This window comes from Pelophylax lessonae (assembly GCF_965119305.1).
Source record: "Pelophylax lessonae genome assembly, chromosome: 3".
Taxonomy (NCBI): Eukaryota; Metazoa; Chordata; class Amphibia; order Anura; family Ranidae; genus Pelophylax; species Pelophylax lessonae.
This window is the reverse complement of record NC_138770.1, coordinates 530,963,933-531,108,111: the sequence shown is the minus strand read 5'-3', so window position 1 is coordinate 531,108,111 and position 144,179 is coordinate 530,963,933. Positions and strand designations below refer to the sequence as shown.

General features: G+C 44.8%; 1 protein-coding gene across 1 annotated transcript; it reads right to left on the bottom strand.

The window, feature by feature from the left end:
- Positions 1–52,982: 52,982 nt before the first annotated feature.
- On the bottom strand, positions 52,983–123,904 carry MEMO1 (mediator of cell motility 1). Its single transcript, XM_082252322.1, has 9 exons — positions 123,530–123,904; positions 109,101–109,182; positions 108,128–108,196; positions 102,609–102,721; positions 96,343–96,454; positions 94,421–94,563; positions 85,838–85,914; positions 62,763–62,867; positions 52,983–53,573 (listed from the first exon to the last, which is right to left on the bottom strand). Exons 1-9 carry the CDS (start codon positions 123,588–123,590, stop codon positions 53,442–53,444), a joined length of 894 nt encoding a protein of 297 aa, XP_082108448.1. The 5' UTR covers positions 123,591–123,904; the 3' UTR covers positions 52,983–53,441.
- Positions 123,905–144,179: the final 20,275 nt, after the last annotated feature.

Here is a 144,179-nt window from a genome sequence, read left to right as displayed (position 1 = left end):
GGGGTGGGCAGGGAAAACCAGGGGGTGGAGAGCACTGGGGAGGGGGACAGGTAGCACTTGAGGGGTGGTCAGGGAAAACCAGGGGGTGGAGAGCACTGGGGGAGGGGCAGGGAGCACTTGGGGGGTGGGCAGGGAAAACCAGGGGGGTGGAGAGCACTGGGGGGAACAGGTAGCACTTGGGGGGTGGGCAGGGAAAACCAGGGGGGTGTGGAGCACTGGGGGGGGGGACAGGTAGCACTTGGGGGGTGGGCAGGGAAAACCACGGTGTGGAGAGCACTGAGGGGGGACAGGTAGCACTTGGGGGTGGACAGGGAAACCAGGGGGTGGAGAGCACTGAGGGGGGACAGGTAGCACTTGGGGGGTGGGCAGGGAAAACCAGGGGGTGGAGAGCACTGAGGGGGGACAGGTAGCACTTGGGGGGTGGGCAAGGAAATCCAGGGGGTGGAGAGCACTGGGGGGGACAGGTAGCACTTGGGGGGTGGGCAGGGAAAACCATGGGGTGTAGAGCACTGAGGGGGGGACAGGTAGCACTTGGGGGTGGGCAGGGAAAACCAGGGGGTGGAGAGCACTGTGGGGGGACAGGTAGCACTTGGGGGGTGGGCAGGGAAAACCAGGGGGGTGGAGAGCACTTGGGGGGACAGGTAGCACTTGAGGGGTGGGCAGGGAAAACCAGGGGGGTGGAGAGCACTGGGGGAGGGACAGGGAGCACTTGGGGGTGGGCAGGGAAAACCAGGGGGTGGAGAGCACTGAGGGGGGGCAGGTAGCACTTGGGGGGTGGACAGGGAAAACCAGGGGGTGGAGAGCACTGAGCGGGGACAGGTAGAACTTGGGGGGTGGGCAGGGAAAACCAGGGGGTGGAGAGCACTGAGGGGGGACAGGTAGCACTTGGGGGGTGGGCAGGGAAAACCAGGGGGTGGAGAGCACTGGTGGGGACAGGTAGAACTTGGGGGGTGGGCAGGGAAAACCAGGGGGGTGTGGAGCACTGGGGGGGTAGGTAGTACTTGGGGGGTGGGCAGGGAAAACCAGGGGGTGGAGAGCACTGAGGGGGGACAGGTAGCACTTGGGGGGTGGGCAGGGAAAACCAGGGGGTGGAGAGCACTGAGGGGGGACAGGTAGCAATTGCTCGATGTGGAGGATCCCTGGACCTAATAGGACCTGGTTAGGAGAGGTGTTCCTTTGTAGCTGGTCATCCTGAGACTATACAAGGCCCTTAACCCTTCTCCTTCTGGTAAGCGTACACCCACAGCATGCTTCACCGTGGCTTTTTGGAGTGATCTTTTGGTGGCGGATTTACCATCCCTGCATTTGCACCTTGGAATCCTCTTTCCTTGGACTGTCCTAAACTAATATACACGTTCAATCTGTGCTATGTGTTTGGACTGTAGTTTGATTTTTTTTTTGTATTATCGCTGATTTAATTCACAGTATATCAATTGTTGTAGCGCAGCTCTCCCATTTACATTCTCACCATATATGCTTTTGTCCTGGTGTTCAGAGGTTGTTTATTTCGCACCTTCTTACTACGGCAGACTCGTTTCAGATGGCCTGCCTTACCACAATTATGACAGAGCTGATCCTTAAACCGGCATACTTTGTGATCATGGTCTGTATTCCCACAACGGTAGCAAGCTGACTCCCGGGTTGGTGAGGGTCTATTTTTCCAGTTTGCTGCTGTTGGCTTGACTGCTGTTCTGAAAACTTCCTCTTTAACCTCTTCTCTTCTGCTCTGGGGTTCAAAGCCTCTGTATCTTTCACAGCCATTTCCATAACTGAAGCTATCTCAATTGCCTTTGTAAGGGTAAGGTCTTTCTCTGTTAACAGTCTCTTTTGGCTAGACTCACTATTTAGTCCCATGACAAACTTATGCCTCAGTGAAGTCGGTTAGTACTCCCCAAAAGAACAGGTTGAGGCTAGTCTGCGTAGGGCGAGCACATAAGCCTTAATATCTTCACCCGGCTGCTGCTGTCGCTGATAGAACCGGAATCTTTCTGCAATCTCTAGTGGTTTAGGCTGGAAGTGATTCCCTAACAGTGTCAGGAGCTCTGCCAAAGTCTTAGTTGCTGGTTTTTCAGGGAAAAGGAGATCCCTAAGAGTGTCATATGTCCTAGCACCAACCACTGTCAGAAATACTGCTACTTGCCTGTCGCCTGGGATGGCATTTGCACAAAAGTACTGTTCCAGTCTCTCAATCCAGGAACTCCATGATGTCTGTTCTCCATCAAATTCACTTAATGTCCCGATCAATGACATTTTCCTGCTGAACTCTGTGGGTGTTTGTATCCAGGTGACAATCCAGAGTTTTTTTTTCCTTTCTTTCTTTTCTCACACGGATAGTAACCTTGTAAATCCCATCCTCGTCGCCACTGTTATATTCTCCATGTTGTGAGAGACACAGGACTCTGGTCTGGAACAATGGTTGTTTATTCAGGACACTCTGTAGACTACAACATGCATTACAGGACAGCTCTGTATATCAATACATCTCTTACATGTCTCTAAGATGGCCACTCTGCCCCTTGACCCTTGTCATCACTCCTGGGTGGAGCCAGCCTTAAAGTGACAGTACATGTGAAACCCTTCAGGTATAACAGTAGGTAGAACCAGGAGCAATCCCAGAGCGAACTGGAACAGGCTGGAATCACAGCAGGATATAAGTCTTCAAAGGCTCTGAAGCAGCCGGGCTACCTTGTGCCGAGGAATAGTCTCTAGTAGCGGAGACTGAAGCTGGCCAAGGTCTGGGACGGGAGCAGGCAGCGGGAACCGTGGTACAAGCCGAGGTCATGCACAGGAGACAACCAGAATAGCTGAAGTCTTAAAGCAAGCCGGGGTCATACACGGTAGGTAACAGAAGCAAGGTCAGTGGGAGAAGCCAAGGGTCAAACCAGGAGCAGGAGATCAAACAGAATAAGGAACAAGCCAAGTCACAACAGGAAATCCAAACAGGAAACAGGAAGCACAGGAACACAGGAAGCTGAGAGATAATCCAGCAATGAGTCTGATCCTATGGCCACCTTTTATAGGTCATTTCCCTGACAGGCCAGCAGAGGGCTGTGTCAGTTGAGTCAGGAGTGTCCATTGCTATTACTGGCAATGTTGCCAGTTCTCCTATGGCCATTTCCCTGACAGAGGACGACATTATCCTTGATGATGAGCAGGAGCCAGGCCACTACACTGCTTCCAGTTTAGTGCAAATGGGGGCCTTCATTCTCCAGTGTTTTGAGAGGGACCCCCGTATAAAAAGCATAAAGGGCAAGGACCTGTACTGGGTGGCAACTTACTTAGATCCCCGGTACAAACAAAAAATGGGGGAAATGTTACCACCATCACAGAGGGCTGTCAGAATGCAGCACTTCCAGGCCTTGTTTCGGGAAATGCTGCATTCTGCTTTTGCGTGCACTGGCAGAGGAATTTCCACTCACAGAGAAACAGTTGCGGGTAGCAATCCAACAGCGCATGCAAGAAGAGGGTGGTTTGAAGATGTGTTGGTCACTTCTGATATGAGATCATTCTTTCAGCCGACCCATCCACAGCTGTCCTCCGGATCCAGCATCAGGGAACGCCTAGACCGAAAGGTGTCTGACTACATCGGGTTAACGGCCGATGTGGATGCTCTGAGAAGTGATGAACCCCTGGACTACTGGGTGGGCAGGCTTTACCTCTGGCAAGAGCTTGCAGAATTTGCAATGGAACTGTTGGCTTGCCCCTCGTCCAGTGTCCTGTCTGAAAGAACGTTCAGCGCAGCAGGGGGGATCGTGACCGATAAGCGCACTTGCCTAGCTCACGACATTGTTGACTACCTCAAATTTCTAAAAAAACAATCAGGCATGGATCTCGGAGGAATTCAACACATGTGACCAGTAGACAATGTTTGATTCAAATTCCTCATGACAGCCCACAAATATCCACCACCACCCATAACAATTCATGGTCCCTGGTAAATACAGCGGCATAAAAAGCCTTTTATGTCTGTTGAATGCCTAATTTTTGGGGCCTGTAATGGCTGACACTTATTTATCCTGTGAATGCCTAATGTACCTCCAGACACAGAATACCAAGTTCTTTGCTGTCAGGTGAACGCCTGTTTGCTAATTTTTGGGGCCTGTACTGGCCGACACTTACTTCTGTATCCTGTGTATGCCTAATGTACCTCCAGCCACAGAAAACCAAGTTCTTTGCTGTCAGGTAAACGCCTGTGGGCTCATTTTTGGGGCCTGTACTGGCCGACACTTACTTCTGTATCCTGTGTATGCCTAATGTACCTCCAGCCACAGAAAACCAAGTTCTTTGCTGTCAGGGGAACGCCTGTGGGCTCATTTTTGGGGCCTGTACTGGCCGACACTTACTTCTGTATCCTGCGAATGCCTAATGTACCTCCAGCCACAGAATACAAAGTTCTTTGCTGTCAGGGGAACGCCTGTGGGCTATTTTCTGGGGCCTGTACTGGCAGACACTGACTTCTTTATCCTGTGAATGCCTAATTTTTCAGAGTGGAATTGAAAATCAATGGGTCTGTAAATGTTCCGCTAAATTGTGGAACGGATACGGACCCATTTTACAGATGTGTGAATGGACCCTATATGTATTTGACATGTATTTACCGGCTGCTGTCAGTTCTGGCAGATTTAAAAAAATAAATAAAAAATGTTTTGGCTGAAAAAAAAAACAAATATATTTTTATGGCAACTTTTCCAATAGCAATACTTCTGGTATGTCAGTGTCCATGTTGTGGAACTATGTGTGCACAGCTAGTAAGTATTTTGTGGCTGCAAATATGACCTGGAGGTTTTCAATGTTTGCCTGCCATTAAAGTGAATGCAGTTCGCGAACATTTGAGAAAGATTGCGGATCGCGTTCGCGAACCGCCCCGTCCCATGTTTGTCCATCACTAGTTATGACTGTCCTCCAATCGATGTTTGGTCTAAAGAATTATGATGTTATGACTACCATAGGGGGGAATAAAAATTGATCAGATTAACAATGGTGTTTTGCCTGGCCTAAGAAAAGTTTTTGGCAGATGTGATCTGGTTGCATCAGATGCACAATAATGTTGACAGAGGTGGAGGTTTCTTGGTATAAAGGATGGGGATACATTAAATGTAAGGGGAATTATAATGTGACCTACAAAGAAAAAATTTAGATGTCGTTCAGGCAGAGAGGTAAGGTCCAACTAGACCGCTGTGAGTGCAGGCAGGGACAGGGAGCTCGTCCTAGCTCCAAGTTGCAACAATGTCAAAGGAAAAGATTAAAAGGCTGCAAATCATGAAGCAGACCCATGTGCATGAAGTGAGATAAATGGCAGCCTTACCCTGGACTCCAGTCAGGCCACACCCCCTTAATGCGTTTCACTCTGCCCCTTGGAGCTGAATCATGGGGGTGGGAGTTCTGAGCATATCATAAGCACATCATTTGCTGTCATTGGCTGTCATGTGATAGAAATGGATGACACACAGATGCTCAAGAAAGCAATCAAGTAGATAAAAACAGCCACAGACATCAAAGCTGGTCACAAACATTAGGATTGCTATATATCAGATGTACTGTATATAAAAGGAAAAATGGAATTACAAAACTGCAAAAAATTGCAAAACAATATTGTTGAGTTATTCATTTAAGATTACCGATGTAATTATTATGTATAAGTTATTAATTTAAAAGGGACCGATGTATTTATCCACGTAGACGAAAAAAAATAGTAATAAAAAGAAGCATGATTAAAACAAATAAAGTTTATTGATGAGAAAAAAAAAATGAATGTATATTCTCTAGAACAGAATCAAAAGAGAAAGACACCCCAGATGTAATGGGAGCTCATTAGCGATCGTTTTTTTATTGTGTACCATGGCAACAAAAGTGAGTACACCCTAACTTAAAATGTCCAAATTGGGCCCAATTAGCCATTTTCCCTCCCCGTTGTCATGTGACTCATTAGTGTTACATTTGTCTCAGGTATGAATGGGGAGCAGGTGTGTTAAATTTGGTTTTATCGCTCTCACTCTCGCATACTGGCCACTGGAAGTTCAACATGGCACCTCATGGCAAAGAACTCTCTGAGGATCTGAAAAAAAGGAACTGTTGCTCTACATAAAGATGGCCTAGGCTATAAGAAGATTGTCAAGACCCTGAAACTGATCTGCAGCACGGTGGTCAAGACCATACAGCAGTTTCACAGGACAGGTTTCACTCAGAAAAGGCCTCACCATGGTGAACCAAAGAAGTTGAGTGCACGTGCTCAGCGTCATATCCAGAGGTTGTCTTTGGGAAATAGACATATGAGTGCTGCCAGCATTGATGCAGAGGCTGAAGGGGTGGGGGGTCAGCCTGTCAGTGCTCAGACCATACGCCGCCCTGTCTGGGGCTGCATGAATGCTGCCGACACAGGGGAGCTAAAGTTTATTGAGGGAACCATGAATGCCAACATGTACTGTGACATACTGAAGCAGAGCATGATCCCCTCCCTTCGGAGACTGGGCCGCAGGGCAGTACTCCAACATGATAACGACCCCAAACACACCTACAAAACAACCAATGCCTTGCTAAAGAAGCTGAGGGTAAAGGTGAACACGGAAAACAGAAGACTGCTAGCAGTGATACACCTTGGAGCACAAACACAAGGGCAAGGATTGCAAGTCATCCAGTAATATAAATAGTCAGGTGTGCAACATCATCACTGAGCGATGCCCAGGCAGCAGGCAAGTGATGATGCAAACAGAGTTTATAAAAGACAGCAGTCTGCACATGTCTAAGATGGCTGCCAACAGGAAGGCAAGATAAGACCTTGACAGGGCTGCACTCAAGCATTCCGCTCCCTCCAAGCTCAGCGTTTCCAGGGCCTACCTTCAGAATGAAAGTGAAAGTTTCACCTGTTCTTGATATTCAGCTTAGCAGGAGACTGGTGACCCCATAAGGCCTTTTGTTTTTCACCATTTAATGCTGGTTATTGGCTGCGGTATACAGCACACCAACCTAGAGCCAATGATTGGTAGGCCTGGGTCTCACTGTTTTGAGCCTTTTGTTTAGCAATGTTGATCAATTTATTAAGTTTTCTAACTATTCCAGTTGACAATATGGGTTGATTTACTGCTGGTTGGCTCTCCACCTTTGACTGCCCCAACTGAGTGATGGCAACTCTGGGTGGATGTAGCCTAACTTTTCTAGATGGTATCATACCTTCTATATGTTATATCTTTTATCGTTTTTTACGATCAGTGCTTATGTTGTTCAATGTTTTTTCTACTATGCAAAAATAGCCGAGTGGACCACTGCTCCCCCAATGAGCCGGCACTTGGCTGGGACAATAGTCTTGGGCAACTTCCGACTCTCTTGTGGGCCCTTTGTCCCACAACTTGATGCATTTATGCTCTGTTGGTTTCTTATGCCACAAGTTTTTCTTAGCCTCTCCATGTTCTACTTCTTGCTTCCTTTCTTTTACCTTCTACCTGATCTTTCTCTTCACTATTCTTTCCCTTCTTTTCTTGAGTCCATGAGGGTCTGCAATCAGAGACATTATCTAGTATTTTCTTTTTTCACAATGACACTTAACTGGTTGTTCTTAAATATTTAGGGCATGAGTTCCCCCCAAAAACAAGGTTTGCAAATATCTTAGGAAACAGAGGGTAGCTTATTTTGACACAGTATTCTCAGTTTTTTTTTTAACAAATGGCTCAACAAAGGGGAGTGCTCGTTGCCTTTCGCAAATCAGTTCCCTTTAGTTGAACGTAAACAGATAGCAGATCCAAATGTCAGATACCTCTCGCTCCAAGGTACTAGCTAGGATACAGAAGTCACTATCATGATTTCTAACTCAAACTCGTGATCCTTTCTGACCCATATCTGCTCTCTACCGACAATGCATCAATGGGGTACCCTTCCTTTAGCAGTGTACTAAAATGTAGCATTGAACCCCTATCTAGACTAATATCCCTTGGAATGCATTGCTCCCTCAGTTAATGCTAAAAAGTTTTCTCATTCTTTACAAACTCATGATCTAGTTGACCTCTGCTGAGAGCTTCATCCCCGGGTAAAGACTATACACATTATTCTCACCCTCATCACTCACTCCCTAGAATTGACAAATATATCTTCCTTTATTTGTATCCACATCTATCCTTGCTGCCCCTTATCCATCTTGCTGTGAAATGCAAGTGAGAACGCCAACTTACACAAGGTATACTAGAAGCCCGCTTAGAGTCGCTCTCCATAACAATTAAACAATCCCCTACCCCTGCCAGTCGTAAGATCTTGGACTAGGCACGTACTGAATTAGCCCTATGTCTCACAGATGGGGCTGAATGCTCTTTGTGCTGGTCCTTACAGAAATTGTATTCTAAGCCGAATAAGTCAAACACAATGCTGGCCAATAGGTTACATACTTTTACTCCCAAATTTACTCCATCGCCTTACGTACCTGCCATAATGTTCTTACTAGTAACCTAATGCAGGTCTTAGAAGAATTCTGTCATTGTCTGACTGCATTATATTCAGCTTTTAACCATACAGACAGCCAGGATATCACTACTTTCTGAAATCATCTTTCTCTACCTAAGCTATCCGCAGCCCATATAACCCTTATAGATTGCGACATCCAGCAATTTGAAGTTCTCCAATGCATTAGGGACTTGAAAGGGGGTAAAAGGCAAGGCCCAGATGGCTTTATGGCACTTTATTACAGGAAGTTAGCAGACATCTTAGCTCCCCACCTGACGGCCATGAACAATTCCGTTAAGCATGGTCTTGCCTTTACTCCTAATGTTGACTGCCAACACAGTGATGCTTCCAAAACCTGACAGTGATTATTCATCATGGCCAACTTTAGGACCATTTCGCTTATGAATATCGATATGAAAATCCTTACTAAAATTTTAGCCAATCGCTTAAATTCCTTCCTTACTCGCTTGATCAAAAAAGATCAAGTTGGCTTTGATCCAAAAAGATAAGCAATCCAATAGATTTTGCAGTTTGTGCAACTGATTTTGCAGTTACAATACATAGCTCGCAGTGGTTCTCTAGAAACAATGCTTTTATCGCTTGATATGAACAAGGCATTTGAAACTGTGTCGTGTCCTTACCTTCTGACTAGGGATGATCGAACGGTTCGGGTCCACCATCGGTTCGGCCCGAACATTGGGTATTCGAGGTTCGGCCGAATTTAGAACTTTTTGCCCAAAAAGTTCGGAATTCGGCAACCAGAACCGACCAAAATGCAATGGTTCAGGAAATGGGCTTTAAAAGCCCGTGATTGGACCAGAACCATTAGCAAAAGCCAATTGAGGGGGCAGGAGAATGCTAGGAATGTGATTGGAGTGACTAGGGGGTCCCTAGACCAATCATTAGTGAATACGCCCCCCAGTATATAAGATAGCCCCCGCCAAATTCCTAGCATTGTTTTATAGGGACATGGAAGAGAGTGGAAGCAGTTCTGTTAATTTTACTTTAAAAGTGTCATTTAGCATTTATTAGTGTGAGGAAAGGGATATCTAGTGTAGTTAGAGTGCTCCTTTACACTTTAGTTAGCTTCAAAAATTTAGTTTCTGTAGGGAAAGTATGAAGTGTCAGGGTGACCGTAATGTAGTGTAGGGTTAACTGACTGCTATGGCAGGGTGACCGAACCCTTTCATACCAGGGTGACCGTAATGTAGTGTAGGGTGAAATGACACTGACTGCTATGGCAGGGTGACCGAACCCTTCCATAGCAGGGTGACCGCAATAGAGAAAAGCTATTTTCTCTTATGTGACTTTAGTTTCTGTAATATGGCTTCGCCGCCGCCAGCATTTTTGGTTGCAGGCGTTGCTAGTGCTTTTTTGAGCACATGTTTGGAGTCAGACATGACATCTGAACATGTGTATAGGGGATATATATACACACCCATGTCTGTATATATACACCTGCACATATATAGGTGTGAAAGGAGCAGAAAAAACTACTTGCGCTAATGAAATAATTAACACCAATATATTTCTGCTCCTATCACACCTATATATGTCTAGGTGTGTATATACATATAAGTATGTGTGTATATACATCACTATACACAAGTTCAGATGTTTTGCCTGCCTCCAAAGAACCCCAAAAAATGCCCAAAAAACGCTAGCATAAAAAAAAACGCCCAGGTGTGTTGTTGCAGGCATTTTTGGGGGTTTTTTGGAGGCAGGCAAAACATCTGAACTTGTGTATAGTGTACCTGTGAAGTTTCAGCTCTGTAGCATGTCCAGAACCAGAAAAAAAGATAATTTTTCATTAGAGCAGGGAACTTGGGACCCCACTTTTACACTTATATGATTTTTTTGGGGGGTTCTGGACATGCTACAGAGCTGAAACTTCACAGGTACACCTTGTAGACCCCCCAGACACTAAATCACACAAAAAAGTTCTTAAAAATTGTCATTTTTGATAGATTTTTGATAGAGAGCCAATTATTGAAAAAATAAAAAAAATTTAAAAATTTAAAAAAATTCTTTGGATTTAGTATCTGGGGGGTCTAAAAAGTGTACCTGTGAAGTTTCAGCTCTGTAGCTTGTCCAGAACCATAAAAAAAAGATTGTTTGTATTAGAACACTTTCAGCACAGGAGGTTGGCTTCTCGCTTTTCACACCTTGCCGGTTTAATAGCAGGCGTTTTTTTTGGGCATTTTTTTGGGTTCTTTTGAGGCAGGAAAAACATCTGAACTTGTGTATAGTGCTATATATACCACTATACACAAGTTCAGATGTTTTGCCTGCCTCCAAAGAACCCCAAAAACTGCCCAAAAAAAACGCTAGCGCCAAAAAAAAAACGCCCAGGTGTGTTGTTGCAGATATTTTTTGGGGGTTTTTGGAGGCAGGCAAAACATCTGAACTTGTGTATACAGTACCACTATACACAAGTTCAGATGTTTTTCCTGACTCCAAAGAACCCAAAAAAATGCCCAAAAAAAAACGCCTGCTATTAAACCGGCAAGGTGTGAAAAGCGAGAAGCCATATTCCAGATCTATAATTGCACAAATACAAACGATCTTTTTTATGGTTCTGGACATGCTACAGAGCTGAAACTTCACAGGTACACTTTTTAGACCCCCCAGATACTAAATCCAAATAATTTTTTTTATTTTTTATATTTTTTCAAGAATTGGCTCTCTATCAAAAATCTATCAAAAATGACAATTTTTAAGAACTTTTTTTGTGTGATTTTGTGTCTGGGGGGTCTAAAAGGTGTACCTGTGAAGTTTCAGCTCTGTTGCATGTCCAGAACCCCCAAAAAAAGATCATATAGGTGTAAAAGTGGGGTCCCAAGTTCCCTGCTCTAATGAAAAAGTATCTTTTTTTCTGGTTCTGGACATGCTACAGAGCTGAAACTTTACAGGTACACTTTTTAGACCCCCCAGATACTAAATCCAAAGTCAAAATCAAAAAAAATCTTTTTTTTTTCAATAATTGGCTTTTTTATCAAAAATGACAATTTTTAAGAACTTTTTTTGTATGATTAATAGTCCATGGGGCATGACCCAGAACCCTAGGCACTTTTTAGGGGCATTTATTGGGGTTTAGGGCTTTAAAATGGTGTTTTTTTATTATCGAAGTTCGGGTCCATTGATTTCAATGGGGTTCTGAAATCCGGGCCGAACTTTCGGGTAGTTCGGATGTTCTGGCCGAACCGAACTTTTCAAAAGTTCGATCATCCTTACTTCTGACCGTAATCCGCCATTATGGGTTCGGGACTTTACGTCAACCCTACCAAATCTAAGGCAATGTCAGTCAACCATTCATCCTCCGATTTGACAGCCATAAAAACGCCTTTCCATTTCATTGGCTTACCTCTTTACCTTTTTTAGGAATCCGCCTTACCCAGACATATAAGGAATTATACCAGGCCAATTTTCCACCTTCCAAACTGACTAAAATGTTGTCCTCATGGATCCATTTCCCATTGTCCTGCTTTGGCAGGATCGCTGCAGTCCGCATGTCCTATCGTCCAAAACTGCTTTATTTCTTTCAAGTTCTACCAGTTCCAATTCCTTTACATATTTAAGCATTTACCAGCGTAGGCTTTTGAAATTCATCTGGAGATCCACTCAACCTCAAATTAATAAGCAGGTTCTATATACCCGCAGGATTAATTGCAGTCTCAAATCTTCAAGCTGGAAAGGGTAAACTGGGACCAAACCCTAGGAACACTGACCACGGAGGAAAAATGGGAATGCTTTAGGAACATATTAAACAAATGCATCTCGCAGTGCATTCCTATGGGAAATAAATTTAGAAGAGACAAAGCCAAACCTGGCTGGCTAAACCGTAATGTTAAAAAACGTATTAAGGATAAAAAATTGCCTTCAAGAAATGTAAATCAGATTCAAGAAATGTAAATCAGAAGGCACATTATCGGCTTTCCAGCAATACAAGGAGGCAAATAAGAAAATTAAATAGGAAATCAAAATGGCTAAAATCAACTTTGAGAGACAAATAGCGGAGGATAGTAAAAAAAAACCTAAGAAATTCTTTAAATATATCAACAGCAAAAAAACAAGGGCAGAGCATGTTGCACACATAATTAACGATGAGGGGAGGATGGTTACAGAGGACACTGAAAAGGCAACCGTGCTTAATGCTTTTTTCTCCTCAGTCTTTACACAGGAAAAGGAGGGGTACACTGACCATGACTGTATGGTTAGCAGTAATTCACAGGACTTTCCGCTATGGCTTACAGAGGATGAAATCAGGGAAACGCTGGATAAAATTAACACAAATAAATCACCAGGCCCGGATGGTGTACATCCGAGAGTACTCAAAGAACTTAGTAAAACTATATCTAGACCACTGTTCCTGATCTTTGCTGATAGTATTATGACAGGAAATGTACCGGGGGATTGGAGGAAAGCTAACGTGATACCGATATTCAAAAAAGGGCAGAGGCATGTCCCGGGAAATTATAGGCTGGTCAGTCTGACATCAATAGTAAGTAAACTTCTGGAGGGGATGATAAGGGACTATATGGTAGAGTTTGCTAAAGACAACAACATCATCAGCATTAATCAGCACGGGTTTACTAAAGGGCGTTCTTGTCAAACCAATCTCTTAACATTCTACGAGGAGGTGAGCTAGATAGGGGGAGACCAGTGGATGTGGTGTACCTGGATTTCGCTAAGGCGTTTGATACAGTTCCCCACAAGCGCTTCATTTATAAAATAAGGTCTGCAGGCATGGACCACAAGGTTTGCTCTTGGATACGGAACTGGCTAAAAGGGCGTGTCCAAAGGGTGGTAATAAATAGCGCATACTCAGATTGGTCAGGGGTGGAAAGTGGGGTCCCCCAAGGCTCAGTCCTGGGACCAACCCTGTTCAATTTATTCATAAACAGCATTGAGGACGGGATCAGTAGTTCTATATCAGTTTTTGCAGATGACACAAAATTGGGATGGGCAATAACTGCACAGCATGAGGCAGATATCCAACAGAATGACCTGAACAAAATAACAGAGTGGGCAACAACATGGCAAATGAGGTTTAATGTGGAGAAGTGTAAGGTTTTGCACTTGGGGACTAAAAACATAAAAGCACAATACATTTTAGGGGGGAAACCTTTGGGGGAATCAAAAATGGAGAAAAATCTGGGAGTCTTGGTAGAGGATAGACTAAGCAATAGCATGCAATGTCAAGCGGCAGCTGTCAAAGCCGGCAGAATATTAGCATGCATAAAGAAAGGGATGTATTCCAGAGATAAAACTATAATCCTACCACTTTATAAAACTCTGGTCCGACCGCATCTGGAGTATTCTGTCCAGTTCTGGTCGCCAGTCCTCAGGAGGGATGTTTTGGAGCTGGAGAGAATCCAGAGAAGGGCAACTAAACTAATTAGGAGATTGGAGGACCTTAATTGTGAAGAGGGTCTACAATCGCTTAATTTATTCTCCCTGGAGAAGAGACGCCTGAGAGGAGACATGATAGCAATTTATAAATACCTCAATGGTGATCTCAGCATTGAAAAAAAGCTATTCAGTCGCAAGGATTGGAGGACTCAAGGACATACAATGCGATTAGAGGAGAAGCGTTTTGACCTCAGGCAATGCAGGGGGTTCTTTACTGTTAGCTACTAGAGTGTGGAATTCTCTACCACAAGAGGTAGTTTCTGTGGGAAGTATGGCTACTTTCAAAAGACTCTTGGACGTACATCTCAAGGATCAGAACATTAAGGGGTATGAGAGATGATTACGGCCACGCGCGCCTACACAGGTTGAACTGGATGGACTATTGTCTTTATTCAACCTCAACTAATATGTAACTATGTAAGCTTATTATACAGCAGCAAATATAGCCCCACTGTCTCACCCCAATGAAGCCCATCAATACTCATACTATTGATCTTGTGGATTCCCATCCTATACCTATTTCTTCCCTGTCCTGGCTGCCTGCTATCCACCACCCAACCACATTAGGGCCCTGTCTAGCTCAAACTCTTTGCTTGTGGGATTCAGTCAAATGTTTCCACAGGCTTGATTTCTCTTTATCTGCCCCTGCTTTGCCTCACCCACTGCCCACTATTCCCTCTGGGATGTGAAAACCCAAGAAAATTTTCCTGGTGGACTGAAAATGGATTTGTTGACATCCACTCTCTCTTCACCCCTACTAGGATAATACCATTTGATGCTCTCTGATCTTCCTATGACATTCCCCTGTGAGAGCATTATAGCTGCTTAAAACTTCGACACTTCGTCCAACAGCCTTCATCCGGCCAACTCCATACAAGTTGATCCCATTTGAGAGCCTTTGTAGAGCCCGACCCCATTTCCCATTACTCATCAATAATCTCTTCCAGAAAACCACCGTTGCGGCCTTATCACCTTCAATGGGAAAGTGAGTTTGGGAAGCAGTTAGTACCGGAGGACTGGCAAATCATGACTACAGCACTCTCCAAAAATGTCCTTATATAAGAGAATGCCTACTAAATATTATAGGACAATCATATTGGCGCAAAGAAGATGAATAAGGCTAAATCCCATGTGTACTGTTATATAATTAAGGCAAAAAAAAGTTCAAATTGGTCCTTGATGACGTTCATGTGCTGGTTCCTTTAAACAACTTCAGCTCCGGAAGGTTTTTACCCCCTTAATGACCAGGCCATTTTTCCCCCACAAATAGAGCAATCTTTTGGTGGTATTTGATCACCTCTGCGGTTTTCAGATTTTGCGCTATGAACATAAAAAGAGTGACAATATTGAAACAAACATAATATTTTTTACTTTCTGCTATAAAACATTCCCAATAAAAAAATGTAAAAAATCAAATTTTTTTATCACTTTAGGCCAATTTGTATTAAAAATCCCAAAAAGCTTATTTTAATTGGTTAGCGCAAAAGTTATTTTTTTTTTTTATTAGTAATGGCGGCGATCAGCGATTTTTAGCGTGACTGCAACATTGCGGCAGACAGATCGGACCCCTAACTGACATTTATGACACTTTTTGGGGACCAGTGACATTAATACAGTAATCAATGCTAAATAATATGCACTGTTACTGTATAAATGACACTGGCAGGGAAGGGGTTAATACTGGGGGTGATCAAAGGGGTAAATTAATGCATAAATGTGCTTAATAACTATGGGGGGAGGCTCTGTGACAGGCACACAAAGATCAGTGTTTCAGCTTAGCTCAAACACTCGATCTCACTGTGCCTGTCTGACAGGAGAGCCTCCTGCTTTGTGTACATAGGCAGGCAGCTCTCCTGTCAGTTTCTGTGAAGATCACGGGAGGCCGGCGGTGATTGAGCCTGCTCCTCCCACGTTCTGGCTCCCACTGTGTCTAATCACAGCGGGAGCGCGGCTCTGGCGGCGCGTGGGTGCTGCTGAGACCGCGTGCACATAATCACATAGATCTACGGGCCTGTTAGATATGTGGTGTATGCCTCATCCAAAAGGGATTCAGGGAATTGTTTATCAGTGAATTTTTGTTTTAGTACAGCACTTTGTTCCATATAATCTTTTCCATTTGTGCAATTTCTTCGCAATCAGCAATACTGGCTTTTTGGAATATTTTGTATCCATCTAGGATGGTGGCAGCTTCTTAAATGCAGAAATAAACTGCTGGCTGTTGGTTTGGTAGTTTCTGGCCTGATAAACCATGAGATCAAGAAAGGCAAGTTGAACAGAATCATGTACTGATGAAAAAGTAAGACCATATGTGTTGTTATTGCAGTGGTTGACAAATTCTGTTTATATACTGTATATATATATATATATATATATATATATATATATATATATATACACACACAAACACGTTTTTTATATATATATATTTCTTATATACCCATATTTTTATTTTTATCTTATTTTTATTTTTACTATTATTTCAAATTTAAATCTATATTTATTATTTATACTCTCACTTGAAGAGTCTAATCCATATTTATAATGAATCGTCCTTAGCTGAGATGTTTTTAAAATTTCTTCATACATGGTTTAAAAAATGTCTTCATATATGTTTTTATATTTCTTTATACATGTTCATATTCTATTCTTATATTCTAATATGCAGTTTTAAAGTTTTAAATGTTTTGATCAAGCAATATAGTTAATAATTTGGTAGTTCTTAATGGCACTGGAAGCGGTCACTGCGAGTCTGGATCTTCAGGACTCAGCGGAGGCCGCTCCAGTCCTATTTAAGCCCTCAACAGATATAGCGCTGATAGGCCTGAAGAAGGAGTGCATGCTTCGCAAACGCGTCACCTTGGCAACCCCCCTGCATCCGGAAGCGAAAGTCACAGGAAGCCGCACAGACTCATTGCTGATAAGGGATGATCGAACTTTTCAAAAGTTCGGTTCGGCCAGAACATCCGAACTTCCCGAAAGTTCGGCCCGGATTTCAGAACCCCATTGAAATCAATGGGACCCGAACTTCGGTAATCAAAAAACACCATTTTGAAGCCCTAAAACCCAATAAATGCCCCTAAAAAGTGCCTAGGGTTCTGGGTCATACCCCAGGGACTATTAATCACACAAAAAAAAGTTCTTAAAAATTGTCATTTTTGATAGAGAGCCAATTATTGAAAAAATAAATAAAAAGAAATTAAAAAAAAAAATTAAAAAAAAAAAATTCTTTGGATTTAGTATCGGGGGGGGGGGGGGGGGGTCTAAAAAGTGTACCTGTGAAGTTTCAGCTCTGTAGCATGTCCAGAACCATAAAAAAAGATTGTTTGTATTTTGTCACTTATAGAACGGGTTAGTGGCTTCTCTCTTTTCACACCTTGCTGGTTTTGTAGCAAGCGGTTTTTTGGGCATTTTTTGGGGTCTTCTCAGGCAGGCAAAACATCTGAACATGTGTATAGGGGGTATATATACACACCCATGTATGTATATATACACCTAGACATATACAGGTGTGATGTAGCAGAAATATATGCTTGCGCTAATGAAATCATTTACACTAATATAGTTACGCTCCTATCACACCTATATATGTCTAAGTGTAAAATACATATAAGTATTGTGTAGTGTGTATATATACCACTATACACAAGTTCAGATGTTTTGCCTGCCTCCAAAGAACCCAAAAAAATGCCCAAAAAAAACGCTAGCGCCAAAAAAAAAAAAAAACGCCCAGGTGTGTTGTTGCAGGCATTTTTTGGGGGTTTTTGGAGGCAGGCAAAACATCTGAACTTGTGTATAGTGGTATATATACACACATACTTATATGTATTTTACACTTAGACATATATAGGTGTTATAGGAGCAGAGCCATATTAGTGTTAATTATTTCATTAGCGCAAGCATATATTTCTGCTACTATCACACCTATATATGTCTAGGTGTATATATACATATAAGTATGTGTGTATATATACCCGTATACACAAGTTCAGATGTTTTGCCTATCTCCAAAAACCCCAAAAAAATGCCTGCAACAACACACCTGGGTGTTTTTTTTTTTTTTGATGCTAGCGTTTTTTTGGGCATTTTTTTGGGTTCTTTGGAGGCAGGCAAAACATCTGAACTTGTGTATACGGGTATATATACACACATACTATCAGGGGCAAAGCCATATTACTGCAGCGAAAGTGACTTGAGAGAAACTAGCTTTTCTCTATAGCGGTCACCCTGATATGGAAGGGTTTGGTCACCCTGCCATAGCAGTCAGTTAACCCTACACTACATTACGGTCACCCTGACACTTCACACTTTCCCTACAGAAACTAAATTTTTGAAGCTAACTAAAGTGTAAAAGAGCACTCTAACTACACTAGATATCCCTTTCCTCACACTAATAAATGCTAAATGACACTTTTAAAGTAAAATTAACAGAACTGCTTCCACTCTCTTCCATGTCCCTATATAACAATGCTAGGAATTTGGCGGGGTCTATCTTATATACTGGGGGCGTATTCACTAATGATTGGACTATGGACCCCCTAGTCACTCCAATCACATTCCTAGCATTCTCCTGCCCCCTCAATTGGCTTTTGCTAATGGTTCTGGTCCAATCACGGGCTTTTAAAGCCCATTTCCTGAACCATTGCATTTTGGTCGGTTCTGGTTGCCGAATTCCGAGCTTTTTCAGCAAAAAGTTCTAAATTCGGCCGAACCTCGAACACCCAATGTTCGGGTCGAACCGATGGTCGACCCGAACCGTTCGATCATCCCTATTGCTGATCACTGAAAGTGCTGACATTCACAGGCCACATCCTTGCCAGTCGCCAAGGCCATCCTGATGAATCCCTTCCCACAGGGAGACATGCTTTACAGTGCTTTACAGTGGGGATCGAAAGTTTGGGCACCCCAGGTAAATATTTGTATTAATCACCTCAATACAGGGCACTTAAACCCCCTTCCTTCCCAGACCAATTTTCAGCTTTTAGCGCTGTTGCAATTTGAATGACAATTGCGCGGTCATGCAACGCTGTACCTAAACCAAATTTGTGTCATTTTTTTCCCCACAAATAGAGCTTTCTTTTGGTGGTATTTGATCACCGTCAGGTTTTTTCTTTTTTGGTGCACAAATAAAAAAAGACCGAAAAGTTTGAAGAAAAAAAAAAAAGTTTTTTTGTTTAGGTTATAAAATTTTGTAAATAGATATGTTTTTTCCTGCACTGATGAGCACTGATGATGCTGCACTGACAGGCACTGATGGGGTGGCACTGATGGGGTGGCACTGATATGCAGCACTGATGGGCACTGATATGTGGCACTGATAGATAGCACTGATATGCAGCATTGGTGGGCACTGATAGGCAGCACTGATGGGCACTGATAGGCAGCACTGATGGGCACTGATTGGCGGCACTGATGGGCACTGATAGGTGGCACTGTTGGGCGGCAATGATCGGCACTGATGGGTGGCACTGATCGGCACTGATGGGGGGCACTGATGGGCACTGATAGGCAGCACTGGTGGGCAATAATGGGCACTGGTGGGCGGCACTGATAGATGGCAATAACGGCACTGGTGGGCAGCACTGATAGATGGCATTGGTGGGCAACACTGATAGGGAGGGCACTGGGGGGCTCTCTGAGCCCTGCTTGCCATCCCTGGTGGCCATAGTGGGCTTCCCTGGTGGTCATGGGTGGGCATCCCTGGTGGCTTAGTGGCACCCCTCCCCCCCCCAGGGCTGCACTGGTAATCAATGTTCTGATTACCAGCACAGACCCCCCCTGTGATCAGTGAGTAATTAGAAATACTCACTGATCACCCCCGCAGCAGCACCAATCTTCCCTCTTCTCCTCACTGACAGGATCTGTCAGGAGGAGAAGAGATCGAAGCCGTTACAACGGCTGCATTTACATTACATGACGGCTGTAATTGGACACAGCCGTCATGTGATCAGGAGGGCCAATCACAGGGCCCTCATGCCGAATGATGTTGCTCTGTGTCCGAGGGACACAGGCACATCGAGATCGCGCCGCTGCACGTGCCCGCGGCGGCGCGATCTCTCTCCTTCTGAAGGACGTTCCGGAACGTCCATTCAGAAGGACGAGACTCCCGCCCGGCCGTATATCTACAATGGCCCGGGTGGGAGGTGGTTAATGTGCATAAAAAAGCCAAGGAAAGATGGAAAAATCTCCAAAAGGCATCAAATTACAGATTAGACATTCTTATATGTCAACAAAAGCTAGATTTTATTTCCATCATTTACACTTTCAAAATAACAGAAAACAAAAAAATGGCGTCTGCAAACGTTTGGGCACCCTGCAGAGTTAATATCTTGTACTGCCCCCTTTGGCAAGTATCACAGCTTGTAAAAGCTTTTTGTAGCCAGCCAAGAGTCTTTCAATTCTTGTTTGAGGTATCTTTGCCCATTCTTCCTTACAAAAGTCTTCCAGTTCTTTGAGATTTCTGGGCTGTCTGTCACGCACTGCAATTTTAAGGTCTATCCATAGATTTTCAATTATGTTGAGGTCAGGAGATTGTGAAGGTCATGGCAAAACCTTCAATTTACGCCTCTTGATGTAATCCCCCGTGGATTTCGAGGTGTGTTTAGGATCATTATCCATTTGTAGAAGCCATCCTCTCTTTAACTTCAGTTACCATCAAAAATTTGCTGAAATTTTATTGAATCCATTTTTCCTTCTACTCGTGAGATGTTCCCTGTGCCACTGGCTGCAATACAACCCCAAAGCATGATTGATTCACCCCCATGCTTAACAGTTGGAAAGAGGTTCTTTTCATTCAATTCTGTGCTCCTTCTTCTCCAAACGTACCTTTGCTCATTCCGGCCAAAAAGTTAAATTCTAACCTCATCGGTGCACAGAACTTGTTTCCAAAATACATCAGGCTTGTCTATATGTTAATTTTCAAAGTTCAAACACTGATTTATGTGGTGAGGACGTAGCAGAGGTTTTCTTCTGATGACTCTTCCATGAAGACCATATTTGTACAAGTATCACTTTATAGTGGAATGGTGTACCACAACTCCAGTGTCTGCCAGATCTTTCTGGAGGGATCGTGCAGACAAACGTGGGTTTTGAATTGTTTTTCTCACAATCCTGTGAGCTGTTCTGTCTGATATTTTTCTTGGTCTTCCATATCTTGCTTTAACTTCCACTGTTCCTGATGACTGCCATTTCTTAATTACATTCCAAACAGAGGATATTGACATCTGAAAAGGCTTTGCTATCTTCTTATAGCCTTCTCCAGCTTTGTGAGCGTCAACTATTTTCAGTTTCAGTTTTCTAGACAACTGCTTAGAAGATCCCATGGTGCTGATTGTGGGGGCAAGGTCAGATGAGTCTGGGCATCTAAAACATTTGAGATTGACATCACCTGGTCTTCCCAGACGATGATTGAGAACAATCAATGACACTGGCAGGTCTCAGCCTTGTAAAGGGGCAGTGCATGCTATAAATTCTTCAGGGTGCCCAAACTTTTGCAGACGCCATTTTTTTCCTGTAATTTTGAAAGTGTCAATGATGGAAATAAAATCGAACTTTTGTTGACATATTATAAGAATGTCTAATCTGTAATTTGATGCCTTTTGGAGATTTTTCCATCTTTCCTTGGCTTCTTTATGCACATTAATACAAATTTTTACCTGGGGTGCCCAAACTTTCGATCCCCACTGTATATGTTCTATCATACATGGAGTTGTGAGTACCTGCATACCACTTGCCAATAAATTATTTGATGTGCTATACGTAGATGACACTTGTGTTTTCTCCCCAGTAACCCTACTAAATATTATACAGCTGGTACTATACACCGGCCATGCTGGCTCATTTCATTCCAGCTTATTCTCCGCTTTGCTTCCGAGGATGTTCACAGGTGAGCATATGGCTCAGGATCTATACCTTTCATCGCAATTTATTTCATATCAATCTCAAAAGAGACCCCCTAGGAGGCTCTTCTTTGCAAACCAATTGCAGAATTGCTTTGTCCGGAACGTCAGTTAGCCTTGCATCTGTTTACTGCAACTAAATTAACTATTGCGAGGGTTTGGAAAGCCCCTATACTTAGCTTTGAAGCGGTCAAAAACCGTATTAATAATATTATGGTGAATGAGAAGCTGACAGCTATACTTTCGCACACCCACAAAACATTTCTTCAGGTCTGGCAAACTTAGATTGCACGTACCCAACCTTCCAGATTTGACAACACGCCTCTCTCGATTTAGTGATCCTCTGACGCACACCCCGTGAGACTGTTTTTTTCTTTCCTCTTTTACTTTTAGTTCTCTCTCTTTTTCCTCACTCTTGTGCCATTTCTGTTTTATTCTACTCATTTATTCTATATGCCTATCTGGCCACCAGGCATTGTCCTGGTTGGGATGGATATGGTGATAGCACCTTTCCTCTTTTATATGCATTCTTACCTACATGTATATCTACAGACAATAAGTTCTTTTCTCTAGCTGCATTCAGCTGTATGCTTGGATACCTTCGCTCTAATTCATTATATACTGTAGTAAGAATCTCCAAGTTGCCTCGGCTAGTGACTTTAGGATCTTTATTGTTATGAGGCGCCGAGGCTTGAACATGCATATCTTCCTTACTTGTTCTTGATCAACAGACAATGTAACCATCTAACTGCTGACTTTATTTGTTGGAGTGAAGATTAACTGCTTGTCGACCGCCCCACATATATGTACTGTGGGGCGGTGGCTCCTCTGTGCGAAATCACGTACAGGTATGCGACTTTTCCCTTCCAGGTTTGCGGTGCACACGTCCGCTGCCAGCGGATCAGATGTTTACCAGGACCCACTAATCGTTTCCGACAGAAACAAAATGGCGGTCTGCCTATGTAAACAACGCAGATCGCCATTCTGGTGGTAGGAAAGACAGAGATCCTGTGTTTCTGCCAAGCAGGAACATGAATCTCTGTCTTCCCACAGTTAAAGCAGCCCCTGCAGTTACAAAGCACTCCCTAGGAACACATTTAATCCTTTGATTGCCCATTATGTTAACTCCATCCCTGTCAGTGTCATTAGTACAGTAAAAGTGCATACTTTTTAGCATTGATGACTGTGTTTTGGTGTGACCGGTCCCCAAGAAAGTATCAAAAGTGTCAGTTAGTGTCTGCCGTAATGTGGCAGTCCCGCTAGAAGTCCCTGATTGCAGCCATTACTAGTAAAAAAAATAAAATAAAAATTCTAAAAAAAATATCCCATAGTGTAGGTGCTATAACTTTTGTGCAAACAAATCAATATAGGCTTATTGGGATTTTGTTTTACCAAAAATATGTAGCAGAATACATATTGGTCTAAATTGATAAAGAAATGTTCATTATTTTTTTGGATGTGCTTTGAATTGTTGGTCTTTTTATTTTGTTTACAGCGCAAAAAATAAAATTTCAGAGGTGATTAAATACCACAAAAAGAAAGCTCTATTTGTGGGGAAAAAAAGAACATAAATTTTGTGTACAGCATCGAAGGACCGCGTAATTGTCAGGTAAATAACGCAGTGCCGTATCGCAAAAAATGGCCTGGTTATCAGAGGTGGCCAGAGGTGATCAAATTCCACAAAATAATGCTCTACAGCTGCAAGAAAAAGTATGCGAACCCTTTGGAATGATATGGATTTCTGCACAAATTGGTCATAAAATGTGATCTGATTATCATCTAAGTCACAACAATAGACAATCACAGTCTTCTTAGAGCCGGTTCACACTATTACGACTTGCCAGGCGACTTGGTCAGCATGGCAAGTCGCGCACCGTCTGGTCCATTGAGTAGTACAGGACCGGTTCTAATAGGAGCGACACAAGTCGCTCCGACTTAGAAAAAGGGTCCTGTACTACTTCGGGGCGACCTGGAGGCGACTTGCATAGACATTCATTAGATGAAGTCCGTGCAAGTCGCGGTAAACGCGACTTCACAGGTCGCCCCCGAAGTCGGAGCGACCTAATGTGAACGGGGACTAAAACTAATAACACACAAATAATGAAATGTTGCCATGCTTTTATTGAACACACCATGTAAACATTCACAGTGCAGGTGGAAAAAGTATGTGTGAATGTTTACATGGTGTGTTCAATAAAAACATGGCAACATTTCATTCGTTGTGTGTTATTAGTTTAAGCAGACTGTGATTGTCTAGATTTGTGACTTAGATGATGATGATCAGATCACATTTTATGACCAATTTGTGCAGAAATCCATATCAATCCAAAGGATTCACATTATTTTTCTTGCAGCTGTATTTGTGGGAAAAAAAGAACATTAACTTTGTGTACAGCGTCCTACAACTGCGTAATTGTCAGTTAAATAACACAGTGCCATATCGCAAAAAATGGCCTGGTTATGAAGGAGGTAAACCTTCTGGAGCTGAAGTGATTAAAAAAACCTTTGTAAAAGGATTTAAATGAAGAAAAGATGGCAAAATGTTTCCAAGCTGCTATCAAACAAAAATCTTGAAAATCCAAATGCATATGTGAAGAAAAATGATCAGATGATGAATACCAAGGTAAACAAAGCGAGGTCTTAATATTTGAAAAATGCTACCTAAGCGAGCAAAAATTTTTCACGTCTATAAGTGTGGAAAAAATATTAAAATCCATTGTTCAGTCCTTTAAACAAGGTTATTGATTTCTTGTTTTGACAAAATAAGGTTAGAACATTTCAGAACATTCAAAGTATGGGCCGACCGAATGTACAATTGAGCCTATGACCTTTTTCAACCTCTTCTAATTTTTTTTTTTTTGTGCCTTCTTGCCCCCCCCCCTTAATTTTTGGGGGTCTCTGACTTTTTTGCTTGATTAGAATCACCATCAACTGAGAAAGTATCTCTCAGCTTGCATTTCCTGTCTTGCATACTGGCAGATGAAGTTAATGTTGAGGGAATACAAATATCCCCTTCAGTTTCAGAAATGCTAACTTGTGCTCGCTGATGGTGTTCTCTGAATTAAATGTCTTCAAGATCTTTTCCTTTTTGATTTGGGATTGTGATTAAAGTTTTCCCCTTCAGTGTAATTTAATTCATCTTAATGACAAATTTAGATCTTTTAGTCTGTGTAATGTCATCTTCGAGTGTTTCCATAGTTTTCAAGAGATGCTCTTGCTTCTGTTTAAACTCGGGTAAATTATGAAAATGTTCTAGGTTGTGCTGTAAGACAAATCTAAGTTTTGATTGTGTCTATGCGTGTCTCTTTAAATTTGATTAGGAGTCTCATTAGCCTTTCTCTATCGTCTATTGACAGACGCAGCTCTTATGCTTCTTATACCATAGGGTTATGCTGCCCCCTACAGGAGTAGTACTAGGCAGCAAATAATTCACTGACACGCCTACAAGGGCTGTCCTTCACGGCATAACCCCCACACACACTCTGCCACAAGCCAGTTTCTTGCTGCCTAGTGAAGGAGTAGGACCTAGGCTTCCTTCTGGGACTTCGGTCTCAGTTTTTTTGTCCTTTTAAGAATTTTTCAGTTTTTTCTCTTTACTCACCAACGCTAGCTAGTGTCAGGGGGATCCTCCTGGTGAACTACAAGCAACAGCCGGCTGAGGTTTTCTACTGGATAATATAGATTCTTATGGTCTCCCAGCCTGGCCAACGAGCATGAGCAGGTTATAATCCCGCACTAGGCCTCGCCATGGCAGAGCCCCTGTGGATGGGGACAAGCCTGCTAGTGGACGTCTCACCGGGACGCATCGACCTGGAATGCCCTGAGTCATGGTGTACCCCTCGGCTGGCAGCACCCTCACTCAGGGGTGGTCTGTCCAGAGCAGAGCCCACTCGGTCCATGGTATGGTGAGTAAACTAAGCCCCCCCATGTCCCTAGTGGCCTCTAGGGGGGATGTGCGACCACAACTCGGGATAATAAGACCCCGATTTCCTAAAAGATCCCCCTGGCCTATCAGGATTCCGGCCCTGCCCTCCCTGCTCCTACATGGGGGAGCTATATTCAGCGCCTGTTGCCCGAAGGGGGGGTATACAGCGGTACCTTATCCTGTGGGGTCTTTTTAGGTAGATCTCTGGTATGGCCTTGTATCTGGGTCCTGACCGCATGGCAGCGTTCAGCCGCCATCCTGCAGGAAAGCATGGGAACGGCATTCCTATACTTTTTCCACAGCAGGAATGCATCCTGCAGGCCTGGCCTTTGAAAAAGGAAAAGCTGTGCTGCCCCTCAAGCCGCCGCTGTCAGACGAGGGCTGTTTCCTGCCCATTCTTCCTCCTTCTGTCAGCAACGAGAATCGGAGCGGCTGTGTCTTACACTGTTCTGGCAAGCGCCGCTCCCGAGAACACAGCAGCATGAGGAGGAGGAGAGGCTCTTCTCCACCCCCCTTCTCTTCTTCGTGCTGCTGTGTTCTCGGCGGCGGTGCTTGACAGAACAGCCGTCCGCTATCTGTCTCCTCTCCTATTGGCAAGAGGTAAAAAATAAAAAATAAGTAGCAGAGAGGATCGTGGGATATAGAGTCCTGAGGACTGGGGGAAACTGCAGGCCCCAGCATGCCCAGCTGAAGAGAAGGGACAGAGAGGGTGGCAAGTAGCACACTGCAGGTGGCAAGTGCCAGATTGCATCTGGTGGCAGGCTGCGGGTGGCAAGTGGCACACGGCATCTGGTGGCAAGTGACACGCTGCATCTGGGGACAGTCAATAGTGGCAAGTGACACGCTACCTCTGGCAGAAGGCGACAGTGGCAAGGGACACGCTGTATCTGGCAGAAGGCGACAGTGGCAAGTGATACGCTGTATCTAGCAGCAGGCGACAGTGGCAAGTGGCATGCTGTATCTAGCAGCAGGCGACAGTGGCAGGTGACATGCTGTATCTAGCAGCAGGCAACAGTGGCAGGTGACATGCTGTATCTAGCAGCAGGCAACAGTGGCAGGAGACATGCTGTATCTAGCAGCAGGCAACAGTGGCAAGTGACACACTGCATCTGGTGGCAGGTGACAAGCTGCATCTGGTGGCAGTCGACAGTGGTACACCTCATCTGGTGGCAGGCGACAGTGCCCCGCTGCATCTGGTGGCAAGGGACAAGCCCAGGGTTCCCACTGATTCTGCATTATGGTGAGTTGAACTATTTTATTATATATTACAATGTAATAATAGAAATAATGTGCTTCAATCATCCTAACACTATACCATGGTGTCGGGATGATTTAAATGCTAACACCAGCCATTTGCACAAACCACAGCCACCAAATTCCCCATCAACCTCGAAACTACATTTCCCCTCTCCAGCCCTTGGCAAAATTTTATTCTATGAAATCAGTCCCTCGTGTCAAAAAGGTTGGGGACCGCTGCTCTAAAGTGACATCACTTCCTCCTAGCGCTCTATGATAGAGATAGCCACGCAGGAGGGAAAAGGGTGATGGATTCAAGGTTTTGAAATCATCTACTACTGTGGAGGGGGGGGGGGAGGGGGCAGAGGAGGACATTACTGTGGTGGGGTGGGGGGGAATGTGAGGGAGGCAGAGGAGGACATTACAGTGCGGGGAGGGGGTGAAGGGGCAGAGGAGGACATTACTGTGGGGGGGGGGGGGCTGAAGGAGGCATAGGAAGACACTGATATGGAGGGGTGAAAGGGGCACAGCAGGACACTACAGTGGGGGGTCATTATATGAAATGGGGCAGAGAAGGACACTACTGTAGGGGAGGGTGAAGGAAGGAGTCAGAGGAGGACACTATTGTGTGGGGCACTGTTGCCAACCACCAGTCAATTTACAGGTTGCTCGTTAATGTCTGTTACTGGCAGCGGCGCCCTTTTTAAAATATAGCTGTCCACCACCTCTAACCATCTCTTGTACCATCTCCTGTACATTATCTGCAGCCTCCGACCATCTCCTGTACAATGTCTGCAGCTTCTGACCATCTCCTGTACGATGTCCGCAGCTTCTAACCACCTTCTGTACCATGTCCGCAGCCTCTAACCTTCTCTTGTATCATGTCCGCAACCTCTGACCTTCTTGTCCTTAGTAGCCTGCGGATGAAAGGTACTCTCTCTGCCGAGACCTTTAATGATGTCCTCCAGGGTAGCACCAAACAGACGATCTCCTTGAAAGGGAAGATCAGTTGGGTCTTTTTAGAAGTCTGGTCCGCAGACCAGCATTTGAGCAAAAAGACCACTGCCGAAACAGAGAGCTGAGCCACTAGGAGAGCAGCATCCAAAAGGGGCATCACAGGAAAACTGCAGCCCCTGGACCAGCTGGTCCACCAGCTCAGCAAAGGCAGGGGGAGCTTCTCCCCCTCCAGGTCACAGCGCAAAAGCTTAGCCCATTTGGTCAGAGTCTGCGACACCAGGGCAATAGTGAATATCGGCCTCAGTGCCAGACCAGCCAGAGTGTACATATTGCGGCCACAGCCTCTGCCTTCCTGTGAGCCGGGTCCTTAAAGGCCAGGGATTCTTCAACTGGAGTCATGATTGCCTTGGTTAATCTGAAAACAACAGCCTGCAAAACCTTGTATCCAAAAGAAGCATCCGCAGATGCCAACACATACACTTTATAAAACTTTGTAGAAGTGTGCACCGATAACCAGATGGCTGCCCTGCAAACCTGCATCACTGACCCACTGAAGCACCAAGCACCCTAGTAAAGTGCACCACGACAGGGAAAAGGAGGAACCTGACCCCTGATGGAATAGGCCTAAACCACAGTCTATCTTATCCATCAGGAAATGGTTGCAGAGGAAGCGGACAACCCTTTTGAGGTCCATCTGTGAGCACAGAGATTGACTCCTCCTAAAAGACTCTGTAGCTGCCAGTACACCCTAATTGCCGAACCACATGCAATGAATGCAAGGCAATTTCCTTAGGAGGTTTTGGCCTGGGACACAGGGAAGCAACAATGTCTTCATTCAAATGAAAATCAGAGACAACCTTTGGAAGGAACGACTGACAGGGGCGAAGAACCACCTTATCCCTGTGAATCACCAGGTAAGGGGAGTGGCCAAGAGTAATGGAGCTGTGAGGACATGAGGCAGAGGAGCTCCCGGAGCTAGTGGTGTGATCCAGCCTCAGCAGCCAGCGCCCGCACACGCCGCTCCAGACCTGCACCTCGCCTGCATACATGTCCGTTGCCGAACCTCTGGAAGCGCCGCAACCGCCGAGCAGAAGACCGGACATTTCATCTTATTTTCTCAGGCGTCCCGCAGCCCCGCAAGGCAGAGCGGGATCCAAGATGGCGCAAACAATTCTGGCAGCTGCAGGTTCGGCGACCCAAAAAAAACAGACAGCCAAAGCGATCCTGGCCCAGGAGGTAGCAGATGAAGCTATATTAAGGAGCCCCCCGCTATCTAACCCCCCCCCAGGAACAAGCAGCGGAACCAATACATGGGCCACAGATCCAAATGCACCAGCCCCAGCCAACGCAGACAACTGAATGGAGGGACTTCTGTGCCTTAATTCCTACTAAGCAGGATATTTATAAAATGGCCGCCACAATCGTAAGTGATTTGAAAATTGAAATTAATTCTATAAAAATTAAAATAGATGAAACAGATGCCAGAGTCAGTGCAGTGGAGGAGGTGCAAGCCAAGTGTGAATCCAGAACTCTGGCCCTAGAAAATACACAGGAAGCTTTTTACAAGCAACTTACCTTGATTCTGTTGCAGCAAGATGATATAGAAAATCGCAGCCGTATAAACAACTTTCAGCTGCGAGGGCTGCCAGAAGGAATTGGGGGGCACGAGTTAAAGCCTGTAGTGATGGGGATCCTAAATAACCTACTGGGAAGCCCCCCTGAGGACAATATTGAAATCGACAGAGTCCACAGGGTGAAAACCCCACAGAGGGCAGATAAGGATCTGGTATCAGATGTTATAATTAGGATCCATTTCTATTCAGTCAAAGAGGTGATAATGAGGCAGGCTTGGCCCTAGAACCCATTGGAATATGAAGGCACAAACATCAAATTGCTGCCAGACCTCTCCTGGAACACACTTCGAATGAGGGCATCACTGAAATCCTTGTTTGAGGTCATACGGAACAAGGGGGCCACGTATCATTGGGGCCACCCATTTCATTTGATTGTATCAAAGAATGCAAGTACTTTCATTTTGAAATGGCCTGACCAATTGCCGAACCTTTTTGCTTTTCTTGAGTCCCCTCCTATTGAAGTGGAAGACTGGCTTATTTTGGAAGGGCAAAACACATGGAGAGCTGGCAGGAGCAGACATCCGAATCGTCTGAGAAAACAAAAGGAAAAGAATGTGACAGAAAATGTTAATCCCCCTACCTTGCTTATCCAAGATGGAGGGTCATAATTAGGACGATCTTCCTGATAATATAACTATAAAATGAAGATGAGAAGGGAGGGGGGGGTGGATGGTTGGGGTTTCCTGGGTTAAAGGGGTCGGTGTGTGGGGGATCATTTGAGGAAAAAAAACACCCTGTCAAGTAGATAGGACTGTTTTTGTTTTTGTAAAGTAAGGGAGGCTGGTGCTCACTGGAATGAGTCTCCTTAATTTTGGATATTATTTTTTCTCTTTCTAACCTCTAGGTGTCCAGGAATCCACCTTTCCCCACAATAGTTAGCGCCTGGTTGCGCTGGGTTAATATTTAACCATTTATTAGTGTAATATAGTTGTGTTATAGGTGTCTCCCCTCCGGGGGGGGGGGGGGTTTGTTTGTTGTGTGCTGTTGGTGGATTATTGTTGAGGGTTAACTCAAGTTTGTCCTGATCAGTGTGGGCCGGGGATTGTCAAAAATGGGACCCGGAACAGATGTGGTGGGACGCATGATGGTCGAGTGTAAAAATCACAACTTTAAATGTCACCACAGAAACGATGGAGACTGTTGGGTGATTTGAAAAGGGAGTCCACTCATATAGCATTCATTCAAGAGACCTATTTTCATAAAGACTCCCTTCCCAGGTTTCACAACAGAGACTTTCCTTGGTCATATCATGCCCCATCCCCTATTCCAAAATCTAAGGGGGTGAGTATTCTGATTTCCAAATCCATGGCCTGGTCATTCAGGGAAGAAAAAGCAGATCCTTTGGGGCAGATACTTACTGATCAAGGGGAGCATAGGGCAAACAGTGCTTACATTTTTAAATGTATACTTTCCTAATTCTGAGCATCTTGGGTTTCTGCAGAAGTTGCTCCCGATAGTTCTCGAGTTTAGAGAGGGACACTTGGTAATGGTGCGACTTCAATTATGCAGCTGAGCCACTTATTGATACGTCTAGGAAGGTATCCAGTATGTCCTATGCACGTTTACGGAAACTGCAACGAGAAATCTCTCTCCTGGATCTTGTCGACCCATGGAGGCTGATGCATCCGGGAGAGAGAAACTATACATTCTACTCGCCAGTCCACAGTGCCTACACACGTATCGATCGTATCCTCGTGACCCAACCAGATCTCCCTTTAGTTAGGGCATCTGATATAGAGGACTTTTCTATTTCCGACCACGCACCTGCTTACGTGACGATAGAGTGGGAAAGAAGGGTACCTAGACCTTCCACGTGGCGTTTAAATTAAGCTATACTTCAATCTCAGGAGTCAGAGATACAAATAGATGAGGCATTAGCTACCTATTTCTTGGAAAATACAGCCGATTCCATTACGCCGTCAGTTCTATGGGAGGCACACAAATGTGTAATCCGGGGGGTACTTATACGTATAGGTTCACAACGTAAAAAGGAGCAGGAAAAAAAAGTTAAAGATCTACTGTATAAGATAGAGACCCGGAGTCAACAATTTAAGAGGTCCTTGGCGGAGTCTCATTTGACCCCTCTTACAAATGCAAGAGAGAAGCTGAATGGTATTTTGTTCCAGAGGACAATAAGGGCAATGTTGTGGTACAAACGGTATTGCTATGAATTTTCGAACAAACCCGGGTTAATGTTGGCACGGGTGCTTAGGGGACCTAGGAGACATACCCATATCTCTCGCATACAAAGAAAGGGGGGCGGAGAGCTACATACTTCCTCAGATATTGCTGCCGAGTTCTGCTCTTTCTATAAATCTCTATATAATCTCCCGAAAGGTGGAAAGGGAAAAAAAGGTTCTCTTTCAGAGGAAAAGGTACAAATAGAGGAATACCTGCAAACATCAGGAATGCCCTCTCTGACAGAGGAACAGGCATATGCTTTAGAGGGGGAGATATCGGAAGATGAATTACACCTTGCAATTGCACAGACTAGACCACGCAAAGCTCCTGGTCCAGATGGATTTACTCTATCCTATTACCAGAAGTTTAAAATGCGTCTTATCAAACCCTTGTTACAACATTTCAATGCGGTGAGAAAGGATTCAGGGTTTCCACCTGACTCTCTTAGAGCCTATATTGCCCTTATTCATAAAGAAGGGAAGGATCCCTTATTATGCAGCAGTTATCGTCCCATATCGTTACTAAAGTCCGATACTAAATTGTTCTCTAAGATCTTAGCCAATCGTTTATTGCCGCACATCCCCCACCTGGTGCATTTTGACCAGGTGGGTTTTGTGCCATCACGAGAGGCACGGGACAATACGATACGGGCAATAGACCTTATCCACTTGGCGCGGACATCAAGAAGCAAACTGGTCCTGCTATCATCGGATGCAGAAAAAGCTTTTGACAGGGTGGCATGGAGTTTTATCCATGCCACCCTGTCACATATTGGGTTGGGGCCTAGAATGTTACAGTATATTCTGGCTCTTTATTCTAATCCGTCGGCCGCAGTGCGGGTAAATGATTGGACGTCTGATTACTTTTCAATTACTAAGGGTACACGACAAGGGTGCCCATTATCTCCTTTGATATTTGTGCTGAGCCTGGAACCCTTGCTGTGTCAGATATGAGGTTCTCCAAACATAATGGGGGTGCGGGCTTCTGGCGACCAGCAAAAGGTGGCCGCATTTGCGGACGATCTTATATTCTTTTTTTTGTTTCAATCTTGGTTTTATTAGCATTCAAAAATTTAAAGATTACAAACATACGTGTACAGTGTTTCTGAAAGACACACATTATCTAAAACATTTAATCTCGAAACCGTCAACGTATAGTTCTTAACAATATAAATTCATTTTTGTAAGAGTAATTTGTCTGGTGTCTCTATTTTAAAGTGGACACAAAGCAAAGTCAAACAACTTATCCAAAATCCCTTATATATGGTATAATCTACAGTACTCTATGGTCAGCTACAAAGTGAGTATCCCCCAACCTTATATTCTTGTTTATTCCCTTAAAACCCCTCATTATCCGAGGGTACAGAGAAAATGTGGCGAGAGGAGGGTAGATGGGGGGGAGGGAAAGGCAAAAAGAGAAAGAAGACGGGAAAAGAGGGAAAAAAAAAAAAAAGGAGAGGGGAAGGGGGGGGGGGATGTGTAAAGAATCACATCCCCCCTTATCCCTCCCCTAACACCTTATATTCTTAGTGTAATATTAAATGTGACTCACATTCCATTCCATCTGTGTCAGAGGATTAAAAATCCATATTTATATTTCTCGTGTATTCGCATATCTCGTGAAAAAGGGGGAAGAGAAGAAAAAAAAAAAAAAGGGGGGGGGAAAGGGAGAAAAAGAAGGGAGGGGTAGAAGCCCCCCTCTCCACACCTCTGACCTCTCTCCCTTTATTTTTGTGTTTCTCAAAATTCTCTTTGTGCTCATAAGTCACACCTCTCCGTAAATATAAAATTGTGCATATCAATAACCACACACCATTGCCACCATCACACCCAAAAAAAAAAAACCCCCTCCCCTCCCCCCCTCCCCAAAACCACCAATGTTATTGCTATTCAACCATTGATATCCTATATCCCATAGAGTATTATTTCCACCATAATTCTGTTCAAATCAAAAAGTACCGACAGGCACTTCTACATTTGCAATGTTGAGCAAATTTCAATATTCCATTGTGTCATATATTTAAAGTTTTAAATCTTTACAATCTTAATTTTCTTATAATAATTAAAAATAAAAAAAAAATAAAAAAAAAAGAGGGAGAAAAAGAGAAAAAAAAAAAGGGAGAAAAAGAGAAAAAATAAAAAGGGGGGAGGAGGCAGAGATTTCAATGTTTATGTATCTTATCATACGTGAGGCACCGAGTTGGGTCCTGCACCTATAAATTGGGAAAATCCCTCTGAACATTGGAAGATATACCATGGCCTCCATCTTAATTGGAAATTGTTTATTTTGTCCGAGGCAATGGCCATGGTCTCTTCCATGTTATAAATATCTCTCACTGTAACCACCCATTCTCTAATTGACGGAACTGAGGTAGATTTCCAATATCTCGGTATCATTAATTTTGCCGCATTCAAAAGGTAGCAGACTATTGATTTTTTATACCTTTGTTCTGCGGCCTCTGTAATATGTAACAGGCAACATTCAGGAGTTAATGGAATTGCTGTGCCCACTATTTTCTCAATCAGCTCCCTGATCTGAGTCCAATATTCAGCTATTTTTGTACACTGCCACCAGATGTGATATAATGTTCCTACTGATTGGCCGCATCTCCAGCACATTTCAGATGTATTTGGGAAGCACTTGTTAATTTTTTCAGGTGTCATATACCATTGGGTAAGAAGCTTATATGCATTTTCTTGAGATCTAGTGTTCCTTGAACATTTGTGTGTCATAGAACACGCTGACGCCCATTTTTTATCTGAGATTGATACTTGTAACGCTTTCTCCCAATTTTCCTTAAATTTATCTGGTTTAATTTTTACACTAGAGAGTAACAGCGTGTAGGTATATGACGTCGCTTTTTTAAAAGGTTTTTGATCCAGACATATCTGCTCAAATACCGAAATCTGTCCCCCACAGGCCTTCTTCCTTGTAGGTTCACTTAGGAAATGGTGTAACTGTAGATATGACCAAAAAGGTATAGTCGGAGCATTTAATGTATGTTTAAGTTGGTCCTGTCCCACAAGAACACCATTCCTAAAGAAGTGCGCTGCAATTTTAAATTCACTATTTTCTGATGCGTTAAGCCAAACATCTGAGTAACCTGGTACAAACTCTGGGTTGTTTGTCAATGGTGTGAGGGGCCCTGGTACACTTGAAATATCATGAAGTTTAATCACTCCATGAAACGTCGCTATTGTTTGTCTTATTAACGGATGAGCCTTCGCTCTGGCCGGACATTTTTGCCAGGCTATCCAAGGTAAATATCGTAGCGGGCACTCTATAATGTCCGCTTCCAACTTTACCCACGCCTTCTTTGATTCATGACAGTGACAATCGATGATTCGTGTAAGCTGAGTAGCCTTATAATATAATCGGAAATCCGGTACTCCCATTCCTCCCCTTTCTTTCCTTCTCGCAATCAAATTGTGCCGTATTCGAGGCTGTCTATGTGACCAAATGAATTGGGTTTGAATCCTTCCGAGTTTCGTAAAATAGCTATTAGGAATCTTAATTGGCAAGGTATGGAACAGATAAAGCAATCTTGGGAGAATTACCATTTTAATAATGGCTGCTCTCCCAAACCATGAAAAAAACCTGGTATGCCACTGTTTCAAATCTAATTCGATCTGTTTAAGTAATGGCAAAAAGTTTTTAGAATACAAAGTTTCCAAACTCGGAGTTATCCAAACACCCAAATATTTTAGGGCTCCCGTAACCCATCTAAGGGGGCTTTTTTGTCTTATTTGTAACAGTTTATTCTCTGGTATGTTTAAATTGAGTACTTCGGATTTCGAATAATTTATACGAAAATTTGATATATAGCTATATTTTTCAAAAGCTTTCATCAGATTTGGCATTGTGATCAATGGCTGTGTTACATAAAATAACAAATCGTCTGCGTATGCCGCTACTTTATACGTATTCTCTTTAACTTTCATCCCTTGTATTGATTCATCTGCCCTTATATGACTCAAGAAGGGTTCTATCGTTAAAAAATAAATAATAATGGTGACAACGGGCATCCCTGTCGGGTCCCATTTTTTATAGTGATTGGTTCTGAAAAAAGATGGTTTATTTTAATTCTTGCCGTTGGGCATTGATAAAGTGAGGCTATCCAACTCAACATTTTATGGGGAAAATTCACATATTTGCAGGTTGCCAACAAAAACTCCCATGCTACTCTGTCGAAGGCCTTCTCTGCATCTGTTGATACAAGAAGGCCCTCGACATTTCGCTGTTGGGTATAATGTATCAAGTTAAGCGTCTTAATAACATTATCTTTAGTCTCTCCGCCCACTACAAAACCCACCTGGTCCTCCATTATTATTTAATTCTGTTAGCCAGTACCTTAGAGAATAGCTTCAGATCCGTATTCAACAGAGAAATGGGTCTGTAGTTAGCGCATTCATGTGTTGATTTCCCAATTTTGGGGATAACTGATATGTGTGCATGGAGGAATGCAGGTGAGGCCTGCAGCGGGTCCGTGAGAGAGTTCAAAGCCGGTACCAGTTGAGGTAATAAAATATCTGCATATTGTTTATAGTATACGGAGCTAAATCCATCAGGGCCCGGGCTTTTATTTGGTTTAATTTCTTTCAGTGCCAGACGTAGTTCCGTCTCTGTAATAGGTTGATCCAAATCATTACTCACTTCCTCTGTGAGTTTTGGAAGTCCACTATTCGCCAAGTAAGCTGCAATATTGGTAGCTCTGTTGCCCGTAAAATCCGGGGATCTATGTTGTGGTGCAACATTATACAGAGACGAATAGAACGTGTGAAATTGTGCTGCAATTTTATCCGCTGCTGATTCTACTTTACCTGCTGCATTCCTAACGCCTGTTATAGTGTTAGAGTTCTGATCAATTCTAAGAGCCCTCGCAAGAAATCTTCCACTCTTATCTCCGTGTTCATAGTAGATCCCCTTTCGAAAGAAAAATAGCCTTTTGGCTTTTGTCTCGATTATCTGTTGGAGTTCTTTCCGTTTCTGTAACAACTCAGTTGCGACATTTACTGATAAAGACCTTTTATGCATTTTTTCTAAATTGGAGATTGAATGCATGAGCGTTTGAACCACTTTTTCTCTTTCTTTTTTCCGTTGTGAGCCTAATTTAATTAGTTCTCCCCTTATAACACTCTTATGTGCCTCCCATCTAACCATCGAGGTGGTCTCTTGTAATGTGTTTAAACTAAAATAAGATTGTATTTGTTGTGTTATCTGGGAGTTAATATCTGGGTCCGCAATTAGCTCAGCATTCAGTCTCCAATTGAAAGCTCTGGGAGTCTTATTTGTTTTTAAAGTTATGGATATCGGTGCATGGTCCGAAAGTACCTGTGTCCCAATCCGTGCTTGTGAAAGGTTCTCTATATCCCGTTGTGTAATAAATAGATAATCGATACGTGCATATCTATTGTGTATCGCTGAATAATGGGTAAAATCTCTGTCATCGGGATGTAAGGTCCTCCATGAGTCTACCAAATTCAATGAATGGATTAATTCTTTTATCCGGGCCAGGGTCTTATACCGTATGCACAAACTTTTATTTGAGGCATCCTGCAATGGGTGGAGTGGTATATTTAAATCGCCCCCCATTATCACTCGTCCTCTAGCAAATCCCAAAAGCATATTTACCATATTCTGACAGAATCCCAGTTGTGACCTTTTCGGGAAGTATACATTTGCGAGAGTCGTGGGAATTCCTGCATATGTCCCTCTCACAAATGCATATCTTCCATTGGGGTCCAATAAAGATGTGTCCACCTGAAAACCCGCTGTCTTACTAATCAATATAGATACCCCTTTTGTTTTATCTGTCGGATTGGTTGCGTGAAACGCCGTGGAGAAATATGCTGAGGTCAATTTTGGCACGTTAGTTTGTTTAAAATGTGTCTCCTGCAAAAAATACAAAATGTGGTTTCACATTTTTCAACTCTCTAAGCACAAAATGCCTTTTTTCTGGGATATTTAGGCCTTGTATATTATGGGATAATACCGTGATATGTTTGCCTACCGATTTATAAGTCATGGTTAATACCTTATTTCAGTTAATCTTGTCCGACTCGGTGCCTCCCTATCTCCTCCTACCCTTCACCAAAAAACCAACCAAGGAAAAAGAAAAAGGAGAGAGAAAAAAAAAAAAAGGGAACACCCCACTAGTATAACCCAGTGATAAGCAAAGCTTTGATAGTAGATAGTACTCTGCCTTAAGAAAAGAGTATCTAGGTTCCAAAATCACAGAGTGGCTAAATGTCTGTGATTAAGTTTCAGAGAAAGGAAAGCGGGGGTGTTACTCGGTTCTCAATTTAGAACCGAGCAAAACCCCTGGTGGGGGTTAGTGGGAGACTAACACGAGTAGAAAAAGCACTCAATACCAGTGCTAATGGATCCCAAAAAAAAAAAAAAAGGGGGAAAGGGAACACAAATCCCCTTTCATACTCCACGTCAGCACTGACTCACAAATTATTCTATATATAATAGCTCTAACACACGGGAAACAGCTCCTTCAAAAAATAAAAATTGTTTACGAGGCAGACGGTGAATCAGAAAGGGACGGGGAGGGGAAATACAAAGGGAAAAAAAAAAGGGGGGGAAGAGGGGGTCGGGAATCCTCCCCCCCCCCCCCCCACTCACTCACCCCCTTCATCTCAAAGAAGAAAAAAAAGAAAGGGTCCCTTCCCTCCAGTCTCCCTCTATACTTGGCTACTTCAAAATATATATTCTCTTTTTTTTTTCCCCTATCTTCTTTTTACTGCAAAGCGTCTCTGTTTCTATTTTCCAGTTCTATTGCTCCTGCTTTTCTTGTTCTGGGGTTTTTTTTCTGGTGATTGTCTAGGTGAACGTCCATCATCCTCGTTTAATACGGGTAGTTTATATTCCTGGTACCACTCCGAGAGTTCCATTATTGGAATCTGTAAGCCTTCACAGAATTCGCCCAAATCATTGGGAGATCTAAGAGTATGCATTTTGCCCTGTAAAGTCACTGTTAGTGCAAAGGGAAACCTCCATTGATATTTCAGATCTTTTTCCCGCAAAACTGTTAAGAGGGGACGTAAAGCTCTTCTGTTCCTCAGAGTGATCTGAGAAAGATCCTGAAATATCTGCACCTGTATTTCTTTATATTTAATTTCTCCTTTTTGTCTTGCTTTATACATAATCTCCTCTTTCACTTGAAAGCTTTGAAAACAACATATAATGTCTCTAGGAGGCCCACTGTCTGCACCTTTGGCCCGCAGTGTTCTGTGTACTCGTACAAAATCAATTGTTGCATCTTCATGTCTCTCCAATAATGAATTAAACATTTTTTGCAGGGTATGATGTATTTGATCCTGCATAACATCCTCCGGGATACCTCTTATTCTTAAATTACAGCGTCTCCCTCTGTTGTCCAAGTCCTCAAGATTCTTATTGATCTCAATCAGATGCGCCGCATGGGAAACAGCTATATGCTCTAATCTTCCAATTGACCTATCTCTATGGGCGCCCGCCTGTTCAACCACCAAAAATTGCTCAGAAAGTTTAAGGAAGTCTGTTTTTAAATCGGTAATGGCCGCTGACAAAGTGGACTTAATATCTGCTGCAATGTTATTCATCACGGTGAGTGTAAGAGGGGGATCCTCCATGGACCCTTTGCTTACCCCTTCCTCCGATGAGTGCTGGGAGTACTCACTGTTTTCCTCCTCTCCGTCGGTCAGCGCCATCTTGTCCACCCTCATGCCGCTCCTCATGGCTGTTTGGGACTTGAATAAGTCTGAAATGTTACGGTTTGCCATCGCCGAGGATGTCCGCTGCTGTTTGCTGCTCTGTGCAGTGTAGTGTGTGTGGCGGGACACCCTGCCCATCATCCGGGGCCGTCTATGGCGCCAAGCCTCACGCCTCTGTTGTGGAGCTGCTCACCTCCCGCTACTCCTCAGTGTGCTGCCTTCCGCATCGTGCGTCAAGCCACGCCCCAGTCACCGATCTTATGTTCTTTGCCACCAGCCCGATTACCTCCCTACCGAATATTTTGGATGCCCTTCAGACGTACGGTAACTTATCAAACAACAAGATAAATTTAACAAAAGCCGTAGCTTTAAACATCTCTCTATCGGATCAAGAGGAACGGCTTTTACGTATGTCATTCCCATTTCAGTGGGGGTATGTCTCACTGCAATACTTAGGAGTGCAGATTACGGCTGATCCTGTAGATCTGTATAGAATTATCTCCCATTCGTGAGTAAAATCAAAATGGATTTACGAGGTTGGCAAAATCTAACTTTAAAGTGGTTTGGCCGATGTAGTGTGCTTAAAATGAACGTGCTTCCTCGGATTTTATATATTATGCAAACAATCCCAGTCTCTGTTCTAGCTGCTTTTTTTCAGTCAATCAAAAGCTTATTCCACTCATTTATTTGGGCAAAGAAATCCCCAAGGATTGGAATGCAGACACTATTTTTGCCGAAGGCGAGAGGTGGGATAGGTCTGCCGGATATTCTCCGGTACTACAGGGCGACCCATATGGTAAGAGTAGTGGATTGGCATAGCAATCAGGGTACTAAAAGGTGGGTAGAATTGGAGATTGGGGAAACTGGCCAGCTGACCCCGCCGGCTCCCTGGTCAGTCTTTTCTTCTAAAGATAATATTTTAGTGCATCCAACAATAGGGGTAACCCTAAGAGAAATCAAAAGAATTCAAGCTCATTCAAAGGTTGCGCCTTTCCCGTCCCCGATGACACCCATACTGGGTAACCCTGAATTTCCCCCAGGTTGCACTAATCCCAAAATACAAAACTTGGCACAACAGGGCAAAATACGACTACTTGACGTATGGCAATTGGATCGTCCACCTTCATTTGAGAAAATTAGGGAGTGGTCGGGTGGTTTACTAGACCACCTAAGTGCCTATCAATTAGGTCATTTTATTCGGGCATTTCAGCGAAAAGGATATACTCCACGGGATTTAACCCCATTAGAAAATATATGTTTATCAGGTGAATCTCCTAAACATTTGATATCAATGTTTTATGAAATGTTAATGGAGGAGTCAGAAGTTCAGGCGGTGCGGTTCCTTCGAAAATGGGAACAGGAGCTAAATATTAGTCTGTCTAAGGAACAGACCAATAAAATTCTGAACTTAGTTCATAGGTCGTCGATGGAAAGTAAAACACAGGAACTGGGATACAAAATTCTTGTTAGATGGTATAGGGTCCCTTCAGTGTTGAAAAAAAAAATGGCTACGACCCAATCGGGGAGGTGTTGGCACTGTGGACTGGCTGAGGGAACTATGATACACATTTTTTGGGAATGTGAGCTTTTACGGCCTTTCTGGCAAAAAAGTGGCATCAGTAATAAAATTATTAACTAATGTACAAGTTCAGGATAATCCAGCATTGTGCTTATTACATCTGACTCAAAATTCAATTAAGACCTACAGGAAGTCCTTGACCCTCTGTCTTCTCAATGCGGCCAAGGCATGTGTACCAGTTTTTTGGAAGCAAACCGTTACACCTCCGAATAGTCTTTGGATCTCAAAAGTAAATGAGATATACAAAATGGAAGAGCTTACGATGGCACTGAGTAACACGGAAGAGATGGTCAGGGAACGCTGGAAGCCTTGGGTGTATTATTTGGGTACCGACCCCCTCTCTAGTGGAGTCTGAAAGTTGGGACGAGGTGTCTAATTTTGTAAATTAGGGCCCGGTAAACATATGGGTAATGAGGAAGAAAGGTATCTGCCTCCATAATGCTTTCCACAATAGGTCTAAATAGGGGCAAAATCCTTAGAAAGGGAAGGTGATATTAGATTTATGATACGGTGATGCTATAAGAGTTTGGGAACTAGTCCACCTGTGAACGAAGGTGGCCCCCTGAGGAGGCGCGCCCCCCACAGAAAAAGGATAATGGAGAGGGTCCTAGGGGCCCAGTTTGGTTAATAGTTGCCCATTGACAATCCCCGGCCCCCACGAGAATGTTATGTTATGTACATGGTATATTATATCCTCGATTGGCACATATCTTAGGATGTAGTTTAAGTTTGAATTGATTTATAATGGTATTTTGTGATAAATTTTTATCCCTACCCTCCCCCCCCCCCCTTTTTGTTTTTTTCTTTTCCCTTTTCCTTTCTTTCCCTCACCCATTTAGACCCCCTCTGAAAAACACTGGATGTGGTGTATCACTAATAGTTGTAATTTTTTCTTCAAGTGATATGTTGATTATAAGACACGGGAAATGTGTGTTGCACTTTCTCTCCCCCCCTTTTTTTTTTTTCCTTTCACATTTTTTACTATTAATGATGATTGCAAATATATAGTTTTTGCCCTATCTCACTTCACTGAATGTTTACGACTGGGGGCTCTGGGGGAATTTATGTAATATGTATTTTGTTTTTGTGGATTTTATGAGATTATATGTGTATGTTGAAAAAATAAAAGATTTAATTAAAAAAGAATCACCAGGTAAAGTGAACAAAAGGATAACAACACCAGTTCAAACACCCAGCACGTCCAGGTGATCTCCACTAAAAAGGCCACCTTCTGGGACAGCATAGGCAGGGGAATCTCCTGAATATTTCCTAAGAGAGACTTCTGTAGAGCTGAAAGCACCAAATTAAGAGCCCGCACTGGAGGAATCAAAATGTCGGACACACTGAAAAAGGGTACACACCAGGGAATGTGTGACCATAGGTCAATAAAAGAGGACTGCCAAAGCCTACACCGGGCCCTTGATGGTACTCAAGGCCAAATTCTGTTCAACCCCCGGTTGAAGGAGGGTCAAGACCTGAGCCACCGCGAAGGAGCGAGGAAGAACCAAGAGACACACACACACGCACATCTTCCACGTACGATGATAGATCTTCCTAGGAGGTAGATTTCCTAGCTTTCAACAGTGTAGGAATCACTGACTCAGTCAGGTGCTGAAGGATAAATGGATTTTTGTAAAATCTTACCGTAAAATCCTTTTCTCTTAAGCTCATTGACAGACGCAGTCTTCTTGATTAATATCAAATAGGGTTATGCTGCCCTCTACAGGAGTAGGACTAGGCAGAAGGAAAACGTTCTGGCCACACCTTAGGGGCAGTCCCAGAGGGTATATCCTCTCTCTCTCTGCTCCAGGAAGTCAGTTATGTCACCAAGCAGTGTTAGAGAATTTAAACCCAACTTAAAAACAGAGGGCGGGTACTGCGTCTGTCAATGAGCTTAAGAGAAAAGGATTTTACGGTAACATTTTACAAAAATCCATTTTTCTCTGTCGCTCATTGACAGACGCAGGCTTCTTGATTAATATCAAATAGGGACATCCCAAAGCAGTGCCACAAATGAGGGGTGGGATAACAAATCAAATTTTAAATCCAGAAGGCCCAACCGGTGCCGACTAGAAGTCTTAAAGGCTCATCAAACCAAAGGATGAGACTCAACTGAAAATCCAACTGAAAAAACCCTCGAGGTAGACCAACGGTCTCCTCAAATTGCGGCCTGCAGAACCTTGCGGCCAAAAGAGGCATCCGCCGATGCCATCACATCAACTTTATAAAATTTTGTAAAGGTATGAACCGACGACCAGGTAGCTGCCTTGCAAACCTGGACCACTGACGCCTGATGGCGGAAGGCCCAGGAAGCACTAAGCGCCCGAGTGGAGTGCGCCTTAACAGGGAACAGAGGATTCCGACCCTTAATAGAATAAGCCTGTACCACCGTCTGTCTGATCCATTTGGAGATAGTCGCGGCAGATGCAGGCAACCCCTTTTTGGGGCCATCTGTGATCACAAAAAGTGAATCCGTTTTACGAAACGAGTCCGCAGTTTTCAGGTATACCCTGATTGCCCGAACCACATCCAAGGAGTGTAATGCAAACTCACGATGATGGCTGGGCTTAGGACACAGGGAAGGCAATACAATGTCCTCATTCAGATGAAACTCTGAAACCACTTTAGGAAGGAAGGATGGATTGATTCGGACGAAGAACCACCTTATATGGGGAATGACAAGATAATGCGGCCAGTTCTGACACCCTGCGTACAGAAGTGATAGCCACCAAGATGGCCACCTTCTGGGATAACGTAAGCAAGGGAATCTCCCTAATATCTTCAAAGGGAGGTTTCTGAAGAACCGACAACACTAAATTAAGATCCCAGGGTGGTAAGGGTGCGCGCACTGGCGGAGCCAGGTGTCGCACCCCCTGGATGAAATTCCTCACCAAGGAATGAGTAGCCAAAGGTTTCTGAAAGAAGATTGCTAATGCTGAAACCTGACCCTTGATAGTGCTCAAGGACAATTTCTGCTCAACTCCCTGTTGCAGAAAGGCCAAGATTCGGGTCACCGAATAGGTACGTGGGGGAAATCCAAGAGATTCACACCACGCAATCTAAGACCTCCATGTGCGATAATAGACTTTGCTGGAAGTCGCTTTCCTTGCTTTAATTAGAGTAGGAATAACTGAAGCTGACAAACCCTTGTCCTTCAGTACCTGAGTCTCAATGGCCAGGCCGTTGAAGCCAGCTATTGTAAAGCAAGATGGAAGATCTGTCCGTGAGACAGCAGATCCTCCTTGAGAAGAAGTCTCCAAGGAGCGTCCGCGACTAGTCTCACCAAGTCGAGGTCCGTCCGGAGTTACCAGGATAACTGGAATTCCCTCCACCTCTATTCTGCGAGGAAGTTCCCGCAGAAACTTGAGAGGATGGAAAGCATACCGTAGCTGATACTGCCCCAACAGGGCGATCAGCGCGCTTTTTGCATCCACTAGAGGATCGCAGGCGCGTGCTACAAACCTCCGCACCTTCCTGTTGAGCCGAGATGCCAACAGATCCACATCCAGGGTGCCCCAATGAAGGCACAGCTAGTGAAATACCCCTGGATGAAGGGACCCTACCCCTTAATCCAGAGTCTGGTGGATGAGATAATCTGCCTGCCAATCCTCTAGGTGATTGACCTAAGCCACAGCCTTGGCATTGTCCAACTGGATCCGAACCGGGCTGCCCTGGAGCTGCTCGGTCCAGTAAATCAGACACAGTCTGATCATTCTCAGTTCCCACACATTTATCGGAAACCTGGATACTATCGGAAGGAGTGACTTCCCCTGGGTGAGCATTGGAGACCGAAGCCACCAGACCAGAGACTCCCTGGTCCGCTCGCTCAACTGGATCCGATTGTCCAGGGAATCGGGATCCCGATTCCATTAGAAAAGAATCTCCCTTAGAAGAATTCTCCTGGAGGGAACTGGAAATGATCTTTGAAAAAAGTGAAGAAAACGTTCTGCTCAAGGAACGAGAACTACCGCTCCCTGTAGCATACGAATGTTGGAAGGGAAGAATCGCACCGGTAGAAGGGATCAAAACTCGATCTTGAATCCCGACCGTATGACCTCCTGAACCCCTTTGTCCGGGATTCAGGAAAGTCATGGATCTGGAAACCGGTGAAGACGTCCCCCCACCCCAGAGATGGGTGGGGGTGTACCTTCAGGCTGTATTGGTCTTATCTTCAGGTTTGGCTGAGCCGGACTTTTGTTTCCCCGACCAGCGTCCTTTAAAACCCCCTGAAGGAGCTTTGCCCTTCTCGCATGCCCCAGCGGAGCAAACAAACCTTTTATGAGCGGAAAAGGAAGGTCCTCGTCTGTTACAAGGTCCTTTACCCTTAGCAGTCTGTGGCAAAAAAGCGCTTTTACCCCCAGTGAGATCCTTTATAATCTCATCTAGGGTGGCCCCCAAACAGGCGATCCCCCTGAAAGGGGAGTTTAGCTAAGGCTTTCTTGGAACCTTGATCCGCCGACCAGCACTTTAACCACAACACGCGTCTGAGGACTACTGCTGACATCCGACGCATGCCCTAACAAGGGAGTTGCGTCCAAAGCGGCATCACAGATGAACTGTAGTCCCTGTATGATCTGCTCCATCAAATCGGATGCTGCCAGGGGGATACCTCTCCCCTTTAAGTCACGGCGTAACAACTTGGTCCATTCTGTCAATGTTTGTGAAACTAAACCAATGGCCACCACTGGCCTAAAGGCTGATCCTATCAGGGAAAAAACAGAGCGGGATTCGGCTTCCACCTTCCGATCCACTGGATAATTAAAGGACGGAGCGTCCTCCAACGGGATAACAGTGGCTTTATTTAATCTGGAAATCGGTGGGTCCACCACTGGTGGTACCGTCCATTTTTTAATGAGGGATTCCTCAAACGGATAGCGCCTAGCAATGCGTTTGGTAATAAGATTAAGGAGGAATGGGATCATCCCAAACGAACTCTTGCTATTTCCAAAGCATTTGGGTAAGGGAAAAACCTTCACCATCTTGGTAGGCTTACTAGTACCAAAGGGAATTTCCGTCTCGGTTACCTCTGCCGGTGTAACCTCCAATCTTAAGGTTTCCCGGACAGCTACAACTAGTGCGTCCAACAACGCTTCTTCTTGCGCTATGGCGGAGGCAGAAACCTCCTCCTTACTGTCTGAGGAGACATTACCTGAGACCACAGCCCCAGAGGAGGGACCTGCAGCTGCAGTGACCAGCTCAGAATCCGAATCTGAAGTATCAGATGAAATAGGGGTAGGCGGGGGTCGCTTTCTTGACCCCGTCCCTGACAGGCCACCTCCGACCGGGATACCAAAGACTCCAAAACTGTAGATCATGCATCAATTACAAGTGGGGTACTGGAGGGCCCTGTGGCCACCTCGAGGGGATCAGGTGGGGATACATGTGTGGCAGGGTCCATGATTATACAAGACACTTGCCGGCAAATAATTGCAAAGAAAAAACTTTTTTTTTTTTTTCGTTGTAATCCCCCAGTGCAACAGCGTCCCTCAGTGTACCTGTTCCGGACCCCACAGAGAGAGACCCCAAGGCTCACCACCTGATGCACAGAAGTTTTATCCACCTGCTCTCAGCACTGTCTTGTTACAGACAGGAAGTCTTTTAGCACTTTTCCCAGGTAAAGGAGGTGGCTCCGCCCCTTTACACGCCTCTCGGCGCTGCCCTGCTCCTCCTCGAGGTAGCTGGGCGTTTTCAAAATGGCCGCCCCCATGCAGGAGACACGAGGCTACGCCAAAATGGCGGCCTCGCGCGACCTGCTGCAATGGATGGTATCGGCCTGTGCGGCCTGCGGGAGGTGTGGGAGGATGGCGACCTGCGGACGGATGGCGGTAATCTAGACCCAGGCATCGGCCTGTATTGCAGCCTTATGATCAGGTAGGATCTATCCCCCATACATGGCCATCATTCACAGTAATGCCAGCCACTGACTTCAGTTATGGTCCTTAAACAGTGCACCCTCATACAGTGACCTTAGATAGTCAGCTCCCAAACCAAGCCTCCTGGTTTCTTATACACAAAATCACACTCAAATGGGGGATTTGTAACACCTGTTATAGGATAGTGACCATCCCAGGGAGGGGCCCGCGTCCACCAACACACCCGTAGGGGGAGAGGGGGAACATTTTACTCACCATACCGGAACCAGGCGGGCGCCAACTCCTGACAGAACCTGAAGTGGGGGGGGCTGTCGACCAATACGGACGCCGTGACTCAGTTTCCAACTGGTCGTTGGCGTCCAGGCGAGACGTTTAACTCGCAGGGTCAGTCCCTGTCCAGTGGGACTATGTTGCGGCCGACCCAGCGCAGAGCTAGGGCCTGCGCACGCGCTTGCAGGCTGACTGGGGTGACCACTGGATCTCAGCATCCAGCCTGTCGCCCAGTTTCAGCATACTTGCTTGAAGATCTCACAGGAACAACTGGAGAAAAAAGCTGCCTAAAAAAAGTTTCTAAAAAAATCTTGCCAGGACCAAAGATCCCAGTAAGGAACTTAGGTCCTTACTCCTAACTAGACAGAAAAAAAACTGACTTCCTGGAGCAGAGAGAGGATATACCCTCTGGGACTGCCCCTAAAGGTGTGGCCAGAACGTTTTCCTTCTGCCTAGTCCTACTCCTGTAGAGGGCAACATAACCCTATTTGATATTAATCAAGAAGACTGCGTCTGTCAATGAGTGACAGAGAAAGGGGGTTTATAGCTAAGCCGTCAAAGTCAGCGACTAAAGCAGGAAGATCGGTCCTTGGGACAGCAGATCCTTCCTGAGCGGAAGCTGCCAAGGAATGTCAGTGACCAGCCGCACCAGATCAGCGTACCAAGCCCGGCAAGGCCAGTCCAGAGCCACCAAGATGACCAGAATCCCTTCTGCCTCGATCCTGCGTAGAAGTCTTGGCAGAAGCTTAAGAGGAGGGAAAGCGTAAATCATGGGGCCACCAGCACATCTGTGGTGTCCACCACACAGCTGATGAAACCTCCGGATGAAGGGACCGCTCCCCATGGTCCAATGCCTACCGACTAAGGTAATCCGCCTGCCAATTTTCCACCGCCCACCATAGAATGCCAGCTACCTCCAGAGCCGCCAGGACCCTTCTTGTGCTCCTTTGGTGATTGATATAAGCCATGGCATTGTTCGAATGAATGCGCACTGGACAACCCTAAAGACGATCCAATGATCCAGACACAAACTGATCGCTCGGAGTTCCAAGACATTAATCGGGAGTCTTGAGTCTTCCAGCGTCCAGATCCCCTGAGCAGAATGCTTACTGAGGACATCTCCCCAGGCTGGCATCCACGGTCCAATACAAGGGGAGGAAGGATTTTCCTTGCCGAAGCGCCCAAGAACGAAGCCACTATATCAGTGACTCCTCCATGCCCCGACTCAGCCCAATCGGATTGTCCAGATCCACCTTACTTGGTGGCTCCAGGGACTGCGGAGTCTTGTCTCATTTGGTCAGAATTTCCCTTTGCAGGGACCTCGTATGGAACTGTGCAAACATGACCGCCTCAAAAAGGTAACCACCGTTAGGCACAGCACCCGCATGCAAGTCCGGGATGACCATTTGTAGGAAAGCAGGAAAACGAATTGCAGCCTGCAATTTCTGGAGTTTGTCCAGAGGAAGGAACACTCTGGCTAAGGCTGAGTCTAAAGTCAGGCCCAGATAGTCCAGCTCAACCAAAATTAGACTTATGAAAATTCAGAATCCAGCCGAACTCCCACAAAGTTCGTATTGTGATCTCCAGGTTCTCCACCAGAGCAGAGGAAGACTCCACTCGCAGAAGAACGTCCAAGTAGTCCAGTACCACGATCCCACGTTAGCCTAGCAAAGCTAGCACCGGGGCTATCACTTTAGTCTTGCATCTGCTCCTCGGGTCTTCACAAAAGGGCAACGCCACAAACTGATAATGCTCTTCTCCCACAGCAAAGCAGGGAAAACACTGGTAACTGGCACATATTGGAATGTGATGGCAGGCATCCTTGATATCGATAGATGCAAGGAAATCCCAGACGCAGATCACAGATAAACTGCAGCCCCTGGACGAGCTGGTTCTTCAGCTCAGCAAAGGCAGGGGGAGCTGTGCCCCCTCCAGGTCATAGTGTAGGAGCTTAGCCCACTCGGTCAGAGTTTGCGACACTAGGGCAATGGTGAATATCTGCCTCATTGCAGGACCAGCCAGAGTGTACATAGTGCGGGGCACAGCCTCAGCCTTCTTGTCAGCTGGATCCTTAAAGGCCAGGGACTCTTCAACTGGAATCACAGTTGCCTTGTTTAATCTGGAAACTGGAGGGTCCACCACCGGGGGGGCACAGTCCACTTCTTAAGAAGTGACTCCTCATAGGGGTAACGCCTAGTAAAGGACTTAGGTTACAATCAGTGCAACCACCAGCGCCTTTTTTGTGAGCGGTCACAGTCGTGGAGGAATCATCCTCACTATCAAGGGGATTCCAGGCATGTGGTTGAAGACCAAGCAGGGTGACCCACGTTTGCGGCAGCCGAATCAGATTCCGGATCTGATGAGACAGATTGGGGGGGCGCCAGGACCGCCGTCAGTGCATGAATGGATGGTTGGGCCCCACAGCTTTAGAGAGGGGATCAGGTGGGGAATTGCGCTCCAAAGACTCCATGAGTCACCAGGGGGACCCCACAAAGTGTAAAACACTGCTAAAGGAAAACCCCCACCGCGCTGGCAGCACCACCAGGTCGCCAGGCACAAAGCACCAAGCGATCCCCAGCAGAGAGGGAGAGGACCTCACCAGACTCACCACCCAGCAGAAACCGGCACCTGTAGTCACCAGGACAATCTGCACTACGCATACGGCAATCAAGAAGTAAAACAATCCAGGAGTCAGCACCAGGGGATGAGGAGGGGCGCCCATCACCGAAAATGCCACCCTCAGGGCTCCACTGTCATGGCCACCGCTATATCCAATGGCAAACTACAAGAATATGGCCACCAAACTAAAACATAGCTGCTGTGTATAGAAACACAGGAAACAACAAAATGGCAGCCCCACACGGCTTACAGGGACCCAGGAGAGAGACTAGACCTCAAGGATGGATCCAGGCAGGACAGGGAGTGCCCAGGGGGGGTGCCTGCAGGAAGGAGGGGCCCACATCCACCCCAAAACCCTCCTGGGGTAGAGGGAGGGTGGGACAGCTGCTCACCATACCAGGAACCAGGTGGGTACCACTCCAAACAAATCCTCCATCGAAATAAGGGTTGTTGGCCAGGAGGAACGCTGCAACTCAGGCCGTATGCGACCTTGTGAGACGTTTAACTCACAGGGCCAGCTCCCATCCAGTGGGGCTGTGTCACAGCCAACCTAGTCCGCTCACTGACCAGACTGGGATGACTACTGAATCTAGATTATTCAGCCCGTCACCCAGTTGATCGTAGATCTCACAGAAAAAATAATTCAGGAGAAAATGATTTTCTATGTAAAAAATTCTGCCAGGACCAAAGATCCCAGCAGGGGATTCAATTCGTTTTTTTCCGATACAGGGATGGAGACGCTGGGCATACCTGCTGGTGTCTCACTTAAAGTCCCACATAGCCCACATTGTCTATGTAACCAGGGATGGAGGCACCTTGCCTACAGGCTGGTGCTTCATTTGGTGGATGCAGTCTAATTTGACCCTAGTTTTTTCATATACAGGGATGGAGACCATAGCATGTCCTGCTTGTCTCATGTAAAGTCCCAAATATTTTATGAAATTAGGGATGGAGGCACTGTGCTATACAGGCAAATTGCCTCATAAAGTCCCAATCTGTGTTTTACACTGCATCCACAAAGGGGTTGGAGGTGTATGCTTCTCAGCTGGTCGTTTTCATTTTGTACCATCTTAAGAACATTGCTATTAGAGTTTTGAGATACTAGACCAGTCATGGATGGAGGGAAGTTTGGGCTGCTCCCTCTCACCTGCCTCCTATCCATCCATTAGCAGCCATGTGCTCCCAGAGTGGAGACACTCAAATTTAAAAGTGTTAGGACTGCAGATAAAACAGGGTGCAGTGTCGTGGCTCTGCAGCTTACACATGTGTTTGCAAATGCGTGTCAACTAAACCCCTGTTCTTTATTTATATCATGAGACAGGTCTATTTGGTTGGTGGCAGACTGGGGGCTGGCTGGCTTCCATGCACCTCTCAATCCTTTTCAATTCGTTTTTTAGGAAATAGGTCGAGAGAGGAGAGAGAGGAGAGAGAGAGGAGAGAGAGGAGAGAGAGGAGAGAGAGAGGAGAGAGAGGAGAGAGAGGAGAGAGAGGAGAGAGAGAGGAGAGAGGAGAGAGGAGAGAGGAGAGAGGAGAGAGGAGAGAGGAGAGAGGAGAGAGGAGAGAGAGAGAGAGAGAGAGAGAGAGAGAGGAGAGAGAGAGAGAGAGAGAGAGAGAGAGAGAGAAGAGAGAGAAGAGAAGAGAGGAGAGAATACCTCCTGTGACTGCCAGTGGGTGTAACCTAGTGTCCTACCCCTGTAGGGGCAGTATAACCCAATGGTTATGAATATCAGGAGCTGTGACTGTCAATGAACGAAAGAAAATGTATTTTTTAGCAAAGCAACACATTACAGTGTGTTACCAAGGGTTGTAGTATACTGAAATGCAGGTATCCTGCATTGTGGTTCTATTCAAAATGTGCCCAGGAACTTGCACATTAATGCACAGCAATAGTGTGAATCTAGCTTTACACTTGTTTTCTAGGTAATAAACAATTCCTTTACGTCATTGTAGGATATTCTCCAGCCATTGTGGGTGCAGTCTGAACAGAGTGGGCATTTGATATTGTGTTTTCCTAGATTTCTTTTCTATATTAATTTATTTTGCCAAGTTTACTTGTTATAATACCTACTAGATTACAGCTACCATTTAACCTCACTGGCCTGCCACTAGGCTATATGTGTTGGTGACTTTGGTTAATCTCTTTTGCCCTATTGCAGCTGTAAGACATTATGTTCACATATGAATTCTTTGGTTTAAATTGCTTCAATTACCTCCCCATGAGTTGCAGTATACTTCACTATTGACACGCGCAGTGGAGGGCTTTACAGACTTTCTTACTGCTTACTGGTACAGATTTCTGTTTTGAGCCCCTGTCATCACAGGCCGTCTTGTTGTGTTGCTATCGTGATAAAGAATTACTTTGCACATTCACAAACAGAATAGGAGTGCTGCACGTGTTCTTGGAAATCAAATACACACTCTGCTGCCATAAAAAGGGTTCCACAAAACCACTTTGCTATAGGCTCACTTTTTATGCCTTTCCTCAAGTAAGCACGCTCTACCAGACCACAGCAAGAGATACCTGGATCTGCTGCACCCCCACTGTATATGACCGTACACAAAAACTGATGTACCACTACACTGTTTCAGCAAGAAAACTTTTAGGCTGCATTCACATGTCAGCTTATAATTGCGGGCAGAACCGCCGCGGTTCCGCCCGCGATTCGGAGATTTATTGCAAATCGCGGGACGCCTAGCGTTGCCCGTTGATTTGCAATAGCCCCCCAAACGATGTTGCCGCGATTTACGCCCGCCGAATCGTGGCAACATCGCGCAAACAAAATCGCGGGACGCAATACGCTCCAAAGAAGCTCTTGTACTTTTTTGGAGCGTATTGCGTCCCGCGATTTTGTTTGCGCGATGTTGCCGCGATTCGGCGGGCGTAAATCGCGGCAACATCGCTCGGCGTTTGGGGGGCTATTGCAAATCAACGGGCAACGCTAGGCGTCCCGCGATTTGCAATAAATCTCCGAATCGCGGGCGGAACCGCGGCGGTTCTGCCCGCGATTATAAGCGGACATGTGAATGCAGCCTTATACATAAAGCAAATGAAAAATTTGTTGATCAACATTTTAAATGTTTAAAATATCAATATAGTACAAACACCTGGTCCCATGAGCCATACGGGAAAGAAAACACCATATTAACCGATTTGTGTAGCCCTTTATTAGCAACTAAAATAGAAGGTATTTGTTGTACAACACTGGTAATAACCAACTATACATGGGTTGTATTGTATTATATTCTAATACAGGATAAAGGATCATTTATAAATGCATTTTTTTTTTTTATTAAAAAGCTTCCACCTTTTATTTTTGTTATAATTTTGTTTCGTTTTACAACTTGCAAAACTATTCTGAAAGCTGAGTACATGTGCACATATCTGCAAACAGTGCAAATTTAGGTTATGGTAAAGGCTAACTTATTCCATGAAACTAACATTGTATAATCTTCTGCCACCACCTGTCTTTAGTCTTCAAGGTCACAAACAGTTTGACACAACTTCTGATACTATAACCAAGAAAGCAACTCTTGCTTCGAATGGAAGGAAACAAAGAAAATCATGATAGGACTACACCTAAAAAGAAAGGAAAAGGGGGATAAACTGGGTTGAGCTTCCTCTTAATCCCCAGAGCAGAGCAGCGTTGTGCAACTGCTTGGCTATGACCCCATGGACAGAAAGAAAACGTTGTGTCAGCATTGTGTTTCGAGGTGGCATCCCTGAGAGCTTAGTGCTTCAATGCACCACAAGTGCTCCAGCAGCATAACTCACTGAACTGTCCTGCCAGCTTTGGCACTGGCTAGACTGAGCATAGTTCAAAAACGAGAAGCTCATGTTAACTCCATTCCTTCGGAGCTCTGTTGCAGCCTTAAAGAGAGAGAATGGATAATGAATTATTATTCAAATAAAACATTAGGAATAAATTCTATTTCATCCAAAAGAACTATAATCCATCATGACCTGAATTTAGGAAGCAATAAAAAATGTTATTTAATGTTGCCTTATGCTGGCAACAAGTAAAGCCCCGTACACACGTACCGATGGTCGGCTTACAAATGTTCCTCTTTTCTCCCCGGGATGTCGGTGTCTGCTGAAAAGTGCAAAGACAGCACAAGGACAGCACAAGAATTTTGTCCACCGACTGCAGAAGTGATGTCATGTAATGGTTAACTTTCCCTGTGTTTTCTATTTTCTGAGCATGCCCAGTCTTGCAAATCTGCGGTCTGTCGGCCGAATTGTGTACTGACAGGCGAACAATCGTCCGTTCTGGTGTCGGCATACAAATATTTTCATGTTTGCAAGAAAGACTTTTGTCCGCGGATTGTGCGCAGACATCTGTCGGAGGCACCATACTAACACGCGTACAATCGGCAGATCCTTCGTCCACCGACGTTTGTATGCCGACGATCGGTACGTGTGTACGGGCCTTAACAGTTTAGCTGTTCAATCTCTGTACAATGTACTTTAAAGTTACCTAAACTGTGTAAACAGTCCACTTAGTTTGTATCCAATCATGTAGGTCATTCCACTACATTTTTGTATGTAGATCTAATAGAGATTGTACAGATTGAAACATGGTCAGCTTTGGGTGGAGGAAAAAAAATGTTTACTGTATTTTATTTCATGCATCCAAATGAAAATGTGAATATGGAAAGCTCAACAATGTTCAAGAGTTCCAACCCATCCAGTCTGACTTTAATTTTATTTTATTGGATGCATTAGTGGGTTGAAAAAAAAAAAACAAAAAAAAAAAACACTATGTTAAATGGGTTCCTTAGTGGTTGTCAGATAGTATCTGCTGTAGAAGCATTATCTAAACAATCCAAAAAAACATTTATGGACACCATTCAAACATAGGTGTAATTAACCACTTCTTGAACAGAAGGTTTTAACCCCCTAATGACCAGGCAATTTTTTTGCAATACGGCACTGCATTATTTTAACTGACAATTGCGCGGTCATGTGATGCTGTACCCAAATAAAATTGATATCCTTTTTCCCCACAAAGATGCTTTCTTTTGGTATTTGATCATCTGTGCGATTTTTATTATTGCGCTATAAACAACAAAAAAAAAAAGCGACAATCCTGAAATAAAAATATTTTTCACTTTCTGCTATAAAACATTCCCAATAAAAAAAAATTAAAAATTATTTTTTTTCATCATTTTAGGCCAATATGTATTCTGCTACATATTTTTAGAGAAAAAAAATCCCAATGGGTGTATATTGATTGGTTTGTGCAAAAGTTATTGCGTCTAGGTGGAAAGATTTAGGTCATTTTTTTTTTTTTTTCCTAGTAATGGTGGCGATCATCGATTTTTAACGGGACTGCGACATTTTGGCGGACAGATCTGACATTTTTGACACTTTTAGGGATACCACTGACAATACTACAGTAATCCGTGCTAAAAATATGCACTGTTACTGTACTGACCTTGGCAGAGAAGGGGTTAACAACAGGGGCGATTAAAGCATTAAATATGTCCCCTAGGGGGTGCTTTCTAACTGTGCGGGGGATGGACTTGCTTGATGAACACAGAGACCTGTGTTTCTAAAGAGGAGGAACACAGGAGGCCTGTGTTCATCACTAACAACAGCAGTTTGCGTCGACAGACCGCCGTTCTGTCTCCACGGGCAGCGATCGCAGGTGCCCGGTGGACATAGTGTCCGCCGGACCCGCTGATTGGCTCCCAACTGTGGCCAATCAGCGCGTTTCGTGGGAAAGAGCCGACCTGCCGCAGTACAAGTACGGCGGCTGGTCAGCAAGTGGTTAAACCTCCTGTTCCACTAAATAAGTTATTTTTTGTTAAGCCTGGGTTCACATATACAGGTCCCTCTCAAAAAATTAGCATATTGTGATAAAGTTCATTATTTTCTATAATGTACTGATAAACATTAGACTTTCATATATTTTAGATTCATTACACACAACTGAAGTAGTGCAAGCCTTTTATTGTTTTAATATTGATGATTTTGGTAACAGCTCATGAAAAACCAAAATTCCTATCTCAAAAAATTAGCACATTTCATCCGACCAATAAAAAAAAAAAAAAGTGTTTTTAATCCAAAAAAAGTCAACCTTCATATAATTATGTTCAGTTATGCACTCAATACTTGGTCGGGAATCCTTTTGCAGAAATGACTGCTTCAATGCTGCCTGGCATGGAGGCAATCAGCCTGTGGCACTGCTGAGGTGTTATGGAGGCCCAGGATGCTTCGATAGCGGCCTTGAGCTCATCCAGAGTGTTGGGTCTTGCGTCTCTCAACTTTCTCTTCACAACATCCCACAGATTCTCTATGGGGTTCAGGTCAGGAGAGTTGGCAGGCCAATTGAGCACAGTAATACCATGGTCAGTAAACCATTTACCAGTGGTTTTGGCACTGTGAGCAGGTGCCAGGTCATGCTGAAAAATGAAATCTTCATCTCCATAAAGCTTTTCAGCAGATGGAAGCATGAAGTGCTCCAAAATCTCCTGATAGCTGGCTGCATTGACCCTGCCCTTGATAAAACACAGTGGACCAACACCAGCAGCTGACATGGCACCCCAGACCATCACTGACTGTGGGTACTTGACACTGGACTTCAGGCATTTTGGCATTTCCCTCTCCCCAGTCTTCCTCCAGACTCTGGCACCTTGATTTCCAAATGACATGCAAAATTTGCTTTCATCCGAAAAAAGTACTTTGGACCACTGAGCAACAGTCCAGTGCTGCTTCTCTGTAGCCCAGGTCAGGCGCTTCTGCCGCTGTTTCTGGTTCAAAAGTGGCTTGACCTGGGGAATGCGGCACCTGTAGCCCATTTCCTGCACACGCCTGTACACGGTGGCTCTAGTTGTTTCTACTCCAGACTCAGTCCACTGCTTCCGCAGGTCCCCCAAGGTCTGGAATCGGTCATTCTCCACAATCTTCCTCAGGGCCGGTCACCTCTTCTCGTTGTGCAGCGTTTTCTGCCACACTTTTTCCTTCCCACAGACTTCACACTGAGGTGCCTTGATACAGCACTCTGGGAACAGCCTATTCGTTCAGAAATTTCTTTGTGTCTTACCCTCTTGCTTGAGGGTGTCAATGATGGCCTTCTGGACAGCAGTCAGGTCGGCAGTCTTACCCATGATTGCGGTTTTGAGTAATGAACCAGGCTGGGAGTTTTTAAAAGCCTCAGGAATCTTTTGCAGGTGTTTAGAGTTAATTCGTTGATTAGGTTAATAGCTCGTTTAGAGAACCTTTTCATGATATGGTAATTTTGTGAGATAGGAATTTTGGTTTTTCATGAGCTGTTACCAAAATCATCAATATTAAAACAATAAAAGGCTTGCACTACTTCAGTTGTGTGTAATGAATCTAAAATATATGAAAGTCTAATGTTTATCAGTTAATATCCCATATTAATCAGAAAATAATGAACTTTATCACAATATGCTAATTTTTTGAGAGGGACCTGTATGTACGTCCGGTTTTGGTGCGGTTTCCATTCAGTGGTTCAGGTGCGAATTTAAAACTGAAACCGCACCTGAACCGGACTGAAAAATGCCCAGACCCTTTTTAATTTACAACGCAACCGGCCGGCACATATGCAACGAGGTGCCATTGAAAGCCAGTCTGGTTCACGTTATGCAAATCGGATGTGGTTTAGAACGCATCTTATTTGCATATATGTGAACCGAGCCCAACTTATTTTGACAACAAAGAGTTACAATACATTTCCCTCCATTTTTGCAATATTTCTGCAATTGGTTCAGTTCCTACATCCCCAAATGTGATCTAAAATTTACTAGAGGTCAACTGTGTAGTATTAGACTGCTGTAATATTTCACCATATCATGCTAGACAAAAATGACTTTGTGAAGACCAAGTGGAAGTATCAAAATCCAAATGCAATCACTTGTAGGTCTCTAGCAATTGCTGCTGTGATTTTAGTTATATAGCAATACAAAAGTATCCAGCCGAGATTACCTTACAGAAAAAAGTAAAATGCCTGTATGTATACAGTATGCTGTGCATTGTACTCCTGTTGTATGAGAGGTTCTCTAAAATAGTGATTTAAGAATGAGGTTGATGAGTACACAGAAATGCAACATTTTTTTCTTCTGATTAGATACTTTTCTGGCAAAGGTTTATTAAAAACATGCACTTAACCACTTGCTGACCAGTCACATTGACTGTACTGCGGCAAAGTGGCTCGTTCCCATCAGGCGATGTAGACCTACGTCGCTGGTCTCCTCCTCTTGTGGGCGCCGCCGGAGGCTCGCTCCCGCTATATTCAGTTACAGCAGAAGTCGGGCCAGGGGAGGAGCGGCGGTGATCACCGCCGCTCTTCCCCGGTCAGGGAATCGAGTCTGGAGATCTGCCCGCTTGTGTAAACAAAGCGGGCGGATCTCCTAAGTGACAGACAGGGTCAGATTGCAGGGTTCAGCATAGCTGAACCCGCGATCTGTCCTTGTGTCACTCAGTCACCTCCCCCCACACACGTTAGTAAGCACCAGGCATACATTAACCCCTTGATCACCAATAAAAATTAACCTCTTCCCTGCCAGTGTCATTTTTACAGTAACAGTGCATATGTATAGCACTGATTACTGTAGTAACGTCACTGGTACCCCCAAAAGTGTCAAAAATTTTGTTTATAGCGCAAAAAGTAAAAATAGCACAGGTGATCAAATACCACCTAAAGAAAGCTCTATTTGTGGGAAAAAAAAGGACGTATATTTAGTTTGGGTACGGCGTTGCATGACCGCGCAATTGTCAGGTAAAGTCGCACAGTGCCGAATCGCAAAAAGTGGCCTGGACGTAAGACAGCAAAATCCTCCGGTGGTAAAGTGGTTAAAGCGGAGTTCCACCCAAAAGTGGAACTTCCGCTCATTTGCTTCCCCCCCCTCCCCTCCGATAACACATTTGGCACCTTTCAGGGGGGAGGGGGGAATGGGTACCTGTTTTTGACAGGTAACCTTCCCCCCCTTCCCCCACCACCAGAAGACGGTGCCACGGTGCTGTCCCTCGGAAGTTTGGCCCCCTCCTCCTTCCCCCGCCGCTTAGCCAATCCAAATGTGCAGCGCGTTTCTCACATGCGCTTTAGGGACGGCTTCACGGCCGGGTTCCCTCACCGGCAATGCCAGCGGCAGCACCCGACAGAAACATCGGCTCTGGTGCCGACATCGCTGCACTCCAGGACAGGTACCATTAGTGTCCTAATATTAAAAGTCAGCAGCTACAGTATGTGTAGCTGCTGACTTTAAACTTTTGGAGGGGGAGAGGGGAGGCTGGAACACCGCTTTAAAGTGAAACATAACTCTCTCAATCAACATTGACCATTGTTATCCTTCTGCCGCTAGCATTCACCAAAAAGTATTGGGACCTGCCTTTCCACACACTAACTTTAATGGCATCCCAGTCTTTGTCCGTAGGGTTCAATATTGAGTTGGCCCACCCTTTGCAGCTATAACAGCTTCAACTCTTCTGGTAGGGCTGTCCACAAGGTTTAAGAGTGTGTCTATGGGAATGTTTGACCATTCTGCCAGAAGAACATTTGTGAGGTTGGGGGAATTATGGTATGGAGTTGTTTTGCAGGGATTGGGCTTGGCCCCTTGTTCCAGTAATGGGAACTCTTAAGGCATCAGCATACCAAGAGATTTGGGACAATTTCATATTCCCAACTTGGTGGGAACAGTTTGGGGTTGGCCCTTCCTGTTCCAACATGACTGCGCACCACAACAAGGAGCCTTAAACTCAGACATCTAATCTGATAACAAAAACAGGCCACTTTGCAGGAGAGGTCATCTAAGGGAAAATTCCACGATGGGCTCAAATGGAGGTTTCTGCAGGGAAGAGATAACCAAGCGGCGAACTCAAGGAATCGAAGGGTGCTGCAAGTGGAGCCTCAAGGATGAACACCCAATTCACACCATGCAATGTACGTCTTCCACGTACAATGATAGACTATCCTAGGAGGTAGATTTCCTAGATTTTAACAACTTAGGACTTAGACTATCTCTACCTCTATCCTTTTGGCACCTGGCATTCAACAGCCAAGTTGTCAAAGCTAGCAACTGTAAAGCAGGATGGAAAGATTGGTCCTTGGGACAGCAGATCCTCCCTGAGAGGAAGCTTCCAAGGAACGTTGGTGACCAGCCACACCAGATCAGTGTAACAAGCCCGGCGAAGCCAGTCCGGTGCCACTAGGATGACCGGAATTCATTCTGCCTCGATGCAGCATAGGAGTCTGGGCAGAAGCTTGAGAGGAGGGAAGGCAAAGATCAGATAATACTGACTCCACGGGGCCACCAGTGCAGGTTTGAGTAGAAAAACTGAAAACATTCCAAAGTCGGAACCGGGACAATCATCCCTTGAAGGAACAGGTCTTTTACCGCCCCCTAAAGACCCTGTAGCCAGTCTGGGGACAGGCACAGGTTGGAAGGAAAAAGCATTGCCGGGGGACAAGAGCAATACTCGATCTTGTAGCTGGGCCGAATAACTTCATGGACCCACTTGTCTTGCACCAGAGAAGTCCATGGGTCCAGAAACCAGTGAAGATGTCCCCCGATATGAGTGAGGGCACACCTTCATGCAGAAGGAGCCTTGTCTGTGGGTCTGGAAGAGCTCACTCTCCTCTTGCCAGACCAGGTTCATTTGGATCCACCAGAGGCAGCCCTGCAAAGGCTCCAAGCCCTTGTTAGTCTAACCTGAGGGACGAAAAAAAAACAAAACAAAAAAAAAACAAAAAACGTATGAGCCGAGAAGGAAGGTCCACGTCTACGATGAGGTTCTTTGCACATAGTAGCCAGCGGAAGAAAGGTACTCTTCCCCCCTGTGAGACATTTTATGTCATCATCCAGGGTAGCTCCAAACAGACGATTTCCTTGAAACGGAAGATCAGTCAAGGCCTTTTTAGAAGTCTGGTCCACAGACCAGCATTAGAGCCAAAAGACATGCCGAAGGACTACCGCCAAACAGAGGCGAGCCATCAGGGGAGCCGCGTCCAAAGAGGCATCACAGGTAAACTGCAGCCTCTGGTTCCCCAGCTCAGCAAAGGCAGGAGGAAGCTGTTCTCCCTCCAGGTCACGGTGTAGGAGCTTAGCCCACTCGGACAGAGTTTGCGACACTAGGGTAATGGTAAACACCGGCCTCATTTCCAAACTGGCAAGAGTGTACATATTGTGGGTCACAGCCTCCGCCTTCGAGTCAGCCGGATCCTTAAAGCCCAGGGACTCTTCAACTGGAATCATGGTTGCCTTGTTTTATTCTGGAAACAGGAGGGTCCACCACTGGTGGCATAGTCCACGTCTTAGGGAGAGACTCCTCATTGGGGCAACGCCTAGTAAATCACTTAGGAACCCCACGCCAACGCTTTGGTTGTCCCCACTCATTTGCGACAATTATGTCAAAATAGGTGGAGAAAGGAAACCCCTTTGCCGCTCTGGATGTGAGTGTCAAAAAGTACTTGTGTCTCCGTCACAGCTTCAGCTGCACCCTCAATCTTTAGGGTCTCACGCACAGAGACAATTGGTGCCATCTACCAGTGCCTTTTTGTGCAGGGTCGCAGACGTGGGGGAACAATCCTCACTATCAGAGGATACCAGGCGACATAAGGTTTCCTCTGCAATATTGTATTTTTATTGGCATGCTAGAAATGTTCACTGAGCTGTACAATGTCAGCATCTGCTGAGATAAAAGAACTCCTGTGCATGCACCCAAGTGACATCGTCCAAACCTGGCCAATTAAAAATGGACAAAGATTGGACCCTGGAAGAAGCCAAGCTGAAATGCCAGTTGCCAGCGAAGGTGCATTGCTGGAGTGGAGTATAGTTACGTTTTAATAGTTGTTCAAAATGTATAGACTTCTACTTCTTATCAGCAGCAAAGAGGAATTTTCAGCTTCTGACTTACAAATAAACCATTATTGAAACTATTTTAACCACTTGCGGCAGGGCGGCTCAGCTGCGCATAATCACGTAAATGTACATGATTATGTGCATGCGGTCTCAGCGGCACGCGTCGGAGCCACGCTCCTGCTGTGATTAGACCCAGCGGGAGCCAGATCGCGAGAGGAGTGGGCTTGATCGCATCGGCCTCCCGTGATTTTCGGGGAAACTGACATTTAGGCTTACATTTAATCCCTTGATCACCCCCAGTAACTAACCCCTTTCCTGCCAGTGTCATTTATACACTAACAGTGCATATTTAGCACTGATTACTGTATTGTCACTGGTCCCCGAAAAGTGTCAAAAATGTCAGTTAGGGGTCTGATCTGTCCACCGCAATGTTGCAGTCTTGCTAGAAATCGCTGATTGCCGTGCCATTACTGAACAAAAAAAAAATGAAGTCCAAAAATCTATCCCGTAGTTTGTAAACGATATAAACTTTTGCACACACCAATTAATATATGCTTTTTGGGATTTTTTTTTTTTTTTTTTTTTTTTACTAAAAATATGTAGCAGAATACAGATTGGCCTAAACTGATAAAAAAAATAAATTGATTTTTTAAAACTTTTTCTATAGGGAATGTTTTATAGCAGAAAGTAAAAAATAGTTTTTTTCTTCAACATTGTTGCTCTTTTTTTTTGTTTATAGCGCAAAATCTAAAAACCACAGAGGTGATCAAATACCACCAAAAGAAAGCTCTATTTGTGGACAAAAAGGAACATTGATTGTATTTGGGTACAGCGTTGCACGTCCGCGCAACTGTTAAAAGTAACGCAGTGTCAAATCGCAAAAAAGGGCCTGTCATTAAGGGGGTAAAACCTTCCGGAGCTGAAGTGGTTAAACAATGGTCTCTTAGAGGCTAGTCATTTGCATTTAATAAATCTTGAAAGGAAAGAGAGATAAATACTTGGCTGTAATTTGGTTGAAACATACTAATGCTGTAATAAGGATTTGGAAGCATTTCCATACAAAGAAATACAGATCAGGCTTTTCATTAATTTTGTGGGAAAGAGCTAAAGGTCTCTGTAACCGGACAGATTTTTATATGATGTAGAGTATAACAGAAACTGACAGATAACATCGTTGGTTTAGATTCATTGAATATAAGCAAGATACTGATATAGATTAGCAAACAATACTCACGTTTAATAACACCCCAATAGGGTGTCTTCCACATATAGTATTATGATACTTCTTCAAGTAATTACTAAATGGCACAGGATCTAGTTGTTCTATAATACTCATACCCTGAAAAAGAAGGAAAAAAGTTTGTAAAAAAGGTACAGTTGTAAAAAAAAAAAAAAAAAAAAAATACCACTACTTTTGTGAGTTGGTAAATTAATCAAGGTATCCAAATGCGGTCCTTGCCAATTCTAACACTATACCACTATCCAGCACATTTTTCTATTTTTAAAGCTAAGGTTTCTTAAAATAAATAGTTGTACCCCAGTGTGATTTTTTTTAGTTATTTTTTTTTTAAATGGTAAACAAATGACTGTATCTTACTGAAATATTTCATACTATATGTTAAGCTGACTAAACACTGTTTGAATTTCAGCCCGCTCCTGATAGGCTGAAAATAGCAGATGGCCCTAAAGAAGCCAGGAGAGAAATGGTTTGTGCCAGCTCTCTGGAAATCAAAGCTTTGTTGATCTACGTTGTATAAAATGGATAAACAAAATCGGTCTCTCTCCCCCCCCCCCCCCCCCCCATGTACTGTATACGGAGAGTCAGAGAGAAGATAAAATTCAGTTGTGATCCTAAGGCTCCATGTACACGGGGCGTTAGAAAAAAACGTGCTGCAAAGCTAGTTCTGACGCCGCGAAAAAGCAGCTGTTAAATGTGCTTTCAGTAGCTTTTTCCATTGGCGTTTTTGCACGTTTGGCCACGTTGCTTTTAGCAGCATTTGTTTCTGCCTCCATTCAAAATCAATGGTTCCCTATGGGAGCCTATTGATTTGAATGGAAGGCGCACCGCAAGTCGGATCAGGATGATGCGACTTGCGCTGTGAGAATCTTGAGGGGGAACTCCACGCCAAAATGGGAATGAAAACTGCGTGGGGGTCACCCCCAGGTTCCAAACCAGGCCCTTCGGGTCTGGTATGGAATTTGAGGGTAGCCCCACGCCGAAAAAATGGCGTGGGGTCCCCCCCAAAATCCATACCAGACCCTTATCCGAGCATGCAGCCAGGTAGGGCAGGAAGAGGGAGGGGACGAGCGAGCGGCCCCATCCCCCCTGGACCATATCAGGCCACATGCCCTCAACATAGGGGGGTGTTGGTGCTTTAGGGCAGTGGGAGCTCTGCACCCCCCACCCCAAAGCATCCTTGCCCCCATGTTAATGAGGACAAGGGCCTCATCCCCACAACCCTGGCCGGCTGTTGTGGGGGTCTGCGGGCAGGGGGCTTCTCGGTATCTGGAAACCCCCTACCCATTCACCCCATAAAAGGCAGTGTATGTAAATAACGACAGGAGACATAGTTACATAGTAGGTGAGGTTGAATAAAGACAATAGTGCATCCAGTTCAACCTGTGTAGGTGTGTGTGGCCGTAATCATCTCGCATACCCCTGAATGTTCTGATCCTTGAGATGTACGTCTAAGAGTCTTTTGAAAGCCACCATACTTCCCGCAGAAACCACCTCTTGTGGTAGAGAAATCCACAATCTTGTAGCTCTAACAGTAAAGAACCCCCCACGTTGCCTGAGGTTAAAACGCTCCTCCTCTAATCGCAATGTATGCCCTTGAGTCCTCATGCACTCCCTACGACTGAATAGCTTTTTTTCTATGCCGAGATCACCATTGAGATATTTATAAATTGCCATCATGTCCCCTCTCAGGCGTCTCAAGCGATTGCAGACGCTCTTCATAATTAAGGTCCTCCAATCCCCTAATTATCTTAGTTGCCCTTCTCTGGATCCTCTCCAGCTCCAACAGGGGTCTCCTGATGACGTCACCTGGCAGCCACGCCCACAATGGCTATATAACAAGCTGTAGAGACCGGCATAATCACCAGAGACATCGTCTGAGGAGGACCGGAGGAAGAAGAGCAGAGGGAAAAAGAGCAGAAGAGCGGACAGCAAAAGAACCGAGGGGGAGAAGACCAGATGAAGATTTTTAATAAACTTTCCAAAACGTCTCCTGTCGTTATTTACATACACTGCCTTTTATGGGGTGAATGGGTAGGGGTACAGTGTATACAAACAGCCGCACCAGATCGGTGTACCAAGCCCGAGTAGGCCAGTCCGGAGCCACTAAAATGACTAATCCCTTCTGCCTGCCTCGATCCTGTGTAGAAGCTTGAGAGGAGGGAAGGCTTAAATCAGCCGATATTGACCCCCACGGGGCCCCTAATGCGTCTGTGGCGTCCGCCAGAGGATCCCTTGACCGAGCCACAAACCTCTGCACCTTTGTTAGACACCAACAGATCCACCTCGGGTGTGCCCCACCGAAGACAGCTGATGAAACCTCTCCAGATGACCTCTCCAGAGGACCACTCCCCTTAGTCCAAAGCCTGCAGACTGAGGTAATCTGCCTGCCAAATTTTCCACCCCAGGAATGTGTACAGCAGAGAGGGCTAGAACGAACCATTCTTCCCACCCTAGAATGCTGGCTACCTCCAGAGCTGCCAGGACACTTCTTGTGCCCCCTTGGTGATTGACACAAACCACGGCCGGGGCATTGACCGATTGTCTGAATCATTGGACACAACGTCTTTAGGATTGTCCAGTGCGCACTCACAGTCTGATCGCTCAGAGTTCCAAGACATTGATCAGTAGTCTGGACTCTTCCAGCATCCAGATCCCCTGAGCAGAATGCCTGCGGAGGATGCCTCCCCAGCCCGACAGGCTGGCATCCGTGGTGACCACTGTCCAATACATGGGGGAGGAAGGATTTTCCCTGCCGAAGTGCCAGAGAACAAAGCCACCATATCAGGGACTCCCTCGTTTCCTGACTCAGCCGGATCCGATTGTCCAGAGACTGGAGTCTTGCCCCAGTTGGTCAGAATCTCCCTTTGCAGGGACTTCCTATGGAACTGTGCAAATGGAACCGCCTCAAAAAAGAAGGTAGATACCATCAGGCCCAGCACCCGCATGCAAATCTGGAGGACAGCATGAGACGAATTGCAGCCTGCAATTTCTGGAGTTTGTCCAGAGGAAGGAGCACTCTGGCTAAGGCCAAGTCCAGGGTCAGGCCCAGATAGTCCAGCTTCGTGGACATAACCAGAGCAGACATCTGAAAACTAAGAATCCAGCCGAACTCCTGCAGAGTTCGTATTGTGATTTCCAGGTTTTATACCCGAGCAGAGGGATACTCCACTTGCAGAAGATCGTCCAGGTAGCCCAGTACCACGATCCTCCATTGGTGTAGCAAAGCTAGCACCGGGGCTAACACTTTTGTGAAGACCCAAGGAGCAGAGGGGAGACCAGAGGGCAACGCCACAAACTGATAATGTTCCTCTCCCACAGTAAAGCGGAGAAAACACTGGTGACTGGCACATATTGGAATGTGAAGGTAGGCATCCTTGAAATCGATAGAGGAAAGGAAATCTCCCTGACACAGGGATGCCACCACCATTCAAATGGATTCCATTCTGAACTACTGTACCAGCACAAAGCAGTTGAGCGCCATGAGGTCCAGGCTTGGACGCACTTTGCCTTCCTTCCTGGGAACTGTAAACAGGTTTGAGTAAAAGCCCTGAAAATGTTCCGAAGTCGGAACTGGGACAAGCACCTCATGAAGGAACAGGTCTTGAACGGCCCCAAACAGACTCTGTAAACGGTCTGGGGACAGGCGCAAGTTGGAAGGACAAAAACCATGCCGGGGGACAAGAGCAAAACTCGATCTTGTAGGCGGCCCGAATAACTTTGTTCACCCACTTGTGTTACACCATGGTCCAGAAACCAGCGAAGATTTCCCCCCACCCCCAATATGGGTGAGGGTGCACCTTCATGCTGAAGGAGCCTTAGCCACTGGTCTAGAGAAGCCTGATCTTGGCTTGCCAGACCAGGTTCTTTTGGATCCTCATGAAGAGGCCCTGAAAGGCTTCGAGCCCTTGTCAGTCAACCCTGAGGGACGAAAAAAAACAAAAAAAAAAAAAACTTATGAGCTGAGAAGGAAGGCTCATGTCTACAAGGAGGTTCCTTGCCGTTAGTAGCCTGCGGAAAAAAGTACTCTTCACCCCCTGCGAGACCTTTAATGTCATCCAGGGTAGCTTCAAACAGACAATCTCCTTGGAAAGGAAGATCAGTCAAGGCCTTTTTTTGAAGTCTGATCCGCAGACCAGCCGAATGACCACTGACAAAACAGAGAAGCGAGCCATCAGGGGAGCTATATTCAAAGAGGCATCACAGATAAACTGCAACCCCTGGACCAGCTGGTCCGCCAGCTTGGCAAAGGCGGGGGGAGCTGTCCCCCCCCCCCCCCAGTTCATGGCATAAAAGCTTAGCCCACTCGATCAGAGTCTGCGAAACTAGGGGAATGGTGAATACCGGCCACATTGCCGAACCAGCCAGAGTGTACATATTATGGGCCACAAAGCAATAAGAGTGAAAGATATTTATCTAGCCAAGATCTCCTACGAACATATATTCACTCACCCTGCGCTCTGTACAAAACACATGGATTAACAACTTGATGTAAAAGAACTGACACAAAGTCTAAGCAGTTGTTATAAAAAATTGAAATGCATAGTAGGTGTTCTATGGATCATAAGCAAAGTACGCAAATAAACCAAAAAACACTAACAGCGCTATAAAACAAGGGACATCCGTGCCCGCGCACAAGTCCATAAAACAGTCTATTCAAAGTTCCAATCACCAGATGACCGGTGTAAATGAGCCCTTCAGAATATCCACCTCTCTCAAGATTTGGTGGTCATTAAGCGTACTACATGCCTTCATTAAGGTTGGCTTCCTGTGAGTAGACATCTTGAGGGGAGAGGGGCTCTTTTTGTGTGTTTCAATAAAACTGTCTCTGCGGAATTACACTATTGTTTGCCCCCACTCTGTTCATTTTATATACTTGGGTGGACGGAGTACCACTGTGGTAAGAAGGCAAAGAGATTCGGTTCTGGAGACGTGTATCTTGAGAGAGGTGGATATTCTGAAGGGCTCATTTACACCGGTCATCTGGTGAGTTCCCATTACAAGGGGGGGAGCACTTGGCGGTGGTGGAAGTGTGGTGCTTTCAATCCAGGTCCCTCACACCTTTCCCTTGAATACCAGACTCAGGGTGATACAGGAGTCTCCATGTGGAACTTTGAATAGACTGTTTTATGGACTTGTGCGCGGGCACGGATGTCCCTTGTTTTATAGCGCTGTTAGTGTTTTTTGGTTTATTTACGTACTTTGCTTATGATCCATAGAACACCTACTATGCATATTATGGGCCACAGCCTCCGCGTTTCCGGTCAGCCGGATCCTTAAAGGCCTTACCTTGTTTAATCTGGAAACTGGAGGGTCCACCACTGGTGGCACAGTCCACTTCTTAAGGGACTCCTCATAGGGATAACGCCTAGTAAATCGCTTATGAACCCCACAGGAACGCTTTGGTCGTCTCTTTAACGAGAATTTTGTCAAAATAGGCAGGGAAAGGAAACACCTTTGCCGCTCTGGATGGCTTGCGAGTGCCAAAGGGTACCTGCGCTCCTGTCGCAGCTTCAGCTGCGTCCTCCATTATTAGGGTTTCACACACAGATACAATCAGTGCATCCACCAGCACCTTTTTGTGCGCGGTTGCAGACGTGGAGGAATCATTGTCACTATGAGGATTCCAGGCGCGTGGTTGCAAACCCAGCAGGGTGACCAACGTCCGCAGTGGCCGAATCAGATTCAGGATCTGACATGAGGCAGGGGAAGGCGGGGGGCACTTTTTTCTAGCCCATCGCCCGCAAGCCTCCACTAATCGGGACACAAGGGACTCCAGGACTGCCGTCAGTGCATGGATGGATGGTTGGGACCAGGATTGCCCCGCAGCCTCAGAGAGGGGATAAGGTGTGGAAATGTGCTCCAAAGACTCCATGAGTCACCAGGGGGACCCCACAAAAGATAAAACACTGCTAAGGGACAACCCCCACCACGCTGGCAGCACCACCCGGTTGCCAGGCATTAGCACCAAGCTATCTTTAGCAGAGAGGGAGAGGACCCCACCAGACTCACCACCCGCCGAAACAAGCGACTGCAGCCACCAGGATAATGCACTACACATGCGGTGATCAAGAAGTAAAATCATCCAGGAGTCAGCACCAGGGGATGAGCCGAAATCGCCAACCACAGGGCTCCACTATCATGGCTGCCACTATTTTCAATGGCAAACCACAGCAAAATGACCACCAGACTATACAAAAACATGGGTGCAAGTATAGGAATACACAGGCTAAAACAAAATTGGTGGCACCACAAGGCATACAGGAACCCAGGAGGGAGACCAGGCCTCGGACAGATCCAGGCAGGATGGGGGGGCCCTGGCAGGAGCCCCCACCAAGTAGAACCCCCCTGCAATAGATAGTCTGTCTGCCCGCACACCCCCCGGCCCCCCATCGCTAGTAAGCACCCTACACCCACCCCATGAACAGTGGCCAGACCACCCAAACAGCCCTAGCGTATCTGGAGGGGAGCGGGAGGGTGGGGGCAGGTGAGGGTCTCAGCAGGGGAGGGTGCCTGCGAGATAGAGAACCCAGGGGTTTGACCGTCTCAAGGAGGGGCCCACGTCAACCCCAAAACCCTTCAGGAGGAGGAGGGGGGCAGCTACCCACCATACCCCTGCCTATAAAAGTGATTCCGTGGCGAATCTGCCGCTTGGACCACTTATGATAAAACGGACCGCAGGCCATGTAAGAAAATTCCGGGGTTATGGCAGCTATCTGCTGCCATTACGCCGGTATTTAACGTTGAAGTAGGGACGTTAATACACGGTGGGTGGTCTGGAAGTGGTTAAGCTAAGGGGGATTTTCTCCGTGAAGGAACAAAGGTTCATCACATTCAGACATTAGCACAAAACTGAGGGTTCATAGTTTCAGGTACAATTATAGGGGAGTTACCCAGGGGGTGTGTGTTTCAAAGCTCTACCAGTGTCCAATCACCTAAAAGTACACAAACTATAACCCATATTGTATGAATATTCTGCCTTTGTCCTGTATTGTACAATTAGGAGGTTTGATTTCGCTAGAAGAGAATTATCTCTGACAACATCCACTAACCCTCTGTACCAGGGTGCAAAAACATACCCGGACCAACCAAATTCCATTAGGAATACACTGGTGCTACTATAAAAGGCTACTGAAGGAGGATTGCTTGCAAGTCTCATTTTCCATTTCTAGCCCATCTAAACCACATTTGCCCATGATGATCTCACAAATTGCTCTGGATGGAAACCTTATACTGAAGAATTAAAGAATGGTTTGAAGCTGGCCTTATGACTTTCCATAGAAAAGTACTTAGGAAACACAAGATGGCCTCTGATGGGTATGGTCATAAAAGTTTTCATTTTGGAAAAATAAAGACCGTACGCCCATTACCAAATATTTAAAAGAAGAGTGCTCAGAAGTGTAATAAAGAGAAAGGTTTAGTGATTTTGTTTTTATATATTTTCTATTTAGGCAAGTGGAACTTTTAAATTATTTGCTTGCTTTACAAGTTCAGTTTGTTCATTTGAAACAAAAAGGCAGTTACAAACCTCAAAAGCTTATTTACAAAAGTGAAGGACTTATTAGCATTAAATCACTTAACAGCTTGGTTTTAAAAATTTCAGTCAGACAGGAAGCCACAGCATTGCTGTCCCTTTTGTCAACAGTGCTTTGGGAGTCCTTTTTCATGTATACACATCCTATACAGTTTCAAAAGGCATAAACAAACAAAAACGAGTTACCCTGACAAGCAGAATTAAACTTGTGTTGGGAAAAAAAAAAAAAAAAAAAAAAGAAAACTGTTAGCAGGTAGGGCCACTCTGTGCCATGATGTAACTCCTGTGTGCATGCATAGGAGTCACATCACAGCACAGCCATTCAAGCAACAGAGGGAACAGAGGGAACGTGGAAAGAAGTTCGGGGGAGGGTGAAAGCACTTAGGAGCCCGACAGCACAGAACTGTAGGGCATTGTTTGATAGGCAAGTCAGCCCTAAGGTGTTAATAAGTGGTGCATACTAGCACAATACAGCAAAAAACTACCTGGGAACACATAAAAAAAAAAAAAAAAAAAAGTTTAATTTAGCTTTAAGTAGGAAAAAATATATATATATTCTTTAGCAAACAAAAGTGAGCCAAATCCCTTAGTCTGCAAACTAAAAAAAATGCATTGCCCAAATCGCAATAATGACCACAGCTGTTTAAAACAACCTCACCTGGCACATCAAATACAATAGTCAAAAATGAAATTATACAAAAAAGCACAAAATAACCCCCTTCGCCCCATTCATGACTAATGTAAATTAACCCTTTTATGACGCAGCAACATTCTGTAGTTTTAACTGTAGTGTTGCTTTAACCACTCTAGATAGCTACCGTATATACTCGAGTATAAGCCGACCCGAGTATAAGCTGAGACCCCTACATTTACCACAAAAACATGGGAAAAATCATTGACTCGAGTAGAAGCCTAGGGTGAGAATGCAGGGCGGCGGTCATGGTACAGGAGAATTCAGGGTGACTGGCATGGTGCAGGAGAATGCAGGGTGACTGGCATGGTGCAGGAGAATGCAGGGTGACTGGCATGGTGCAGGAGAATGCAGGGTGACTGGCATGGTGCAGGAGAATGCAGGGTGACTGGCATGGTGCAGGAGAATGCAGGGTGACTGGCATGGTGCAGGAGAATGCAGGGTGACTGGCATGGTGCAGGAGAATGCAGGGTGACTGGCATGGTGCAGGAGAATGCAGGGTGACTGGCATGGTGCAGGAGAATGCAGGGTGACTGGCATGGTGCAGGAGAATGCAGGGTGACTGGCATGGTGCAGGAGAATGCAGGGTACTGGCATGGTGCAGGAGAATGCAGGGTACTGGCATGGTGCAGGAGATTGCAGGGTACTGGCATGGTGCAGGAGATTGCAGGGCACTGGCATGGTGCAGGAGAATGCAGGGCACTGGCATGGTGCAGGAGAATGCAGGGCACTGGCATGGTGCAGGAGAATGCAGGGCACTGGCATGGTGCAGGAGAATGCAGGGCACTGGCATGGTACAAGAGGATCTGGGGTTGTGGGCATACTACAGGAGATGCAGTGCTGTGGGCATGGTACATGTGGACCATGCCCGCAGCACTGCATCCCTCGTAGTGTGCCCGCAGCCCATGGCAGGTAGTGAAGCTGTTTCACTTACCTGTTCCAGAGGCGCCTTCATTTTAAAAATGGCGCCGCCCGGCGCCGACAAGTCATTGCGCACGCGCCGCCGCAGCTCGTATACTTTCGGCTATTCCCGGCCTCTCCTGAGCGGCGCCGGGAATAGCCGAAATTACACGAGCGGCGGCGGCGCGTGCGCGGTGACATGTATGCGACGGGCGGCGCCATTTTTAAACCTTAAACCCGTCGGAGCGGACAGAATTTTTTTTTTTTTCCTTGACTCGAGTATAAGCCGAGGGGGACGTTTTCAGCACAAAAAAATGTGCTGAAAAACTCGGCTTATACTCGAGTATATACGGTAAATGATGTTAACATTTTTTTTTTCAGGGCATAGATGACCTCCAGTTAGGAAGCATCTTGCCAAACTTTTTTTTTTTAGGACAAAAATGCTAAGAGATAATGTAAAAATATTGGCTATTGGCACAAAGTGTAATCGTTACACAGCTATGGATTCCTATACTGGAGATACCCCATTGCCTGTGATTTACCCTGTTTATAGGCATCCTTTAAACCTTTCGCTGTCGGGCCCTGCTCTTCACTTAAGGTGGCCACATCTTTGCAATTTTTCATTTTATCATGCTTCACTATATATAGTTACATAGTAGTTGAGGTTGAATAAAGACAATAGTCCATCCAGTTCAACCTGCGTGGGTAGGTGTGTGTGGATGTATTCATTTCCCATACCCCTGAATGTTTTGATCCTTGAGATGTACGTCCAAGAGTCTTTTAAAAGTAGCCATACTCCCCGCAGTTACTACCATTTGTGGCAGAAAATTCCACAGTCTTGTAGCCCTTACAGTAAAGAACCCCCTGCGTAGACTGAGGTTAAATCTCTTCGCCTCTAAACGTATTGTATGGCCTCGTGTCCTCATGCATTCCTCGCGACTGAATAGTTTTTTTTTTAAGCTCAGATCACCGTTTAGGTATTTGTAAATCACTATCATATTTGTAATTTGCTATAGTTCTAGCTATGAAAGCATGAAAAATACCCCAAACTATACATTTTCTGAAAGCACAGGACCACTAGAATAGTAGCTAATTTTTTACACCCCACAATATTTGCGAATTTTTACATAAAAAAAAAATTGATATAAATACACAAAATAGTGTGCATAAATACAAGTTACAAAAATCCAACTAAAAGAACACTGAATTTATATGAATACATTTAGGAAGAGAAGGTATGTAAACTGTAAATAGGAAACTTGTGCCAAAAATCTGGAGGTTCGTACGCTTTTTGATAAAATGCAGTCATTCATTTTGTTAAAATGCAGCGTTATGTGTACCAATAGGTTACAGTACACTAGTACTGAGCTGGAAGAGCAGCGGGGATTAGGAGACACAGGTATAGAGGGAGGGGCAGGCAGGGCACAAATAGGGCAGCTATGGGGTTCCACATCTAGAAATCAATGGCTGCAATCAGCAGCTTGTCAGCCCCTAAGTCACCGCTATTTAATGGTGAGAAGATTGTGGGGCACCTCTTCGTTACAAGTTCATGGTCGCCTAGGCTCAGAGAAGGGAAAGCAGTTGACACAGGTCATACGTAGTTGGTTCTATTCCACCATACTATGTCAGTAGCAGGAAAAGGTTTTAAAAGAGTGTCCATTATGGCTTTTAAAAGAAAAATTACAGCGTTTTTCATTTTTTTAAGGCATACATAATAAGACTGGCAACTCAAAATGCCAGTCTTTTATATGTATGCCTGAAAGATGAAAAACACTATAGATAGTGAGGAAGGGATAGCATCTGTCAAGTTTATTTGTGGCTTGTATACCCTTTAGGGAGACTTTTCCTTACCTCCTGTTGGCAGTTTTTTTTTTCCAAATAATTTTATGATACCACTATCATAGATTGCATTAGGGTAAGGTAAAAAAAAAAAAAAAAAACCACGAACCCACCGCCCCTTAAAGTGGTTCTAAAGGCAGCATCCACCTGGTCCCTCGATACTTACTTAAGCCCGATCCAACAATGTGCATGAGAGCATCGGCTCTCCTGTGTCTTTCCTCATTGGCTCACACACCAGTGGGAGCCATTGGCTTCTGCTGCTGTCAATCAGACCGTGAGCAAATAAGGGAAGAGTTTGGGGGGACGGGTCCTAGCAGTGCTGTGTGTATAGACAAAGCTCATTCACAGGAGTGTGGCTCTGAAGCGAGCCTGCTCAAGTGCTCCCATAGCAAGAGGCTTGCTAGTGGAGGCACTGCACAGGGGGGAATGAGCCAGGACTGCCGGTGGCGGATCCAAAAAGAAGAGGATGGGGCTGCTCTGTGCAACACCATTGCACAGATCAGGTATGTATATAACAGTTTTGTTATTGTAAAACAAAACCATTTAAAATCACTTTAAGGCTTTAGAGCCACTTTAAATCAAGGTCAGTATAAGGATCTGTGAGTAAAGGATAGGCAAATCAATTAACGCCTTGCTTTCCATTAATGGAAAGCAAGAGATGGCATTGTAAGGACTGGGAATTGGGAGGAGCCGGGTGACATCACTTCTGGCTTATGGCCATAGCCGGAGGTATCCGGTGTTTGGCACCGCATCTGTGGTTTTTCGCTTATTGCTGTTTTTGTTCTACTCTGATGTAAGTGCAATTTTATTTATTAAACTGGATTGTTTTATACATACTACACCATGATGGCATTTATTTAAATCCGAGTGTTCACGTGGAATGGGAGCATTTTGACTACTATTAGCGAGTCTGCTATCTTGAAGGACACAAAGGAGAAAGAGAGTACACTAAGAAGCTAGGATTTCCTGTGGAAACTATCCATTTGTCCATCCATCCCGGAGGCAATCATTGATCCAATTGAGATTAATCTCAGACACGCTCTGTTGAGTGTGCAGTGAGATGAGCGGCTACTGCACACAGTCTTGGATTTGAGCTCACGATCACCAGACAACATTGTCTTGCATGAGTTTTGGGTGTCTTTTCACGAAGATTTATTTGTCCTAGTCACTTGTATTGGGGAATCACCCATTTATTCACTTTACGGACTATAGAATATGCTGATATTCATTTATTTGTAGTTTTATGGAATTTGTTGACGGATCTATTATGGATGTGTACTGATTAGTTTTTTTGAGATTTTATCCATCTGTACATTCAATTTATATATTTTTTACTATTCTCCCATATTTGCACCCTTTGTTTGGATCCATCTATTTTACATTTTAATCAACACTAAGGATACACAATATTTTGTTTATTCACCAAAAATATTTTATTTATTTATCCATCTGTACCGTCCACTTGTATTCGGATAATTGGGAATTATTCTGCCTAACATTATCTTCCCATATCTCTTTGTGAAAATACACTTTTCTTACTTCATATTTATTGCACAGATTTGTCCACCTGCACTGAATTTTTTTAGGAATATTGGAATATTTTAACAAAATATTTTTTCACTTTTTGCATACTTTTATACTTTTCGGATCAAGATTTCTACATGAATTAGCGCCGATTTTTTATGTATTCAATATATTGTAAGGACTAGCACCCTTCATCTCCTGGTTGATGTCAAGAAAGAATTTGACTGACTTGACTGGAAATACTGCATCTCCAAGCAATGGCCTACATAATTGAGCTGCCCCCATCTATACTCGACAAAACAAAAGCTCACTTAAGACTCCCCTACAGGTAGAATCCATGCCGATAGCTCCCTCTGACCTGATTAGGATTTGTAATGGTAGCCATCAGGGTTGCGCTCTTTGATCTTATATATTCGTGCAATCTTGCAGGAATTTCTTTTTTAGTCCTTTAGTAACTTTCAGGTTAATACCAATAATTCTACTGCACGCAACACTGGCCTTCCTTTAAGAGTCAAGCGGCATTTTTATTGATAAACATCTCCTTTCAATGGGTTCCACAGTGATTCAATATTCAGGGGTACAGAACCCAGCTAATCTCATTTGCTTATATAGCCTTAATTGCTCACCACTCCTCCATTCAAAACTCCCTCGGCTGAAAAAGTGGTTTGGTCATAGTGCATTTTTTTAAAGTGAATGCACTACCACACCTATGTCGTCTTACAAGTTTTACAGATTTGCGATATACAAGTCTGCCACTTTGAAATCTCTTACGCGATGTGTGGGACACCAACTCATGCACAGTTATATTTTAATCAGTTTGATGTCGCCCTCTTAATACAAATCTGTGCTCCTGACAAATATTCTAAATGGGACTTTTTGTACCAGAGACAAACTGTGGGTTGACAGGATAAAGGCACTTTCACCCATTCTTTTACTTCTCTTCCTTGGGATCACTCATGTGACTGACCACTATTATTCCTTTTCCCTAGGAGTGTCCCTCCTCTATTATCGGTTTGGGATAATGTGATATTTTATCTTATACTGACCCCAATTTTGGGAAAACCTCTTTTCTGGACATATGAGCCCCTCCCACCCCTATCACCTGGACCTTAATTTCTGGATCCCTTCAAACCACTCATGTTGCCTAAAACCTGCCCTGGCTCCAATATTTTCAGCTTCAAGCATTCAACAAACACACACAAAAAGGTGGTGTCCATAGAGATCCTACTTCCATTGAAGATCTAGGTCTTGCTGAGGAGGGTCTGTATCATGTCATGTCTCCCTTATACAGTATATGTCCTTGTTGCAATATGCCAGTTCAAGCCCTCCCCCCTTTATATAAAAGCTTGGGAAATGTAACTGGGTAAACTGCACAATTGGGATCTCAAAGATACTCACATAACTAAATTGCCTCCACAACTCAAGAAGCAAGTTATATGATCCAGAAACGCTGGTAGAGCTAGCCCTACAACATTCAAAGGGTTTTCCTTTTTGCATCAGGTCATTCTTGGCGCTGAGACACGCTGCGGGCTATGCTACATATATGGGAGGTTTTGTCCTGCACTAAACATTTCAACACCTACAAGACTGTGACCAGCTCAGACATCCCCCATAACTCCAGAAATAGCCCTGCTCTCTGTGTACCCGGATTCCCTCTAAAATTCAAAAAGGGCCTTCTCTGCATCTAGGTTAGCTCCCAGGATTAGCTTTCCCCAGACACTGAAAGAAAGACCACACACTTCTACAATGCAGGGACGGATTACTGAATTGACCACTCGGTTCTACAACCACTTACATGAATACCTAGACCACTAGGATCGTTTAACATGAATTCCTCAACGCTCAAAGATCCCCTCCCTTTCTGTACTATGCTTAATAAAACCTAATGAAAGTGTATTCTGTTAAAAAAAAAAAGAAAAGAAAAAAAGTCACCTCAAAATAAGTAATTGTTGAAAAGAGTAGGCGAACCCCCAGATTTTGAAAATAATCACCAGGATGGGAAAAAAAAAAAAAAAAAAAAAAAAAAAAAAAAGCACCGCAGGAAATAACATACTATTTATTAGAATAGATCAAATCAATCTCCCAATTACGTAAACCAAATACTTTACACCTAGCCCTTTCTTAGATAGTCTGTCAAGAATTAGACCCCTTGTTACTGTATCCTTGCGATTTGGAACTTCTACCACCCCCTTCACTGGTCCTCATTCTTAGCTCATATTCGGACTAAGATTTGGCCCCTTGAATCGGTAGCATGTCTGGAGTTTGTCCAAATATCATCAATCCTGGCTTAGTGTGTTCTTGGATCTGGCTCTTTATTACCCAACTTGACTGACTTTGGACATTTTTACAGCCCTTTCTTGCTTATATCTTGTGGATACAGATGAGGTAAAGCTGGAGACCCCATCTTAAGTGTCAAAGTGCTAATGCCATCCACATCATCAGGAGGCTTTGCAGAAGATCTGGTGCTTTTCAATTTTGTGCCCCAAGGGAGTCTGCACGCAGGGCCGCCATCAGGGGGGGTACAGCCAGTACTCCTCTACGGGGCCCTGGCACATAGGGGGGCCCGGACAGCAGGAAGATCGGTAGGGTGACAGCATACCTCCCAATGTGGGCAGGACTGTCCCGCTGTACAGAGGCTTTGTCCGGCATAATTCTGGGGATAAATGTTACCTTCTAGCTCAGAAGGACCTGCAGCAGTGGGAACATTTAGAACAGCCAGGGATTGGCTAACAAACCAGCTGGGTGTGCACTATGTAGCCACAATGAGAGACTGCACCTGTCAAATTCATGCTGTGATGTCGGTAATGGGCGGGACTGCTACTCAGACCCGCCCCCTGTGTCAAGCAACACGTGCATAGGGAAAAAGGAGAAGGAAGATATGGCAGCAAGCAACAGAAAGGTATTTTAGAAAGGTAATCATGTGGAAGATGGGGGACCTTTGGGGAAGATAAGGGCAGAGGAGAGGTGTGTGTGTGTGTGTGTTGCAGAGGTTGTAGCAGCTGGGAAGAGGTGCAGTACAGAGGCATTTACGTACATTCGCTACTATGTACAGCTTGGTAAAGCACTACTCCCGATTTTTAACATTGTCCTCAATGGAGAATCTTGGTCAACTTGGTATGGCACTGCTTCCTGTCTAACATTTGCATCTATGGGAAATCTTGGTCAGCTTAGTAAGGCACTACTCCCCATCTAGCACTCTCCTGAACCCTATGCATAATGCACTCCAGAACCCTGCATTCTGTTTCTACCATTCTCCTGAACATATAATGCATTTCTGACCCCTGCACTCTGTACGGGGATGGGGTTGTGAATTTGTGGAGGGATTTGGGGGGTTGCGCTGTGAGGGGTGATTGGGAGGGATTTCTGCTAGGAAGAGGGATTGGGGGGAGGGGGTGATAATATAATTTTGATATTTTCGGTGGAGGGGGCGGGCCTGTCAGGTAGGCTTTATGGGGCCCCAGGATTTCTAATGGCCGCCCTGTCTGCACATATCACTGCTGACAATTTTATTGGGACTAAAAACTTGTACTTGTACAAGGATTGTGTGGATCACCAAAATGCAGTATCTTAATTTTATTATAAAGCACACCTGTCACATGTACACAAAAATTAAAGCGGTATTAAACCAAAAAGCAAAATATTGCTGCTAGCCAATTCTTAGATGTGATGGCCGTTTCATTTTTTAGGGGATCCTATTTTCATCTAGTATCCCAGCCATTAAGTTTTTTTCACAAAACAAACTCTTCAGTAGAATGAATCAGTTTACAAAGTGATTCAAATTATTAGCTTTTATTTATTTATGCATAACCTTTATCCCTAGAGGGAAAAAAAACAAAAAAACACTGTTTGCTGTAACGGATTATAAAGTGCGAGCTGGAGTTTGGCTTTAATTTGTTAATGGTTCTAGAAGCCAAAAGAAAAGAAAAACAGATGCAGCCGCCACATTTATAGACTGATAAGCTGCAATATAATGGGATTTTTGCCTTACAGTAAAATCCATTTCTCTGATGTTCATTGACGGACACAGCTCCTGATTCTTCTTAACCATTGGGTTATACTGCCCCCTACAGGAGTAGGACACTAGGCAGGAAAAAGCTAGACTACGCCTATGAGCAGTACCAGGGGGTATACACCCACACTCAGCTATAGGCACTCGGTTTTGTTACAAGCAGGGTCAGAAGAAAGCCAACTCAACCGAGGGGTGGGTTCTGTGTCCGTCAATGAATGTCAGAGAAATGGACTTTACGGTAAGACAAAAATCCCATTTTCTCTTTCGTTCATTGGCAGACACAGCTCCTGATTCTTCTTAACCATTGGGACGTCCCAAAGCAGTGTTAAACCTGAGGGGTGGGAAAACCGCAGTAAAAAAAAAAAAAAAAAATTCCCAAGGCTAACCATAGCTAACCAGGTAACATGTAGCTCAACCAAAACATCTTGAGCTCACCTGAAAAAAAAAAAAAAAAAAAAAAAAACACAATACACCCTCAAAGACAGCAGCCTGCAAAACTTGCTGCCAAAAGAAGCATCCGCAGATGCCAACACATCCACTTTATAAAACTTTGTAAAGTGTGCAGAGGACTAGATGGTCGCCTTGCAAACCTGCATCACTGATGCCTGATGACGGAAAGGAGGTACTAAGTGCTCGAGTAGAGTGTGCCTTAACAGGGAAAGGAGGAACCTGACCCTTAATTGAACAGGCTTGAATCACTGTCTGATCCATCTGGAAATGGCCGCAGCAGAAACAGCCTACCCTTTGAGGTCCAACCGTGAGTACAAATAGTGAGTGACTTCCCAAAAGACTCCGTAGCTGCCAGGTACATCCTGATTGCCCGAACCACATCCAGGGAATGCAGAGCAATTTCCTTAGGATGTTTAGGCCCGGGACATAGGGAAGGCAACAAAATGTCTTCATTCAAATAGAAAATCAGAGATAACCTTTGGAAGGAACAACGGACAGGGACGAAGAACCACCTTCGCTCTGTAAACCAACAGGTAGGGAGAATGACAGGACCACGCCGCCAGCTCCGACACCCTGCACACAGATGTAATAGCCACCAAAAAGGCCACCTTCTGGGACAACGTAAGCAGGGGAACCTCCTGATATTTTCAAAGGAAGATTCCTGGACAACTGACAACACTAATTTGAGGACCCACGGTGATAATGGAGACCGCACTGGAGGAACCAAGTGTCAAGCTCCTTAGATAAAGGTAATCACAAAAGGAAATTGTGGCCAATAGACATTGAAAGAAAACCGCCAAGGCCGAAACCTGGCCCTTGATGGTACTTAAGGCCAGGCGCTGCTCAACCCCCCATTTGGAGGAAAACCAAGGTCTGAGCCACCGAAGAGGAGCGAGTAAGAACCCCAAAAAACTAACCACGCAACGTATGTTTTCCAAATACGTTGGAAGATCTTTCTAGAGGTAGATTTCCTAACCTTTAAACAGCGTAGGAATCACTGTTTCAGACAAACTATCCTTCAGCACCTTGCTTTCAACAGCCAAGCAGTTAAAACCAGTGACTGTAAAGCAGGATGGAAGATTGGTCATTGAGACAGCAGATCTTCCCTGAGAGGAAGTCTTGCAAGGAGCATCGGTGACCAGCTATACCAGATCAGCATACTAAGACCAGCAAAGCCAGCCTGGAGCCACAAGACAGACTGGAATGCCTTGCTGCCTCAATCCTATGTAATGTGTACAGCAGAGAGGGCTGGAACGATCGTTCTGCCCACCTTAGAATGCCGACTACTTCCTGATCCAGCAGGACACCTATTGTGCCCCCATGGTGATTGACCTAAGCCACGGCCGTGGCATTGTCCAATTTAATTCGTCCCCGACATCCCTGAAGACGAATTGTCCAACTATCCAAACAAAGTCTGATCGCTCAGAGTTCCAGTACATTGATCCGCAGTCTGGACTCTGGGTCCAGACCCCCCGAGCACAAGCTGTGCCGAGGACACCTCCCCACCCGGACAGGCTGGCATCTGTGGTGACAACTGCCCAGTACAGGGGGAGAAGGATTTCCCTGTCAAAGTGCCAGAGAACAAAGCCACCTCTAGAGACTCTCTAGAGACTGGATTCTTGTTCCATTTCACCAGAATCTCTTTTTGCAGAGATCTCATGTGGAACTGTGCAAACGGAACCGCCTTGAAGGTAGACACATTCAGGCCCAGCACCCGCATGCAAGCCTGGAGGAATGACCGTCTGCTGGACAACAGAAGCTGAACTGCCTCCTGCAATTTCTGGAGTTTTTCCAGAGGAAGCAACACTCTGGCTGAGGCCGAATCCACCCAGATAGTCCAGTTTTGTGGACGGAACCAGAGCAGACTTCTGACGGTTCAGAATCCAACTGAACTCCCTCCGAGATTGCAGAGTAATATCCAAGGTGTCCATCAGAGCAGTCGAAGACCCTGTTAGCAGAAGATCGCCCAGGTACCCGCGATGCCCCACTGAGGCAACAATGCTAGCACCGGGGCCAACACTTTGTGAAGACCCGAGGAGCAGAGGCGAGATCAAAAAGTAAAAAACTTCAAAGTGATAATGCTCCTCGCTGACGGCAAAGCGGGGGAAGCGCTGGTGACTGGCACATATTGGAATGTGAAGGTAGGCATCCTTGACGTCGATAGAAGCGAGAAAAATCCCTCAGATGTAAGGACGCCACTTCCATGCGAATGGACTCCATTTGGAACTTCTGTACCCGCACAAAGCAGTTTAGCACCTTGAGCTCCAGAATTGGACGTACCTTGCCTTCCTTCCAGGGGGAAATGTAAACAGGTTGGAATAAAAGCCCTGAAAACATTCTGAAGCCGGAATCAAAACAATCACCCCATGAAGTACCAAGTCTTGCACTGCCCCAAAGTGACCCAGTAATTGATCTGGGGACAATTGCAGGTTGGAAGAGAAGAACCTTTCCGGAGGAAAAGACGGAAATTCGATCTTGTAGCCAGGCCGAATGACTTTGTGCACCCACTTCACCTGTTCCAGAGGTCCAAATCAGCGAAGACGTCCTTCCACTCCAGATATGGGTGAGGGCGCCCCTTCATGCAGAGGAAGCCTTGTCCCCAGGTCTGGAAGAGCCCCTCATGGCTTGCCAGACCAGGTCCTCTTGGAACCACCAGGGGGGCCGTGAAGGACTTTTATACCTCGAGTATCAAAAAAGCATGAGCCGAGAAGAATGGCCCACGTCTGCAACAGGGCTCCTTGCCTGCGGCAGAGTACTCTCTCTCCCCCCCCCCCCCCCCAGATACTCTTAATGCTTTCACCCAAGGAAGCTCCAAAATGGCGATCCCCCACAAAAGGGAGATCAGATAAGGCCTTCTTAGATGTCCAGTCTGCAGACCAGCATTGTCAGCCAGATAAGACGCCGAAGGACCACTGCTGATACAGACAGCCTAAAAACAAAGAAGCCACATCCAAAGAGGCATCACAGATAAACTGTAGCCCCTGGATAAACTGATCCGCCAGCTCCACAAAGGCAGTGGGGAAGCCGTTTCCCCTCCAGGTCCCGCATAAAAGTTTAGCCCACTCGTCAATTTGCGACACCAGGGCAATAGTAAATACCAGCCTAAGCTGAACCAGCCATAGTGAAACACATGGTGGGCCAGAGCCTCCGCTCTCCTATCAACCAGATCTTTAAAGGCCAAGGACTCCTCAATCGGAATTAGGGTAGCTTTATTTAACTTGGAAACCGGTGAGTCCACTACAGGTGAGACCATCCACTTTTTAAGCAGGGAATCTTCATAAAAATACCGCATAGCACTTCTCGGTTTTCACAATAAAAAAGAAAAAAAAGAAAAATGAATACCGCATAGCAAAACGCTTAGGGACCACAGGAGTCCATTTTGGACAACCCCACTGTTATGTGACAATGTTGTCAAAGTAAGTGGGAAAGGGAAACACCCCACGCCACAGAGGACCTGTGGTGCCAAAAGGGACCGGTGCCTCCGACGCAGCATCTTCACCAGGTTTAAAATGTCACGCTCTAAAACAATCAGTGCATCCTCCAGCACCTTTCATGCATGGCTAGAGGAGCAGAGGAAACATCCTCACTGTCTGAGCACTAATGGTGCGTGGACGCAGACCCAGTAGGGTGATTCGCGTCTGCGACGGCCGAAACAGATGCAGGATCTGATGGACAGATGAGGCAGGGGAGGGCAGTGGATGCTATATACTAAGGTCCCGCAGAAAAACAATCAGGGGAGGGCCGCCGACACAGGGTCCACGAATGGACCACCTATTGGACCCTGCAAAAAAACAAGGGGGGGGGGGGTCGCCCTCCAGTTGCCCGCACAATAGAAAATGCCCCCTTAAAAAGGGGGCCGCCCGCCGTGATGTGGACGCGTAGGCAGGGTATCCCTATGTTCCCGCAGCGCTAAAAGGAGTAGGTGCCCTCCACAATAATGGCAGCATGGATGCCATCAAAAATTAAGCCGCCCCCACAGCGCCACCCCTTGCAAATGAAGTGCCAAGCTGGCCGCATGGCCTACTAGGTCGTAAGCTACGGTTCCAATTTGTGTGGAGGGCCGGCCGCAAGTGCACTATCCCAGCCAGGATCACTGCCCCCCCCCCCCCCCCCAACAGAGGCTGACTCGCCTGCATGGCCTAGTAGGCCGCGGCCTAAATGTTTGTGGATGCCTAGCCGCCTGGGTGCGAACCTCAGTAGTGTCGACCACCCAGGGGCAGCAGAAGGGAGGGCGGATGCCCAGACAGAGGGTAGTGGCTTCATCCACCCTCAATGGGGCTGCCCCACATAGCTCCGGCCACAATGCTTCAACCTAAATTTTGGGCCGGATCTGACCGGGTGAGGCGCGGATGCCTAACCATTCGCTCCCCCAGACCAACAACTGCAGCAGGGAGCCCAAAGGACATCCCTGACCTAATTACGAATCCCCAGGGTAGCAGGGGAACCCTGCTCAAACACCCACCCCCCCTTGTTGTGCACCAGGAAAAACCCAGTCAGCAGCAACTCCAACTGTCCCCTGCCCTTATGAGCATGTGGCAAAAGCTTAATGTGGGCTGGGGGGACTCGGGGGTCCCCCTTTCCCAGGGAGGGGCCCACATCCACCCCAAAAAACCCTCCAGGTGTAACGATGGTTCGGCTACTTACCATACCAGGAACAGGGTGGGCACCGCTCCTGACAGACCACCGCTCCATCGGGATGTGGGTGGCTGTCGGAATAGGAGGAATGCTGCAACTCAGGCCGAGGCCAGGTCGTATGCACCCTTGCGAGACGTTTAACTCGCAGGTCAGCCCCCGTCCAGTGGGACTAGGTCGTGGCCGACCTAGCGCAGAGCTGAGGCTTGCGTGCGCTTGCTGACCAAACTGGGGGGACCCACTGCATTTAGATTATTCAGTCCATCGCCCAGTCCGACAGTTGATAGTAGATTCTCACAGGAACAATATAACAAAGATAAAAAAATCCATATAAAAAAAAAAAAAAAAAAGAAAAAAATTGCCAGGAAAAAAGATCCTAGCAAGTAACTAGGTCCTTACTCCTGACTAGGAAGGGGGAAAAAAACTGAGTGCCTATAGCTGAGTGTGGGTGTATCCATCTGGAAATGGCCGCAGCAGAAACAGCCTACCCTTTGAGGTCCAACCGTGAGTACAAATAGTGAATGACTTCCCAAAAGACTCCGTAGCTGCCAGGTACATCCTGATTGCCCGAACCACATCCAGGGAATGCAGAGCAATTTCCTTAGGATGTTTAGGCCTGGGACATAGGGAGGGCAACACAATGTCTTCATTCAAATAGAAAATCAGAGATAACCTTTGGAAGGAACAACGGACAGGGACGAAGAACCACCTTCGCTCTGTAAACCAACAGGTAGGGAGAATGACAGGACCACGCCGCCAGCTCAGACACCCTGCACACAGATGTAATAGCCACCAAAAAGGCCACCTTCTGGGACAAAAGTAAGCAGGGGAACCTCCTGATATTTTCAAAGGAAGATTCCTGGACAACTGACAACACTAATTTGAGGACCCACGGTGATAATGGAGACCGCACTGGAGGAACCAAGTGTCAAGCTCCTTAAATAAAGGTACTCACAAAGGAAAGTGTGGCCAATAGACATTGAAAGAAAACCGCCAAGGCCGAAACCTGGCCCTTGATGGTACTTAAGGCCAGGCGCTGCTCAACCCCCCATTTGGAGGAAAACCAAGGTCTGAGCCACCGAAGAGGAGCGAGGAAGAACCCCAAAAAACTAACACCAAGCAACCCCCCCCCCCCCCCCCAGACTGCCCAGTGAAGCTTTTTCCTGCCTAGTGTCCTACTCCTCTAGGGGGCAGTGTAACCCAATGGTTAAGCAGAATCAGGAGCTGTGTCCGTCAATGAACAAAAGAGTAATCACATTTTCGGTCTTGTGTTTAATACCAGCTTAACTGAAATGACACCCTTAGATGCTAAGCAGACACCATCCAGAGTCAAATCAAGAAATTTAAATTCAAAATGATTTCACTAATAATCCGTGAAAGTCACATACTAAATTTAAATTATCAGCAAGGTTATTCTAAAATTTTAGAAAATCATTTTATGGGAAGTAAAAGAAAAGAAAAACTGTACATTAAAAACTAAACACATTACTTACCATTCTGTCTAAGTTTTCAATTGATCTATATATTTCTCCTTGAGATTCATCATAATATGTATAACGAAATCGCTGACCTGGAACATAAGACATAAAATAAAAAAAGTCAAAAATTGGTAATCCCCCCCCACAATGGTTAAAAAATGCAACTGGGAGAGAGAAAAAAAAAAAAAAAAAAAAAAAAAAAAAAAAAAAAAAACTTAGCTCAACGTGGACATTCAATTTTAAAACACATATAGGGTCAATGCATTTCCACTCCATGCCACCTCACTATACTAGATCCAGTTGGTACTCAAATATTCTTTTCTCCTAGCACAATTGTTTTATTCATGACCCCAAATATCAGGCAGAAAACAATTCCACTTCCTATGTCAACGCACAAAACTATTACCATCCCTGCTGCTCTCATGTTTATAACAAGGGTAGCAAAAATATCCAATTCACATTAACAATGGAAATTTCTCCTGAGCTTTATGACTATGTGGACTCTATTCCTTTTCGCAGCCTCAGTGCAGCCCAGAGCTCCAGTCTTGATGCGCCATTCACTCTGGAAGAGGTGGAACTGGCCCTCAAGACTTTTCCCAAACATAAGACTCCGGGCCCAGACGGCTTCCCCGTGGAATGGTATTTACATCATGGGGAGCTCTTACTGCCACGGCTTTTATTGCTCTTTAAAACAATATATGATGGGGTTCTCTGCCTGCTTCTCTGCGTGAAGCCCTTATAGTCTTGATTGCAAAACTTAATAAGGACCCACACTATTGAGACTACTACTGGCCCATATCGCTTATTAATGTCGAACTTAAAATCCTAACTAAAATCCTTGCGCTACAGCTTAATAAGGTGATTAGCTCCATTGTGGGGATAGATCAGACTGGTTTTATTCCAGGTCGCTCTGCATACACGAATATTCGTCGTTTGTTTACTAACCTGCAGACTCCAAATCATGCTCCTCTGCCTAGGGTGGTCCTCTCACTCGACACACAGAAGGCTTTCGACTCTGTGGAGTGGCCGTATGTATTCTATGTACTGGAGAAGTTTGGCTTTGGGAAGGTCTTACTTGGCTTAAGAATTTGTACGATCGGCCGCTGGCCCGTATTCGGGTGAATAGGGTGGAGTCTAATCCCTTGCAAATACATAGGGGAATGCGGCAAGGCTGCCCTCTGTCCCCCCTACTTTTTGCCATAGAACCTCTTGCCTAACTGCTGAGAACCTCCACGGATATCCCCGGTATGTGTGTTGGGACCCTGGAGGAGGAGCGAGTCTCTCTTTATGCAGATGACATGTTGCTCTATTTGATTGATCCTCAAAACTCGCTTATGACGGTACTTAAACTTATTCAAGACTTCATTTTTTTTCTCCGGTTTTCGGGTCAACTGGTCTAAATCCAGTTTGTTTCCGGTGGACATGGACACCCCTCTTTCTCTGCCGGAGGGGTGCCCCTTACGGTTCACGTTTTCCTTCCGATACTTAGGTGTCCGGGTTCAGCAGCCCCCGTCTCTGTAACTGACCAATAATCTTCTCCCCTGTTTGGTTTTTTTTAGATCCAAGTTGGAGCACTGGAAGCATCTGCCACTAACTCTGACCGGTAGGGTAAATTTGTTTAAAATGGTTATGCTGGCCAAGTTCTTACACATTTTGGCCAACTCCCTGGTGTTTATAACTATTACGTTTTTTGGGGAACTTGACTCCCTCATTTCTGGGTTCCTGTGGTACCCAAAGGCACCTAGACTTTCCACTGCTATGCTGCTACAGCCGGTGGCGATGGGGGGCCTTGCTCTCCCGAACCTGCGCCTATATTACTATGCAGCACAAGCTGGTACATATTCATGGATGGCTCTTCCCTCAGAGGGGCAATGCGGCTACGGCTGCCGAGGCTGCGGTAGTTTCCTCATGAGACACTTGCTAATCTTATTTACCGACGCAGCGTTGCCACCTTTGAGGGTACAGCGCTTTTGGAATCTTCCCTTAAGATTTATAATAGGTGTGAAACTTTGTTAAATCGGTATCACTGAAACTCTTTTCTCCGAATCAACCTCTGTTGTAATCCTAGTCTACCTCACTTTTCTGCATCTCAAGATGCTGTAAAAATGGCAGGGAAGGGCCTCAAGTATACTCACCAACTGTTTGAGGAGGGGCTTTTTAAGGCGTTCCAGCAATTTCGGATGGACTTCCGGATACCCGGCTCTTGGTATTTCCGTTATCTCCAATTACAGCACCCGCCCATTGCCCAATTCGGGCCTGGCACTGTCTCTCTTGGAAACTCTCCTCTGGAAAAGGAGTTGTTGCAGGATGTGCATACCAAATTAACTAGCTCCTACTATAGTCCTACTATAGTGTTCTGCAGTGATTCCAATATCTGCCCGGGACCGTCTGATACAGATACGTATTTTTCATAGAACCCATTATACACCTTATAGGTTTGTTTTTGATGAAACAGAAACCCACTCCGGAGTGCCATAAAGGTTGTGGAGCACATGGGGATTTGCTTCACATGTTGTGAGGCTGTACGAAAATCAGGCCTTTTTGGTCTCTGGTTACCCACTTCATCTCCACGTCTCTGGGCCTACCTAATGTCTGTAACCCCAAATGGTGCATATTGGGGATTTTCAGAGAAGTTGATCTTCGGTCTCACCAAAAACAGTTCCTTAGACTCCTGTTTTATGCCAGGAAGATGGTGGTGATGCAGTGGGTACATACAGATAGGATCCCACTTGATCTCTGGAAAAATCTAATTAACCAAGTTCTACCCTTATACAAACTGACTTATGAAGCCAGGGGCTGCCCGGAGAAATTTTAAGATTTGGGGTGGATGGGTTGAAGAGGCCGACACTTGTAGCTCCGCTTTGGTTTAAATGAGTAGGGCGTGTGGGCACTGAGGGGTCCATTTCTGGTTCTGCACACCGCTTGGGGGAAGGAGTACAGTACTGACCACCATTTGACGTTACTGCTGAGTTTATTGCATTGAGTTAATTGGGACGAAGATGTTGTATCATGCCATTGTCTTTATTGACTAATGTTGGTTCTCTCTTTTTTTTTGTTTTTGTTTCCTGTTTTCTAATGTTCATAGACATGTGATTTAGCTTTCATTTCACTTTTGTCATAGATTTGCATAATCTGTGGTGATTTTCGCAGATATCTTGTACCTTGTTTTATCGTGATATATCTATGCCCCCTTGTTTGTCTGACAAAAACTCAAAAATGAAGTTTTAAAAAAAAAAAAAAAACCAAACAATGGAAATTTCTCAACAACGCTGTGGCTCATTCTCCAAACATCCTATCCTATAAAATATTTCTTGAGTGATTTCTGTGGGTATAGGTAAGGCTTTCTAGAGAAATACAATTAGTAAGGGGGATGGAGGACATAAATTATGAAGAAAGATTACAGAAATTTTATTATTTTTCATGAAAATGAAGAGACTTGTGAGGGGATATGACATACAACTTTTCAGTGGTGACTGCAGTATTGGAAATAAATGTTTTAATCTAGGAGGCCACATCATGAAGCTGAACCAAATGCAATTTAATCTTAAAAGCAGAGCTCTAGCCAAAAGGCCTCCTCCCATTCTCTAAATGGTACTTTTATTTTGGGGGGGGGGGGGGGGGGGGTCACCTGGTTTTGACACATGTCACAAGTCCCAGAAGACTGCGAGACCACATTTCTCATGTATGCACAGTGGGCACCCAGCTATGAAGCTGTCACAGCCGGGTGCTCACAGTTGAAATGCTGGTGCCGGGGAGAGAGGATGGAGAGAAGGGACGGCATTGGGTGAGCACATCGCTGGATCCTGGGACAGACGAGTGTGTGATTATTAAAAGTCAGCAGCTACAGTTTTTGTAGCTGATGAATTTTATTAAACACATATCTGAATGGAGCTTTTCTTTAAACTGCATAGGGGTTCTTTATGTTAGAACAGTAAAAAATGTGGAACTCCCTCCCACAATGGTTTGTGATATCAGCTGAGAGCATAGTTATCTTTACCTTACCAACTACAGACAGGTGCAACTCAAAAAATTAGAATATCAAAAAGTTAATTTTAGGGATGCACCGATCCTATATTCGGATCGGATATCGGCGCTGATATGGCCATTATAGCTAGATCGGGGGATCGGTAACATTGACCGATCCACGAGCCGATCCGGTTTTTGCACTCCCGTCTGTGAATGGAGGAGCCGTACACATGAAGCAGCGGCTTTGCTCTGTACTGCAGCCACTTGCTTTGTGTGTAGCTCCGGATCGGTTCCGGTATCGGCGATTTCACAACGCCAGATATCGGGATCGGGTCCAAAAAAGTCGGATCGGTGCATCCCTAGTTAATTTCAGTATCTCAATTCAAAAAGTGAAACTTGCATATATAGATTGATTGATTACACACAGGGCGATATACTTCAAGCATTTTTCTCTTTTAAATTTTAATTATGGCTTACAGCTAATGAAAACCAAAAATGCAGTATCTCAGAAAATTTGAATATTGTGAAAAAGTTCAATATTGTAGACTCACACTAATCAGCTAATAAAAAAAAAAAAAAAAAAAAAAAAAAAAAAACACAACCACCTGTAAAAGGTTTCCCTAGCATTTAAATGGTCTCAATCTGGTTCAGTAGGTTACACAATCATGGGGAACACTGCTGACATGACAGTTGTCTAGAACAGTGTTTCTTAACTCCAGTCCTCGGGGCACACTAACAGGCCAGATTTTAAGTATTACCTTGGGGAGATGCAGACTAGAATACTGCAATCACTGAGCAGCAAATGATATCACCTGTGATTTCAGTTTTCTTGCAAACCTGGCCTGTTAGTGTGCCCCGAGGACCGGAGTTGAGAAACACTGGTCTAGAAGACAGCCATTGACACCCTCCACAAGGAGGGTAAGCCACAAAGGGCCATTGTTAAAGAAGCTGGCTGTTCACAGAGTGCTGCATCCTATATTAATGAAAAGTTGAGTGGAAGGAAAAAGTGAGGTAGAAAAAGATACATAAGCAACAGGAATAACTGGAGCCTTGAGAGGATTGTGAAGAAAAAGCCTTTCAAGAATTTAGGGGAGATTCACAAGGAGTTAACTATGGCTGGGGTCAGTGCATCAAGAGCCACCACACACAGACGTATCCAGGAAAAAGGCTACAACTGTCGCATTCCTTGTGTCAAGCCACTCCTGAACCAGAGTATGTCAGAAGGGTGTTACCTGGGCTAAGGAGAAAAAGAACTGGACTGTTGCTCAGTGGTCCAAAGTCCTTGGATAAAAGTAAATTTTGCATTTCATTTGAAAATCAAGGTCCCAGAGTCTGGAGGTGGAGATCCCAGTTGCATGAGGTTGTGTGTGAAGTTTCCACAGTCAGTGATGACTTTGGGATTTATATCATCTGCTGGTGTTGGTCTGCTGTGTTTTATCAAGTCCAAACTCAGCGCAGTCTCCTACCACGAAATTCTAGAGCACTTTAGGCTTCCCTCTGCTGTCCAGCTTTATAAAGATGTGTATTTCATTTTCCAGTAGGACTTGGCACCTGCCCACACTGCCAAAAGTACCAATACCTGGTTGATTGATCATGTTATCACTGTGCTTGATTGGCCAGCAAACTTACCTGACCTAAACGCCATAGAGTGTGGGGTATTGTCAAGAGGAAGATGACACCACGGACCCAACAATGCAGACGAGCTGAAGGCCACTATAAAAAACCTGGGCTTCCATAACACCTCAGAAGTGCCACAGGCTGATCGCCTCTTATGACACACCGCACTGATGCAGTAATTCATGAAAAAGGACCCCTGACCAAGTTTCAAGTCCAGATTTGACAGATCGGATGTCAGTGGACATGTCTCCGCTGACATCTGATGCCCCATAGAGATACATGGGGCATCCATTCAGATCCGCCAAAAAAAAAACAAAAAAAAAAAAAACAAAAAAAAAACGGACAGGTGGATTTGAACGGTCCGCCTGTGTGAAAGGGGCCTAAGGCGTTACACTGCCCTCCTTTAGGCTATGTTCACATGTGGGCGTAGCGGATCGCGGGCAGAATCGCGGTGATCATTGCAAATCGCGGGACGCCTGTGCGTTGCCGTGTTTTGCAATGGCACCCCAAACGCTGTGCGAGGTTGCCGCGATTTCTGCCTGCCGAATCGCGGTAACATCGCGCAAACAAAATTGCGGGACGCGTGACGCCCCAAAGAAGCTCTTGTACCTTTTTTGGGCGTCATGCGTACCGCGATTTTGTTTGCACGATGTTACCGTGATTTGGCAGGCGGAAATCGCGGCAACTTCGCACAGCGTTTGGGGTGCCGTTGCAAATCACGGGCAACGCACAGGCGTCCTGCGATTTGCAATGATTTTCGGATCGCGGGCAGAATCGCAGTGATTCTGCCCGCGATCCGCTACGCCCACATGTGAACGTAGCCTCACAGAGGAAGTTCATTCCTTTGGGCTCTTTCACACGGGCGGTCCGATCAGATCCGCCTGTCAGTTTTTTAGGCGGATCTGATCGGATCCTCCATGCAGCTCTATGGGGCAGCGGGTGTCAGCGGAGGTCACCTCCGCTGACACCCGCTGCCATCCGCATCTGATCCTGTGCTGAAATCTGGACGGATGGAAACCCTATTTTTCCATCCGTTCAGTAATCGGAGCGGATCTGATGAGAGGGGACAAGCGGTCCGCTCTCCTCCGATCCCCCATAGAGGGCAGCGGATGCTGAGACACCTCCCTCTCCGCTCTGCAAGCGGAGACGGAGCTGTCATCCGCCCGGCTCAGCGGGGATCGCCTGCGGAGGCGGACCGTGTGAAAGAGCCCTTTGAGCTAAAACAAAATGATACATTGTAAAACATTGTGTTTATAGTTCTCTAGCAGCCTTAACAATGTTGATAAACATTTGCTGAAAGCTCTTTTTTTTTTTTTCTCTTGGTAGCACTTCCTGCCACTGATCATCTGTAGTTGGACTCAAGTCCTGTATCCATTTGTCTTTATGTAAAAGTAAAGTGCGATTGGTGGACCTGGCAATTAGCATTTTATATTCTTTGGTTATGAGGCCCTTATTACACAGAGTTATAAGCTAGACTAATTCCATTTTGTGTATTTTTAGGTCAACAAGTTTTTATGGCGTAGAAAGGGTATGGCAGAGCTGGAGATACCTGGTGGTGAAATTCTAGTGCAGTGTGCAATTCTAGCTTTTTTTCCTACAAGTCTGATCCTCCAAGTCAACCAATTTGGTCTGCTATTTATTGTCCCACAAGGGAGTATATTCATCAAAAAAACACCAATATTTAACCACTTCAGCCCTGGAAGGTTTTACCCACTTAATGGCCAGGCCATTTTATTCAATACGGCACTGCGTTACTTTGACAACTGCGCGGACGTGCGACTGTACTCAAATAAAATGTATGTCCTTTTTTCTCCACAAATAAGTTTTCTTTTCGTGGTATCTGATCACGTCTGCTGCAGTTTTATTTTTTTGCGCTTTAAACCAAAAAAGACCGTTTTGAAAAAAAAAAAAACAATATTTTTTACTTTATGCTATAAAACTTACCCAAAGTAAAAAAAAAAAAAAAAAAAAAAAAAAAAGAAATCTAAATTTATAAAATATTGGCCAATATATATTCTGCTACATATTTTTGGTTAAAAAAATTCCATTAGGTGTATATTGATTGGTTTGCGCAAAAGTTGTGGCGTCTACAAACTGTGGGATAGCTTTATGGAATATTAGCAATGACACCAATCAGCGATTTTTAGTGGGACTGCGACATTGCGGCGGACAAATCTGACACCAAGTGACACTTTTTGGGGACCAGTGACACCAATACAGTGATCAGTGCTAGAAAAAAAAAAAATGCACAGTCACTGTATAATTGACACTGGCAGGGAAGTGGCTAACATTAGGGGCGATCAAAGGGTTAAGTGTGTTCCTAGGGAGTGCTAACTATGTGGGGGGTGGCCTGACAAAAGGCAGAGATCCGTGTTTCTGCTTAGCAGAAACACAAGATCTTAATTTTCCTCTGTGACAGAACGGCAGTCTGCCTTGTTTACATAGGCAGACCGTGGTTCTGCCTCTCCCCTGAACGACCGGCGGGTCTCAGCAGACATTGCGTCCGCTTGACCTGCTGATTGGCTGCTGATGTGTCCGATCATAGCAGGAGCAGGTAGCTGGCGGCAAGCACACTTGCTCCAGACCCAGAGCACGAGACAACGTACAGGTACATTGGTTCACACAGGAGGGCCGCCCTGCCGCAGTATATCTGCATAGGGCGGTCCTCAGGTAGTTAAAGGAATATTAGGTGGAACCAAGTAAAAAAAAAAAAAAAAACTGCGTTAGGTTAAAAAAAACTTCTGCCATTAGAACCATTTTAACAATCACATAAGAGCAGGTATACAAGCAAGTACTGGCATGTAAGTCCAGATTGTACCTGCAGTGGTGTCAATTAAGCTTGGTCCATGTAAGGGGACATAAACTTAAGAGTAAAAAGATACGCATTTATAGCAGAAATGACAGTGTATGGATTTTTGTTTTTGTTTCAAATAGAATGATTAACATTTTAATTGAAATACTGAATACCTCAAATGCTGAAAAACACCAGTGCTTTAATGTATTGAAAATACTTACCCCAGTGGCAAAAATCTGAAGAAATTACAAAAAGATTAGAAGGATCTGCTAAGTATTTGCTAAAAATTTTTCCAAATTCTTGTTCCTTTGATTCACTAAGAGCTCCGACCAACACAGGAACAATGGTAAACTCATCCTTATGGCTAAGAAAAGAGAAAAGCAGAAACAAAAAAAAAAGTGAAACATACTGGATCACAGAAGTTATTTTGAGTGAATAAAAATCCAAGCATTAGAGGAAATGTAGCAACTGAAAAGCGGTATATCATTACAGAAGAGGATCATGCAAAAATGAAAGAAATACAATTAGAATCTCACTACATTATTAAAATACAGTCATTTCCATTTAGAGGTTTCAGTCTGGTTGACAATTCTCAATAGTACTTCTCTGAAGATTTCCTACCCCAATAAAGCTTTCTGTCTAGGTCCAGGTGTGATTACACCATATAAGGGCTGTAAATTACTATAACTTTTGAACAGTGCTTAGGAATTGAGTATGTGCATAGCCAAAAATATTTTTGTTTTAGATATAGTTGGGAATGGTTATAAACCCAGACAGATTAACATTTTTCTGTCTGTGTACCACTAGGGAAAAGCAAGCCTCCCACCCTTTCATTTTCTTCAAACTCTAGTATGGAGTATAATATAATATAATATATATATATATATATATATATATATATATATATATATATATATATACACACACATACACACACACACACACACACACACACATACACACTCCCTAGTCCATTCCAAGCATCCACTACTTGAAGGAAACTAATACTTTCTAAGGTTAGTTGTCAACTTATCTCATGCTAGTTTTAAAACATGGCCCCATATTCTTGACCTTGGCTTTATATTGACGGGACTGCCCTCCGTCCTGAACCTTCTATATACACACACACGGAAAACTCCAGAATCACAGTTTTACTAAATTATGGTCAGAACACTGCTTGCTATGGGGGCACTCATGCAAGCTCAATCCAGAGCCAGGGTGGGTGGGTGTGTATTGAGACACACAACGTGGCTTAGCCCCACACCTCCCCTTCTTCTCAGAGGCTGTGATTGACAGCAGCAGGATCCAATGGTTTCCACCTCTATGTTTAGTGTGTAGAGAAGTAGCGTGGGGGGAAAAAAAAAAAAAGTGGAAAAGCCGTTGCTCTTAGCACAGTGCTGGATTGAGATCATTCTCAGGGAGCTGAGCACAAAGTTCTTTTTAGCATAATGCAGAGAATTTACCAAGGTAATAAAAACTGCCTTTACAACCACTTTAATGTGCCCACTGGTGCTGAAATAAAACATATTGGTGGAACACATACCATTTTAAGTCACAGTGCTCACAGGGGCTCATAGACTAACATCTACAGCATAATCAGATACATGTTCTAGTGGATTATTAGTTTATATTTTGTACTGGTCAGGGACTGTCATTGGCTGCTGAGCCTATTGATTGCTTCTGTTTAGCATCAGCTTTGTATTGATTCCAGTTTACTTATTCTTTAGTAACCATCTGTCATACATAATACTGGATGTGGCAAGTGCTTTCCTTGAGACTAAGGCTGGCCATACACTATACAATTTTCTTGTTCAACTTTCCTTTAGATTTACCAAAACCATGTAATATAGGGTCAAACCTAAACACTTTCAATTTGTATGCAGTCAGGCAGGCCCTTGCACTACATAGTTTAAGGTAAATCTAAAGGAAATTGAATAAAAAAATTGTATAGTGTATGGCCAGCCTAAGAAATGGGGGGGGGGGGGGGGGCTGTAAAGGAGGTAAATTATATTTCTCAGACTGCAAAAACCTGCTTTCTATACAGAATAGGTGGGTGCAATTCTCAGGGGAAGAAATCAATTCACATTCATATTGAGTGTAATGACAAACCAGTAATAAAAAAAATAAATAAAAAAAAACACACCTTTCCATTGCTTTAGCAGTGTAAGGTAGATGCATTTCAATGCTGTGCTCATCTTCATCCGTTTGCATTGACATTCGCTCAAACATCCCAGTCTTCCACAACTCTCCGTAAACTGAAAACATCCAAAACACAACAGGCTTTATTTTCCATATAGGCACATTAGTGACAAGCCCAGACAACAGCATTAACATGGTCTCGTCATGGTTTTCTGTTATTTACTTTGCCATTTGGGCTTTGGTAACCATTTTCTTTTCATAAAAATAGCAGGAAAATGTTTTCTTAAAGAGATATCACCTTGCCCTTGCAGGACAAAGAGACAATGGCTTTGGAAATGGAATTAAGGTCAAGGGATCCATTATGCGTGTCAAAAAAATAATGGATCAGACATTTCTCTGTGCATTATGGTCAATTAAATTGGCTGTCTTAACACAATAACTGGTAATGTGCATGTGGAATGCAATGCGCCAGAGCGGACAGGTGTAAAATTGGATCTTTAGGACCAATTTAAGGCAAACCTTTTATTTTTGGAGTAGAGGAGAAGGCAACCTCTGTCAGGATTTTATTCCGATTGTCACAGGGACAGGAGTTTTAAAGAGAAAAAAAACACAAGAAATCGCCTTAAACCCGGTTCACATATATGCAATTTAGATGCAGTTTGAGCCACATCCGATTTGCATGACATGTGAACCTGCAGCCTTTTTAAAAAGAACCGGTTCACATATGTGCAGGCCGGCCGCAGTGCATTTTTAACCGCTTGCCGACCGCCGCAAGTAGATTTACTGCGGTGGTCAGCCCCTGCCAGGCAGAGTGACGTTAATTAACGTCACTAGCCTGGGAGGGTCTGGGGAGCGAGCGCACGCCCGCGGAGGCGCGCTCCCGCGTGGTCACGGACCCCCCCCCCACGCGTGTGACCAGCGGAACCCGATGTCCGCCGGTCACTCGGCGATCGTCGGGGGAGAGGGAGAAGGTCAGGCAGCTTGTGTAACAAGCCACCCGTCATTCTCCTCGGTGTAAAGACACTGATCACACGGATCTACTATGTAGATCCGTTGATCAGTGTCCTTACAGCTCAAGCCACAGCCAATCACAGTAGAAAGCACGCCCCTAGGGACACACACAGCCCCTCTCTCCCAAATAAAGTTAACCCCTTCACTACCAGTGTATTTTTACAGTAACAGTGCATATGTATAGCACTGATTACTGTAGAAATGTCACTGGTAACCCCAAAAGTGTCAAAAATGTCAGTCAAGGGTCCGATCTGTCCGCCGCAATGTCGCAGTACCGCAAAAAAAAAAAAAAAAAAAAATCACAGATCGCCGCCATTACGCGTTAAAAAAAACAAAAATGACAAAAATCTTTCCCTTTGTTAGTAAACGCGATAACTTTTGCGCAAACCAATAAAAATACGCTTTTTGCGATTTTTTTTACCAAACATAGGTAGGATAAAACAAATTGGCCGAAAATGTTAAAAAATTTTGATTTTTACTTTTTTGGGAGAATTTCATATAAAAAAATGTGAAAAATATTGCTATTTTTGCAAAATTGTCGCTCTTTTTTTGTTTATAGCGCGTGATCAAAAAAAAAAAAAAAAAAAAAAAAAAAAAAAAAATCGCACAGGTGATCAAATACCACCAAAAGAAAGCTCTGTTTGTGGGGAAAAAGGGACGTCAAATTCGTTTAGGTACAGCGTCGCACGACCGCGCAATTGTCCGTTAAATTCACGCAGTGCCGAATCGCAAAATACCCCCTGGTCTTTTAGCAGGAAAATCCTCCGGGCTTAAGTGGTTAGAGTCCGGTACAATTTTGAGCATGGTTCAGGTGCGATTTCCATGGTCCTACACTTTGACAATTTGCAGGTGCTGAAATCCCACTATCAAACAAAGGCCGCATATGTGATACCGGTCTCAATCTTCCAGGGTTCTTGAAACTATGGATTCTGCATACATCTGAGAAGATTGCTCCAACACGCTTGTAAATTTAATGGTTTTTTGAAACATTAACTGAGCTATTGACAGGTTTAAGAGAAGCCACACTAACAAAGCACACTCTGCTTTATGATCAAATGAATGAATTAAAGCTTAAGTTTAACCTGCTTATATATTGCCTGCTTTAGTTCTCTCCATCAACAAGTAAAACCAGTTTTCATTAAATACCTTATTTTGGACTCAGTTACATCATCGGTTTGTCTCTATGCTTCTCTACACAGTGCAGTCAGATTATGGCTGGTAGTGAGTGGTTCATTCTCCTTGAAAACATCACAGCACCCTGTCTCAGTACTCCTCTCCAAAGAGCCCACACAGTTATGATGCAAGTAATGGGCTGGCTCTTTGGAGGTATTATGCAAATATCAAAATGTTTGGATGGGTGTCAGTCTGGAGGAGTGAATAAGGCTGCATTTGCATGTACACTATTCAAAAATATTAAAGGAACACTTTTTAATTTGGAGTACAGCATCAAGTTGATTAAACTCCTGGGATAATCAGATCCGTTAAGTAGCGGAGGGGGTTGTTAATCAGTTTCAGCTGCCTTGGTGTTAATGCAATTAACAGGTGCACTAGATGGGCCAGAATGAAAACACCAAAAACAGGAATGTTTTTTTCAGGTGGAGGCCACTGAAACTTTTCCCTACTCATTTTTTCTGACTGTTTTTCACTATTTTTGTATTTAGCTAGGATCAGTGACACTACTGGTAGCATGGGGCAATACCTGGACCCTACAGAGGTTGCACAGGCAGTCCAACTCCTCCAGGATGGCACATCAATATGTGCCATTGCCAGAAGGTTTGCTGTGTATCCCACAGCACAGTCTCAAGAGCATGGAGGAGATTCCAGGAGACAGGCAGTTACTCTAGGAGAGCTAGACTGGCACGTAAAAGAGCCTTAACCCATCAGCAATATTGGCATCTGTTTCTTTTGTGCACAGAGGAACAGGATGATCACTGCTAGAGCCCTACAAAATGACCTCCAGCAGGCCACTGGTTTGAATGTCTCTGACCAAACAATCAGAAACAGACTTCATGAGGGTGGCCTGAGGGCACAATGTCCTCTAGTAGCCCCTGTGCTCACTGCCCGGCACCATGGAGCTCCATTGGCATTTTCCATTGAACACTAGAATTGGCAGGTACGCCACTGGCGCCCTCTGCTTTTCACAAATGAGAGCATGTTCACCCGAGCACATGTGATAGACGTGAAAGGGTCTAGAGAAGCCGTGGAGAACATTATGCTGCCTGTAACATCGTTCAGCATGACCGGTTTGGTGGTGGGTCAGTGATGGTCTGGGGAGGCATATCCATGGAGGGAGGCACATACCTCTACAGGCTAGACCAGTGTTTCTCAACTCCGGTCCTCAGGGCACACTAACAGGCCAGATTTAAAGTATTACCTTGGGGAGATGCAGACTAGAATACTGCAATCACTGAGCAGCAAATAATATTACCTGTGATGTATTTCAGTTTTCCTGCAAACCTGGCCTGTTAGTGTGCCCTGAGGACTGGAGTTGAGAAACACTGGGCTAGACAATGGCACCCTGCCATTCGGAATCGGGATGAAATCCTTGGACCCATTTTCAAACCCTATGCTGGTGCAGTGGGTCCTGGGTTCCTCCTAGTGCACAACAATGCCCGGCCTCATGTGGCGAGAGTATGCAGTCAGTTCCTGGAGAATGAAGGAATTGATACCATTGAATGGCCCCCACGATCGCCTGACCTAAATCCAATAGAACACCTCTGGGACATTATGTATCAGTCCATCCGATGCCGCCAGATTGCACCTGTTTAGTAGCTCAGTGATGCCCTGGTCCAGATCTGGGAGGTAATACCTCAGGACACCATCCGTCCTCTCACTAGGAGCATGCCTCGACATTGTGAGGCATGCACACAAGCATGTGAGGGCCATGCAAACTACTGAGTACCATTTTGAGTTGCTGCAATGAAATTTCAGCAAAATGGACACTAGCCTGCTGTAAAATTTTTTCACTTTTATTTTTGGGGTGTCTGAGTTCAGATAATTTTCCTTTCCATCAAACTATGTGGCATCCTTTCGTACATAACACATTACCCAGTCCATATCAGTGTAGATATCCAGCATGATATTTTTCCCCATTAAGATCTGATGCGTTTTCAAAGTGTTTCTTTAATTTATTTTTTGAGAAGTATATTGCACTAGGTAATATCCACATATTATGCTGGGTCTCCACAATTGAAAGAACCAAAATTCAATGAATGAAAATGGTGGGTCCACTTTAACCACTTGCTGATCGCCCTATAGCAGTTTTATATTTTTAGCACTGATCAATATATTGGGGTCACCAATTCCCACAAAGGGTCAAAGGTGTCAGTATCCGATTGTCCTCCACAATATCGCAGTCCCGCTATAAGTTGCTGATCACCACCATTACTAGTATAAAAAATTTCATAAATATATACCATAGTTTGTAGTTGCTCTAACGTTTGCATAAACCAATCAAGATACACTTGTCAAGATTTTTTCTTACCAAAAACATGTATGTAATTTTGCTACATTACATATTGCCTAAACTTAGAAATTGATTTTTTTTTTAAATTATTGGATAGGTTTTATAGCAGAAAGTAAAACTTTTTTTTTTTCAAAAATTGTCAGTCTTATTTATAGTGCAAAAATTAAAACGCAGTGGTGATCAAATACCACCAAAAGAAAGCTCTATTTGTGGGGGGGAAAAAAATAAATAAAAAAAAAAAAAAAAAAAAAAAGGACTTTCATATTATTTGGGTAGTGTTACATAACCTCACAATTGTCAGTTAAAGTAACGCAGTGCCATATCGCAAAAAGTGGCCTGGTCACGAAGGGGGTAAATCTTCCGGAGGTCAAGTGGTTGAAGACAACTGCTGCATATACTGCTGTTATCCCTCACACTCCTGAGCTAACCTGGGGTATACACCCTCCTACCTAGCTACGTCACTTTGTACCAGTAGCACAGCCAATTTCTTACAAGGTTTACTTGTATGGGGTTTTCCTGCTTTCAGGGACAGCCGTACACAAAACTAGGATACTAAAGAGAATTTTAGCAAAGTTTTAAGCTTAAAAATTTTATTCAATTATACATCTCTCATAAGGGTAATTAAGAAGCTGGGGCAATTGGGTTTGTGCAGGCTGGTACAGTGACTAAGACAAGTTTATAAAAGTACAGTTTCCAAAAGTAGAAATTCTAATTTAGGTGCTCCTGAAATGCCACATCTGGCATGTTTTTTTTTGGGGGGGGGGGGGGCAGCGGGTACCTAGTTTTTGACAGGTACCTGCTCCAACTGCCACTCAAGGGCCGCCTAGGCGGTTCAAGCAGAAGTTCTCCTCTTCACCTCCCTGCAATTTTCTGGGACACGTAACAGGTCCCAGAAGTTTGCCCAGCCACTAAGGAAGTGCAGCGCTACTAGCGCATGCGATTGCGCACCCGGCTGTGAAGCCGAAAACTTTCAAAGCCAGGTGCCCACACTTGTGATGCCGGCGCCGTGGGAAGGAGAGGGAGAGAACCGAGGCTCCCATTGGCCGCATCGCTGGATCGTGGGACAGGCGAGTGTGTGTTTATTAAAAGTCAGCAGCTACACTTTTTGTAGCTGCTGACTTTTGATAAACACAAAATGGCTGCAACTCTACTTTAATACTTTCCCACCACGTGTACACATACATGCAGCCTTACTGAAGCGAGTCTTCTTCTGTGAGGCTACATATATATGCATACTTGTGCTGGGAGCATGCAGCAGAGCACCCTCCCAGCACAGGGACCAGGCTTTCATTGAGAGTCCCAGGGTCCTGTATGAATAATTTGGAACCGAGAAGTCCCGCCCTTAATCACTGTGATAACCTCCGATTAGCTTTCACAGTGATCAGTAACTGTGCAGAATGTTTTTTTTCCCCTCTTGAATGGAGAAAAAAAAGATACATTGTGCTGGAGGAGAAAAAAAAAAAAAAGAAATAGGAAGATCGGAAAAACCAAAAAACACCACATTTTTAAAATCAGTATCACTGTCAGTATCAGTGTGTTTTAGGAAGGATACGAAAAGCAAAATGAGCACTAATGTTTCTGGGCCCTGCTGCAAGTACAAGCATACACATGTGGTAGCGCTGCAATCATCAGGAGGGTTTTTATTTTTTTTTTAAAGGATGTTCTTTGGTGGGAGGTCATGGTAATAGCAAGAAATATACAGTGAAGTTTAAAAAAAAAAAAAAAAAAATGATATATGGAGGTATAATTTACTATCCATAATCTACTAGAGCATGAAGCTCTCTCAACCATACCTTTCTGATCAATATGGAGGTCATATAGGGGTGTTCTATATATATCCACAGTGGAAAGTGCACATCTAGAAAGAGCCACGTGGTGAGAAGGACCAAGAATGAAAATTCTTCGCCTGTTTTTGAGCAAAAGAAAAGGAATATTAGCTTCATAATCAGAAACACATTGGGGACACATTTATAAAGATTTGAAAGTCACAGTGAGAAACTAGTTTTTGTCCCATTGTACCTCTGCAAAATTTTCAATAGATTTATTTCAGGTCAAGTATGGCACTGCTCCTGTAATATTACCATGGGGGGAGGGGGGGGGGGGGGGGAGGAACACTTTTTTTTTTTACCAAAACTGGAAAAAGACAGCTTTAGAAGAGATTCTAATCTCATGCGGTTTCCCTCTGGAGTCAAAGAGGTGGGTTGGCACCACTCCTCCAGCTATCTGTAGATCCCCTACCCATCAATAGTGTATCCCAACCTCCCATAGTGGCCCAGTGCGCTCATTAGTGTAGATGTCCCTTTCACACAAGCCAGTTATTGGCTCTCTTCAAGCTGTCAGCACAAGGAAAGGAATGCGGATAACCGACTTGTGTTTACATCGTGATCAGCGGTAATTGGACACAACGGATCATGTGATAAAGGGCCGCTGTGATTGGCCCTTTACCCCGATCAGTGATCAGCTGTGTCCCAAGGACACAGCGATCGTAGGGAGTGCACAGGCATTTTGATCACGGGAGGAGGACGTCCATGGACACCTTCTCGGCAATGTAAGCCCGGGCTGTAGCGGTCTTTTGGCTATATCACGGGCGGGAACTGGTTAAACATACCATTGAAAAGGGTTTGTTACACTGTTTTTTTTTTTTCCTTTTCTTCTTCTACACAACACAGCTCACGCATAGATACAAATACACCCTAGGCTGGGGGGTTACTGACAGGATCACCAGGTGAAAATAAAAAAAAATAAAATAGAAGACTAGTAAGGAGTAAATAGTTTTTCTGTGTTTCCATACTTTTATTTTAGGGTACTTTACCAGAGTACTTGGTAAAGTTGTTGGCAATTACTTCTGTTTGCAGCACACTGAAATGAACAAATCAAGCAATCCCCAATAAAAAGGTTAAACTTCACATTAGCATCAATTTTATGTTTAACATTTTTGCTAGTAGTATTTTGAGGAGGGCTGAATTTAATCTTCACTGGGACTCAAAACAACTTTAAATATTTATATAGCTAGGATATTATTAAAATAATCAGGACTACTTAACACCCTGTTGGGTTGGATTTTCAAGCTAGAAACTTTTTTTTTTTTGGGTTATTCAGGCTTGTAGGGAAAAAAAAAAATGGGATTTTTGGGTTACCGTAAAATTAATTTCTTTGATGTTCATTGACGGAAAGGTCATGATCTTCCTAACCATTGGGTTATCCTGCCCCCTACAGGAGAAGGACACTAGGCAGAAAAATAATCTGACTACGCCTATGGGCAGTCCCAGAGCGTATACTCCCTCTCCCTGCTATACGTACTCCGTTTCATTCTTTAGAGGGTTCTTTACTGTCAGAGCAGTGGGGATGTGGAATTCTCTTCCGCAAGCAGTGATATCAGCGGGGAGCATTGGTTGTTTCAAAAACTATTAGACAGGCACCTTAAAGACCACAACATAAAGGGGTATACAATGTACGGTTAACGTCAAAAACACACACACACTTTGAACTGGATGGACGGATGTCTTTTTTTACCTCACTATGTAACTAGTTACAAACAGTGTCAAAAGAATTACCGTCAATGAACATCAGAGAAATCGATTTTACGGTATGTCAAAAATCCCATTTTCTCGTTCATTCACAGCTCCGGATCTGCTTAACCACTGGGATGTCACAAAGCAGTGTTAAACATGAGGGCTAAACCGTAACTAACCGGGCAACAGGAGCTCAACCAAAACTGAAGCCTACCTGGAAAAAATGATACACCCTCAAACAGGATCAGGTCCTTTCAGCAGCAGCCTGCAAAACCTTGCGGCCAAAAGAAGCATCAGCAGATGCCAACACATCCACTTTATAAAACTTTGTAAAAGTGTGCACAGACAACCAGGGGCCGTATTGCAAACCTGTGTCACTGACGCCTGATGACAGAAGTTCCAGGAGGCACTAAACGCCCTAGTAGAGTGCACCTTAAAAGGGAAAGGGGGAACGCGACCCTTGCGGGAATAGGCCTGAATCACTGTCTGATCCATCTGTAAATAGTCACAGAGGAAGCAGACAACCCTTTCCGAGGCACATCTGCGAGCACAAATAGGGAGTCTGATTTACTGAAAGACTCCGTAGCTGCCGGACCACATCCAAGGCAATTTCCAGGACTACAGACCAGGACCACCAAAAATTTGCCAGGACCATAGATCCCAGCAAGGAACTAGGTCATTACTCCTGACTAGGCAGTACCTATAAGCAGGGAGAGGGAATATACCCCTATGGGACTGCCCATAGGTGTAGCCAGACTTTTTTTTTTCTCCCTAGTGTCCTAATCCTGTAGGGGGCAGTATAAGTATAACCGAATGGTTAAGAATATCAGGAGCTGTCTCTGTCAATGAACGAAAGAGAAATATAAACACTGTCACCATACTAATGACACTGTCAGTGAAGGGGATAACATCAGGGGCAATCAAAGTGTTAAATGTGTTCCCTGGGAGTGCTTTCTGTGTGTGTGGGGATGCTTTGACTGGGGGGGGGGGGGGGGGGAGGGGGGAAGACAGAGATCCCTGTTCCTTCTTAGCAGAAGCACAAGATCTTCATCTTCCCTTCTCACAGAACAGTGGTCTAACTTGTTTACATAGGCAGATTGCCGTTCTGCCAATCTCCCGAACGATGGCGAGGTGTGGGAGAATATCCGGTCCGCTGAACCCGCTGATTGGCTCCCACTGTGTCCAATCACATAAGTAGCGGGTCGCCGGCAGCGTGCACAGGCCCCAGACCTATTGCACGAAATCACATACAGGTAAGTGATTTTGCGCAGGAGGGGCACCTTGCCGCAGTATATATGCGTTACGGAGGCGGACCGTGTGAAAGGACTCTTGGGGGGGGGGGGGGGTGGCGAACAATTGACAGGGATGTAGCACCACTTTGTCCCTTGTGAACCACAAGGTAAGGTGACCGATGCAGAAGTAATAGCTACAAAGAAAGCCACTTTCTGTGACAAGGTAAGCAGAAGAATCAGACTAGATTAAGATCCCACGGGGGCACTAGGGACCATACAGGAGGGGTCACGTGGTGAACCCCCTGTACGAAGGTGTGAACCAGGGAATTTGTGGCCAACAGCCTTTGGAAGAAAATTGCCTAGGCTGAAATCTGGTCCTTGGTGCCCAGGGCCAAACACGGATATACACCTCTTTGTAGAAACTCCAGCAAGCGTGATACCGAAAAGAAACGGAAGGTGTGTGCCAAAAAACACCCTATGTGCTGCTTCCACCAATCATCCCAAACTGACTGGTGAGATTATAAAACCAGCAGTTCAGCTTGTTTTATATAGAGTATACCCAACCCTATTTTCCATCCGTCCAGCGGATGGGATTGGATGAGAACAGACAGACCGATTCCCCCATAGAGAACAGTGGGGACCTGACAGCTCTGTCTTCACACACAGTGTGGAGACAGAGCAGCCATCCGCCTGCTCAGAGGGGATCGGCAGATTGATCCCTCGCTGAGAAAAACTGAGTCCGCCGACGGACTCCCCTGTGTGAAAAGGGCCTTAGTCTCTAAGAGGTTAAACTGCCCTCACTTACAGATGGGAAGTTCATTCCTTTGATTTAAAATGTAAAAGATACATTGTAAAGCATTGTGTTTATATAGTTGTCCAGCAGCCTTAACAATGTTGATAAACATCTGCTGGAGGCTTTTATTTTTTGACAGCTGTGAGTGAGCAGAGAACAGCTCTGTAAGGCTCGGTTCACACTTGAGAAATGCGGGAATTCGCAGCCTGTTCCCGCTTCGCATCCGCACATCTGGCAGTTCACACTGCCATATACGATACGCAGGGGGTGTCAATTAAATGTTAACGACACCCCCAGTTTGATCGCATATCGCAGTGCGATCTGACCGTACGAACAGGATCGGATCGCACAAGTGTGAACCACTGTGCGATCCGATTCTGATGCAGCTGAAAAAAAGGGTCCTGTGCGTGTTTGGTGCGGATACAGTGAGAATTCAGCCATACAAAGTGTATGGCTGAATTCGCATATGCACATGAGATCGCATGTAATGAAGGAGCAGTGCGCTCCGAATTACATGCGATCTCCGCAGCCGCAATAATGTGAACCGGCACTAAGAGCACATGTGAAGCCAAAGTAGTAAAATCGAAGTGCAGGTGCTTGAAGATGGCATAGAGCAGCAGCAAGCTACTTAGAGCCCTGAATATATATGGAGAAGTTGCTGAGCAGTCCTTAACTGCTGACGCTTTCTGTATTAAGAAGAATTTAGATGCACTAAATTATCGCTGGTTTATTATCTACAGGAAGCTTAATGAAAGGGCAAAGATGTTGGCTATTTGATTGGAGTTATGAGAAGATACTGGTCCTTATTCTGGGGTGTGCATGGATATCTTGCCGAGCTCCTGTCATTGATGGTGATTGATAATTATGCTCTGGTGAGTTTGCATTGTTTGAGGGGTGAAGGAACCGTGCACCTGTGAGGCTTTGTCATTTCCAGCACTGGCGATACTCTCCCCATGTTTTGTACTACATTCTAATGTGTAGTTACTGCACCATGATCTGCTTTCTCATTTCTTCTTGCATATTTTTCTACAGATAATCCATTGGAGGAGCCTAATATCAGATACCCGTGTGGATTTATATCCATAGGATTTCATATGCTTTGTTGAATTTCATTGGACATATCCTTTATACTTTAAATCGTCTAGAGCATTGGTGGACATTTATCATGTTCATACATGGACTTTGGACATTTTTGATCACTTATTAACCACTTTACGACCGCCCACCGCAGATATACTGTGGCAGGAAAGCCGCTCCTGGGTAAATCGACGTAGGTATATGTCGCTCGCTCTCAGGAGTCTAGGGGGCCAGAGTGCACTGCCGGTGGCACGCTCCTGCCCCCACTCGTCAGCGGGGAAGCCGATGCGCGTGTCAGGCGGCCCGCGATCGTTCCCCGCTGAGAGAGAAGAACGGTCAGTAAACACAACAATGATCATAGAGCCCATGTGATGCTTCCTTCCTTCTATATAGGATCACATGTCTATGGTCATTTTAGAAGCCCCCCCCATTAGAATCACTCCCCTAGGCTCAAATGTAACCCCTTGATCACCCATAATGTTAACCCCTTCCCTGCCAGTGTCATTATTACAGTAACCGTGCATATTTTTTAGCACTGATTACTGTAGTAGTCACTGGTCCCCCCAAAAGTGTCAAAAATATCAGTCAGGGGTCCAATCTGTCCGCCGCAATGTCGCAGTCCCACAAATAAAAAACGCAGATTGCCGCCATTACTAGTAACAAAAAAAAAAAAAAACACCACACACAAAAACACTTACGTAATAGAAGGGTCTACTTGCTTGTAGGCATGAGCAGCACAGGATCCACAGTAGGTATATCCAGCATGACTATTTAGAAATATTTAGAGTTAACATGGTTGATATATATATATATATATATATATATATATATATATATATATATATATATATATACATACACACACACACACATACACATACATACACAGAAATTTTTTGAGCAGCAGCAAAATATGCATAAAACATGCCCATTATTGAATGATCTAAGCAAAACAGTATATTACTTTTAACTGGTCAACTTTTTCATATCATTTAAACATCACCCCCCCCACCAGCCACTTACTAACCTATATTATACTATGTTAACACTGCTTTGTCCCAGCCCAATTCTGACTGACATTTTAACTGTAGTAAATGCAAAATCATCCCAAAGCCATCTAAATTGTATTAGCCCCCGTTCACACTGGTGTTCCACACCCCTCAAGTCGAAGAGATTATGAAAAAGGTTCCTGCACTACTTTATACCAATTTCATTGTGACTAACATAGACTTCTGTTAAATGAAGCACAATTAAATCAGCAGTGCCTAGGCCGGCCCTTTCACACAAACGGACTGACTGGGTCCGCCTGTCAGTTTTTCAGGCGTACCTGATCAGACCATCCATTCTCCTCTATGTGGAGGCAGGTGTAAACAGACATGGGTCAGTTTACACCAGTCTACATCCAATCCGATCTGCTAAAAACAGACGGATGGGGATCTTTCACCTTCTATCTAGGGATACGCTCAGATGGCAGACAGGCAGCCCATTTATATAGGATGGCCTATAGAGGAGTGCGGACTGTGACCACTCTGCATAAGAGAGTGGACACGGACCAGCCATCTGCTGGCTCCGCAGACAGATCCCCTACTGAGCTGGCGGAATCAATCCCAAGTGGAAGGGGCCTAATAGTATGACTCCTAGTATTTTTAAAACAGCATAATCAATACTTACGGTGCAATAATGGCTCTTGCAGGTCTTTTTGAAGTTTGTGCTTGGGACAGCCAACCTTCCAACTGGGCACTCAGCTGGGGCCCTAAAATAATCAGAAACCAAGCCATCAAACTGTGAAAAATAGAAATAATGGAGCACTTATAAACACAAACGGTAACCCAGTGTTACAAAAGGTTTCTTCAGGTGCTACCAACTACATGTATTTCAGACTTTCAGAAGTTTAATGGTCAACATTTTACAAAGTAGCATGCTATTTTTTTTGTCTGACATAGCATGCATAGTTTGGCTACGTTCAGATCTATGTGGTTCCGCGTTTGCCCAGGCACAGCAGGCCATTCATTTGAACGAGCTGCTGTCCCTGAGTTACCTACAAAAAAGGGTACTTTACTTTTTTTTAAAAATGCAGCCAAAAAAAAACCCATCTGTTTCTGCACGTGAGAAATTCTGAACAAACGCTTTTCAGTGCTTAATGGCACCCCTGTTCGTTTTTCATAAGAGCAGTGCATTTTGTGTGCGGCTGTAGGACCACGTGCAATTTAAAAGCACGCCCTACACAGATGTGAACCTAGCCTCGGTGGTACAGAAGATATTTTGACCAACACGAGTTAGGACTACACGAACAGATCTCCAACAATGCAAGATTAACAGAAGCAATGCTTAAAAACGGTCATTAGGGTTATGGGGATTTTAGAATTTCAGCTAAAGCCTAACTAGTCTTAAAAATGCTCCTTAACCCTCATAAAACCTATACTAACTAACCTGTGTAAAAATGATGTGTATACTTACCTATTTTAAGTCTGCTCTGGTCCGGTCACATGATCCATTTTCCCTGTGCCAGCCAGTGATGACTGCAGGGTAGAGAAGGGACGGCTGACAATGGCTGTACCATGGAAGTCTAAAGGTGACATCATTACTCCAAGTCAGACGTGTTCTACATTCCCTTGCAGCCACCACTAGCTGACACAAACAATCACATGACCAGAGCAGGTTCAAAATAGAAAGTACATGCATTTTTTTTTTTTAACAGGTTAGTTAGCATAAGTGTTAGTAGTGAGGAGGGAGCATTTAAGACTAATTAGGCTTGAGCTGGAAGTCTCCTTTAAAGTTGATGATTTTAAATTTAGATAAGAAAGGCACTAAAAGGGAAAAATGTTACTGTAAAAGAAAACCCAGGAAGTTACAGGGGGAGCTAGCTCCACCCTCCCTCACATTCTGGGCTACTGCAGATCGGCAACAACATGATCTGTTGATTTAGCTTAAATGGGCAAACAGGATTAAGTGCACTTCGCTGATCATATGTCTCTTCTGCAATAAAACAAACTCACCACCCTGCTCAGACTTTAGAAAGTAAACAGAATTGCACATGCACAACTCAGGGTACATTTTTGGCACAGTGGCTTGGTGCTGGGGTGAATGAACTTCTGCACATGCATAAAAATTAAGTCATCCCGCACCAGCCAATCAAGACAGCCAAAAACCCAAAGAGAGGGATCAACGTTCAGGAGGGACCCCATGAATGTTGGTATTTGCAGAGCTTACTTCCACTTTAAAGAGCAGGGCTCTATTGAAAGAAAATCTAGGCTAAGCAATTCTAGGTTTTTCCATTGTTTCTGGGGATTTAGCTCTGTCACGAGTGAAGCATGAAAGCAATTACAGCCTCTAGGATTCTCCCATGAGATTTCCTTTTAATATGCATTATGTTCTAAAGCTAAAAAGGGAGCCATAAAAAAACATTTTTCTTCTAAACCAGACCCTTCGAATAACCCTGCTGTCTGTACCCACCCACTTTAGTATCATTGACAGTAAGTTCAAGCAATTCTGTGAGAATGCTTGCCACTGTAAGCCATCAAATGCTGAAAAGAAAAACAGTTTTTAGATTTAAGTTTCCATTTTCCAAAAGGATGCCACATGACATTTGTCAGTCTATAACCATATTGAGAAACTAGATGGGGGGAGAGGAGGACCTGAGCTATCCCTGTACTCAAGGAGACATCATGGTGTATGCTTCAGTAGCAGACAAGCCCTTGTATACTCTTCTATACAACATTAGCTTTTTTTCCTCTTCCAGACAAGCATCACAATCTCAACTGTTTTGTTAATAAGAAGCTCCAGTCTTCCAAAAACAAAAAAATGTAAGGACACGTACCTGTCCAGGGATCCAGAGGATTCTTCAATCGGCTTCGAGTGCAGGCACCGGCATTGTAAGTAAGGGAAACCGGCAGTAAAACCTTCTGGCTTCACAGCTAGTTTCCTACTGCGAATGCACGATTTGGGCTAAGTTTACGATTTCGTTTTTTAAAATGCAATGAAATTTTTTTTCCCTAGAAAAATTGCGTTTAAAAGACCGCTGTGCAAATACCGTGTGACAAATATTGCAACGACCGCCATTTTATTCTTCAGAGTCTTCTCTCTCTATATATATATATATATATATATATATATATATATATATATATATATATATATATATATATATATATATATATTTATTTATTTTTTTTTTTTTTTGGGGGGGGGGGGGGGTTTAAGTAATTTTGTACCATAAAAAAATGTTTTTACAAGCAGAATCCCAAGGGTATAAAATGGTGGGTGTAACATTTTTAGGTCACACAATATGTCACAATATTTGCGCAGCAGTTTTTTTTTCAAACGCTAAATTTTTTTAGTTTTATAATTAGTTCCTTCACTGCCATTTGTGGGGAAACCTCAAACATGTGGTGTAATCGCTATTTAGATATGCTAAATTAGTATTCACATTTGCACGTGAGCGCTTTAACTATTTAAAAAAAAAAAAAAAAAAAAAAAAGTTTAATTTTAACAAATCTTTTTTTCATCTTTTATTGCTATTTAGAAGGGATGAACAACATCCATAGCATGGGCCAGGACAGGTCCTCCTTATGGAGAGATCTGGAGTCTATTGGACCCTAGATCTCTCCTCTGTCCTCTGTCCACCAAAGCATCTGAAGAAACCAGGATTGGTTTCATCAGATGCTTGTTCTAGATGGAAATGACTTGCTTTTAAAAAGGACAATAACTGGAAGTGACAAACTCCTCGTAATTTCTGTTTTCTGACGTCAGACAGTGGGAGGATCATCAGCCCCCTCACGTCACCTATAAAAGTATTCAAGCGGCTTCTTAGCTGCTAGGATTACTTTTAAATTGAAGGGAATAGACGGCCTTTAAAAAAAATATATGATCTCGATCATTGCTGCAGCGATGGTTCACAAATGGTTAAAAACATCAGTCATCTAAAAAGACCATTTTCATAGTCTCAAACAGTGCAAAGTGAAACAACCAATCAGGTTTGGTATTGATGAAACCATATTGATGCATTGATCCAGATATTTTGCTACAGTTACTGGTAAAGGTTCTGTGGAAATATGGGTTTTTCATCTCGCTGATCTTTAATTCATTGGCATCTCCAGATCCCTAGGTTAAAAAAAAAAAAAAAAAAAAGAAGATTTAAAAAGAAGGGGGGGGGGGAGCAGGTTTAGCCATGTTTGGTTTCTAATCAGGTCCCAGATGCACAGAACTCAATTTTCTCTGAAGGCATCTAAACTGACTGCATCCAATTATACATATATGCCAGTGTGAATGAGGCCCAAGGTGTCATTCAGATGGCTGGTAAAAACAGATGGCAGAGTTGCAGTATTACCACTCTTCTTTCCCCCCCAAGCTATAAAATAACAGATGGACAGGGCTGTTTACATGCCAATACATTTTTAACTTGTGGTACAGTTTGACAAGTGGCACCACTTGTCAAACTCGCCCACTGAGTTCAATGGGTCCATGCCGCAACCTGTGTGAAGGAAAAAGGGGGAGAAGAGATCCAGCTCAGTGCACAGCTTTCTCTCTTCTCCCCTCTTCACACAGGGACTTGGGCAGCAGCAGCAGGAGCCATTGGCCCCTACTGCTGTCAAACATATGCATTTAGAAGGAAGCGGGGGGGCGGCTCCCATAGGCACACACAGCTCAGGAAAGAGAGTACACACTGTGCAGCACGCCAAGAAGAGGAGCCAAGATCGACAGTGGTGGACCCAAAAAAGGAGGAGGATAGGGGCTGCTTTGTGCAAAGCCACTGCACAGAGCAGGCAAGTGTGATTTTTTTTTTTTTTTTAATACCCTTTACTAACAAAAATGTTGTGCTGATCATCTCCTGCAACCAATCAGCTGCAGGCAATGATGGGTATATTTTGATAGCAACATGTGCAGGTGTCAGAATACAATGTCACGGCAGGGCGGGGTTCCTCCATCCAGCTTGTTTGTATATATGGACCAATCTGTTGTATGGCCAGCTTATAGGCTGGTATACACAGGCCGAATATCAGCTGGCTCAACAGAAACTGGCTGACATTCGGCCAGTATGTACAGCAGCCTTTCCAACCTCTGGTAAATGGGAGTGCTGGAAAACCAGCAGCCCATCAGTGCTGGAAACAAATGACCAGTGTATTCTGGTGGGGGACTCGTGGAACACAATAGCTCAGCGGGGAGATTGCTGTTAACATCGCATAGTTCGTACAGCAAGCTTCTCAGTTTTTTCTGTTTAGTCCGCTAGGTTGAAAAAAAAAAAAACGACCTGTGTGTACCAGGCATAAGAGAGAGCGTGATAACACAGGAAGACAATTGGGAGACAGAACAGAGTGTTCCTGTTGAATGGTGACAAGGCCTTCATAGGCAGGATAACCAGTATTAAAAAGGATGAAAAAAATGGAAATCAGCAACAACAAGCATTAGGAGAAGGGTAGACAATTTGAGGAGGGGGGTTTAGATACACTTTAAAATCCATCTATTCTCAGTCGCTAAAATTTCATAAAAGCTTTAACGTGTTAATGCAACTCCAACATGTTTTCAATTGATCCTGCAATGAATGTTCTTGTTATGTCCATTTCTTCCAACTGTGCTCCTGCTTTGTCACACTGTCGCATGTGCCCCTGATGAAGATTAGTCTTGTCTATATTCCCATCGCACACGTTCCTGGAAATTAGGGCTCATCAATGGTGGGTGATGCAGCCATTAGCAGCTGGATTCTGGAGACATCAAGAACATGTTCATATTCGCCAGCACACCATGGATCTACAATCACTATCCAAAGGCTTTTATTGCAGAGAGATCACATCATAAAGACAAGTGCAACAATCTGGAGCCGTGCAGTACCTCTTTATCAGGCATGTGTGTCAGCACATGCCTGAGGAAGGGGTCCTGCGCGACTACAAAACGTTGCACTTTTTTTTTCTGAATCAGAAAAAGTTTATTATAAAAAAAATACAAATAAAGAACCAGCAACACGACAGTCCGATACATTCCATAGAAAGCATTTTGACATTTTACAGTGATAATCATATCTATGTAGAACCAAGCGTACACACTATTGCTCCCAAATAGGAGCAGTGCATCAACCTCCAATCCACCAACCAGTAAACTTATCATCCTATCCAGCATTACTTCCGGTATCCCGCACAATATGCATACCGTGAACCACTCTTTGAATTGTCAGTTCCTGTGGACCAAGGCCAGGAGTGACCAGCCACATTCCCCACACCTTTTCAAATTTACCCGGACACCCACGTCAAATATATGACCCCTTAAGATTATAGCATCTCCCACAGCTGATATGCATGTTTTATGTGATGGGGGGTGGTCAACAAATTTCCACATTATTAGGATTAAGCGCCTAGCAAGAAACAGAGCCCTACCGATCGCCAACCTAATATGCTCCACCTCCTCCAAGATATTTAGCAAACAGCATTTAGAATCCACTGGAATGCTCACTCCAAATACTAAGCACTTGTCTTTATGATGTCATCTCTCTGCAATAAAAGTCTTTGGATGGCGATTGTAGATCCCCATGGTGTGCTGGTGAATATGTACACTACATTGGTGGAGATTACAAGCAGCAATGCTGACGCATACAGGAGGTATAGTCCAACACCTGGCCAATTAAAGGTAAACTGTGCCCCCCAACTATTTGTAGATGGTGTCCTTCCCTCAGCCGGGGGGAGTATAGGCTAGGTCTGCACTCCCACCCCCCCCCCTCCCCCACCCCCAGGGGCTAAGGAAGCAGTGACAGGCAGGCTGGAGCAGTGGGATGGGGACATACATGAAATTATGGTGCACCATTCCCCCACCTCACACACCACTCAGCTGCAGACCTGGCACTCTTAAGCTGGATACACACTATACAACTTTTGCTGTTAGATTTCCTTTAGATTTACCTTTAACTATGTAGTGCTAGGGTTTGCCTGATTGCATACAAATTAAAAGGGTTTAGATTTGACCTGATATTAGATGGTTTATATGGTAAATCTAAAGGAATAAATCTAAAGACAATTGTATAGCGTGTATGGCCCATTACTCAATGTCAGATAGATGTGTGCCGGGTGACTGCAACGAGGAGGCTGACAGTGGCAGAAGTCGAGCAGTGCATCCTATAGATGTGCTGAAAGTGACGAGGCAGCCGGTTCCGATTGGTCAGCACCATCCATGTGACGGTGCTCACCAACTAGATCGCCTATTGTCCGTACACTGAGAAGTATGGATAGGAGCTGCAGGGATTTCAAATCTCTGAAGCAGCGCCCCGAAGCCTGATAGCAGACAGCTGAAATCCTAGGTGCCCGGACTCAGTTTCTAGTCGCCAATGCGACCTGAAGCCTGAGATTTGTGGGGCCCTATAATAGACTGAAAGGGGGAGGGTAGCCTGTGTAAAGATAGGCCAGTGAGGAGGGAGTTGCAGTAGTCAAGAGATAGATATACAGTGCAGAACAAAAGTTTGGACAACCCTTCTCATTCAAAGAGTTTTCTTTATTTTTATGACTATGAAAATTGTAGTCACACTTCAAGAAGTAGTCATCTGAAATGGTTTTCACTTCATAGGTGTGCCCTGCTAGGTTTAAGAAGTGTCATTTCTTGCCTTATAAATGGGGTTGGGACCATCAGGTGGGTTGTGCAGAAGTCAGGTGGATACACAGCTGATACTCCTACTGAACAGACTGTTAGAATTTGTATTATGGCAAGAAAAAAAGCAGCTAAGTACAGGAAAACGAGTGGCCATCATTACTTTAAGAAATGAAGGTCAGTCAGTCCGAAAAATGGGAAAACTTTGAAAGTGTCCTCAAGTGCAGTCACAAAAACCATCAAGCGTTACATAGAAACTGGCTCACATGCGGACCGCCCCAGGAAAGGAAGACCAAGAGTCACGTCTGCTGCGGAGGATAAGTTCATCCGAGTCACCAGCCTCAGAAATCGAAGGTTAACAGCAGCTCAGATTAGAGACCAGGTCAATGGCACACGGAGTTCTAGCAGCAGACACATCTCTAGAACAACTGTTAAGAGGAGACTGTGTGAATCCGGGATGCTATTCCATCCGGTTTGCGTTTAGTTGGACCATCATTTATTTTTCAACAGGACAATGACCCCAAACACCTCCAGGCTGTGTAAGGGCTATTTGACCAAGAAGGAGAGTGATGGGGTGCTGCGCCAGATGACCTGGCCTCCACGGTCACCGGACCTGAACCCAATCGAGATGGTTTGGGGTGAGCTGGACCGCAGAGTGAAGGCAAAAGGGCCAACAAGTGCTAAGCATCTCTGGGAACTCCTTCCAAGACTGTCGGAAGACCACATCAGGTGACTACTTCTTGAAGTGTGACTCTACAATTTTCATAGTCATGAAAATAAAGAAAACTCTTTGAATGAGAAGGTGTGTCCAAACTTTTGGTCTGTACTGTGTGTATATATATATATATATATATATATATATATATATATATATATATATATATATATATATATATATATATATATATATATAAAACCAAGGAGTGAATAAGCGGTTTTGTGGTGTCGTTAGGAAGAGGCAAGTTCTGGGTATGTTATGGAGGTTAAGGCAGAAAGATTTAATCAAATATGGGATGTGGGGCACAAAGGAGAGTTAAGGGTCTAGGATTACACCTAGCATGCGCAAAGGGACCAATAATTGTGCTGTTGATCTTAATAGGAAAGTCATGGAGGGGGGGGGTTTAATATATTACAAGCTCAGTTCTAAAAAGATTTAGTTTGAGGAAGTGGTGTGACATCCATACTGATATGTCACTCAGAAAATTTGTGATATGTGAGGAGACCAAGGCGGTGAACTGGGGGAGTAGAGAGACCTGGGTGTTTAGCAGTTAGGTGGTCATTACTGAGTTTTAGTGGAAGGTTTCAGTGGAACATTGTGGGTGAAAGCAGACTGCAGGGGTCAAGAAGGTTACCATCAATGAGGTAGCAACTCATGGTTGTTGACAATGTGTTCAAGAACCTTCGAGGCAAACAGGAGCAGAGATTGATCTTATGTTATTCAAACAGGTGAGATCCAGTCCCCCCCCCCCTTCCCCCAAGTATGGGGGTAACCAGCGCATGTTTGAGCGAGGAGGGAAAGATGCCAGAGAAGAGGGAAATATTGAAGACTCTGTGGGTTAGAGAGTTTAGGATAAAGCAGGAAGGAAGCCACAGTAATTGTGAGATGTCCGGTGGTGAGGTGGGCCTCAGAAAGGAGTTCACCAACTCCCTTAGAGATAGCAGGGTCGAATGAGGAATATATTGAGTGTGGCGTTGAACCTGGTATGCGAATTGTGTCAATCTTGTTTTTGAAAGGACTGGCCAATCTCCTAGGCAGTACATAGGTTAGTGAGTGGAGGATGAAGGAGAGACTTAGGAGTAGAAAAGAGTTGATGAGAACTGGAGGGCATGGAGAGAGAAGAGCGAGTGTATTCAGGGAGGAGGAGTAAGTTGTTGTAGACCAAAGTGGCCAGGGCAGGACAGGGGTGCAATTCTGTCAAAGGCGGTCAGTAGCAGAGTGAAGGGAAGGGTTGAGGTGGCAAAGGTTTCTAGGAGTAACATCTTTCCCAGCAAGGAGTATTATCTCCAAGGGTTAGAAAGGCTGGATCCATTTCTTTTTCATGGATAGTGTAGGACCCACTGATAATGGGGTACTTTGACGTAGTGGTGGGCTTGAGCACTATATGGCCATATGGTGGGACCAAATCCCCATTTTTATCTATGGATTGTCTTCAAATTTGGTAGTAATTTCTTTTGCATGTGTGCGCTATTCTTTTTTAATATACATGTCTTTTGGTTCATAGCTACACCAGCTTTAGAAATACATGGATATGCTCCCCCAATTTTTTTGCTTGTTTTCTAGGAGTAACTGTTTGCTGGTTAGAGGCATAGGAGGTTGGAGAGAGTGAGAGAAACTGATAAGGTTGTGATCAGAGAGGAAAAGATGTTGGAGAGATTGCACAGAGTGCAGAGGTGGGAGAATATGAGGTAGAGTGTTGCCATTGGACTAAGTTCAGGTTTGTGTCCATTGCCTTTGTGGGAAGAGAGGTAAGGTTAAGTGGCAGAGGTGTCAACACTGATGGGAATGTTAAAATCAGAGGACGATGGCAGGTACTTCAGAGAAGAGAAAGTAGGGTAGACATGCAGAGAAGTCCTTAAGAAAGTTTTACACTTGTCCAGGAGAATGGTAAAGGACTGCAATCCTCAAACTGTAGAAAAAAAAAAAAAAAAAGTTGACTACAGTGCACTTCATCCAGTTGCAATTTAGATCTACTGTAGCACCTCTACCCATCCACTCATCTCCTTTTACCCTGACAACTAGACACAGGTGGGCAATCAGTATCAGATGCACTCTGCTGCAGCAAATCAAGAGTCCTAAGCAAAGATACAAAGCCCGACAGCTTCTAGCCAGCTAATTAGACATTACCAAGGTCATTTGATCACCAGGCTTTCGCCCAAATCCCACATAATCACTAGGCTTCTTCTGGAAGTAGAAAAATCTCAAAACCTCAGCAAAAGTCACTGCAATGTAACCAGCAGATTTAGGCCTCATGCACACTGGATGTTTTTGCAGCTGCTTCTAGGGGTGTCAGCCATTTTTTTTCCTGCCTCTAAACAATCTCTCCATGTTAACCTACACTACCAAAAGTATTGGGACGGCTGCCTTTACACGCACATGGCCTGTAATGACATCCCAGTCTTAGTCCACAGGGTTCAATATTGAGTTGGCCCACCCTTTGCAGCTATAACAGCTTCAACTCTTCTGGGAAGGCTGTCCACACGATTTAGTACCGTCTATGGGAATGTTTGACCATACTCCCAGAAGCACATTTGTGAGGTCAGGCACTGATGTGGACGAGAAGGCCTGGTTTGTAGACTCTGCTCCAATTCATACCAACTGTGTTCGATCAGGTTGAGGTCAGGATTCTGGAGGCCAGTCAGGTTTTTCTACCTCAAACTAGCATCAATGTCTTTATGGACCTTGTTTGTGTACTACTGCGCAGTCATGTTGGAACAGGAAGGGGCTATCCCCAAACTGTTCCCACAGTTGGGAGAATGAAATTGTCCAAAATGTCTTGGTATGCTGACATCTTAAGAATTCCCTTCACTGGAACTAAGGAGCAAAGACCAACCCCTGAAAAACAACCCTGCACTATAATCCCCCCTCCACCAAATTATTTGGACCGGTGCACAAAGCAAAGTCCATAAAGAGATGGATGAGAGAGTTTGGGATGGAGGAACTTATCTGGCCTGCACAGAGTTCCAACCTCAACCCAATAGAAAACATTTGGGATGAATTTGAGCAGAAAATACAATCCAGGCCTTCTCGTCCACATCACTGCCTGACCTCACAAATGCGCTTCTGGAAGAAAAAGGTCAAACATTCCAATAGAAACACTAAACCTTGTGAACAGCTTTCCCAGAAGAGATGAATCTGGTATAGCTGCAAAGGGTGGGCCAACTCAATTTTAAACCCTACGGACTAAGACTGGGATGCCATTACAGGCCATGTGCGTGTAAAGGAAGGTGTTCCAATACTTTTGGTAATATAGTGTATGTGTCCATACACACAGACTTTTAGCAGCATTTAGTGGCAGGGGCTTTTAAAGGCAGGAAAAAATCCCAGTGTGTCCAGGAGCAGCGTTTTAGCAGGGAAAAGAAAAAAAACGCTCGATACTGCTAAATACGCAATAGGCGTGCCAAGCACTTGAGCGTTAATTCATTTCAAAGGCCAGAAAACATTATTATTCTGGCCAATTGAATTAACGTCCAAGCTCTTGACGCCTGTAAAAGCTTTAGACACTTTTATGAGCATCAGACTTTTTTTCTGCCAAAACAGCTGCCAGGAGAAAAGGCTTCTAGGAGAGTTTCCAAAACATTCTATGTGCATGAGGCCTTACCAGCAGCTTTTCCTACACAAAGCTTTGTACTTCCAGCAGAAGCAGTAATGTTGGGGCAGAGAGACCATCAATGCAGGTGCCACACAATTCTCACAATCAGACACCTGTGGAAAGGAAGACTTTCTAGTCCTATTGCAGAAATGTCTTTGCATAGGACTGTCAAATTGCTATAGCAGAGAAAGTACTTGTAATATAGGTTGCCATTCTGTATTTAGCTGTCAGGGTAGGACATGCTAAAAGGAGTCAAATCAGCACCAGGAACACTGGTGACACTTTTCGGGCTCATTTAGATCTATGCATGGTTATAGAGGTGCATTTTTGCAGCATTAGGTAAGGGCATTGTGTGTCAATGCGTGTTAACACATGCTTTTGACTTGAGAGTGGACAGCGTTAACAGCCATTGACCAAGCCTTATTAATACCTGCTGCCAACTCATCAAAACACAAGCTCATGTTTCCTGTGGAATTGCTGGAATTCAATTTGTGAGCTGCCCCATTTGGATGTTAAAACTTCCATTGAAAATAAATTAAAGGCGACGGGTTGAAAAATTGTTGGAAGAACACTGACTGCATCCAGTCAGTCGCAGTCGCTGTTCGGGTAGTGATGCAGCCATGGGTGCTGACTGTCTATGGCTACGTGCACATGGTAGGTTTGGCCCATCGATATAAAGTCCTGGAGTTTTGGGAGCCACAGATGCAGCATACAGCCACCCATCGATATAAAGTCCTGGAGTTTTGGCAGCCACAGATGCAGCATACAGCCGCCCATCGATATAAAGTCCTGGAGTTTTGGGAGCCACAGATGCAGCATACACCCGGCTGCCAGCAGGCTATTATAATAATAGGCCATTTGTGGTGGCTGGAAGCTCTGAGCGGTAAATCGCATTTAGGGCTGTGTACATCAATTTCAAGAATTCCTGCTTTTGGGGTGTATGGCCCCAAACAGGAGTACTGCTTAATACAGTGTTTAGCTGGTCGGATTTTCATAGGCTGTGGGCTGCATACCACACATAGGCCTCCTGGGTGACCAGACAGTAAGATTTCACATGCTGGATCACACTGTACAAGACAACTAAATATAGGTGGCAGGGGAGATTAGTTATAGCATGAATGAAAAAATAAATAAATCTATGCATGTATGGCTTGCTTTATATGCCTTTTCATACATTTCCATTCACTTCTAGAGGCATCCAAATGCAAAAAAAAGAAAAAAATGACCAGGTCATTTTTCTCAAAAACACACTGCACTGCTAGGATGGGAACAGGTGTGATCTTTATTAAAGTGAACCACAACACACATGCTGTAGAAACAGTTTAAACAGGCTTTCAATCTTCCAAGTCGCTTATATACAGAATAATCCCACTACAAGTCTGTCTCCCAACGTGCCGCCTTCCCCCCCTCCCCACCACACACTCCAAGTCTCATAAGATGCAGTGAAAGGGTCTCTTTAGTGAGTATTAAGATGAGTGGGGGGGGTTTAGTTGGCACTTCCATCATCCTGCCATGTCTCCCATTCAATATAGCTGCCACACACACACACACACACTGTACAATGGGTGCATTTCCATCCTGTCACATCTCCCTCATCCAACATAATCACACTATTTCCCAGTTCCCACCATACCCCACATCTACTGCTCTCATAGTGGAATGTGGTGACAGGGACTCTTTGGTGGGTATAACAACCAGTGTGTGTGTGTGGGGGGGGGGGGTGCACTTGCATCCTGCCATGTCACTCCTGTCACCCTCACATAATATATCCAGCTCTGGTGGTAAGATCAGGGGACAGGGACTATGGTCAGTATAAACAACACTACACAGTAGGTGCATTTCCATCCTGTAACGCCAATCAGCCCTCCATCATCCTCCTCGCACTCCATCCCTCTACAACCCTAAAGAGTCCACCCCCTCCCTTTTTTACAATAGGATGTGGCAACAGTCTCTTCAGTGAGTATAAAGACCAGCAGGGGGTGCGCTTGCATCCTCATCCAACATAAGGACACTCTAGGTCTCCTGCTCTCAGGATAGGATGTAATGACAGGGTCTCCTTGGTCAGTACAAAGCCCAGAGAGGGATGCTTTTCCATCCTGCCATGTCACTCAACACCCCCCATCACCCCAAAACATTCACACTCTATGCCCCCCCATAAAATCACCTTCCATGTCTCCTGCACTCAGCAGGATATGGTGACAGGTGTCTAATCAGTACAAAGCCCTGTGGATGGCACACATCCATCCTGCCATTACACTCAGCCTCCCATCACCCTCATACAGTATAATCCCATTTCTGTGTGTCCCCCCAGCCAATTCTCCCACTGCCCCCCATCCCCAATGCCATGTGTACAGCTCTCAAGGTAGGATGTGGTGACCTGGACAGTGGGTGCTTTTCCATCCTGCAACTCTGCTATCTAGTTAGCAATGACAGGTGTCTCTAATCAGCATAAAGCCGGGGGGGGGGGGGGCATTTCCATCCTGCAGTGTCAACATAATCACACTTATGTGTCTCCCACACACTCCATACACCTGGCTTCCATAGTGACAGGGTTTCTTTAGTGAATAGAAAGTCCAGTAGGGGGGGGGGCGCACTTCCATCCCACCATGTCACTATGCCTCCCCATCATTCACGCAATCACTAGGTGTCTCCCAAACCCTCCATGCCTCTGGGTTCCAAAGTAGGATGCGGTGACAGGGTCTCTTTAGTGAGTAGAAAATCCAGTGGGGGGGGGGGGGGCGCACTTCCATCCTGCCATGTCACTATGCCTCCCCATCCAACATAATCCCTCTATGTGTCTCCCACACCCTCCATGCTTCTGGCTTCCATAGTAGGATGCGGTGACAGGGTTTCTTTAGTGAATAGAAAGTCCAGTAGGGGGGCGCAATTCCATCCTGCCATGTCACTATGCCTCTTCATCATTCACATAATCCCTCTATGTGTCTCCCACACCCTCCATGCCTCTGGCTTCCATAGTAGGATGTGGTGACAGGGTCTCTTCAGTGAGTAGAAAGCCCAGCAGAGGGCGCACTTCCATCCTGCCATGTCACTATGCCTCCCCATCATTCACATAATCCCTCTATGTGTCTCCCACACCCTCCATGCCTCTGGCTTCCATAGTAAGATGTGATGACAGGGTCTCCTTAGTGAGTAGAAAGCCCAGTAGGGGGCGCACTTCCATACACAGTACTCCCATCCCCGCCTCCATGTCTCCCTTCCCCCCGGTACCTGAGGCGGTGTACCAGCTCCCGGCGTGGCTCGCATCCCTGCACAGCGCTCGGTTGGACATCTTGGTACCGGAGCCGCCTATGGTGTGTCCCCGGGCAGTGCGGGCTGCGTGTCCGGCGCCGTGTGCGATGTTAGGAGGGCTGAGCGGCCTGCCGGGCCGGGCACAGGGAGGAGCGCTGACACTAATAACAGGAAGGGTGGGCTCCCCCGGTCACATCTAGGTTGGGAGGCTGGGGCCACATCTGTTTCCGGCCGGACACAGGGGGAGCAGTCTCCGCGGGAGACCACCGGCCTGGCCTTCTATACTGACTGCGCCCAGCTTGCTGACAGGGCGGACAGAGCGGCTCGCTCTGACTGGAGCTGAATGAAAAGTGTGGGCTGACTGGGAGCGGTGTGGGACTGAAGGCCTCTCACACCGGCTAAAAGTGCTCTGACTGGGAGGCGGCCAGTGCAAACGCTTTAGTGGTTTGTCCCTTCTGAGCTGCGGTGGAGGAAGAGGTTATGTGGGCGGGGCAGTCCGTGATTGGTTCACGGTATTGGTTGCGTCGTCGGTGACTGGGCGGGGTATTGGTGACGTCAGGAGCCGGGTGGTCTGCCGGAGATTGGTCAGAAGGGTCTGGGCACGATACCCAGGGTGCATTCCTAGGACTAATAATGGAGGGGGTGGAGCGCCCATGGCGAGGCCTGATTGGACAGCTAGTCTCTAGGGGGAAGAGGGCAGATTTGGGTGTTAGTTGGCAAAGTTAGGGCTTTTGTTCTGCTTCTCCATGCAAGTCAATGGAGACTATGGGAAAAGAAAACCTGCCTGAAGCAAGTCACTTGCACCTGACAATGAAGTCTGAATGATGTCAGAAGCTTCTCTAACTGATGCCATTGACACAACTCCTTAGGCCGTTCTTGGCTTTGAGGAAAGAAGCACTAGCATGCTTTGCAAAGGGGCTTTGTTCACATAGCTACTGGGACTGATCATAAACAAATGTGTTGTGCTGTCTCTTTAAAAAAGGCCCCCTTCACATAGGGCAGGGGGTCCTCACACTACGGCCCTCCAGCTGTTGCAGAACTACACATTCCATGAAGCATTGTAAAACTCTGACAATCACAGACATGACTAGGCATGATGGGAATTGTAGTTCCTGAACAACTGGAGGGCCATAGTTTGAAGGCCCCTGACAAAGGGGATCTGATCAGGTCCACCTGTCAGTTTTACAGGTGATCAGAAGGTCCATTCATTCCCATTGACAAGCGGGTGTGAACAGACTGTGTCCATTTATACCCACCTAGGTCCGATCTGGCCTGTAAAAAAAAAAAAAATGGAAGTGGTACCATCCTCTTCCATTTAGGTGGATCAATCGGAGGGCAGTCAGGTGTAAAGGTCCTTTCACATGGTCTTTTCGCCCGGCGGACTCAGTTTTGCTCAGCAGGGATCGATCCGCCGATCCCGGCTGAGCAGGCAGATGATAGCTCTGTCTCCGCTTACTTTGCAGAGACGGAGCTGTCAGATCCCTGCTCTCCTCTATGGGAAATCGGATGAAAACAGACTGCCTGTCTGTGTTCATCCGATCCGATCCTCCAGATGGGGGAAAATAGGGTTTCCATCCATCTGGATTTCACGGACCACATCGGATCGGAGAGCAGTGAGTGTCAGCGGACATGTCAGCGCTGACATCCACTGCGCCATAGAGGTGCATGGAGCATCCGATCAGGTCTGCCTGAAAAACTGACAGGCAGACCTGATCGGAAAGCCCATGTAAAAGGGGCCTAAGGCCTCTTTCACATGACCATTCTGATCAGGTCCACCTGTCAGTTTTTCAGTTGATCGGAAAGGTCCATGCATTTCTATTGACAGGTGGGTGTAAACAGACTTGTGTCCATTTATACCCACCTACCTCTGGGTCCGATTTGGTCTATTAAAAAAAAGAATGGAAAGGGATCCATCCTCTTCCGTTGCCCATCTAGTGCACCTGTTGTTAATTTCATAAACACCAAAACAGCTGAAACTGATTAACAACCCCCTCTGCTACTTAACTGACCAGATCAATATCCCAGGAGTTTTATTGAGTTGATGCTATACTCTGATTAAAAAGTGTTCCTTTAAGATTTTTGAGCAATGTACATGCCCCTTGCATTAATGGACTACAGGGCAGAGAAAGTCTCTGCCTATGATTGGCTGTCCGTTTTGACAGCTGTCCAATGGGATAGCTCAGGCAGGTTCAGACTCATGTCTGAACCTGCCTCAGCTCATCATTAATGTGGGAACAATGAACTGGTGATCACTCCTGAACACAAGCAGTTCACATCCAGAAGTGATCATCTGTCCCTAACCACAGGAAATCTCTCCATTTATGATTACATCCAAACACTCATGGACAGTTGTAGGTGTTGTCAGTCTGTTGTTTTATATCAGCTGAGCAGCCACATCTATCTGCATCCGCCTGTGAATCTGCTGGTTTTATTGCCACAGCTGGCACTAAAATGCCATGTGAGTGAGGCCTTAGTGGCAGGCTTTTGTTTTGGTGGTATCATTAACAAAATAATATGGCAGCTGGAGGGGGTCTTACACATGCCATGGCCAATGGAAGTGGAAAGTGGAATTTAAACCCTCCTCTCCTTTACAGCCATCTTAGCCTCTGTTTGATCTACAGTTGCCATGGTGCTGCACATGTGATCAGTTTTGACACCATCCATTTTATGGTTGGACATTTTAGATGAGAGCACAAGAAACTGTTGTCAGTTATCATTCATGGTATGCCTTGAATATACAGTATCTATTGGGGAACAGTTAAAGGAGATCTATGTTCACTGCGTACATTTTTGATTTATAACATCAGCATTGTAATAATAATACAAACAATAGTATATTTGATAATCCAATACATTCCTACTTGAAAAATCTCCTTTCATGTTAGAAATTCTGCTTATCTGCTGGTCATCTCTTTCCACACTTTCCTGTATTTCCTACATGCTTTCTAACTTCTCAGCCGTTTACGTTCCATTTCTAAGGACTACATATCCCATGGTACATTGCTGCCTGCAAGCAGTGATTCCTGTACTGACTCCTTCTGAAACACCTTCTCTCAGCACCTCTGTAGTACAGAAGGCATGCTCTGTGAAATGTAACACAGTAGTACCTACTGACATACTGTCAGGGCTGGGCTCCTGCTATTTACGAGCAGCTCTTTTCTTTCAGTGCACAGAGGCTGCTCAGCTGTCAGTTAATTACCAGCCGCTCATTGTTTGTGACTCACCTAGTTACTAATCATTAGTCCAGTGTACAGCCAACCCCTTTTTACTATTTAACTACCTCAATACTGGGCACTTAAACCCCCTTCCTTCCCAGACCAATTTTCAGCTTTTAGCGCTGTTACATTTTGAATGACAATTGCGCGGTCATGCAACACTGTACCTAAACCAAATTTGTGTCATTTTTTCCCCACAAATAGAGCTTTCTTTTGGCGGTATTTGATCACCGCCAGGTTTTTTCTTTTTTGGTGCACAAATAAAAAAAGACCGAAAAGTTTTTTTGTTTAGGTTATAACGTTTTGTAAATAGATACGTTTTTTTCCTGCACTGATGAGCACTGATGACGCCGCACTGACAGGCACTGATGAGGAGGCACTGATGGGGTGGCACTGATGGGCACTGATAGGTAGCACTGATGGGCACTGATAGATAGCACTGATATGCAGCATTGGTGGGCACTGATAGGCAGCGCTGATGGGCACTGATAGGCAGCACTGATGGGCACTGATAGGTGGCACTGATGGGCGGCACTGATGGGCGGCACTGATGGGGGGCACTGATAGGCAGCACTGGTGGGCAATAATGGGCACTGGTGGGCAGCACTGATAGATGGTAATAACGGGCACTGGTGGGCAGCACTGATAGATTGCATTGGTGGGCAGCACTGATAGGGAGGGCACCACTGGCAGGCTCTCTGAGCCCTGTTTGCCATCCCTGGTGGCCATGGTGGGCATCCCTGGTGGTCATGGGTGGGCATCCCTGGTGGCTCTAGTGGCACCCCCCCCCCCAAGGCTGCACTGGTAATCAATGTTCTGATTACCAGCACAGACCCCCCCTGTGATCAGTGAGTAATTAGAAATATTCACTGATCCCCCCGGCTGCAGCACCGATCTTCTCCTCACTGACAGGATCTGTCAGGAGGAGAAGAGATTGAAGCCGTTACAACGGCTGTGTTTACATTATATGACGGCTGTGATTGGACACAGCCGTCATGTGATCAGGAGGGCCAATCACAGGGCCCTCCTGCCGCATCTTGTTGCTCTGTGTCCGAGGGACACAGGCACATCGAGTCCGAGGGACACAGGCACATCACGGCGGCGCAATCTCGCTCCTTCTGAAGGACGTTCCGGAACGTCCGATCAGAAGGACGAGACTCCCACCCGGCCGTATATGTACAATGGCCGGGTGGGAGGTGGTTAAACAGCCTTGGTCATTCCCTCCATGCCCTTGTGTGGTCTATGATCTCCAGTGTGTTCCTGTGTATGACTTGGCCTAGCTGACTTCTCTTCCAATATCTGTTCCTGTTTTTGCTCCTTACCCTGACTTCCGGCCTCATGACCCCAGCTCGTCTGATTACCCCACTCTGGCATCCAAACTTGGCTTTAGTCTTTGACTACGTTCCTGAACTGTGTTATTTTTTGCTATCTTATTAAAGGTTTGATTTTAACCGCATTTTCTGTCTCCGCCTGGTTTATGGTTCCAGACATTACCATGAATTCAGAAGATGCAGGCAATCCACCTAGTTGTAATATTTTCTCCAGATTGAACAGGCAGGACCATCGCATGGATCAGTTTGCCATAGCGTTAAAAATACTAGTCCTGATTCAACCTGCTCATCTAGATTCTCCTCCTCCAGCTGCTCCGGTACAACCAGTGTTGCAAGCCATCCCTGCTGCTTCTGTCTCTGTTAAGGCAGCTGCCTCTAATACTACCAATATAAGAAATATGACTGGCTCTGCTCCACTTCCCTAGCATTGTGGGGGTGATCCAGCTCACTGCAGAGGGATTCTCAACCAGGTTGGAATATTTTTTGAGATGCTGCCCAGGCATTCTCTACAGACAGAAGAAACGTAGGCTTCATTATTTTTTTGCATTCTGACAAAGCCTTGGCTTGGGCAAACCCTCTAAGGCAGGCATGTCCAACATGCGGCCCGGAACCTCGGGCAATGCGGCCCACTGCCCCCTGACAATTTTTTTTTTGCTGGGGAGGAAGGAAGTCAGGTCGGGGGCATGGCCACAGCAGCTTTCAACTAACGGTAGGCAGAGGCTGCCTCAGAGGGGGGAGGGGAGCATGTGCAGTGACTCCTACCACCATGGCCACTTCAAATCACTGAAGTGGTCATGGTGGTTAGAGTGTTCCTTTATTATCGCTCAGAAGAAGTAAACCTCTGTATACTGATTCCATTTCATTTTATCATCCTCTAGTTGTGTTAAATTAGTGCGGGGGGCGCGGCGGCACGGGAAGGGCGCAGCGGCATTTTATTACTTATATACCTTAACTATAGTATATATTTAATATGCAGCCCGAGGAAATTTCTCTACACTCAATGTGGCCCAGAGAAGCCAAAAGGGAAACACAAAAAACCATTGTCCAGAATTACCCTGAGTTTGTAGCCTCCTTTATTCAGTTCTGGACCAGAAGGATTTGCCCCCTTAATGACCAGGCCATTTTTTGCACTGTGTTATTTTAACGGAAAATTGTGCGGTCATTCGACACTGTACATAAATAAAATGCTGTATGTCTTTACATCTCCTGGCCAGCAGAAGGAAAATTCACTACACGGGGGAGTTAGGACTTAAGGGTCTTAAATCATCTTGCAATTGCCTCCTGACGTAAATGAGCTAACAGGTCCCCTTTAAGAATTGTGAGTGCTTCACCAGCAGTTGGAGCTCTTATCACTCTTCAGTGTAATATTTGTAATCTCATAGTAATGGTGTGTATGAAATCCTATCTGCAGTCAGTGTATAATGGATGCAGGTTTATACTTGTAATTCAGGATGTCACCAGGCACTCTTTCACACAGCAGTGTCTACGGCTCTCGCTGCTCCGGTCAGTCAGTTCAGCTTCGCCCCCTCTGTACTCAGCTCCACTGGATCTATCACCGCCCGGTGACTACCAGCATCTACACCGCTGAGGACAGGCTCCGCTCTCTTTAGACCGCACTCTCTGGCCTCCGTCACCATCAGTGTCCTCTGGCACCTCTCTGACCGATCTGTCCTCCATGAGTCCCGGAAGCAAGAGAGCGCGCGCTCCACCCGCAGAGAGGTATATCGGCTCCCCCATGATCCTTCACTATCCTGTGGCTCCCTGGGAGTATAGACCCTCCTGCCATCCCCGCAACAGTCTGCCTTCAGTTTCAAACTACATCCCCCACAATCCAATTCGTCCATTTCCGGGGAAAGCCGATCCTTCTTTTAAAGAACCTTAAAGGAGCACTCTGGTTACATCATAACGATAACTTGAATATAGGTATTTATAACATATATGCATATGTGGTAGTCCCAGCTTGGATACAATTATACAGAGAATTACACTGAAAGTTTAAAATCCAATAGGGAGAGGCAAGTGGAATAAAAGGTAATAACTTTGAGGGATAAACAGATAAGAGAATAAGGTGAAGGCGGGATAGGCTTTCCTGAAGAGATGAGTTTTCAGGGTTCACCTAAAGCCCAGTACACACGAGTCGAAATTTGGCCGGGAATTTTTGTCCGACGACCGATCTACCGATTTTCGGCTTGTTAGTATGAAGCTTCCGACAACCAACTCCGACTTTTCGGCCGAAAAAATCCTGGTGTGAAGGCTATAAAATTTTTGTCGACCATAAAAACACATCCAATTTTCGTCTCATTAGTACAGATTTCGATGGGGAAAAATCTTATGAGCAAGACTAGGCATGCTCAGAGATCAAAGAACACATACAAAGCAATCCAACACATGACATCAATTCTGAAGTAGAATTCTGTCGTGCGGGAAAATTTGTGTGCAGTCTAGAGCACATTCCAAACAACAGACACGACTCTGGACAAAAGACGGACGACCGGTCGGCGGAAATTCGTTGCGTGTGTATGAGGCTTAGGCTCCGTTCACATGTAGGCGTTTTGGGGCGTTTTTGGGGAGTTTTTCTGCTCTAGGATCAGCTCTCAAAACGCCCAACAAGACAAATCCTATTCATTTCAATGGCCCCTGTTCACATCTGAGCGTTTTGACGCTGTGAGCAAAACGCCCAACACTCAAAAAAGTACATGAGCTTCTTTTTGGGCAGATTACAGGCGTTTTCCATTGGTCTCTATTCAATCTAAAAAAGCCTGCACAAAACTCGCGGTAAAATCGCGGTAAAAATCACGTAAAATCGCGGTAAAAAACGCGCGAAAACGCTACGCTCAGGTGTGAATGTAGCCTTAAGAGTGGAAAAAGTAAGAGACAGCCAGAGATATCGGGGTAGAGCTTTCCAGAGGTTGGTATAGACTCTGGAGAACTCCTGGAGATGGGCCTAGGAGGAAGAAGCTAGAGAGCAGGATGTTCAAGGAGAAGTGGAGAGGACGGTTTGGGTGATATATTCAGAGAAGGTGTATGATGTATTGTAGCTCTTGCAGATTTGTAAATGGTTTTGTATGTTGTTAGTATTTTCAATTGTATACGTTTGGCAATTGAAAGCCAGTGGGAGCATTGGCAGAGAGGCTTAGCGGACACTAGAGATGTGCACGATGGAAAAATTTGTTTTGTTTTGTATTTGTTCGTTAAGTTAATACGTTTGCTTTGTCATATTCATTATGTTAGAATAATTCATATTTGTAATTAATTTCTTGTATTTGTTATTTTCAATTTATATAAAATCTGAATTTATTTGAATTTCAAAAGATGGCTATATGTGTTTTATTTTAGTCTATTCTAATCTATTCTGTTTTTTTTTCTGATCTATTTTATTCTACCCTATTCTGTTCTATTCATTTATATTCCAAAATTCAGATACTGTACATCCGAATCTCAGAATATCGAAAATTTTGCCTGAATGTTGATTCATAACAAAATGAATCACACATGTCTAGCAGGCACTGAGTTGTTGGTAAGGTGAATGGGTCTGGCAGCAGTGTCCATGATAAACTGAAGGAGGGATAGAGAGATAGTGTTATCAGCATAGAGATGGTATTGAAAGACATGAGAGGTTATCAAGTGACCAAGGAAGGAGATGTAGCTAGAGAAGGGGTCTGAGAACAAAACCTGATGGGTAGGAGGGAAACCAAGAAAGAGCAGAGTCTTAATTGGTTTAGTTTGACTTTAACTTGGCATGTTGATAGAGTAGTCCTGGTTCCGATTTCGGAACATTTTCAGGGTTTTTACGCAAACCTGTTTACAGTTCCCAGGAAGGAAGGCAAGATGCATCCAATCCTGGACCTCAAGGCGCTTAACTGCTTTGTGCGGGTGCAGAAGTTCAGGATGGAGTCCATTTGTACGGTGGAGGCTTCCTTGTGTCAGGGGGATTTTCTTGCCTCTATCGACATCAAGGATGCTTACCTTCACATTCCAATATGTGCCAGTCACCAGCACTTCCTCTGCTTTGCCATGGGAGAGGAGCATTATCAGTTTGTGGTGTTACCCTTTGGTCTCACCTCTGGTCTTCACAAAAGTGTTAGCCCCAGTGCTAGCATTGTTACACCAACGGGGGATCGCGGAACTGGGCTACTTGGACGACCTTCTTCTGCGAGCGAAGTCTCCTACTGCTCTGGTGGAAAACCTTGAAATCACAATACGAACTCTGAGGGAGTTCAGCTGGATTCTGAATTTTCAGAAGTCTGCTCTGGTTCTGTCCACAAAACAGAACTATCTGGGTCTTACTCTGGACTCGGCCTTAGCCAGAGTGCTCCTTCCTCTGGACAAACTCCAGAAATTGCAGCCTGCAATTCGTCTTCTGCTGTCCTGCTGATGGTCATCCCTCCGGACTTGCATGTGGGTGCTGAGCCTGATGGTGTCTAGCTTCAAGGCGGTTTCATTTGCACAGTTCCAATAGGAGGTCCCTGCAAGGGAGATTCTGGCCAAATGAGACAAGACTCTGCAGTCTCTGGACAATCAGATCCGGCTGAGCTGGAGAACGAAGGAGTCCCTGATATGGTGGCTTCGTTATCAAGCGCTTCGGATGGGCAAATCCTTCCTAGCCTTGTATTGGACAGTGGTCACCATGGATGCCAGCCTGTCCAGCTGGGGAGGCATCCTCAGCAAAAATTCTGCTCAGGGGCTCTGGACACTGGAGTTCAAACTACCGATCAATGTCTTGGAACTCTGAGCAATCATACTGTGCCTGTACCATTGGATGGATCATCTTCAGGGATGTCCAGTGCACATTCAATCGTACAATGCCACGGCCGTCAATCACCAGGGGGGCACAAGAAGTGTCCTGGTGGCTCTGGAGGTAGCTGGCATTCTAAGATGGGCAGAACGGTTCGTTCCAGCCCTCTCGGTCGTACACATTCCCGGGTTGAAATATTGGCAGGCGTTGGACCAAGGGCAGTGGTCCCTTCATCCGGAGGTGTTTCATCAGTTGTGTCTCCAGTAGCGCATCCCCGAGGTGGATCTGTTGGCATCTCGGCTCAACAGAAAGGTACAGAGGTTTGTGGCTCGTTCATGGGATCCTCTGGTGGATGCCACAGACGTGCTGGTGGCCCCGCAGGGTCAGTATTGTCTGATTTACGCCTTCCTTCCTCAAGCTTCTACCCAGACTTCTACGCAGGATTGAGGCAGAAGGGATTACGGTCATCTTAGTGGCTCCAGACTGGCCTCGCCGGACTTGGTACACCGATCTGGTGCAGCTGGCCACCAACGTTCCTTGGAAGCTTCCTCTCAGGGCGGAGATCTGCTATCCCAAGGACCAATCTTTCATCCTGCTGTACAGTCACTGGCTTTGATGGCTTGGTGACACCAGATGCTGATTGATAGAGGTTTGTCTGGGTCGGTGATTCCAACGCTGTTAAAAGCTAGGAAGCCTCCTTTTTAGAATCCCCTGCTTAGGCTGTCAGAGAAGGTGGCCTTTTTGGTGGCTATCACCTCTGCGCACAGGGTGCCAGAATTGACGGTGTTATCCTGACGTTCACCTAACTTGGTGGTTCACAAAGATAAGGTAGTTCTTCACCCCTGTCCGCCGTTCCTTCCAAAGGTTGTCTCCAATTTTCTTTTGAATAGACATTGTGTTGCCTTCCCTGTGTCCCAGGTCAAAACATCCAAAGGAAATTGCCTTGTATGCCTTGGATGTGGTCCAGGCAATTAGGGTGTACCTGGCAGCTACAGAGTCTTTTAGGAAGTCAGACTCACAATTTGTGCTTACACATGGGCCTTGGAAAGGGTTGTCCGCTTCCTCTGTGACCATTTCTAGATGGATCAGACAGACGGGGAGCTAGGCCTATTCCATCAGGGGTCAGGTTTCTCCTTTCCCTGTCAAGGTGCACTCTTCTCAGGCACTCAGTACCTTCTGGGCCTTCCATAATCAGGCGTCAGTGACGCAGGTTTGCAAGGCGGCCACCTGGTCGTCAGTGCACACTTTTACAAAGTTCTACAAAGTGGATGTGTTGGCATCTGCGGATGCCTCCTTTGGCCGCAAGGTTTTGCAGGGTGCTGTTTAGAGGACCTGGTCCTCTTTGAGGGTGTATTGTTTTTTCAGGTGAGCTCCAGTTGTTTTGGTTGAGCTCCATGTTACCTGGTTGGCTATGTTTAGCCTTGGGAATTTTTTTCTGCTGTTTTCCCACCCCTCATGTTTAATACTGCTTTGGGATGTCCCAACGGTTAAGAAGAATCAGGAGCTGTGTCCGTCAATAAACGAAAGAGAAAATGGGATTTTTGACTTACCGTAAAATCCTTTTCTCTAAAGTTCATTGACAGACAGTGCACCCACCCCTCTGTAGAGTTGTAATCTTCTGACACTGCTTGTAACAAAACTGAGTACCTATAGCTGAGAGAGGGAGTATACCCCCTGGGACTGCCAATCTCGGTAAAGAGCGGATGACGAGACTCTTTGCCCATGTGATCAGCTGTGTTCAATCACAGATGATCACATGTAAACAAGGAAATGCTGGTTATCAGCATTCCTCTCCTCACACTGACAGCACGTGAGGAAAGGAGAGCCGATCAGTGCCATTTCCTCACAGGGGAAATCTGCACAAATTATCAGGGCACTGATCATCAGTGCCCTGATGATCAGTGCAGCCCTTACAGTGCCCAGGAGTGATGCCAAGCAGTGATGGCAGTCAGTGCTGCCTTTCAGTGCCTGCTCATCAGTGCCACTATCAATGCCCATCTGTGCCACCTATCAGGGCTCATTGGTGCTGCAAATCAGTGCTGCTTATTAGTGCTGCCTATTAGTATCTCTTCATGAGTGCCACCCCATCAGTGCCATCTCATCAGTGCCCATCAGTGCCCATCAATGCAGCCTATCAGAGCAGCCTCATCAGCGCTGTCAAGGACAAAAATTACCTATTTAAAAAAAACCCAGTGATGATTAAATACCACCAAAAGAAAGCTCTAGCTATCTCAAAAAATATATAAAAAATGGATGGGGTGAAAGTGCCTGGTATTAAAGCAGGTAAAAAGCAGCCACAGTCTGAGTGGAAAATCCTGTCCCCTGCCAGCATCCTACTGAGGACTCTTGCTCTTTGTGGTCTCTCTCTGTAGAGGTCTAACACACTCCCTGCTGAGTGTGGTCCCTCCACAACCACAACTCTTCAATCAGGAGGGAACATGAGCTCTGCTATTATGCAGGTCAAGAAGGTTGAAAGGGTGATCGATTAAAAAAGTTAAATTGAAATAGTGCATTGTGCACCATTTACCTTACTTCTCAGTCTTGATTCCAAAAATCTCTTCCTAAGCCATCCTGCTGTGTAATGGATCATAGTCACAGTTCCCTCTATGAGCAAAGCCAAAATCCTGAATCGGGGACCAGGTATTTTTCCCTGCTTGTTATCTTCTTGGGCACTAGTCTTCTCACCAACCTGTCTCTGAGACATATGAGAGAGGACCTAGTCACTGGAAGTGTTGCCTCAACCAAAAAGAGATGTGCACATAATGCAGGTAGTGATGTCACCATCCGAAAAGGGACCCCAAGAAGTAAACCAAAGAAGAGAGAAGGATTGTCATGTGACTGTGGCCTCATTTGGAAATTATTTTTGTTTTTTCATTCCAGCAGTTAGTTAGAGGGGGTTGCTAATATCCAGGAGTTGGGCTTTAAACAATGAAACAAGAACATAAAAAGTAAGGGAAAAGTATTTTTAGAAGGAAAAGTCAGCAATGGCACGTCTCTCCAATGACAGAGGGAGTAGTATTGCTGCAAATTCATGAAGGGGTTATGAAAACTATAACAATACTTACAACAGTAAACTTTTATTCACATGGTGTAAGGGCTCATTCACACATAAGGCCGGGGGGCAGTAAAAATACGTGTTTGGCCAATGTTTTTAAAGAAAAGCATGCTCCAATACAGGCTGTGCTTTTCTCTTGTCTTTTTGGCTGCAGTACCTGTCTCTCCACAGTAGTGAGCCGCTGAGCATATAAGTTTTAGACCCTATGACTAAGCTCCTCTAAAAAGTGAAATGCGTTGGAGCTGTCTTGGCATCAGGTGAACTGTTTGTGCATCACTTGGCTTTAATAAATCAGAAGTTGGCTTTTATGGTAAGCCAATGTTTTACCTTAAAATGGTTGTAAACCTGGAAAAAATAAAGCAATCTGATCATACAACTGAATAAAGTTTACCTGCTCTAAGCATTTGAGCTTACTTTCCTATCTAGAAGCACTGCCCTTCTCCAGCAATCCTTTCTGCTCTGCAGAACTAACTTAACCTTACAGCAGGGAATATAAGGGAATGGCCTTCCCCTTCTCTTGTGATTGACAGGATGTGCAGAGAAGAAACATGCACAAGCCTCCTATAGGCACAGCAAGAAGAGCTGACATAGCTACTGGCACCTGGGTTTTTCCCTGGACTCCCCTTCCCTGCCTCGACTTGCACTTCCTTGCTGCACAGGCCTACGCTGGGCCTCATCAGGATTCTCCAGCCCCGCCCCCCCCCAACTGGGTTTGCTCACTCTTCCCGAGACTTCAGGACTTCCTCCAGCCCCATTGGACTTGCTAGCCTCCTTGGCTTTCCCAGCCCCTCAAACCCTCTCTTGGTCTCCCAGGCCCGTGTCGTCGCCCGACCTTGCCTGTTCTTTGGGAAAGAAGTCCTCCTCACTGGGTATGCGCTCTCAGACAGAGACAACCAGGTCACCTGACAAGGCTCTAAATCCAAATGGCAGAAACTGCTCTGAGCTATGCTCAGATCTGGGAGTGTGTGCACCTGAACAGTCACACACACAACTTGCAGAATTTCAGGAAAACCCTGACACAGGACTAAAGACTCCATCCCACCCAATACTCTTTTGGAGCCTTCAAGCTTCCAACATTGGTCCAGAGAAGACTTCAAATACAGTTTTCTCTGCTCACAACATACTGTATCTGCTGCCACTTCTCTAACTGACTCTTTGAGACTCCTGTGTCCATTTTAAATCCATTTTAGAGACAGGGACTCTCACTATAACATTACCTACAGGTTTATTGCAATATCCTGTTTTGGGAGGGCCATTACTTGATTTCTCATAGCTCCCCTCCCGTTCCCAAAAGAGGGCTACAGAAAAAAAAAAAAAAAAAGTGGAGAAAAACAATGAATAACATGTACAAGGAATTCTTGATTCTCTAGAAACCTGGGGTAAATATTGTCCTCGCACTGAAATTCCAACGCGTTTCAACAAATTAATTAGTGTCTTTTTCAAGGAATAATTCACCACTTTCCAAACAGATGATCAAATATTATGCAGTGTTATCCCATAACCACCAGGGTGCGTCACACCCTCTCCTCATCGGTGTGTACAAGGACTTTGGACAGTGATGTCCCTCTAATTATCCCTTTGTTTAGAAAAAGCTTCCTTCTCCAGTGAGGTTGCATTTTCTGATAAGGTTTGCTGCCAAACGATATGGGCTAGTCCAGCCTTGCTAAGCGGGATCCATGTAGAAAGTCCCTGTTCAGGAAGGGGGATCCAGGACATCCATCTGCTTGGTAGACGCCAGTTCCTAATCTCTGCCGATGCAAAGAGGAATGGAAGAATTGGAACTGCCATTTACCTAGCAGATGCACCCTGGTGGTTATGGGATAACACTGCATAATATTTGATCATCAGTTTGGAAAGTGGTGAATTATTCCTTGAAAAAGACATTAATTAATTTGTTGAAACGCATTGGAATTTGAGTGTTATTTCAGCATCCACGGCAAACATGCGACATGGATGGCAACAATTAACAACTGGAATCACCACATTTCGAGCCATTGGTCTATGTTTTTAGTTCAACACAATTTTTGTTCAATGTCCTATATGGTCTTGTACTCTGTATGATTATTTATCTGAGACTTCGGGTAGTCTCTCTTTTTAAGTATTTTTGTATAAATAAAATTTATTACATTTTTTAAAAAATTGTATTTATTATAGTCATACGATTGCCTACACAATCCCCTCATAGAGGATGAACAGTTTTTTCAAACAGTGAACAACATTTAATCCCCAGGTCCCACCTGACACATTGGATCTGCTTGATGACATTTTTGCTTATTTTGGTGGCATCAAGAAGAGACCCAGGAGAGGCGCTACTCTCGCGCACATCGCTGGATCAAGGTGCGTGCACATCGCTGGGGCTCAGGTGACTAATAAGGGGGGGGGGGATTACATAGATTGCATGAATATAAAAATCCATGAGTCTTTACAACCACTTTAACGTGCGTGCATAACACAACACACAAGAGTGCCAAAGTGTAAGTGGGCGCTAGGACAATGTAATTTGATGCCGAACTATTCAGCTCCGTTGAGAACCCATACAGCTGAATACGTCAGAGAACATACACACCTCCCTCTAGCATCTTTTTATAGAATACTGTATCAGTCATTCACTCAGCTACAGTATGTGTATGCATCACCATGTGCATTTATTATGCACTAAGACGGCACATAAAAATGTGCTTCAGTTAAGCTCTCTATGTGCATTTATATTGTTCATAGACATACATTTTAAAACATCCTATTACAATGCATCATAGAAATTCATTAAAGCTCAATTGAAACCAATAGTTTTATATGCACAGCATACCTGTGTGCTATATTATATATGCATTATATTGCAGCGGTGTGAACTCATTCACACTGGTCGTACCACCCTGTAGTTTGCAATGTAGGCAAAATGCAGAAATCAGTGCATTCCAATTGAGCTCATTCTAATATATAGTATGCACTGCATTGCAGCATGTTGCGAAAAGTACCAATATGCAGCATGCAAACTGCAGGTTTCATTTAAGTCTATTGAAAGAATTCAAAAGACAACACATTTTGAAAAGCATGTGTAAACATTTGTTAGATGATTGCACACTTCTATATGCCTAAAACGCAGGCCATAGACGGTGCAAATTCCTTTCCCATCAACACAGACAGTGCTGACAGAGGAACCCCTCCTGCCGAGCAACTGTCTTCTGAGATTCGAACCCTCTATTACCGGCCTTACAGTGTGAACAAAGCCAAAGACCCTATTAACACTTGGGCGTTATGTAGCTCAAAGCTCCAAGACGCTCAACTAGCAAAATCACATTAATTTCAATGGCCTCTGTTCACATCTGATTGTTTTGTCGCATGGCCCAAAAGCCTTTTGCTCAAAACAGTACATGAGCTTCTTTTTAGGCAGATTGAAATGTTTTTGGCCCCATAGACTTTAATGGAAAGGTATTTTACAAGCATTTTGTTGCGCATTTTCCGGCCAAAAAGCAGCTCTACACCCCTAATTTCTTCCCCCCTTTGCAGTGGTGTCCAACCTTTTAACCTTCCTGGGCCACATTGGAAGAAGAGGAATTGTTGCTGGCCACACATGACATACGCGAACAATAAAGCTGGGTACACACAATCTGAATATTGGCTGGTTCAGCAGGAACTGGCCAACAATTGTTATGTGTGCACAACTGCCTGTCCGACAGAAACCAGTGTCACAACCAGCTTCTGTCAAACTGTCTCCCTGTCTAAACACAATAGCAAAGTGAGGGATATCGCCGCACTAATATCACTTGTGTTATTACTGCTATCTGTCAGTTTTTTTTTTCGTTCAACCCGCAAGGCACTTACGTGCCTGGAGAGTCCCTGTATTCACTGCCACCGGTGCTAAGCCAAACATTGGCATCCCTGGCATTCCTCCAAATATGCTGGCTGCATGCTTAACTCTCTTGGGCCATGGGTTGGACACCCCTGCCCTAGTGCTTTCCATTGGCTAAAATAAAAACACCTGCACTTGAATACATATGTATAAAACTTGCAATACACTTCTAAAACGCTCATATATGCTTGCAAAACTCTCAAATAAATATGCCTGAAAATTGCTCTGCTCAGGTGTGAATGCAGCCTAAAGTTGGCCCTACAACTTGCAACCTGACAACACAATCATTGTCTTTAGATCTAACAGCAGTTATGTATTACAAGAACTTACCTGACTAGATACAAATTAGGTGAATTATTTAGGTAGGACTTCTAGTACTGGTTTTGACAGGTACCCGCCCTCACTTTCGTTCGATTGGCCTGAGCGATCCAAGCGGAAGTTCTTCTCTCCTCCTCCCTCACCACAGTCCTCTGGGACACGTCAGAGGTCCCAGAAGACTACAGGACCATTCACAACGTCCAGCATGGCTCGTGCATGATGGTGAAGCCAGGGACCGAGGACAAGTTGAGAAAAGGGCTCGAATGAGCACAGCTCTGGATCCTGGGACAGGCGAGTGTCTGTTTATTAAAAGTCAGCAGCTTTTGTAGCTATTGACTTAGAATTTTTACAAAAATTACTATAGCTAGCTCCTCTTTAAGAGCAGGTTTGCGTGGAGGGAGTAGTCAACATCTCCTTAAAGGCACAGGGATACATTGGATGCCCTGCAAGAGAACAATGGCAGCTGGAGGCATCCAATGTGTCCCCATGCCAAATCCAGCAAACAAAGAAGAGCAACACATAACACAAACAGGCAAAAATGATTTTTTTTTTTTTGTTTGTGGTGTGCATTGCTCTTCCATGTGCACCTTACTGCAAAGACTAGTTAGAAATTGGGGTGGTTGCCATCTTTTTATATAGCTTGTTCAAGCTTTCATAAAAGCAACCTGTATTAAATATTGATTTCTACTTTTTTGTTTTAATTACAAAAAAAAAGGAAAAACCTACAGCTAAGAAACCAGGCACTGTGTGCTTTCAGAAACAGCTTGCCAACATACAGTAATTGTAAGAGAGAGGACTTTCTTATTTAAATGAGAATGGTTCTGTCACTTGCTCAATACAGCTGTCTCCTGATCAGGTTACTTGTGCTCCTCTGGGTTATCTGAGTTCAATCAGCATTTCTTCAGAGGCAGAAAATGTGCTGTTTATACGTAATTTTACAGTGCCAGCTCATACAGACTAGCACCAGAATAAAGTTCCTACAGCATGTTGCTGAAGCACACTTAGGACTGGCTTACACTGGCTTTGCCCTCCTAACAGTGCTTTTCAGGGGACATTTGAAAGGCGGTGAGGAGGTATTATGTTGCATTCTCACCACCCAGTTTAGCCCCAAAAACTTAGCGCGAACGTGGTTGCAACCCGGCCCTATTTAGTTGAATAGGTCAGATTCGGTGGGTGGTACTGCCTACCGAATGTGAGAGTGGGGATCATTGTTGCTGTACAGGGATTCAGTGCATCGTGGCCACAGCTTGTGTATGCCCCCGCCTGTTGCCTTTGCAGCCTAAAGGGGAGCACTTTGGGGGCAGTGAGGAGTGCGACTCAACTGCATGTTTTTACCCCCACCCCCAACTGCAAGTGTAAACGAGGCCTTGGCTCCATAAAACAGAGAATGCATTTCTGTAAGGGAACTAGTAAACCAAGCAGCCAGTGACAGTTAGTCTGAGCGCATAAGGTTAATCGTTGCTAGTGTGGTCATGCTACCGTGATTATTTGCTATTGACATGAAGTTTCTTTTAGTAGCGAGCAACTGCACAAATATGAGGTTTTGTGCTATCATTAGTGATTATTTACTACTACATACTACACTCCATTGCTCATGATGTGTAGCATTTGCTTATAATTATCCGTGGGGTAATGATGACTGGCAAAAATATTGCCCATGAACACCCAGGGATTGGTAAGGACTGACAAAAAGTAGGGATACAACGCTACTGGTATCAGTGCCAATTTGTAATGTTCTGGTACCTTTGGGTACCCTAATTACTCTTTCATAAGTGTATGCGCCCCACCATTCTCTTTTGGTAAGGTGCGCATACACCTTTAAGACTGATGCTGTCATCACTGAGCGCCGGACTGGATGGCTATTTAGATCGCCGGCTCTCACTCACATGTGTTCGTTCAAACTGCTTTGTGCCTTGATGCTAACCTCTCTTGAAGCTCACATGCTTGCAAGCATACCTCGCTGTCGGAACCACGCTGCGCTGATCCCTGTATCCAGCTACCGGATCATCCGCTCTTGCCGAACCTCTCCTCTGCTACATTGCTATTAGTGATAAGTACCCCACAGGGGAAACCTCTATAACCTTTATACTAAAGCTTACACTATCTAGCTCTGCATACTAAGGACTATTACTACGTCTGCATTATCTAAGATTGCTAGCTCTTGAGCCTACTACCACCTGTTCTTGCACTGGGTTGATCTCTCTTGTATGTCCACCTGCTACTCTGTCATCTACTACCATACATGATTGCTAAACCTATCTGCATCCCATCTGCTACTATCTTACTTTCAAGAACATTTCCTTTCAAGTGTCTGTCATCTACCATCTCTACCCAACCTGTCTCTTCAGCCTATCATCACTGTGTTACTATATACATAAGTCACTCTAGGAAACATCTTATTGAGTGTGTGTATTTACTTGCTGAATTGAGATCATCCACACATGATGAGTCATTGAGAGTTGGGAATGGTGTCTCAGCGTTTCTCTACATGACTACTGAAGTGGAATATTTCTGCAGCTGAAAATCCACATCATACGTAAAACGCAGGAGCGTTACAGATTGAACGAACCACAAATGGATTCAGCAGAAATAACCACTCAGATGACACAATTAAAACAGCAAGTACCTGCGTTAATACACGCACTTGCTGAATTAAAAGAAGACAATCAGGCTCTGTCGCAGCAGGTAATTAGACTGACACAACTTACCACTGCTCAGTCCCCTGAACCCAAAATAAATCCTCCTTTGGTATTTACAGGCGATCGCAAAAAATTTCGCGAATTTAAAAACGCATGTGAGTTACTTTTCTTGCTAAAACCCCGTACCTACCTTACTGATCACATTAAGGTTTGTACTATTATTTCTTACCTAACAGGCGATCCTCGGGCCTGGGCAGACTCTCTTTTTGAGAAAAGCGACCAGCTTCTCATCTCCTATGCCTTGTTCCTAGCAGAACTCACTAGCCTATATGATGATCCCAATAGGCAGAGTACTGCCGATCTTCAATTAAGATCCTTGAAACAAGGTGGGAGACCTGTAGAAGACTTTGTCACAGAATTCAAGAGATGTACCCTTGATTCAGAATGGAATGATGCATCTCTGAAATCCCAATTTAGGCTTGGCCTATCAGAGGCCGTTAAAGACGAGCTCACCCGAGCGGATCTGCCAAAAGCCCTGGATGCATTGATACAACTCAGTATCACCATAGATAGAAGACTACGAGAAAGAAAGGCTGAGAAAATGGGAATGCCATTATGCAGTTCTTCTCGGATTTCGGCCGTTGACCCCGTTCCTATGGAGGTAGGAACCATACGCCCACCTCTATCAACTATGGAAAGAGCCAGAAGACGATCTGGTAATCTCTGCTTGTACTGTGCATCCCCGGATCACAAGATAAACGTCTGTCCCCTAGTCTACAAAAAGAAGGGTGAGTGTTCACATGTCCTCCTAGGGGGATTGACAACTTCAATCACTAACCCTTACCTTTCTGTTTGCTTAACATTACAGTGGGACCAGAACAGGATTACTACTAAGGCCATGATTGACACAGGATCTTGTGGAAATTATATTGACATACGTTTTGCTGCTTTAAATAAAGTTCCTATTATTTCTAAACTTAAACCTGTCTCAGTGAGTCTTATTAACGGTGTTCCTTTATCCTCTGGTCCGATCACTGATCAGACACAGGCACTCCTAGTCACTACTAACGGGTCTCATATGGAGACCACTACCTTCGATCTAATACCTTCACCCCACTTTCCCATTGTTTTGGGACTTCCCTGGTTGCACACACATCAACCAACCATAGATTGGAAGGAACGGACCCTGACCTTCCTCTCTTGCTATTGCGAGGGTACGTGTAACCTCCCGTCTTTCGGGAAGATCCTGTCTGTGGTGACAGATGAGATTGCACCACTATGTTATCAGGATCTCTCTGAGGTTTTTCTTGAGAAAAATGCTCAAGCACTACCTCCCCATCGAGACTATGATTGTAGCATTGATCTACTCCCAAATAGCAAATTGCCGTTCGGTCATGTTTATCCTCTTTCACAGGATGAACTTTCCCATCTCAAAGACTATTTGGATGAGAATTTGGAAAAAGGTTTTATTAGACCTTCCACTTCT

Excerpts from the sequence above, each read along its gene's own strand:
- MEMO1 (XM_082252322.1), bottom strand. The coding sequence starts at position 123,590 with ATGTCCAACCGAGCGCTGTGCAGGGATGCGAGCCACGCCGGGAGCTGG. Across the intron at positions 109,183-123,529 it reads GAGCTGGTACACCGCCTCAG|GGCCCCAGCTGAGTGCCCAG; the intron begins GTACCGGGGGGA and ends TGATTATTTTAG. Across the intron at positions 85,915-94,420 it reads TTCAGATTTTTGCCACTGGG|GTCAGCGATTTCGTTATACA; the intron begins GTAAGTATTTTC and ends CTTATGTTCCAG.